A 144,179-nucleotide genomic window follows, 5' to 3' on the forward strand; every position below is an offset into this window, starting at 1 on the left:
CCGATCTTAGGAAGGCGTTGAAAGCATGAATGCCCTTTGTGGCAACTTCCTATACTGGATAACCAGTATATTTTTAACAAAAGTCAACTTGAGCATTATCCTATTTTTGACTTTCTCAATGGACATGCTGTCGTTGAACAAGTCTTAGTGTAACACCAAGACAGCTTTAGTTGAAATTCAAGGAAAATTGATACCATATTTTATTACATGGAATATGTGAATACAATACTGGACTCGTTGAAGGCTGGCAGATTGCAATATTTTTGAATTTTATATGAGTGGGCTCATACTTATCCATAGGAGGATCTGTCACTTTCCAAAATTATACATTCCGCTGTATAATTATTAATACTATGTAATGTTGTTTATAGATCAAACCAAGCAATATATATGTATACGAGGTGAGCAGCCATCTTCCGGTTTTCAAGATCGGCATGTTTTATTTTTAACTATTTTTGTAAATGTTATATTATCCCTTATAGCTTGTGCATACGTGCCTTTGTTTGCATGTACACAAATGTATAATGGAAAATAAGGAATAATTAGGAAGTCTAATGTATTTGAAAGCTAAAAATTTGTTTTTATAGTATGCATCTGCATGTCTGAAACATTGAAATAATTTATGAAGCATACATTTTTCAGGGCTTATGACCTTTTCTGTTTAATTGTGACCCTGCACAATTTACTTGTCCGTTAAGTCCTGTTTTATAATAGTGAAAGGAACATATTTTTCTTTCAATTAGCAACATACATATATATATATATATGAGCTTTAACATTTTATTTATTTAAAAACCAAGCCTGTATGTCTTGTGAAAAGGCTTACTTTGTAGATTGAACAATTTTGTTCTTTTTAGTTTTCATGCTAATTTTTGTTGTGTTCATTATCATCAAGTCATGTATTCATTGGCAATGTTTCCACACTGAAAACTGCTTGTTATTGTAATATCCTTAGTAATATGTTATGTTTCACAGTTTTATAACACAGCCTTGAACTCTGTTCTGCACCAGGGTAAGCAGTGTTTTATTGTAACCTTAAATAAGCTGTAAATAAGCATACTAAAGGAACATTGTAAGACCTTGTATGTAACACAATTCTCTGTGAATAGTGGGTGCATATTATACAAATGTAGAAGGGACTATAATGACCATTTTTCCAGGACACATAGTAATTTCTTATGTTGCGGTTCAGCCCTTGTGCTGCAGCATGTGGAATGTAAAAAACTTACAGAAGAGAATTAATTACTCAGTTACCCAGTATATGAAATGTACTTGTGTCCTTGAAAAAAATGCCATTATAATGTATAATGCAAAGAGAAACCTTCTACTTGAGATTGTACAGTAGCATTTACATGGCTCAAGAGCTCTAAAGCTTAATCAGTTTAAGAGGTTCTACGCACTAGAGTTCATACAGCCTCCTGACACTTTGCATTGCCATTTTCTCTCTGAGGTAAATCTTTCTAAGTACTATCTTCCACAGGTCATGATAACCCAAACTGTGAGTAAGTTCTCTTTTTTTGGGGTGGGATATTATTTTATTGTTTTTTTTTTGGAATAGGATTGGAATATCCATTTTTGAATTGACATTATTTCACATGTAAAGTGCTGCCCTGCAATGTGGACATGTTCAAACTCACAAAAGATTCTGTAGCTCTAGTACAATGATGGGAGAATAGAAATGTAACCGCAACAATTAAATTAACAACGTGCAATATTAGCATCAACAAACTTAAGACAGCTGGTTCAGAGGGATTGAAACCGACAGTGAAAGAAAATGGCTCCAAAAAATATCTAATGTGGCAACCCTATACATGGCCTGCCAGTAACTATAAAAATAAAGTAGTTTGATTTATAAACACAGACAGGTTATACCCAAGAGCAAGAGTCTAAAATTGCAACTTCACAGCTTACTGATATTTTGGAGGCCTGTGAGTTCTGTGGTTATACTCTAGTGAATATACCTCTTATTTGGCAATCCTCACTCTCATTAACTAAACTCTTGCAGTTGTTGCACTTCAGATACCTCATATGTTACATGATCATTTATGCAACTTTGCTTATTTTAAACATTACATCCTATTGACTAGGCCAATGTTCCGTGTAGTTTAAGAACCTTTTTTTTGTTTAGGTTTCATTATGCATATGAAGTCTAACTATATATATATATATATATATATATATATATATATATATATATATATATATATATATATATATATATAAATATATATATATATATATATATATATATATATATATATATATAATTTGTAAGTATCGGGGCACCCGACCATTACACGGACTGTTCCTACAATGTTGGAAGCATAGCATTGTCTGAAATATCTTGGTATGTCCCCTTCAGCATACCAGGACAATTTGGACAACTTTGTGGGAACAGTGTGGGGAAGGCTCTTTTCTATTCCAGAATGACTTGACTGTCCACACAGAGCCCTGACCCCAACCCCATCGCACACCTTTGGGATAAACTGGAATGGAGATTGCAAGCCAGGCCTTCTCATCCAACATCAGTGCCTGATCTTACACACTGGCCTCCTCCAGGAGCAGAAAGTGTTATGGGATTATATGTTGGCTGATCATACTTGTGTTTTTGAAGTATACTGCAATCCTTATATACCACTGGGATACTGGGTTCACGTATTTTATAATTTCCATTATTCAAAACTGATGTAAGCATTGTTTGTTAAAGATATTATATATCTATATTTAGACAATCATATAAAGATATTAGAAAACTTGATTGTACTTAATATCTTTCATCCGAGAGATTCTGTAGTATTGTAAAGAGAGAATACAGATATTTGAATATATTAAAGGGGCCCTCTGGTGGTCCATATAGTCTCACAAACAAAAAGTGCGTATCAAAGTACTTGATATGCATATCAAAGTGTTAAAAGCATTAAAAATCCACTTTCCTTTAGGATAAGCTGTAGCAGGACAACACCCCTTTCATGGTCCAATTTTCGTGCCAGTGAATGGCTGCTATCAGTGGGAGGAAAGCACTCCTATTGCAATCCTTCTAATTAGATCCTCCCTCGGAACACTTGCTGAGCAAGCGCGGGAGCTGAGAACATATTCCTGGAATCATAGGAGCTGGGGGGAAAGTACGGGAAATGCATATGGTGGAATTTTGTACAATCCCCCCAATGCGTTGGGAAGGTTACCAAACCTTTTAACCCCTTAACGTCCATTGACGGGTCAGGCACGACACGTCATTCCATTAAAAAAGCTTAAACGGTGCTGCTGTAATACCTCAATGTCGAGGCATTCAACAACACCGAGATTGGCATCATGGACCGTGTGGGCGTCAACATCCGCCATACACTGTATCACAAGATGGCGGCTGTCCTGTAAAAAAAAATTACAAAGTTGGAAAAGTTTGCCAGAGGGTCTCCAGGCCCTCTACAGAACTCTGGCTCTGGAGCCCAGCTTTCTATTCACTATGTGATTTAATAAAATATTTTAAAAAAAATATGGAAAAAAAGCTTTAAGAAATGGTAACATTTAAAAATGATTATGCATCAGTAAAAGCATTTCAAATATCTCATTTTAAAAAAAAAGAATGGTTTGATGGGGTAAATTAGAGTGGCCGGGCTCAAAGATAGGGCATACGCACAGAACTGACCAAAATAAGGGGAAAAAAAGTGCACTTCCCACATGTGGCCTTTTAACCCCAAACATCAAAAAAAAACAATGCATAGGTGATATCACTGTACTCGGAAGATGTTTCTGAACACACACTGGGGTGTTGTTTGATAGTGATGTATACTTGGAGCTATAAATGTATACACCCAAAGTACAATGTATGTGAAAAACATACAAAAAAAAAAATTACTACCACAAACTTTGGCAAAGGCTGGTGGTAGAATCTCATGCAAGAAGAAAAAATAAATAAAATGTTAAAAAAAAACATGTAAACATTTAAAAATAATTCCCCACTGATGTCACTGCAAGGGGAACCTTCCAGTTCCAACAAAATGTAAAAGAAAACCCAAACATAATAATAATAAATATATATGTAAAAAAAAGTTTATTTTGATGAGAAAGTGTTATGTACTTAACTACGAGTTCCTCCGGGTCCTCGGGTCGGCAGCCTCCTGCCTCGGCACAGCAGCCTCAGCCGCCGCAGAGAAGAGGGAGACCCCCCACCTCGGCACAGCAGCCGCAGCTGCTGCAAGGAGGAGGGAGACCACCCGCCTCTGCAAAGCAGCTTCTGCCGCCGTGAGGACGAGGAAGAACTCGCACCTCTATGCAGCAACCTTAACCGCCGCAGACTGACAACAGGTCAGGTTCCTTCGCCTGTACGCGATCCTCTTCACGCCACCTAGTGGCCCAAGCGGAAACTACCTCCCCATCTTTACTGGGAGGTTACGATCACGCCAATCACAAGATGGCCACGGACCGGAAGTGAGGTAACGGACTTTCAAAAATTGGCGGAAAACTCTATTTTGGCTCCAAATCTCATTCCCTATTTAAAGGACTCAGAATCCTCCTATCATTGCCTTCTGATGGCCGTGCCTATCCTGATAGTGCCTACTCCGACTTGTTCTTGTTCCTGATTCCTGGTGTTCTGATTCCCGCTTGCCCCACTACGTTCCTGATTTCTGGTTCCCTGACCTCGGCTTGTTCTACGACGTTCCTGATTCCTGACATCCTGATCTCTGCTTGTTTACGACTATCCTGTATGTGTACTCTCTGATCTCTGTCTGTTGGACTGTGCTCTTGCTGTTCTACCGCACAACGGTGTCTACCTATACGCCGAGCGTGACAGAAAGTCCTAAAATCAGCGCTATATATTCACAAAAATTCTTGCATGGAAAAAGTTAAAATACTGGCATGTTAAATGCCAGTATTTTAACTTCAAATAGGACATGAGCACAGACTGACCAGATGTCCAAATATAAAAAAAATACACACCTCTCAAAGGTGGCCTTTACCTCCCAAACCCCCATCAAACCCATGCTTGGATGGTATCACTGTACTCAAGAGATGTTGCTAAACACATATTGGGGTGCTGTTTGACAGTGACATTCATACCTAAAGTACAATGTGTGTGAAGAAAACACCCCAAAATTACTACCACAAACATTGACTATGGCTGGTAGTGCCTGGTTAGTTCCTGGAAAGTGTTAAAATACTAGTATTTGAAATACCCTGGGGTGTTATATGGTTTGATGGGGTAAACTGAATTGTCCGGCTTCAAAGATGTCCCAAATAGGACATGGGGCAGAATTTTCAACATGTCAAAATTCCAAGTTGAAAAACTGAATTGCGCTTGCCCCAAATATGGCCTATTACCCCCCAAACAACCTGGCAAACCTATGCATGGGTAGTGTTACTGTACTCAGGATATGTTGCTGAATACATTGTCAGGTTTTTATCCTGACTGCAGGATCTTTCAAGGTTAACCCTTTGTTTGCTCTAATTTACCTATTTCGACCACCAGGGGTCATTCTAGCTGGCAATTATCTGGTCTGAATTTCAGCTGAATTTACCTGATTAGTAGGCCTATAAATGGACACTCCCCTGTTAGAGGTCTTTACAATAAAGTAAGATTGTGGTGACCTTACAGTCCTGCTGTGAAATCATGTGATTTAACCTGCACTTACCTGATTAAAGAACTCCAATGGAATTACCAGACTCACGTTCCTCAACTACAGAAGCCTGTGTGTCTTTATATGAAATCTTTTTGGAACTCCAACTCTGCTTCTTTGATTCTGCTCATCATTATTACACCTGCTACAGATTCCAATACTTCTTACTGCTCCAAAAACTCACTTGAACTTCAGCTATTAACTCTGGAGAATTGTACTCACCGGTATATATCTGCCTACCTGCTTTCATAAGTTGACGCTATGAACTTTCATGTTCATTATATTATGCTTTGCTTTATGAATTGTCTGCAACACGAGATATAACTTCCTGCTTTGGATTAACTCATCTGTTTCTGGACTGTTGTGTGCCTTCTTTTCATTTTGTACTCGGTTCTCATTATGAATAAAGACCTTCAACCCGAATTAACCATTAACCCCGAGTTGAGACTCTTTACTGACCTGGTAAGGTTCATGACACACATATTAGGATGTTGTGTGACAGTGACATATGTCAGGAACTGTAAATTAATACCTGAACTAAGATGTGTGTGAAAAAATAACGCAAAAACATTCCTACCACAAAGTTTGACAAAGACTGGTGGTACAATTATTGCATGGAAAGAGTTAAACTACAAGCATTTGAAATACCATGGGGTGTCAATTGCATTGGACGGCTTCAATGATGTCCCAAATTGTACATGGAGGCAGAATTACCAGATTTAGAAAAAATGGTTTTGAAATAGCGAAATTGTAATTATTGCTTTCCTATATAAGATAAAGAAAAAATAGAAATGAGTGGGAAGGGGAGAAAGAGGACAGATGAGGCAGAGATACCAAGAAGTGGGAGAGATAATGAAAAAAGGGGGAGATAAAGAGAAAGAAGAGGTGAGGTAAATAAAATGAGAGATAAAGAGAAAGGAGAAAGATAAAAAAAATACTGCTTGATTTAATTTATTTGCGTGACTGAACCTGATATATTTACGTTTATTTTTTATAAATGCATGTGAGAGGGGCCAGCATTTCATCCTAAGACCCAAGCAGAAGAATTGGGTCTTGGGCCAGCCCTGGGTGCAAACCAGCTGCCCCTTGAGCATGCAACAACACGTTAGAGGATTGCAACTTGCATGTCCATTTCGGGTCGCTGGACCTGCACCATTCATTTACTATCGACATAATATTGTGCTCCTCCCATGCCCTCCAGAAATGTGGCTTGGCAAGTGACACACACTTGGCTGACCAGTCACCCACCAACAGCAAGCAAGCCTAGTCCATCCATGCTGCTAGCGAGCATGTGAGGTGGGGAAATTGCTTGCCCAGTGTTCAACCAATGTTAAAGACAACCCTGGCTGCAACTCTCAGTGGGCTGCTTGGTATATTTAAAGATCTCCGGCCCATTTCTACTATGAAGGTCCTTGCAACCTAACAGGGATTGCCGGGATATAATGTCGTAATTGAACATGCGCTATACAAGAAGCCCAGCAGTGGAGGAGGAGGAGCACCCTTTGCTCATGGTAGGTCTGTGGGGTAGCTGGGGGCACTGATGTGGATTTTGCATAGAACACACATAAACACATTACTGTAGCTGTCAAAAGACAGAAAGAGGCCACAGACAAGATGCTGAAATGATGGCTAAAATAAAAAAATGCTATTTTAGAAATGGAAATATTCTTCAATTGTATTTTGCAGACAATACTAGGAATATTTTTTTTAGTTGTGAAAGATTTATAAACTTTAATTTGGATAAAAGGACAGCTAGTTACTTAAGGTTAGAAACACAAAACACACCTACTACAGTACGCAAGCTATATTGTATTATTTTGCTTAAATAAGTATACATGTTACATATTTGCAATTCTAGACAATGTAATGACTGAAAAAGTCTATGAAAGTGCTTTTTGGTTAATAAAATACTGTATATAAAGTGTTATAATAAGGCATTCTTAACCCCCGGAGTGCCAGTGGAAGATGGCCATGCAGTGCTTTGCAACCCCCTTTTGGCATGTGGGCGGTTAATGCAAGCTATGTTTGAAACCGTATTTTCGAAGCCCCTGGAAAACTATATCAGTGGAATGTTGTTTGTTTATTTTTTTGCATAAACGCATATCCTATTTTCATGTAAACAGTTGTTATATGTAGTGGATAAAAACAAAATGTAATCTGTTATATGACCATTACTGTCACTCCTCTTGACATGATGATAAAATGACATTGTAACTGAAACTAGTAGGCATAACCCAAGTCCAATAGCTTTATAAAATTGCTAAAAGAAAAAACAGACTACATACGTCATACTTCATCTATTTTGTAGATTCTATGCATATCAAGGTTATAATTGAAATCGTATTTGTTCATGTCATAGTTCACGTGTTGGTACCGTGTTGACATTGCGTCGTCCATGTCTGAAGTTGGCCATTTTGATATACGTAGTCACATGCACTGAACAAAGCATCACCAACTTGCTTATTTCATTGCACCTCATCAAAAAAAAAATATATATATATATAGAAAACAGAAAAAAATGCCATTAGGCCATGCTATGATATCTTTTCTTGCTGAGTTGATGTTGCTGGTGCATGAAATGACAGAGACTTGGACCAAAATTTTATGTTGCGTTTTTCAAGACTCGCCATCTTCAACTTGCTTAGATTCCTGAGAAGGACCTTCCTCCTGGCCACCCTCTTGTACTGGGGATGGATTCCGACTTGTCTTATTGCTGTCATGACTGCTGTGGCTCCCAGCGCTCCCTAGGCGGGTTGAAGCTACTACAGCTTTTACAGCTGCCTGCGGAGAGAAGGAACACTGTATTAAGTACCTTATACATTATATAAACTTATTTTTCATCCTGATCTTGGTACATCCTAGCAACATAATTGTAATTTGCAGCAAAAAAAATCTAAGCAGAATGACAGTTGTGTCTAGAAAAAAAGGCAATACAAAGTGATCGCTACACAGTGGACCTGTCTAACATGTACTAATGTGAATTACAATGGTATAAAGCAAAAGAAAGAATCCATCATGGTAGATAACCTTTACTACTATTTCTCTTTATCGTCTAACCAGGTACTTCAGTCTTGTTCCTATTTGTGGGAGCTAAGAATCTGTAGTGTATACAACTATATCGCAATTATCAATACAATTGCTGCTCACAGCTGTTTATGATATAGTAAATACAGTTAAATTCATTCTATAAGGGTTGCTGTGCCACTTAACTACTACTTAGTTGGAATATTTGGGACATATGGGGCCCTGTGCAGATATGTTAGTATATATCACTGACACAACTAAATGATAGCTGATCCTGTAATATGTAAGTCCATTTAATACTTTTATTTGTACACATGGCATCTTTATTATTATTTCTTTTTTTTCTATTTTATTATTCTATATTTTGTACTGAGTTCACTCACCCTGGGTCAGGGTGAGTGAACTACCTGGTTCGCTTATTGGACAGGTTATCAGGAATACCCTATACATGACATTATGCACCAGCTAAAGCTACATCTCTGCCAAAGCAACATACCCCTGCCCCCAAATCACAATTCTAAAATGTAGACATCCTTTGGCAATATGGAACAGGAAACTCTACCCAGGGTGGTTAGGTATAAAGATAAAATATGGTTTATAGAATAATGTTTTTGTTTTTTTTGTCGACCTACCTTGAGCTTGCGCCTTGCGTTGAATTCTTGTAGCTTCTTCTGAGCAGTGTCCATATGAGCAAAGTTAGCAGCTTTACCTGTCACCCAGGGGTGTTGTAATGCCTGATGGGTGGTGAGACGCTTCTTTGGATCAAACACTATTAGTTTTTTGACCTATTGTTGAAAAAATACAGTACATAGAATGTTATAAGGGAAACCTTATTAAATGATAACACAACACATGATTTTTGGTCTTGCATTCTTAAAACCCTCTGTGAACTGGAAAGGCATACAGTGCTCAACAAAGCTGGCAGCCTCATGGTTAACAAGCATACCTGGGAACTCACAGGATTTGACCTGAGTCCCAATTTCAGAGTCTCGGGGTGAAAGAGCAGATTCTCAAGGTCACACAATCTGGAACCAACTCCTTCCTATTCTATTCTGCGGTCATCATACATAAGACTGCCATTTTGCTGCCAGTATGTTATGCATGATATCCCTGCTTGAATGCAGTGTGAAGTGCAAGTAAGGGTAAACTTCCCAATAGGCTATTAAAGGGTTAATGTTTCAAGAGTCTCAGAGTTTACAAAGTTCCCAGGTATGTTATCAAGAGAACCGTAAAGGGGAATTTACAATTTTTATTAGTGGCGGCTAATTTTAAATGTGTGCCAGTTTCATATTATAAATGTTATATTGAACTGGAACTATTAACAAGATATAATTTAGCTTTACATTAGTAGGTTTTTGTGAGTATTTAATATTTTCCAAAATAATTGTGATAAGCATGTAGTAGCAAAAATATAATACTCAATAAGAGAATGGATGACATATTATTATTATTATTCTCTATTTCCAAAGACCTAGGATATTTTGTAATACTCTTATAATGAGGGTAGAACTCAGGAAAGGAAGTAGCTTTCTATCAGCCAGTAACAGTGTGTGTGCTGCCAGGGTCAGTAATGAGATTGCCCTTGTACCAAAAAAAAGTGACACTTCTACTTGGTAAAATTGAAAAATTACACTTCTTGGCTAAAGAGTGGAGAATAATTAAAAACGTATAATTTACTTTATATCAATAATAGAGCTAAACGAAGCAGAAATAAATTAGAGGATTAGAAATCAGAAGCAACATTCATTCACTTACCAAGTCCTTGGCATTCAATGACACATCATCCCACCAGGGGGAGACAAAGTCATAATCACAGTTAAGAATTCTCTTAAACATGTACTGGTCCCCTCTTTCATCATAGAAAGGTTCAAAGCCACAAAGCCTGTGTGGATACGGAAATACTGGTGATTGATAAAAAATAATGTTCTAAATTATTATAATATGCCCAAGATAGCACCTGAAAGAAACCAAAGCACCTCTATAAAAACATGGTATTTTAATTATTTAGCCATTTTTATCTAATCAACCCAGTACCCTATTCAGTCAATCTCTACTACATATTTTTGACTATGGTAAATAATTTTCAAACTGTATAAAGAAAATACAAAGAGGTTATTTTACCAACAAGCAAATATATTAGTATGATGGTAGAAAAGTATAGATGTTAATAGTCATATAGGTTAAATGTGTAATAAAAGCACATTTTTTTTAGTACCTAATTTCATTTGATGAATTTATACAAAACTTTTTTTTTGCTTTACTGGGCCCATTTACATTATATGTTGATGAATGGGCAAAAATGTTTTGTGGACATTTAAATAGAGGATTATACGGTCTCTCAAAATACTTAGAAAATAGGCTTCTTTTGAAACTGCCCTTACAAAGAATAACTAAACAATTACTGCAAACCCTGCAAGTCTGCCTGTCAAGGACAGTTTTGATTAATCTATGTCCTTCATTCAGTTAAATGCAAGAACTCCTCACTTTCGTATATCAATCAAACAACCTTCAGACTGTACAGGGCAAGGTAATCAGGTTCATGTGCAGGTCTTTGAATACAAATACAATGGATACTTTGTCCTTTTTAATCCGGTTTAAGATCTGGGATCTAACTTTCAGTGCAATGCTACACATTTATTCATCTAAGCTATTGCTTTAAAGTACTTCTTCACAGCATAAATCTTCTGTGTGTGATCTCCTCATCACTATGCTCACTGTTTCATATTATTGAAGCAAATTATTTCTTCAATTTAACCACATTCAACCCCCCCAAACCTTTATTTTCAAGTAAATAAGACACTTTAAAAAAACTAAACGTAATGTCTCTTTTCCATGATTACTCCCACATGGTCATACAAATAATTAATATAACACCATCACTATTACTGAGTTACAGCAATGGCCACACCAGGATGGCAACCCAGTTCCTTTTCGGACAACCTGTGTATGTTGAACATTATTCTTCTTGCCAATGTGAGCCAATTTATTTTTTTGGGACCCTATATTATTGGGCCTTTATCTTGTGCTTGCCCACTGGGTGAAGAAGTGAACGAGTGATGAATTTGCCTAGATGACCTGCTACATTTTAGTTTTAGAAAACCATGTCTCACAACAAATTTTTTAACTTTAATATTTAAAGGCATAATACTGAGTGATTCTAAATCTTCTGTATTATAACCCTGTTTTGAGAAAACATAAAGCTACTGTTAACCTACTGTTAGGTTTCGAAGTAAGCATGTATATTCCAGTGTTTTGATTATCATAATGAATGATGAATGAGGCAATAGTGGCGTTTTATAGATGTGAAGGCAGCTAAATGTATTTATACAGATAATGGAGACATTTGTGCCTTGCAACTGTCTCCCTTATATACTGTAATGTGTTTAAGGGGACAGTTTCTGGATGCATAAACTCTAGAAGAACAGAAATCCTCATATGAATGTAAAACACCATTGCTTTAGTCAATATAGTATAGCATGCATGCTTAAGTGGAAAAACAACTTTATTCACCATGAGAAACAATTCTGGATTGATAAATACGATGCATATATAGAAACCAAAATTAATTACATCTGATAGGATTGTATGTAATAAATTCACAAATTCAATTGTTTTGCAGTAAAGTTCCTTTGCCTGTTATATTAGTCTTCAACGCCATTGATCTTTTACACTTTGAAATTCACGATATACATTTTAAACTAACTCATATAACCTTAAATGGGACACTCCAGCCACTATATGCAATTTAATGTCTGCAACATGTTAGCAGGATGACCTCACTTTTAGGTATTTTTTTATGTTGCACATGATGGTTTATAGTTAAATAATCTGAATATATATGGAATAAAATTAATATTTTCAGGTTCTTTTAACCTGTAATTTTACGTTTTCTTCATAACACCTTTCTGACATACCAGATCTGAACCTAATATTTTAATATATGTATACTTGATCCATTTTATTGTGTAAAATGCACTGTATGAGGAATGTTTAAGACAGCATGTTTTAGCTAAACATGCATACTATCAAAAAGAAAATGACACATCGGTGCATTAAAAAAACATGTACTATAGTGTACTTACAATATATAGGTAATTATACCAACAGACCACATATCCACTTCAGGCCCATAGGCACATCCCCTCAAAATTTCAGGAGCTTTAGTATAAAAAAAGAGAAATATATATGAACACCATGTAATTATATTAAGCCAAAAACTGCAGCAGAGCTACAGTTCATTTTTTCATTTCATTATTATTGTTTATAACATTGTGTAGATCCATTATTATTTTCACATATTATAATTTTTCATTTAGTCTCTTCCTAGACAGTCTTAGTATCACTGTGTTATACTCTTTGTGCTATTCTGATGAACAGCACATTTATTATTATATTTATTATATACAGTTTGATACCTATAGTCACATATTTGCTAAAGTGTATTATTTGGAAACATGTCTGTATCCAGAATTTGTTTAATAATTGAGCCGTAACTCGTATATTAAAATGTGTTGGCATAGCTGACTTATTATGCCAGACCTGGGTATTCATAACTCATTACGCAATGCAAGCCCAGCTTTTGCCTGTGAATATTAATTATGATGAGGCTTCACACTTTTTGAAATAGTAGGGATGTGTAAAACTGATGAGAAGATGATAGGAAGAAATTAAAAATGTGTGTGTGAAAGTATTTGCCCCGTGTCTAATTTTTGGTATTGCATATTTTTCACTGATCCATTGATTTTGGTAAGATCAGTGTGTAGATAGTATTAATATATATATAAAATGACATTGAAGTTCGTTGCTTGTCTGGTGTGCTAGGTAAATCCAACATTTCCTCTTGACATGAGATTGAGGTCAATTAGGCTGTCACTGCACAAAATTCCAAAGTTACATTATGCCCTTCTCCAAAGACATTACTCAACAACCCCAGAAAAACATTATTGATGTATCTTAGTATGGAGAGGATTAGATACCCTTTTTAAGTGCTACACCAAAAGACTGTCAGAGCCATGATGACCAAATGTAGAAGTTTTGGACAGTAGTAAATCTTCCCAAGAGGAGCAGTTTTGCCAAGATGTACAATGATCCATTAAGGAACAATATCAAGCATATCTCTCACTTCAGCTAAGGTCAGTGTTCATGACTCCACCATCAGAAAGATACTGAACACACATGAGGTTCTTTTCAGAGTAGCAAAACCACTGCTCTTCAAGCAGAACACAGATGTTTGTCTAGTTTACCAAAGGGGTAAAGGGATATTCCTTGTTAGCTTTTTTAAAAAAATTGTTGATTTTGTCAATTAGTACCTATCCCCAAAACGAGGCCAGACCCCCATGAAACAGATGAAAACAAAGCAAAAAAAAAAAAAAAAAAGATTTATTTTTGTCCAAAGTTCAAGGGCTTCTTTCACTCCCACTTTCTCTGAATGTCTCCCTACCATCTTTGCCGACCGCTTCCGCAGCTCTACTTTCCTGTCTTGCATCTTCTCGTTTTCTCTTCTCACTTCTTTCTTCTCATTTCTTTGCTTGTATCTCCATGGACATAACCTCCTGGCGAACTTCTGACAAAATGGCGGAGCTTCTGGTGACTCTACCCCTATTGGAGAATCAGGGAGAGGAGGTCATGGGATGCTCTGCCATTTTGCTCTACGAAAACCTTGTGTGAACTTCCGACAAAGTGGTGGAGTTTCTGGTCATGTCCTGTCCCCTGATTAGAGGATCCTGTGGGGTCTTCACTGGAAGCTCTGCCATTAGAGGTTATGTCCTTGGAGATACAGGCAAAGAAATAAGTGAGAAGAAAGAAGAGAGAAAAGAGAAGATGAAGAAAATGAAAGAAAAACAAGATGAAGAGCCATAAAATGCGGGACACAGAAGCGAAAGTGGTCAGCAGAGAAGGTAGGGAGACATTCAGGGAGCATGAGAGTGTACAAAAATGAGAGTGTGTGTGAGAGTGAGTAAGAGTAAATATGGGTGTCTGACAACAAAATTAGTTCCTGAAATTAAAATGGACCAATATTTTCGCCCAAAGTCAACGTCCGAAAACAAACCAAAAATTCTGTCAGAATCTATTTTGATCCATTTGCACGTGTCTATAGTTCCTAGTTGGAATTTGAGTAAATGTTTTTTTCTGAAAATATTTTTTTTTTTTATTCCATTGGTCGAAACATTTGTCAGCATAGTAAAGAATACCAACATATAAAGGTAGCAGAGAAATACTGGAGAAATCTGCAAGTGAGGTCTATATACAAAACCTACACATCTTGAATCAACTTAAGTCAGAATAGGATGCTGAAAATAATGTGTAACAAATGTACCATGAGCAGGGCATCTTCCTAACTTCTTTGCTAGTGGGCAACATGGACCAACAGTGTGCCTAAGTGTCTAATACCCTAGATACACCAGTATTTGTACTTGTGACTGCATAAATAAAGGCTACATGAACAAATACCTCTCTACTAGTTTAATACATCAACCTAAATCATCAGTAAACTGGTTAACATATGGTTACAAAATAATAGCAGTATTAAATTAGGCCACATTTTTAGTGCTGTGTCAGTGGTATAGTGTCCTAATAGGACTCAAACCCACACTAAGCACATTGCCGCAACTATCACAATCATCATAAAATGTGCTCGCTACAGTATTGCATGATCTGTTTTGTTTAAAAAAAGCAAAACATATATTAAATTACCAGGGGCTTAACACAATTATATAAGCATTTTGCTTGACAGGATTAAATAACGAAAAACAGGACGCAGATACACTGTTTCTGCAAAACAAATCTGTATTTCTGTAAACTGGACAGTATATATAATAAGCTGTACCAAGGGATATCATCATTCAGACAAATAAATAATACTAATAGAAAACACATATTTTGTGTCCCTTTAAAATAAAAAAACAGTCTGGAAAATGACCCACTCTACTAGAAAATCAGATATGAGAAAAGAGAAATAAAAAATGGTAAATGCATCCACTAATCACTTGAGTCAATAGTACCCAGGGGTATTTGAATATGCAACCAGCTGTAAGTTTTTAGTCAGCTGGCTTCAAGCATAGAGTGGATTACATTTTTTCTTTGCAAAATTGTTTTCTTATCAACTCATTTTTTTTTAATCTATGGCCCTTTTCTTTGGGCTGAAAACGAGGACTCAATAGCTTTAACCCCTTAGGGACCAGGGCTTTTTTTACGCTACAGGACCAGAGCTATTTTCGTGTTTTTTCAATGTCTTGAACTGACTTTCATTTAGTGAAACCAAACAAAATTATACAGTAAGATATATATATATTGCCCGATTATAAGACGAGGTTTTTTTCAGAAAAAAACTTCTGAAAAACCGACCTCGTCTTATAATCGAGGTCGTCTTGTAATCAGACCTCAGATCATCCCCCACGATACCTCACAATTACATCGGCAGCCGCCGCCGCCGTATCTGCCGCAGCCACCGCCGCCTCCGTATTCGCGGCAGCCGCCGCCGCTTCCGTATTCGCGGCAGCCGCCGCCGCCGCCTCTGTATTCGCGGCAGCCGCCGCCGCTTCCGTATTGGCGGCAGCCGCCGCCGCTTCCGTATTCGCGGCAGCCGCCGCCGCTTCCGTATTCGCGGCAGCCGCCGCCGTTTCCGTATTCGTAGCAGCCGCCGCATCCACGGCAGCTGCCGGCTCCGCCCCCGTAATCCGCGGCAGCCGCCGCCTCTGTAATCCGCGGCTTCAGCATCCTCCGATGCGGCCGAATCACAACATTCGCCGGAAGCTGTGACCATAACTGATGCGCGGGTCACGTGGGTCGCGCTGTTCTCACCTGACCCAGCTTCGTTTTTTATGTTTTGTACCTATGATTCGATGCAAATCAGTCCTACCTGACAGTCTGTGCTCCTCTTCACAATTTGTGAAGAGGAGCATAGACTGTCAGGTAGGAATGATTTGCATAGCTGGTTCAATTAGGGACACAACCTAGAGAACTACATTTCCCATGATTCCCAGACCCCTTTAAGCGTGACTGAGGAGCATTAGGAGCATGTTGATGGGACAAGTTGATGGGACATCTATAGATCTGCTATTCCCACTGACAGATGAGCAAGTTTTTTTGCACGTTTGCTATTTTACAGATAATCTGGTTGTTATATGTTAATGATTAAACTATTTTTATGACAAAAACAGTGGTTTTGATTTTTTTTCCCATTAGGGTCGTCTTATATTCAGGCCTTTTCTTTTTTTCCCCAATAAGATCCAAAATTTGAGGGGTCGTCTTATAATCGGGGTCGTCTTATAATCGAGCAAATACGGTATATGTGTGTGTTGGAGCAAGTAGGGATTTATTAATAATAATTAATTATAATTTTATGAATATATTAAAAGGATTTTTTAAAAAATCAGTTATTCAGTTTTATGGGTATATACAGTCTACACAGCCAGTATAAATGGTGAAAAAAACATACCAAATTATATTTAACTTGCCCTGATTTTAATTTATTTTATGGTTTCTCTTTTTTTTAATTTAAATGCGTACATTGTATTTATTTATTTTTAACACCTGCCTTAACCTAACCCTGTGTAGAAAAAACTTAGCCTATTAGGGTTAGGTAAACATAATAGTAAAATTTAAAGAAATGATGGCTCACAATCACAGTCAGAATGAAAGAGGCATAGAACAGAGACAGAGACAGGCTGGGCTTGGTGCCTCAGGGATTTTTTTTTTCAAATTTATTTTAAACCCCCAACATATTGGGCATAGGACTGGGTGAGGAGAGAGGTGCAGGTGAGCCTTAGTAAATTATGGTAAAATATGAAATTACTTTGCAACAGTGGTCCCCATCTATTGGCCCCTCTAGTCTGCCCTTTCTGAATCACTTTTTGACTATTAATTATTTTTTTTAGTTTTATGAAAACCGCAAATTTGAATTCAACTAACTGCATTTGTGTGATAAACCAATTACTCATATTGTCATTCCACTATATGTATTGATACAAAGTCACACTTTCAAAAACTATATAAATGCATTTTTAAAGAAACCTCAGTACAATAGCTGATAGCTTAATGAAGGCTTCATAAATTATTTTATTTGATAATATTGTTGGTAGACTTAGCATTTTCTATTCTGGAATGAATTATTAACCTATAGTTTGACATAAACGAAAATAACCATACTTTAATGAAGAAATAAAATATTTATAGTATTTTGACAGCATTAACATCTTTGACTCTTACCACAGTACCCCGGGGTTCCGCATACAGTCTTCATTGTCACTTGATCATCCACAATTTTGGAAAGTCCAAAATCAGCTGAAAAATGTGAAAATGTCAGGATAACACATCACTGAAAATATATTTTAATTTCTTGTTTTAACAAAAACGTATCAGATAATTTAGGTCAATATGGATTTCAAATAACACGCTCTATTTATTGGGCTCAGTTATTTATTTATTTTTTAAATGCATGCCTGAAAGCTGGATGGTTTGCTTTTCAAAATATGCCTATGTGGTTAAAATTAGACTATAACAGCTAAAAGAAATTGCCCAAATAAATAATTTGCCTTTTCTAAAAGTAATTCTGGAAACTTTGATAGCTACTCTAAAATGATATATTGTCATCTGTACTTTTCAGACCATCACCAGCTATCTCTAACTTGGACATTAGAATCATACATACAACTTGAAACATAAGCACACATACACACACACACTGCATTCACACAAATAAAACTATGACACAACCCTTTCAGAACAAAGATATATTGTGCAAGCCACAAATACCTACATTAAGAAACACACCTCACACATTACTTGAACACAAACTGTCAACCCACAAGACATTTCCTGCAACATATTACATGATATCCTTGCATGCCACATTTTAATCAAGCAAAACTACACATCTACTATCTTTAAATTATCATCCTAAAACATTACCAATTGTTGTGGATGCACAACTATTGTGGGACATTGGCCCTCTACCATTACATTAAGCCTTTATAGTACTAGTATTTCAGCAAATAGTACTTATACTTACCAATAACCCACTAACCAACACCTGTTATTTTGGATCTTATACCTAAAAAACCTTACAAAATAATAAGAAGTCCCACACCTTTAAGTGAAAGGTTAGCTTATAATAAGCTTACATCAGCCTGCCTGTCATGGCATTTGAACTCTCATAATGCCTGCACGTCTGTAAGGATTTAAAATGGTGGCAGGACTGTTGCCATTTCAACTCTCTGACTTCACTCTGCATTATGAAGGTCCAATCCAAGTGAACTTCTGCTGCAAAAAGAAGCTCAATTCCCCTCTTACTCAGTCCTCCATTCTTTTACTAAAGTCTCAATCTTGGGCAAAGTGGAAAGTGGAAAGTTTATGTAGTTTTGAGAGACATAGTTGAGAGATGTGATTGGCTGGAATACGCATTTACTATGGAAACTGTTTGTATATAGCAGCCTAGTGCTTCACTGAATCCAACTAATAGTGTGATACATATTGACTTGTATAGAAATGAAAGCTTTACTTAATGCAAAAACATTTTTTAATTGATTTAGGCGATCAATCTATTGTACCAGTGTGAGCATGGGGCCTTCTTTGCTGGTGGCTTTTTTATCTGGATAATCTCCTAGCCTCACATGTAGTAAGTGTTATAATAATGGTGTGTAAAATGCAATTATGAACAATTACTCATTAGTGATCGTTTTCCACATTTTCTAGCTCTTATAACAAACTTCTTTTCTGCACTCAAAGAAATCCATTAACTATCAATCCATGTCCATATAAATGAGTTTTACAGTTACATCTGCTTGTACTACTTAGCCATTACAGTGATTCATCATATTTCATTAAAATCTCCCCAACAACAGGCTTGTACAATTATGGAAAAATATTTCCTGTTCTGCAGTGAGGTAATGACCATGTACCGTTCTAAAGTTTTGAGCTAGAACAATATTTATAGTATACCACAAATCCTGTATTCCATACAAGTGAGTATTTGTTTCATGGAAATAAATATATGGCAGTATATAAGAGTATAGCAGTATATCGTCAAGTACACACACATACTACTGTTCGAAAGTTTGGGGTTATTTAGAAATGTCCTTGTTTTTGAATGAAAAGCACATTTTGTCCATTAAAATAATGTCAAATGGATCAAAAATACAGTGCAGAAGTTGTTAATGTTGTAAATGGCACATTGTGTTAACTAATCCAAGTTAATGAATCCAAGATTATTAGAAACAGTTGGTCCTACTTACTGAGAGCTTCTTTTCCCTGCCAATCCCTGATAGGACCACAGATAGGACCCCTCCTCTGTATCTGAGGACTCAAAAGCCCTTCCCCTCCTAGAGAGCCCCAGTGAATAACAAAAACCACACAGAAACCAAAATACAATGCAAAAACTTTATTCAAAGAAAGAGAGGAAACAAATGTGTCACCACTCCGTAAGTAGAGCAAACTATTTCCCTGCCTTCCAGGTGACACCACGGATGGACATTACAAAGCTCCAGGAAGGGTGAGAAAAAAGGGAAATCTTAAGGAAAAAGAAAAAAAAACACTTCTAAAACCTTCTGACCGAAAAGCGGGTTTTCCTTAGCTATGATATTAAGTCTATAATGCTGGGCAAAGGTATGGAGACTTCGTCTAGTGGCAGTCCTACAGATCTGGTCAGAATAGATGAAGCACCATTCCACTCAGGAGGTAGTTATAGCACCAGATGGTGGAGACTAACACTTGGCAATGGAGCTCTTTGCAATACTCAAGCCTCTGTTAGGGCCGAATGAAGCCACAAATATGCAAATAGGCTTTCACTTTGTGAAAGGCAGCGTTTGTTCTAAGTAGATAGAGAGGCATCTCTTAAGGTCCAGTGAGTGTAAGACCTCCTCCTTGCTTGGGGAGCAATATAGTCCCCTGGTTCTTGTGGAAGGCTGGGTGCATTTTGGCTGTAAACTCCAGAGGCAGAGACAGCACCACTGTATCTGGGAAAAAAATGAAGAAACGGTTCCTTTATAGATAGAGTTTGAAGTTTGCCCATATGTCTAGCAGAGTAATAGTCACCAAAAACATATTTCAGGCACAGCAAATGTAGAGAAACCAATGGAATATACAGTCTATGTACTTTACATTAATGTTCATATCCCAGGAAGCCACTGATGGTCGAAATCTGGACTTAATAGTGGAGGGTTGTAAGCCAAGGCGAACCGTTCCTACAGAAAGTCCAAAATTAACCTTGGATGACAAGAGGATGCAGAAACACCACTTGAGCCGCACCACGAACAAAACTTCTTCTGAATCTTAATGTATATTCATCAGCTGGAATATCTTGGGGTTTGGATGGAGAAAATGTCCCTGCTAAAGAATGTCTTTCTGAATGGAAAGCTCCAGAGGGGGTCAACTCTGCATACCAGATCCCTTTTAGCCAGTATTAGAATCCTCACTTCACTCTCTGTCTTGATATTCTGCAGGACCTTGGAGATCAGAGGAAAAATGTGGGAAGACATAGGCGCGCTGCAAATGACAGGTCTGAGCAAAAGCATCTACTACCAAAGGTTGTTACTTCGAGTCGTAAGAAAAAAAAATTGACCTGCACATCTTTTAGCTCGATGGAAACCATGATGTTGCGGATGAAGTGTCCAGAGTGGATCTTATAGTTTCCATCTTGAACCAAACATACCTGAGGTGACTGTTTAAGAAGCTCAGGTCAATAATCAAATAAAATCCCCTTGAACAAAGAAAAGGAATCCCAGCACTCCAAACAGCTTCCAATCTTTAGGAGCCCTTAAGGCTTTTGGCACCAGGAAGATCATATTTTCCCAGCCCTTGCCCCTGAAGAGGGACAGGAACAAAAGCTCGGAACTCTCCGTACCAATCAATGGCAGAGAGCAAAAAGGTATGCCTCGCCTTGTCCTGAGGAAAATGGGAAAGAAACTGACTTGTAAATGGTAATTGGTCTCTACGATTCTCACCCAGGGGATGCGGTTAGTATAACGCAGACCCTTTAGGGGAACCTTTGGTGATGGAACACCCCCAAAAGGATTGGAGTCTACTTTTGGCAGCCTTTCTGCGCTAAGACATCCACTGTCTGTCACCTGTAGTTTTCTTGAACAGGGACTCAAGTTCTTGTTCATACATGGATTTGCCCTTAAAGAGGATGTTAGGCATCCTAAGCATCCTAAGCATTCTAAGTATATTCTTAGAAGTACTATCTACATCCCAAGCTTTCAGCCATAATGCTCATCTAGCAGCAGTGAAGACCATCAAATACAGTGATCATTTAGGACATTCTTTATTTTATTGCTTGTGTTCAACATTTATAATTGTAAGTGTGTATGCAAAATATCATAAAAAAAGCACTGGTCACAAAACGGTGAAAGGTATAGTTCCATAGATATAGTATACACAACAAAGAAACGTGCATAGTTAGTAAAATATCTGATTGTCTGTCAAATTATACATTGGCCTTTACCATTTTTTAACCTTCATGAATCTCTCTTGGAACTGTATGGTACCCCTGAGGATCTTAAGATGACATAATTGGTGATCAGAGGCTCAGCACTTCAAATAATAAGGTGAGTTTATTTCACACAGGCAACGTTTCGACGCACAGGTCTTTCTCAAGCCTTAGAAATATTAGTGCACACACTCAAGTTTTTATGCAACAGCAAGTGATTAAGGGGTCGGACACACCCGATCCTACATAACAATTTAAAGTGACAGTGCAAACTGACCAGTCTATATATAAAGTGACAGTGCAAAGATAGCCAGTCAATGTGTATATATAAATAAATAACATTATATAAAAAATATGAATACTTATTTTCTTTATTTTGGATTTATTGAGGGACTTGGTGGTACCCTGGCTCGTGCACCATTTCACTGCTGAGTGCTGCATTCCAACCTCTCTTTTTGTGTATAATTGGTGATCAGTGATCACAAATCATGACTCCATTGATTGCAATACCTGTCCTTAAGTATCATGGTTCTCAGGTGGGTCTGGACAGACTCTTTGGGAACCTTTTTTTCTCAGAATGCTGTTTCCATTAGTGTAAGGACTGGAATGAAAAACTGAACATTCTCTGCTATTCTGACGAAAACGTTGCTCACTCCAAGCAACATTGCATCTAATCAGTAAGCTTGAAGCCAGTGATGCTAGCTCCTGCTGGCAAGGGAGACCCCAGGCTGTGTAACACCCTCTTCTCCCATGTACCGGCTATTATGTCCCTGGTTACCTAGGGCTTGTTTCCGAGGACGTAATCGTATGTCATAAGGGTTGCAAAGGGGTTAAAGAGACACTCCAGCCAACATATCCACTTTAATGCATATGATAGCTGAGAGGTACCTTTAAAGTTTTGTGATATCCCCCTTGCCAATGCAGACTCCCCTATAAGCATTTTACCCTTTCCCCATACCCCAGCAATTTGCTGTGCAGATGTGTTCCAAGCACATACATGGCGCCAGTCTGCTCAAGTGCTGGCTCAACAAGCACTTTGATGTGTCAATGAAACTCCATACACATTCATGCAAATCCATGTATTTCATATTCATTGTTCAATTAAATGCCATGTACACTTTCTTAGTTACTAAGTAATGGGAATAACAATCAAATCTGAAAAATACAGAGAGGTATGTAACAAGTCACTGCAATTAATTGCAACTTTGTGGCATCATGAGAAAACATGCTTTCAATGGGATAGTTTTAAAAAGCTGGAATGTCCTTCATATAAATAGGCCCTTACGTCTACTCATTTATACTTCCCAATAATGCTGTCTCTTCCAATCAATATCCCTAATATGTCCAGCAGGTATTGTATGCAGGTTTACGAGCAGTTACACACTGTCCAGCAAAGCTCTTATATGTATCACCAATACACAAACACTTAAGCTGTAAAAATTCCCAGCTGCAGTTAACTGGTTTCTTGTACACAGTAAAGTGTTTTAATATGGCCTACTCCCAAATGTTAGTTTTTATGCTGGAAGCACGTTGAGCACATTTCCATAGAGATGATATAAAGACTATGGGTTTTCCTGTAGTCTGTCTGTATTTGTATCAGATAACAGTGATGAGAAGTCATTACACTGAGCTGATCCATTGGAAAGCTTGTGCTTTGTGAATGTGCCTCTGATCTTCTTGTCAACATACTGCCTATACTTCACTTTCTCACATAAGAAGTTACAAAATGTCCTGTAATGGTTCCTCAGTTTATCATAAGAAATGGACAGACTACATTAAGTGAATGTTTTTTTTAATCTGATGACAGATTCTATGTTTCTAAATTTACTCTTGTTATACACTCACCCTTCATTGCGTTAGAATTCTGCTACTCTATAATACTGAAAAGTGGGATAACAAATGGGCTGATCTTACTGATTTGATCATTCTGTATGTTGATATCAAGCAAAGCCCGCTTTTTAAACATAACACCTTTTATAGTCAATGTAGACATTAAGCTAAGCATGTAAGTATATTTTGAAACAACCTACACTATAGAACTTAATAAGGGTACCATCACACAAATAACTTTGTGGTATGGTCACAGAATATAGTACACTGGACTAAAAATGTAATAATTCAGCAGAAAGTTACCAATATACTTACCAATTTTAAGAGGGGCATCTGGAGCAGGAGTCGCATACAAGAGATTTTCTGGCTTTAGGTCTCGGTGAACAATCCCATTTTCATGTAAATACTGAAACCAGAGAACACATGTTCCATTAGTAACTCATGTCTCATATATATATATATATATACTAGTATGTTAGTAGTGATGGGGTTCATGTGACAATGGGTTAAATCAATCAACATGCTAACATCAGTTTGTGTTAAAACATCCAGTATACTTAACAACAATATCAAAATAGAGCAATTTTAAGGCAAACAAATGGTTAACAGCTCCATATTAGGATTGGTATTGTTAATTTATCGCTTACTAACTCTAGCACCCATAGCAGCGTTTGCTGTATGTTGAATGTTAGTGATTATCTGTGTCCGCTGTAGCCAGAATAATTTAGTAGCACAAAATACAAATATTTAAAATGTAATTTAAATTAATAATCATGACATAATAACTACAATCAAACTATTTAGAGAATGTTCTAAATAGTCCATTATATCTCAGTCATCATTGTGGCAGTAAAGTAGCCATCAGATGAGTAATCCTTGGAGTCTGCCGGCAGCCTACTGAAAAGAGTATGTCAAATGATAATGATTTAGATGTCTGGTAATGTAAGATGAGATGAAATATTCCAGGCTAGAGAGATGTCACTGCATTAGTTGCTTTAGGGATAATGAAAAGACACCATCAACCTTTTCAGAGCTTAGGCTAATGTTTCTACGTTTGACCCATGTAACTGAATGACATAATGAACTAAACTTTACAATTTTTTAACCTCTGGCAAGAAAATCATCTGCAGCTCACAGAAAAGATGTTTCTAGGCAGATTAAACAATATTATTACAGTATTTTACTAAAATGCTTCCATTTTCAGGAGGTGCAGGAAACCTACATCAACTTGATATTGATGAACTATCTAGCCTATATATCTCATGGCAGCCTATGGAATTGTAAGACTCCACTAGATGGTCGTAAGCAAGGAAGGAAGGAAGAGAGAGTGAATGGGAAAGGGGGAGAAAGAAGGGGGAAACAAAGGGCCAGAGAGAAATGGAGAAAGATAGAAAATTGATATTGAGGTAAAAAGAAAGGGAGAGAGAAAGAAAGAGCAAATGTGTACACCATTTCAATGATAGACACATATGCTAGTTAATTAGTTAATAAGTTCCATAGCCTTCTACAGTCCAGTAAGAAGAGCTTGTACTTGATCTGAAATACTAAAAGTAATAAAATGAAGTAGCATAGAGGCTTATTTAGAAATAGATGAAACAAACTGTTAAATGTATACATTTTAATCATTTAGTACACGATGATAATCTAAGTTGCCACCCAATGACTTTTGCTATGGAAGTATTCAAAGAATACAAGTATCAAAAAAATGAACATGAATGCGAAGATCTATTTTGTAATTTTGTAAAATTCTATGGCCATCAGGTAAATTTCCCAGGGCTTTTTTTGTTTACAATGCTAATGGAAGAAATAAAGTACTTGCTTACATGACTTTCCCTTGTGACAATAGTTCTCTAAACAAACAGTAGCCTGGAGCACACTTCGGAAAAGTAAGCAGTTAATAGAACGGGCTGTTTCAACCATAAAAATAATGTATCTGGTAGCAGCATTTCGATTAAAGGAAGCACTGAGAACAAATGGCAACAAGCAGCAAAATAGGATTATACCTTTAACAGACACATATAGAGGTAGGACTTATCAATAATTGATGATCTGTGGTGTAACACTTTTATTGTAAGTTACCTACAAGGATTTCATTTATGAGTAAGTCTTGCTTATGTGTTCTTATATGCTTAAATTATAAACTTTTTGTTTAAATATTTGACCTAAAATGTGTATTTACACATACATTTCTGGGTTAAACAAAAATCTGCCATCTCCTTCCTAAAACATTGTCCGCATTCATCCCTTCCTAACACAAAATGCCATTAAGGCTCTTGTTCATGACCCCATAATCTTCCACCTAGACTATTGTAACTTGATCTTAGCTAGTCTCCCTCATACTCGTCTCACCTCTTTCCACCATGAACACTGCTGCCAGACATATGTTCTTTATCCATCGCTTTACTAAAACCTCTCCCCATTGTCAGTCTCTTAACTGCAGGGGCATACCTAGAGTATTTGGCACCTGGGGCGGATCCTGTATGTGGCACCCCCCCCACACACATTTTAAAACTGCATAGCTTCTATCGTTAGGCAAACATTGAAGGTGGTACAGCATAACTGTTATTATATACTGAAGCAGACATTGATGAGGGTACAACATAACTGTTATCAGTATATACTGAGGCAGACATTGACGGGTGTACAACATAACTGTGATCATTATATACTGAAGCAGACATTGACAGGGGTACAGCATAACTGTTATCATTATATACTGAGGCAAACATTGACGGTGGTACAGCATAACACCTATCATTATATACTGAGGAAAACATTGACGGTGGTACAGCATAACACCTATCACTATATACTGAGGCATGCACTGACGGTGGTACAGCATAACACCTATCACTATATAATGAGGCACGCATCCACGGTGGTACAGCATAACACCTATCACTATATACTGAGGCACAATTGACGGTGGTACAGCATAACACCTATCACTATATACTGAGGCACAATTAATGGTGGTACAGTGTAGTTCCTATCACTATACATTGAGCCAGACATTGACACTAATGCAGCAACTTCAGTGTCTGGCTTAGTTATAGGGATGCACCAAAATGAAAATTCTGCATCAAAACCGAAAATTCTGCATTCACTTGGCCGAACCGAAAATGACCCCCCCACCTTTAAAAACAAACAAAAAAAACACAGTTTTATTAACCAAAATTAGACAAACAAAATTAAATAACAATATTGGTTCAGTTTCTGCCTGTCTGGCACCAACAACCATGCCACATTCAAAGTCACTCAAATCCCCTTTCTTCCCCATTCTGATGCTTGGTTTGAACTTCAGCAAGTTGTCTTGTCTACGTCTACAAGCCTAAATGCATTGGGTTGCCATGTCATTGGCCGATTAGCTATTGTGTTAGCAAGCAATTGAACAGGTGTACCTAATAAAGTGGCCTGTGAGTGTAGATTGTCTACTAATTATAATAGTCTTCTTTTTTAGTCTCACAAACTGCTTTAATCACTTTCTTTTGCTGTTGGTACTGTCTCTATGCTATTTATTGATCCACCAATTAAGTGGATCACAACTTTACTCTTGATTAATCTCTGTGGAGATAGGGCAGTAATTGTTATCACATCTTATTTTTGGTTAAATGCTCATGTAAAATGTGGCTTCATAAAACAGTATGTAATGCAATGTTTATAAAGCATACATTGGTTTCCACTACAAACACTTTCCATATGTTACTTACTATGGTCTACAAAAGTTCACATATCTGTTAGCTTATAACAATGTTCTGCTATGATAAGTTATGCAATGCTATTATTTGCATTATTATATGTATTATTATATTATATATCAATAGTGTGTCCCTAAATAGAATGGGTGCTATAATACAATTCTAATATTAATTGCAAACGAGATACAGTATATTCAATATGTTCTATTTTGTATCTATGTAATAGATAGTTCCCTGTGGGCTCTTTTCAGTCATTTCCAGTTTTTCTTTATTATTATTATTAGTGTCATTATTATTGCTTGTGGCAGTGTCAGCAGTAGCCAATTGTTAACATTACCAACATCTGCTGCAGGTATTCCAGAGGGATATTGTGCAATGGATGAACTCAATTGTGTCCACTGTATATGACAAAACCCCTTGACCCTGCGTTATTTAAGTGTTTGTGCACACTTCTATTCCTGTATAATAATCCACCTACCTCATAATCTTTACCTCAATAGAATGTCTCTAATGGTGTGAGGTCTACATGGTGAAAAATAACCATTTGCTAGAGGTCTATAGCCTTGATAATAAACAATACGGCAACTTCCATTATATGCTCTGAACATATGAACTTATATGTATTGAATGTGATGAAAGATATCAAGCGCCAAGAAAGCTAGTTTTATGTTTTTTTCTGTTTCTGAGAGACCCTAACAATAGATTCCATCCAAATGTGTGTTTCATGACAAAATGCCTTGTTTTTAGGCAAATCAACCATTTTTTTTTAAAAAATCTGAACGGCCAGGAGATCAGCCGATTTGGATATGGCTAGTTAGTTTATTACAAACATGTACTGCACCTAGGGTTAGTTAATACTCTAGCCATTGAGACTACATTTCCCATGACTCTCAGCTAGTCTGGTATGTTAAACATCATGGTAAGTACTCAATAGTTGGCGTGCCAAATGTAAACCATTATATACTCATACATTGGTACTGTAGCTTCTGTGTAATGCACATTGCATGATTCACAGCCATCCACTGGGTGTGCTGAACATGAGAAATATAATAACAACACTCTAAGTACCAAATATAAGCCATAACTGCTGCTGTCTCTTTTCATTATAAAAAGCCAAGCTTAGTGAGCTAGCTTGTATTATGCATATTTAATGTAGCTATGGTCATTCACTATAGAGATTATCATGTCCAGACTTTGACTTCCCACTCCTCTCTGCCTTGTTCTACCAATAACCCATGGCATCTTACATAGAGAATTTTATATATATGTTTATATATATATATATATATATATATATATACACACATTGTATTTCACAAAAGTGAGTACACCCCTCACGTTTTTGTACTCACTTTTGTTGCCAAGGTGTAGAAATTGATGGCTGTTGAGTTATTTTTAAGGGAACAGCAAATTTACACTGTTATACAGGCTGTACACTCACTACTTTACATTGTAGCAGAGTGTAATTTCTTCAGTGTTGTCACATGAAAAGATATAATAAAATATTTGCAAAAATGTGAGGGGTGTACTCACTTTTGTGAGATACTGTATATATACACACACTGTATGTAGTATTGGACAACCTTTATGACACATAGATATTAATATGAAGTTGGTCCCCCCTTTGCAGGTATAACAGCTTCCACTCTTCTGGGTTTTAAACAAGCTTTTGGAGAGTTTGTAGGACAAGAAAGCCTGGCTCGCACTCAATGTTCAGTTCATCCCAAAGGTGTTCGATAGGGTTGAGGTCAGGAGTCTGTTCAAGGACCTTGCTTTGAGCCCTGGGGCACAGTCATGCTGGAATGAAAAAGGGCCTTCCTCAAACTTTTCCCACAAAGTCCAAAATGCCTTGGTATGCTGAAGCATTAAGATTTCCCTTCACTGGAACTAAGGAGCCAAACCTCTGAAAAACAGATCCATACCATTATCCCTCTTCCGCCAAACTTTACAGCTGGCACAATGCAGTCACGCTGGTAATGTTCTCCTGGCATCCGCCAAACCCAGACTCGCCCAGAGAAGCGAGATACTTTCCCCCACAAAACACGTTTCCACTGCTCCAGAGTCCAGTGGCGGCGTGCTTTACACCACTCAATCAGAGGGTTAGCATTGTACTTAGTGATGTGAGGCTTGCATGTAGCTGCTCGGCCATGGAAACCTATTCCATGTGCTGATATTAATGCCAGTGGAAGTTTGGAACTCTTCAGCTATGGAATCACCAGAGCATTGGCGACTTTTAGAAATACCAAGTGTTCTCTTTCCTGGCCACAGATTGTGACAAAGAGAAATTGGAAGCCGTGTTTTAACTTAATTGATGAAAAGTTAAATGTAGGTTTTAGAAGATGCCACTTGAAACATTTTCAATAAAGGATAGCAAATTGCAAATTTCCAAATATAAAGTAAGAAGAGCTTATTTAACTTGTCAGATCTCTTGAGAGAATCCAACATCAGATCAAATTAAACAAAGGGCATCAAGAAGAATAAGCAAAATCATTCTACTAGAGAAGTTAATTATACGGTTTAGGTCTGTTTAACAATTAAAGGTTGCACATTTTATTTAGAGTGGGAATGTGGTGATTATAGATCAATAGGAATTACACTAGTAAAAAAAAAATATGGCATTGTAAAAATACTTACAGCCACTGCCTCAAGGATCTGTTTCACTGCATCAGCTGCATCACGCTCACTGTAATACCCCTTTTCCACAATCCTGCACGTAACAAGACACAAGAACATTGTAGTAATACAAAGCAATGTCTCACATAAAAAAAACAAATACTAAAAAAATATTATAGCCTAACCTATGAATACTTTTTTGTTCTCTCTGAATTTTCAGTATTATTATTATTATTACCGTATTTGCTCGATTATAAGACAAGGTTTTTTTCAGAGCAAATGCTCTGAAAAATACCCCTCGTCTTCTAATCGGGGTCGTCTTCTAATCAGACCTCAAACAGAGGTCTGATTATGAGACTAAGATCCAGATCCCCCGCACCGCTGCAGGGGACCTGGATCCTCCTGTCTCCCCCCCCATTTAACACCCCCACAGAGTGGCGTTAAGGGGGCATTTAATAGAGCACTCTGCCTCCTGAAACGCCTTATACCTCCCTATATGCCACTCTGCCCCATAATATGCCTTTTAACCCCCTAAATGCCAGAGTGGCATATAGGGGTATAAGGCATTTCTGGAGGCAGAGTGCTCTATACAATGCCTTTTAACTCCCTTAATGCCACTCTGCCTCCTGGAATGCCTTATACCTCCCTATATGCCACTCTGCCCCATAATATGCATTTTAACCCCCTAAATGCCAGAATGGGATATAGGGGTATAAGGCATTTCTGGAGGCAGAGTGGCACATAGGGGGTCAAAAGGCATACCATGGGGCACAGTGGCATATAGAGGGTTAAAAGGCATATCATGGGCCACAGTGCCATATTGGTGTGGCAAGCCTGGGGGCAGATGTGCGTAACTGGGGGATAGGTTGGAAAATACAAGGAAATAAAAACAAAAAAAATATTATTCTCAATCATAGCTTTTATTAAAAAAAATAGTTTACATGAATTAACATTTACTGGTAAAACTTTTTTCCTATAGGGTCGTCTTATATTCAGGCTTTTTCTTTTTTTCCTAAGTTAATATTCAGATTTTGGGTGGTCGTCTTATAATCAGGGTCGTCTTATAATCGAGCAAATACGGTATTATTAACGTCAAGATTGGTTAGAAAAACTGTGCAAGGGCCAAATAAAACATAAAACATTATTAGTATAATGATATAATAATTATTTTGTACTTCTTTATTGTAAACTTTTAGGATGACATAGATGTCTCATACAGAAGAAGCTTTTTTTTTTAGAATCCATTACAGTGATGGTAAAAATAAATTAAGGCTATTGGCACAACAGTAAAAACATATTCTACATAAAATTGAACTGAAGGCATACATAATGGAAAAACACAAATGAAAAAATTAATGTACTTCCTGTTTTTGTTTTCTTCCTTCGGTGCCTTAACACATAACTAATGTTTATGTAGAGACAATAAATACAGCATCACAATAATAAAATATTAAAGGTGATCTAATTAACAAAAAAGTTAGGTTCATGGCTTGGATCTCATGCATTTTTAAATTCCCTCAGTGTGTTAGTCTCTACCACTTCTGCAGGGAGGCTTATCTACCACGCTCTCTGTAAAGAAAAAATGTTATAGGGTGCTAGTTTTGCACAGTGATAATACAAAACCTTGTCAGTAAATAATAGAACTCATCATTGAGTAACATCATTGGAGCCAGCGCTAAATGAGCCACTTGTGCACCAGAAGCCTTCAGCGCACCATGAAACAGGGGAGCCTCCTACCGGGGCTTATGTTATGCATCTGGTTATCCTCCATTTATTCATAGACTATAACTAAACATTTAGAGATGAAAACTATATGTATCACATTTTACATAATACAGCCTTCTCTAACACTGTTGGAAATGGACCTAGTTCAATTAAAATGCTTACTGGAGCTCTGTAACTACTCAGCATGAGGCTGATAATGCACATTTTTGAGTAATCAGTCATTCAAAGGACATAAGAAGCCTGTTGATTGAACCACTGTTCATCTGCTAAGGACCTGCTATTTACTCAGTAGCTGATCTGTGTACTGAGCTTGAGGAATTGTGCAAACATATTTATTTATAATAGCCAAAGCTTTTGTGACATTATTAGACCCATAATAAACGGTTCACTGACACACATGGTTGTTTTTAGGCTCTTTACCTTTCCATATGCATTAAACAGTATTACATGTCTGCACATTAACCTAGTACAATTAAGTGATTTATATACTAAATGTGAAATTGCAGGTCCTCATCTGTAACGCTCATAATTCACCCCCAGTAAATACAAGAAATAAGACATTCTTATGCAGAACTCCCCGTTCTCTATTATCTTGCATATCTTTTGTGGAAGAGTTTTTTCCAAAAAAATTACACATAACTTACCTGTCAAATAATTCTCCTCCAGTCACCAGTTCAAGAACAAGACTAATTTCTGTAGGAGTTTCAAATATCTCCTTCAATTTGATCTGCAAATAAAAAAAATTGCATGCATTTATTAAAAGACCTTTATCTAAAGGCATTTTCAAAGATTTCAGAACTGAGAGCTCTTGTATCATAAGGTATAGTCTTTGTTCAATAATGTTTAATTTTATTGAGTTTGCCCGTTTAGAAAATATATCAGAATAAATATATTTTTTTAATTTAATCTATTTTTATTAAAATTGTTCCCTTATACAAAGTAAAATAATTTGGTTTGTTTGTTGTACAAGTTTTGAACAGCTGCATAAGCTTGCTACATTAAGAGAATCCCGTGTTATGTAAATCCTGAGGACGAAAAGAAAAAAAATAGATCAAAACAGATAACATAATAGATGGGTAGGAAAGAATGGAGAGTGGTGGGATCCATTTCTATCACATTTGGATTCAATAGCTGAAGCAGAGTCAAAAAGAAAGTTACATTGTGTATATCCTTAGAAAATATATTTGTAAGTTGAAGATCGTATTGCATTGCATGGGATGTCCCACAAGCTCATATAGGTATGATGGTCAGGTGTCCATATAACTTTGGTCAAATAGTATACTATTAAACTATTACTCTTGAAGCGTTTAGCAAAAGTAAATTAATTAATTAAAACTGCTAAAGCCATATCGGCCCGATTAAAGGCCTAACTTTTGCCCCCTAATTTAAGTCTTTAAAGTACAGGTCCTGAGAAAAGCAAGATAAGATACATTTTCTCATAAGGGTAACCAATATAATGCTTGCCACTAAAAGAAGGAAAATGAACAGAACTTAATTAGCTCACAACTATAATTAATTGTGGTATATATCCAACTTACAATATTTGGGTGTGAAAGTCGTAGCAGAACTCCAATTTCTGTTCTTACAATTTTCTTGTCTACCTGGTTAAAAGGATAAGATGAACAAAATATTATAGTCAAAAATAAAAAATTTCAAGTAAAGGACTTTTATTTTATGGATGTTTTTTAGAATTTTTTTTAAATGATTAAGCAAGCAAAAATAAAAATTGTCAAAATTAAATTGGCATTTACCTTTTGGTAATTATTTTTTAGGGTTCTCTACCCAGTGTGAAGACACACATAAGACCCTCTGAAGCACCTGTTGATTCATTGGCCACAGGAGTACAATTGATGCTTAAGAATACTTAAGGTATACTTAAATTACTACGCTATATATTTTTTTTTCCTGTTTTTGTTTTTTTATGTATATAAGCATTTGAAGGGGGTTTTTATGGTCCTCATTATATAATTTAGGCATGTATAAGTGCCTGTTAAGCGTTTTATTACATGTGAGTGCAACTGATGCCTAATTACTCCTTAAAGACAAGACTGTGTGACAGGAAGGGCTTTCTTTTTATCATCTAACTTACTATTTAAAAAATTATAAAATATGGTGATTTTTTTTCTAAAAAAGGACTTTATCACTTTTATTTGCATTTTTTTTACTCATCTGCAAAAACCCTGCTAAATAGATTCTGACATTTGTCCTGAGTTTAGAAATACCCAGTGTGTTTATGTTTTTTTTTTTTGCATGTTATAGGGTAATAGGTACAAGTAGCATATTGCTATTTGAAAATTATTTTTATCAAATATTCATACTGCCCCCATGTCCTATTTGGGATATCTTTAAAGCTGGCACTTCAATTTACCCCCATCAAACCATAAATGTTTGAAAACTAGACACCCCAGGTGCATTTTTCAAATTGGAATTTTGACATGTTAAAAACTCTTCCCCCATGTTCTATTTGGGAGATCTTTGAAACCAGCCAATTCAATTCATCCTCATCATTTATTTTTTTTAAAATAGACACCCTAGGGTATTTGAAATGCTGGTACTTTACTCTTTCAATGCACATATTTTACCACCAGCATTTGTCAAAGTTTGTGGTATAAATTTTATTAAGTTTTTTTTTTTCAAGCACATTTTACTTCAGGGATGAATATACCGCTGGTATTTTTCACTGTCAAGCAGCACCCCAATATGTGTTTGGCAACATCTCCTGAGTACACAACCCCCCCTGCATGGGTTTGTCAGGTTATTTGGGAAATAAAAGGCCTCCTTTGTGAGGTGTGCATGTTTAGGGATTTCGTCAGTCTGTGCACCAATTTTTTTTTTTTTTTTTAACAGAATCGCTTTTGTCACAGTCATGTATGATAGTGTCCCCAATCATTTAGTACTCTGAGCTTTCTCCATCACCAGTAGCAGATGTAAGTATGTCATTTGGATTTTTTCATTACTACTTCAGGGGATATCTATGTTGCTCCTTTTGACAGGAACAGACATGTTTATGTTAAAAAGTAATAGGAAAGTGTGCACTTAATGTATTATTTAAGGGGTCTGTTTGGGACCAGTGTTTTGAGTTGTCCCAATGCTTTCAATTAGCATTAGGGTAAAACATAAAATAAATTAATAATAAACATTGTACAGTATGCAAATATTTTACATATAGAAACAGAGAAACATAAGATGAAAAAAATATTTGGCCCATCTAGTCTGCCTGTTTTTTTCTGCTTTGAACACTCAACACTGACTCATTGGTCTCATCATAGATTCAGGATAGCCACATGCCTGTGCCATGCATGTTTAAATTCCCTTACTGTATTAACAAGTGATTTCTGTAGTTGCAGTATAGACCACTTGTAACCCTTTTAGTACAAGAACAACAAGCAGTGAACCAGCGGCCCTGAAGATTATTCCCACCCCCTTATTTAGACTGTAAGGGTCTTGTGATTCCAGAATTCTGGGGACCACATCCTTGTAGTAAATGAAATGACTTTCAACAAACCATAAAAACCAAAAGCAGATTTAAGCAAATTTGTATAATTTCCCAGAATAAAAGACCAAAGTAGTCTAAAAAGCTAGCAATTTAACACAATTCAGTTAGCCAAAAGTTTGCCTTTACCAAAATTGCTTATTTTCTTTCCACAGATAACATTATACAGCTCTTTATCTTAATAATAATATGGCAGTGTTGGGTCATTTCTATTAGGCTTACCAAAGATAATTAGCCAGGTTACAATATAAAGATCTAAGTATTAAAAACTAAATCTAGATTAAGAAAAATCTGCAGTAGATAGTACAGTATTGGTGTTTGAGATAATTGGGTGCTTACTGACTGAATGTATAAGGTAATCACATTTTTCCCAACATTTATTTTAAACAGTATTGCATTTAGGGCATTTGACATATTGCTTTGATCTGATAACTGCAGTTTATATAGTTATTAATGCTGATGGCAATATAAAGGAAATACATGATAGTTGCTCCATTAAAATTGCCAGAAATGGGGGGGATGAGTTCTGAATTTTGCTGTGTCTAGTTAAAAAAAAAATCTACTTTTCCATATTAGGTGTGTTTTCATCAATACAAATGAGCTTCAGTTTTTGTCATTATTTTAATTTATCTACCATGCAGGTATGAGTCAATGCAATAAAAAGATGATAAACAATAAATTACTTATTACAAATGTGAATATTTCTTTATTTGTGAGTAAACTACTACACATTTTCATGCTTTACAGCAAAAATGTCCAAAATGTAAATATGAATGCATAAATAAATAAAGAATAATCTGAAATATCAAAATCTAACCATTACAAAACTTTTCATGCCTGATGCAAACAACCCTTGAATTTTCTGATTAGTGTTCCTAAAGAGATGGTTTTTCTATCTAGAGGTTCTTTCTAGCCTGCTGCGAGAGGAGAATTACAAATTTCCTAGTTATCTCATAAACCAAGTGCTATCAGGATTGAACAAAAATACACGTTTTGTAGACTATGGTTTTGTTCATTTAGATATTATTATTATACTTCTAGCTGCTTTCCATTTTGATTATGATATCTCTACATGTTCTCATTAAGTTGCAATATTCATTCTTATCTTCAAATTTAGGCAACGTTTAGTAATAAAAAATGAAATAACATAAAGGAGCTTAGAACATGAGAATTAGTATTAGTATCAGAAACAAGGAACACAAAGAAGAGGTAAAGGCATTTAAATTAATGTTTATTTTATAAAAATAAAATTTATATTATTATTAGAATCAAATTAAATTGTTTATAAAATCTGAGCAAACATCATCAACACAAGTTTATGTTTATTTTTACATTTCTACTGAGAAAATGCAAAATCTGAACATCTATATGTACTCTCAAAGTTCGGTGTTTGCAAATTTGCCATATTCGTTTGTTCATTATTCGGTTTAAACAACAAAAACGCAACATGGACGCCTCGTGCCATATAGTATATATCTGGAGGACTGATACCCTACCACATGCACAAAGTCATACAGGGAGAAATAAAATGCATCTATAGCGATAAAGAATCATGACACTGGAATCATTCATATTCCTTGGTTTTGCATGGTAATACATTACTCAATATAAATGCTGACAATTTTGAAAGGATATGATTAGTATTCCCCTCCAAGAGTGGTGTCTCTTGAGTGGCAGATGTCTGCACAGTTAATAGTCTCCAACACAATTCTTTATCGCTATAGATGCATTTTATTTATATGCATTTATATGTATGACTTTGTGCGTGTGGTAGGGTATCAGTCCTCCAGATATATACTATATGGCACGAGGCGGTCATGTTGCGTTTTTGTTGTTTAAACCGAATAATGAACAAACGAATATGGCGGCAGATAAATGTACACGAAGACGAAGACGTACAACACGGAGAATCTTTGTTTCTTCATGTTCATTTATATACTAGGCTAGCCGATTAATTAAAATAAAATCCCTCATTATCTCGTCGCTAATCTCCCTGGTCACTGCCTCTAGCCTATCTTAAGTCTTTTGTGGTATAGCAGGGGTTAATACGGGAATCCGCCAGGGATCGCGCAAGGATTTAAAGGTCTGTAAGAGCGACTCTATTCGTCGCCGGCAGGGGGCTCGTCTGGCATCAATCAATGAAGAGCAACTGCCTGTCATGACTGCTTACACTAAGGCACACACCGCAGAAGTTCTTCTGCCCGGAAGCCCACCACCAAAGGAGACCCTTAGTGGCAGGGAGCTGGGACTTAGACGATCCCAACAGTGAGGAGGAACAGCAAATGCAGGAACCAGGAACCAGTACAGCAATGCCAGAGAGACAACAAACAGGAAGGTCAGGAAAGCCGGGTCAGTACAGAAAAGCGGGTAGTCCTACAAGCCATGTCGGTGACGGAGCGCATAATCAGACGAGCCAAAACTGGAAACCGGGAGACACATGACACGGTACAAAATAGCAAGGCAAAGGGTGGTCAGACAAGTAAAGGGTCAAAAATCCTGAGAAACTCAGAGAACTAGACGACAGGATCCAAACAGCAACGAAGACCACAACAGGGTACCAGCCAAAGCATTTCCGGGGTTTTTATATCCGGTGCTAAATCACAAGCTCCGCCCCCTGATCGTGTCACAGTAGCTCTCCCTGAACCACGCCTCCGAAGCAGACCAGCTGCACCCCCTTCATTACTGCCAGGAGGAATGCTGCCGGACTGAGCGTGGGTAAGTAGAGAATACTGGGAGTCACTGCTTCCTCGGGCAATATGATGCCCGTCGGTAGCAAGACTCCTAGTTCCCGCCTTCCGACCTCGATGCCAGCGGTTGGACCCCTGACCACCCGCACCGGTGGGGTTAACCGATGCCCTGCACGATACTTCTGCACCCCCGCATGTGGAACCAAAGGAGTGACCGAGGTACTCGGTAACCGCCGAGCGCGAGCGGCACCGAAAGAGTGCTTGTGACACTGCCCTTTATTGGTTGATGCCAGACGAGCCCCTTGCTGGCAGTCCGCTCTTACGGACCTTTAAATCCTAGCACCAAAGCCATTGGTCTCCCCAGGCCAAGTTGCCTTTCCCATTCACACATTGGTTGATGCCAGGCGAGCCCCCTTCAATAGAAAACAACCACTCTGAGCAACTTGGCCTGGGAGGAACAGGGATTTTAGTCCCTCTGGCAAAGGGCAGGTACACCTTGGGGCAACTTTGCCTGGGGAGACCAATGGCTTTGATGCCAGGATTTTAAGGTCTGTAAGAGCAGTGATGTCTCCATTACACCATCCAGTTCCACGAAAATGTAAACAAAAAAAATTGGCATCAAAAAATCCTGGCATGAAATACTGCCATTTGAAATATGGCTTGAATAGTTTTCAAACATATATGTCAGGATTCCACCCTGCTAGCCCGGACCATGCGTAATTATTTTGCTGTCATGTCCATCTGCTACCACTAGTGGCCACCCTCCTCCCTCTGGAGTGCTCAGAATCAGATTACCAAGTACAGCTGAGCCTTATTACCTGAGTGAAGCCCTGCCTTTAAAAGACCTGCCCAGCCCTTCAGTCAGGGCCTTTGCATTAAAGTGTTTGGACCGCTCTGCTTTGGCCCTGTACCTGACCCTGTGTTGATCCTGCCGTCTGCCCTGCCATTGGGCATCCTGCCATCTGCCCTGCCATTGGGCATCCTGCCATCTGCCCTGCCATTGGGCATCCTGCTGCCTGCCCTGCCAGTGGGCATCCTGCCGCCTGCCCTGCCAGTAGGCTTCCTGCCGCCTGCCCTGCCAGGGGGCTTCCTGCCGCCTGCCCTTTCAAAGTATTCTGCCTGTGCTGTGTTTCATTGCGCCTGTCTGTACCATCCTACTAGCCGTCATGCATCGTGGGGTACAGACAGAACCCCTTGTATCCCCTGCGACTGGACTTCTACCCGACTTGCTTACCAGGGTCATGACAATATATTGATGGGGGTAAATTGAATTGGCTGGCTTCAAAGATGTCCCAAATAGGACATGAGCGCATGATGACCAGATTGGAAAACATAGTTTTGAAATAGCAATATGCTACTTATTGCTCTAGAACTTGCAAAAAACATAAACATATAAAAACATTTCTAAACTCAGGAAAAATATTAGAATCTATTTAGCAGTTTTTATCATTAGGTTTTGTAGACGGCTATACAATTTTTTAAAAATAAAAGTCAGAATTTCTTTTTCTTGTCCTGAAAAACACCCAATATATAATTTGTGTAGGTACAGAAAATAAGCAACAAGAACAATACAGCTAAACACAAATACTGCAGAAATTTTTAAACAGCTACTGTCACAAAGTGTACAAAATGTAAAAAACAGCTCTATCCTACTCATTTCCTGCCCAGAACACTGACATTATATCACATAGAAGCAATCTTGTATAATAGAGTATCGGTATTATAAGTTTTTCTCCTGGGGAGACTGTCTGTAGACTGCTATCAAACTCTGTTAAAGCCAGTGGTCAACGATACGTTCTTATGATTTCCTTGCGCGCTGTTATTGCTCAATTAAAAATATAGGTGCATCACTTACATTCTATGACAGAGAATGTGTTCCATTTCCAATTTAGTATAAACTGAAATAAGGAACATTTGCTGTTCTAAAACTGTCTTTCACTCATTCCCTCTACATTCAAAATACATATTAAGAACAACTTACTGTAATATACTTCAATGAACAGCATATACGGTTTGTGATGCCCTTTTTTAGAGGAGTATAGGTTTATCATTAACAAAACATCAAGGATAGCAGCAGTACATGACATCTGCAAACTATAGACAAGTAAAATAAAAAAATTGTATCAAAATGGGCAGATTGAATGGATAAATTGTCTCTTATCTATCACTATGTTCTTTTTTTCTACGTTTCTATGCTCTGTCACCAAAGGCATCCTCCATTGCCACACTAAATTGATGAGCAAGTGATAAGGCATCCCAAAAGCAAAACACATAGATAGTGATAACAGAAGAGAACCATTTGATCCTAGTCTGTCCTCTAAAATCACTTATTACTTACTATTTTGCATAGCTTTATGCATATCTCAAGCATCCTTTATTTTTTCCCCTCTATCTTTAAAAAAATGGCCTTAAGTTTTGTTACTCTTCTGTCCTGATCAGGGCTGATTCAAGGCCCCTTCGGACCACTTTTATACTAATACCCAACTTTCCAACACATCCATGCGGACAGATTTACTCATACACATCCATGCTCACACACAAATAAATACACACACATATACATCCATGCTCTCACACATACATGCTCACGCACAAATACTTATACACTCTCCCTCTAAGATACATAAATGCATACTCCCTCTCCTTCCTTTCCTCACTCATTCCCTTACCTCAACCACAGACCCCTCTGGCTGTGAGCAAGCTTGCATTTAGCTGCAGCGTCATATTACATATTACATGACCCTGCTACATTCGAGGGGGGGGCAGTACTACTCATCGGAGGGCACAGAGGGGCAGGCTGTCCTGGGCTGGTCTGGGCCAAACCTTTGTGAACAATTTTGGACCAGCCTGGAATTCTGAATGTAAGGGAGCATTCAATATTTAATGCAAAAACTAGCAAATCTAATAAAAAAATATTGTGTTCTTTAATCCTTTAATTTTTGGTTCAACTAGTATATAAACTGTTTTACATCCCACAAGGACAGTCTTATGATTTGCATGCATAGATCAAACATATATATTTTCATTTAAACAAAATGTCAACTTACAGTTTTTTTCAACATTTTGACAGCAAATGGCTTCTGGGTTCCTTTTTGTCTGCATCTGTATACAACAGATGTGGCTCCCCTAGAGAAAAGAAAGACAATGAGCTGATCATTGAGCCTCCTCAATAATGTTAATATAATCAGTGCAGTATGGATCGTTTGTACATTTATTTACCATGGAATTGGTACAGGGACACAAATTTTGAGGGGTTTCCCTGCCACTGTTATCAATCACAAATTGGGCTATTTGGTCTTCTTGGTAAAACTGACATCTTGCTTCTTGGTCCATGCTTTTGTGTTCTGGGCAGCGCAGATGGCAGATGCTTAACCTAGAAATATCCAGCTGGGTTTTCCAGCCACCCATTGCTGGTTTGGTGAATGGGAGTTAGAGGCATGATGTGGCAGAGTGTTTAAAGTAAGTCATGAGGTGCACACATCTAGATAGGCGCCTGGATATATTGCTACTACATGGTGGGGTGATAGTTTGGGTATGTGACGATTTTTCAGTTCATTAAGAATGTTGATGTGACCGTTTGCGTATTTCGCCTTAGTTTCCTGGCTTGGAAGTATTGTGGTTGGAAATTGTGCCTTGGAGAGCTTGGCAGATGTTTAAGTCTGTTGTGGCCGTCAACAATGGTCAGATAAAGGTTAATGAAGCTGTGGCACATATTGTGACTTGATACTGTGGTGCTGGACCACTTTACGGAGAAGGATGTTGGTGTGATCTAGTACCTTGGGATGTTGCTCACTTTAAATTGATTGGGATATACTGTGTTCAGATTTTCAGGAGAGTAGTGATCAAACTAGTGGTATGGTGGAGTCAGAAAGCTTAAAGAACCCATGCTTTCACCATCTTTGACTTTGGGGAGACTTGTACTGGATAGTGAACTGAACTACATAATTGGATTACAGAACCCTTCCTTTTTGAGTAATGCATACATAGTGTGTGCAACCATGCTCCAAACTTCATTAATAGTAATAAAGCAATCATTTACATTCCTATTGAGTCACAACAAAGCAGTTTTAGAAGATGTATGTGATTTCTACAAAACTAGTTTTTAGTCTAGAAGTATAAGTATTATGCAAATATGACATTTTAATAGGCATTTCTCTGCTTCCAATTTTCATGTACCTTTTAACTAAAATTCAGTGACAATAATAATTTACCAAACAAATTTAATTTAATTGAAGAGATCGAACACTACATTGTTGCACATGGGTGCAATATCCGATTTGACATTTGAGCATAATAAAGAAGGACCTCTTGCTAATATAACAATAGCAAACTGCACATCATAATTTCATCAATGGAAAAGTTTTTAGAAGATAATAAGAGCAGGTTAAATAATTCAGTGGCCTTCTACATAATAGAGCTTTCCTCTATTTTTTTCCATTAATAGGAAACAGCATTTCAGTTATTATACTATTACCCTGCTTATCACATAGAGTAAAATAGACATTCATGTCCTCAAATTAATAAATTATGTCCTCAAAGCACCACAATCACTAATCCCATTCTAGATTAAATATAACCAGTTTTTTGTCACCAATTGGTTGATGCTAGAGGAGGCCCCTGGCGGCGACCAATAAAGTCGTTCTTATGGCCCTTTAACGCCTGAAAGTTCACTCTATTGGTCGTTCGTACGGACCTTTAACTCTTGGAGCGGGGAGACCAGTGGTCTCCATCAGCCAAGTTGTGGCACCAGGATTTTAAAAGTCTGTACGAGTGACCTCTATTGGTCGCCAGCAGGGGGCTTGTCTGCCTCTGCCGGCAACCAATAAAGTTGCTCGTACGGACCTTTAAAATCCTGGCACTGAAGCTGCTGCGTAATGCGTAACGTGTTAACCCCCGTATTAACGCCTTTTACAAAAAACAAAGAAGAAATCTAACACGAATAATGTACGCAAATATTTGCCCGAACCGAACACAGGAACGGGAGAATATTCGTAGAATACGAAGATTTTTTTCCCCACCAAGACGAACATGGAGAGTTGGTCGGCGCCCAAGTCTATTATTTTTGGGTAAGTGGCTACTCTGCAGAAAGGGTTCCAGTCCACCAGATGTATGCTTTGTATAAGAAATAGACCTATCATATCAATGACATAGAAGATGTAGAATTTCATCTTATCTTTAGTTAAGCAGTTATTTAGACAAAACAAATATCTAACAGAAATAAGACTGCACGATCCCTTTCCCCACAAGAAGCTTGGCAGAAGACCTACCCACTTTACATACACACTGGTTTAATTCACTGTCCCACTAAATCTCCAATGGAAGTTTTACCTTCCCTTGTCATAGTTTCTTGTTGAAGACTCATCACCACCACAATCTGGATATTTTTTAATGAGAAGTGCAAGATGCTCACGTTTTTCCCTTTCTTGGAAAGCTATTACATAAGGTTTAATAATGTGTGTTTTTTTTCATGACTCCATGTAATAAAACACCAACATCAATACATCAACACAGATTCCTATGTTCAGATCCAGTGTTGCCAAGCAAAGTCTAATAATGATGGAGTACCAGAATAGTGGTCAACATGGACAAAGGCTAATATTTTAACAAGCTTCCTGTTAACATCACCGTTTCTTGTTGAGTGCAGCAGTGATTACTGAAATGTTATTATACTCTGATATAACAATTTTAAGTGTATGGAAACCCTAAGTGGTAAATCCACCTATACCAAGTGCCAGTTTATATCAGCGTGAGCTCAGCTACAGCTTGTATGTAACAGTTTAAAACATCTGATTCTAATCACTATTCTCCCACACAGCAAATGCATGTATAACCTTCCAATTAAGTTATAAAATGAGCATTAAAGGCTTGAAAACCATTACACACCAAACTGATTTGACTGTGTTGCAACTACAATGTACTTTTCAAGGTAGGGCATCTTTCGGCAGTAATTGAGAGGCGTTTATTGATGCTCTTAATGCACATACGATTCTAGCCAGCATGATTTCTTGCTATTGACGGGGCAATCACCCACACAGCCTGTGGGTAGCTTATGAAGTAGAACTGCTAATTGTGCTTTAGGAAAAAAATGAAATATCAGAGGCAGCATGATTCTTCATTGTTGCTATGCATATTATGTCGATTTCTATTAATTCTTTTCAATATGTTCAAAAAGGAATTTTCTTAATGTGAAAAAGTAAAGCTATAGTATGAAGCTGAGTGTATTGAGCATGTACCAAAAAAGGTGCCATTTCTTGATTTAACAGAAGTAAATGGGTTATGTGACATAGAGAAAACAATCGTATAACAGAGGACTACAATTTGCATGTTGAAGCAGGTGTTCCATACTTCAACATCAGGATATACAATGTGTGACATCAGATGCAGTAGTGTGATGTCATGCTCTATGTTACCTAGGAAAACCATGAACCACAGAATGCTCAGGCTTTACACTTTTTAATGTCCTCCCTAATGGTCTACTGTCCAATGTATTGCTGGTCAATTTACATGGATGATTGTGAGGAATCAATAGCAAGCTGTTGTTTTGTCATATCAACCAGCCCCATATATTGTATCTCATGGTCGAGCTCTTGTACCCACATGCGTGCCTTATACATACCCAAATCACACTATTTGCCATACAAATCACTATAAAACATTTTTTATCACATTATTTGTATTAAAATGCCAGACATAATGGAATCAAAACATTTGCTACTGCAAAATTTTTTTTATGAAAACGTTCCATTTTATTCAGTGGAACAAAACAATGATCACATCATTCTTCAGAATATTCTTGTGAGAAACTTTTGGCTATTAATACCACCACAACAATTCTAGCGCTTCATCATCCAATCAATACCTCATCCCAGATACATTGTTAATGTTTTTTTTTTTAAAATGCACACAGTTCGTGGTGCAAAGTGGTCTGCCAATATGTTTATGTAAAAGGTAGGGGTTAACAGGAAAGGGAATCCGTAGATTCGCTGTCAGGAGTTAAAGGGCCATAAGAACAACTTTATTGGTCTCTGCCAGGGCCCTCCTCTAGCATCAACCAATTGATTGATGCCAGAGGAGGCCCCTGCAGGCAACCAATAGAGTCGCTTGCACTGCCCTTTAACTGCCCTTGTGTGTCTTCGTCATCTCATACGTTTTGCCGCTGCCATGTTCGTATGTTCGGTATTCGTGCTGAACAACGAAACGCACACTTCATGTTCGTTTTCATGTTCGTCCAAATACCAATGCACAAGTCTAGTTATTATATGTTGTTAGTGTGTTGTGAATGTATGCTGTTAGCATGTGTGTGTGTTGCTCTATGATATTAGAGTGCGTGTTAGTACATCGTGTTAAAGAGCTCAGTGTGTATGTATATGTCGGTTGAGTGAGTGCATGTTACTTTATGGTGCATGTGTATGTGAGCATATTGTGTTGGTGTGAGTGTGTGTAGATTTATGGCAGTAGAGTGTTAGTGTTTAGTGTTAGTATACAAGGTGATATAAGATGTTAGCATATATGTGTGTTGCGTGTATGGAGTTAGCATGTGTTAGTGTATTTTGATATCATGTGTGTATGTGAGTATTATAGTATGGTCTGCTAGTGTCTCAAGGGTTGACCTAGGCCTAGTGGTGCGAGGGAGAATTTTATTATGCGGAGTGGCAGGGCGCTGAAGAAATGCTGCACAGGTGCAATCAGCCCTAGGCTTACCATTGGTAAACGACAATTCAGCCTTCTAAGCATCTAAAATCACTTGTACCACCACGATACACATTAGGGGTAGCAGAATCACATCTGTGTTCACCATCCTTAAACTAGGGGACTGTAAAAATACCAAGGTGGGCTCACGATCACTTGGTACCTTTCATTGAGGGGTCTGCACAGGTTTTAGGCGGGTATGAAAGAATGTTGTAAAGTAAGAATGATTTCAAAAATAGACATGTTAACAGTTTATTTTTTTATTTAACAAAAAGCAAAATGCATGAGCAGAAGAAGAATCTAAATCTAATCAACATTTTGCCTTCAAAACAGCATCAATTCTTCTAGGTATGCTTGCACACAGTTAAGGGATTTTGTAGGCATATAAACCGTATTGGCTCGGATATAGGCCGCCCCCGTATATAGGCCGCACCCTAAAAGTTTGGTGCTTTTTTAAAGAAAAAGTTTTTTTCTTTAAAAAAGCACCAAAAAAGCATGCTGCCACTCTGTCCCCCCCGAGATATGCTGCCACTGCCCCCCCGAGATATGCTGCCACTGCCCCCCCGAGATACGCTACCACTGTCCTCCCTCCCCGAGATACGCTACCACTGTCCTCCCTCCCCGAGATATGCTACCACTGTCCTCCCTCCCCGAGATATGCTACCACTGTCCTCCTCTGCCCCCCCCCCCGATTTACCGGAGCAGACTCCCGGGTGTCTTGCGGGGCCGGCGGGGGACATCTACGCAATACGCGTATACAACTTCCGGTGCTGCTCCGGTAAGTCCGGGGGGGCAGAGGTAAAACGCGCTTAGACAACCTCCCGTGCCGGCACCCTCCCCCCCGTGGGAAGTGCTGGCAGGGGAGGCTGTCTGAGCGTATCAGACAGTAGGATACAGGTCCCCTGCACCGCTGCGTGGGATCTGTATCCTAACCCCACTGCCTGCCCGGCGCCCGGGACTGCGCTAGAGCCCGAATATAGGCCGCACCCCCACTTTAAAGACTTAAAGTGGGGGGAAAAAGTGCGGCCTATATTCGAGCCAATACGGTATTTAGGTGTATGACAATTATACCAAACATGATCATCAATTTAAGAAGGTTGAAACTCAATCAATAACTGAAACTGGGTACAGAACAGCCAAGCTCACTAACAAGGTGAATTTGCTGAAGACAGTTTAATGTCAAAAGTCATTCACCATGACTGAGCACAGCAACAAGACACAAGAAATTTCAAGGAAAACAGGGGTTTCCATATAATTTGTACAAGCTCTTTTGAAGAAGCGCAAATACTTTACAGTATTTTTTGCACAGTACCGTATTTATTGGAATACTAAAATCCAAGCCCCGCACTTCAAGTTAAATTACTCAATTTTGTATTTTATTGTTTTTAAAGTACCAGTGAACCAGATGGGAGAATTAACAGCTTAAAGTGTTACACGCATAACTCAACGCTTACTCATAAGCTTTTTTTTTATGTCCCCTTGTTCTTTTAAAACCATCCATAGGGCTCGTTATTGTGCATCTTATTATAAAGGTTGTAGATTTCTCCTTTTTTATGTATTAGTTTAATTTCACACATTTTATTGTTTTTTTTTCAGACTAGCATTAATTGGCTAAAAGGAGGATTTGTTCAGGAAGAAAGGGATATGTACAAAAAACTGACAAATAGTTTATTGTCTTGTTGAGTAGAAATAGGAAAAATGTATCAGCAGCTGTAGAATTAGGTATTTTCTGATTTCTGCTATAATATGAAATATGTCAACATGGAAAGGTAAAACAGCTAATCTTAAACTTTGTAACAACGCATATATCTTTTAGAGCAGTGCGAGGTTTAAAAGTATTAAACCTCAGTTTCTGTAGTAACCATTTCATTTTAACGGTGGCAAGGCAGCTTCTGGCTCTCGTTACCCAAAGTTAATGCCGTCCTTCATCTAAGTAAAGTATCTCCGGCAAAGGGCAGGTCTCATTAGATCTTTCCTCCCACACTAAAGACAAAATTACATTCTCATTTTATCATGATCCAACCATGCTACCAGAAATGTCAAATCAGATGACAAAATTTGCAGTTTTAACGCTGAAAAAACACAATGGATTCTAAAAAAAAAAAGTAAGGAGAGAAATTGAAAGAAAAAATGTCACTCCAATTAGTGCATTTTCTCTAGTTTTGAAGCTGGTTTGCATTTATTGAAACACGTATTGTCACAGCAGTCAAGCCTCCACCTGCGTTGGATAAGTGCCATAAATCTTTTTTCTTAGGGTTTGTACACTCATGACAGCTTTTCTCAAATCAGCCGTAAAATTTGGATTGCAAAGATCGTCATTGTTACCAATTCAATAAATCGCCCAGAGGAGAATTCTATATAATCATCACCATCCAAATATGTCACAATATATTTATAAAATAAACCAAACAGTTGACAAAATGAATTAAAATAATACCTTTTTTTCAAGGAAATCTGTATTGCATTTTAAGGCTAAAATATTCTTGATTATACTCTAAATTGTATTCTTGTATTCTTGAGCAGCGCCTTCTTTATCTAACATATCGCCTTGTCTTAATCTGTTGATTCTAGTTTTGTTATGCCATTTGAATGTATGTACTGTAAAATGATATAAAATATAATAATATTTTGTCTATTTTCTTCTACTGATCTACATCAAAGCTGCACATGATAAGTTTCTATAATTATAGAGTTGGACATGCCGGCAAAAACAACCACCTGTACGCTGATAACACTCAAATCTACCTGTCATGTAACTAACTGCCTCGCCTCCTAAACCAAACTCCTTATCTTCCTTCCCTCCAATGCTAACATTCCCTCAACAGTTTCCCTCAATGTAAATGGTGCAATCATCTCCCCGTCTACTCATGCTTGCTGCCTTTTTGTCACCCTTGACTCAGACCTCTCGTTCACTCCCATATCCAGTCTGTCTCAGAAAACTGCCTTCTCCATCTTAAAAACATTGCCTGCATCCCTTCCTAACACAAGATGCCACTAAGGCTCTTGTCCATGCCCTCGATATCTCCCGCCTTGACTATTGTTACCCCATCTCAGCTGGTCTTCCTCATACCCGTGTGGCCCCTCTACAATTCGCCATGAACACTTATCTTTCTTACTCATCGCTTTGCTAACACCTCTTCCCTCTGTCAGTCTGCCTGTGCACTTAAGGATTCATTTTAAAATCCTGACTCTTACTTTCAAAGCTCTTCATAGTGCTTGCCCTACTTACATCTTCTCACTCACTCTTAACTGGTCTCTGCACATCCAATGATCTCCGTTTTCCTCTCCTCTGATTTCTAGTTCTCATGCATTCTTGAAAGATTTCTCAAGGGCTGCCCCTATGTTCTGTAATGCCTTCCCCTGGCATATCTGCCTTTCCCCCTCCCTTCAGTCCTTCAAAAAATCCCTCAGGACCCACTTCTCTAAAGACCTCTACAAACTTACACATTAACGTCCTTTCTCCCTTATTTCATATCCTAGTCCCTCTCCTGCATAACTCATATTAGTGTGGCACTTACCTCCTAACACACCCTAACTCTCTCTAGATTTTAAGCTTGTTTACGCAAGGCCCTCCTTACTTGTTGGTTCTGTCAAACTGTTATGTTATATATTAATTTGTATGTGCTGTTTATCCATTGTGCAGCATTGTGTAATATGATGCTGCTATATATAACAATACATAATAATTATACAACAGTAGTCAAGCGCATGGAGATGATGCAGCACGGACACTGGTCACCACTATCAACTGGAATGACTGTGTTAGGACCATCTGCTGGATGGGGAGGCTTTTGACTTCTGTTCATGTTTTTTCTATAACTCCAAGTAAGTCAGGTTTAAGCTACGCTATATTGACAAAAGTGTTGGGAACCTGACCATTACACCAACAGGGACTTTGATGACATTGCAGTTTCCACTCATCTGGGAAAGCTTTCCACAATATTCTGGAATGTTTCTGTGGGAGTTTTAGCCCATTTATCCAGTAGAGCATTTGGGAGGTCAGGCATTGATGTTGGACGAGAAGGACTGGCTTACAATCTCCGTTCCAGTTCATCCTAAAGGTGCTTTTCTAATGGAAAGTCTCCTTAGAAGAGTGAGCGCTGCAAAGGTGCAAAGTGGAGACCAACTACATATTAATGTCTATGTATTTAGAATGCCATACCATAAATGTCCCTTTTGGTGTAATGGTCTGGTGTCCCAATACTTTTGTCCATATACTGTAGACTGACCTACTCTGACCTCTCCCTATCCCTCTATCCAGCAAAAAGGTATAGACAATACACTAGATCTGCACTCTATTTCCTGATTCCAATCAGGGACTTAACCCTTAAACTTCTTGCTGACATTTAAAATGAATGATACATCTTCTAGTGCTGCAGCAGGCAGATTAACTATAAGCCATACACAAGGTTTATATCAAAGTCGATCTCATTTTAGCCAAACAAAAGCACCAACTCATCAAACTGTCCAGCTTTTCTTAAAGAAAATATATCTGATCATGAAGAATAGCATCACTTACAAGGCAAGGGCATCCTTTCCTAAAGTAATCTCTTACAATATGAAAGCACGTATTGTACCATAAAGTGTTAAAACATATCTGTTACTGCCAAGTATACAAAACTATGTATACAAATAAATAATATACATACAAAATGATGAGGCATCATCAAACTGTAATTAACAGGAGTATTAGCAGGCAGAGAAGATAGAATTACAAATTAACCAAACTTAACTAAAAAAAGTTGTGTACAGTCTTAAAGGGATACATTTATTAGTGAGATACAGAAAAAGTAGAAGATATAAACAGAAATAAAGAAGTGTATACATGGAGGAGGAGAGGTATATTAATTAAGGCATGAGAAGTACTGTATATACACACAAAAATACAAGAATAAGACACGAGGAGGCAAAAAAGCATATGGACTGTAAAAGAGAGCAAACAGAACACTAAGTGAAAAATTAGGTAGATTGACCCAGAAAAGGCATAACCAGTAACCACTTTATGAATATGACAGAAGAAGTGACCAAGTCTCACTTTGTACAAAATTACTGATTTTTTTTAAAACAAAGCTCAAAGTGCAATCTATCACATTTTATATTTAGAATTTTAGTGTTAGAGAATGACACTTACTAAACACATCTGTCATGTTCAAAATAATGATCCAGCTGCTTCATTATGAATGTGCATCTCTGTGTTTTCATCTCATTTCCAGATGAATTACTACTACATCATTGCTTTTCTATATGGTTTATGGTTTCTGTAAAGGAAAATGCTAGCCACAACATCTCCTCTATTGTGAAGAAGGTTTTGGTTATAAGTTAGTGTTAATTATGTTTTAAATGGATTATATGTTATGATTGCAATATTCTGTCATGTTCCCCAGGTTTGCTATGTGCACCCCATCAGTCAAGTTAGATGTGCTTATGTGACCAGCATGCACATACAGTGTTCAAGCAAGCGCATACCCAGTTGAGCTAGGACCAATGTAATGATGCAGACACATATTCAGTATACACAACGTGCATATGTTTGGCGACAAACTTCCAGAATAAAAACCTCTAGCTGCGACTATTGTGTGCAGTCGATCCCTTTTGGTTGACTTAGCATTTCTTGGATTTCTGGTGTTACCCAACTTTGGTTTGTTCTTCAGGACTTTTCTTGCTCATATGACCCTGACTTTTGGCCTGTTTAGTGGACACTGCTTTTGGATTACTTCTATGTACCTCTATGTACTTTTGTTTATTCAGACATACCTGGATATTACCTTAGTGCCAACACTATCACACATTAGCTACAATATTGTTTAAAAAATCTAGTTGATTCTCTAAATGGAGCATTATGGATGAGTTTAGATATAACATTTTTCACCACATGAACTAAGAACTACTACTACTGGTTGAGCCCTAATGATTTCCTTCATTATCACTGAGCTTAGTTAATGCTGTCTGATAAAATGTTTTGTCATTAAGACTCATTAGTGATGCTGATACAGATGGGCTTATCTTTTACATTTCACATGTTGCTGACCAGGGATAATAATTCTGTCTATTAATCTATATATATTCTTAATTACTGTAACATGAATTTGTCAATAAAGGACTTAAATTAAAAGCATTTTTTTTCTTAGAAGAGGCCCCATGGACCAGACTTCTGTCTTTTAAGCTCTGGGGCAGAAGGTGAATAGTTGTAGGGATGGAAGCTCTTGTCTCATCACTGAAGACAGCAAGAGGTGACTTGTTGCCCAACCGAAAGAAATGACACTCTGCTACAATGTAAAGTAGTGAGTGTACAGCCTGTATAACAGTGTAAATTTGCTGTTCCCTTAAAAATAACTCAACACGCAGCCATTAATGTCTAAACCTTGGCAACAAAAGCTGAGGGTAAAGGTGATGGACTGGCCAAGCATGTCTCCAGACCTAAACCCTATTGAACATCTGTGGGGCATCCTCAAACCGAAGGTGGGGGAGCGCAAGGTCTGTAACATCCATCAGCTCCGTGATGTCGTCATGGAGAAGTGGAAGAGGACTCCAGTGGCAACCTGTGAAGCTCTGGTGAACTCCATGCCCAAGAGGGTTAAGGCAGTGCTGGGAAATAATGGTGGCCACACAAAATATTGACACTTTGGGCCCAATTTGGACATTTCCACTTAGGGGTGTACTCACTTTTGTTGCCAGGGTTTAGACATTAATGACTGTGTGTTGAGTTATTTTTAAGGGAACAGCAAATTTACACTGTTATACAGGCTGTACACTCTTTACAAAAATGTGAGGGGTGTACTCACTTTTGTATATAGTGTATGTATATATATATATAGTTAACAAGTGATGCTGCGGAATTCTGTTTTTGCAGAAGATGTCTATAAAAGGAAAAGCTCTTTTTTTAACTATGACATATAGATGCCAAAACTTGGATAAAGCAGTCAAGTTTTTTGGTACCAACTGTTTGAAAACGAGTTGCCAATTGAAACAAATTCAGTCAGGTCAAATTCTTTTAACCAGTATCTCTTGTTAAACCCTTGATATCCAAATGTTATACTAATTTGACACTTTTTGCAAGGTGTATAATCATTAACAAACATACTAAAATATCCCTATTATTTTTAAAGTCAATCTTACCTTTCGTATGCTTTCTACAAAGAGTATAGTGTAAACTAACCACTCATACTTATTCAACAGTTCACAACTGTTAATTAAGACTTGAAAATGGGCTTATTAATATGCAAAACAGCTGCTTGCACATGAATTTCCATCTCACATGAAAAAAAATATTAACACTCAAATACATATATTAAAACTTGATAATGAAAAAATTAAGTTATTCAAATATTCACATTGTGTAATTTTTTTTTTAAACGTGTGCACATCAGAGGAATACATAGTGAGATGTTCTGATTATGACAGTGAGATGTTGGAAAATATAATACAATGATAAAGTGAATTGCTCCTGATGGATGGTACATCACAGTAATGATTTAAAATACAATCAATCTATAGCCACCTGGCTGTTGAATTGTTTATTTTGTGAGACTAGAAGTATAATAAAAAGAACAACTAACCTATGTATCCAACCAAAGATTAATAACTGTATAGAGATGGAGTGGGGCTTAGATAATGCTCATGAAGAGCTGCCTATTCTTGAAGTAGGTCTCAACAAGTTAGCACACAAACTGCCAAAAACCACACCAGTTATAATAAATGTATTCTTGGCACTTATTAGGGAATCCTGAGCGTCTGCAATAAATTGAACTGGAATTGGTAGCTGCAAATAAAAAGTATCATATGATTAGGCCCAGACCATTCACATGGAGCTTCTCACGTACCTTTATTTATATCTCGTCCTTTGGTGTGCATGTGCTGGCGGGACCTCACCTGGTACCTCAGTTATTGGTCACTGGTCTTAAATTGCCATAACTGACTTTAATCCCCAGTCCATCAATGAATATGATAGCCACCACAGAAACATGGTGGGATGACACTCATGGTTGATAAACAGGACAATAAAAGAGGTGGTAAGGTGTGCCTATATGTAAAATAAGCCTTATTACCCTATTTAACAAATCATATTTTTGAAGGTAGTATGAAACTGTTAAATCCTTGTGGGTAGGAGTTGTCAGAAGTGGTTGAATCGGTATTATTGTTGAGCTTGAAGAAGTATAGTTACCAATGGAAACAGAAAAGTCGCCACACCTAGACAAAGTTATACATATGGGGGATGTTTATTATTATGAAATTGATTGGAAAAATGAAATCTGTAATTCTAATGAGGGGAAAAGGTTTTTGGGCACAGTGAAACATAATTTCTAACCTCAGTTTGTGGAAGAGTCTACAAGATGTGATATTTCCATGCAATATCAAAGCAAGGAAACATCTGGTAAACGGTGATGATTAACAACGACAGTTCACTTATTTATAGCGAGCCAGGAGATTCCACTCGCCAACAGAGTGGCAGTGAAAATTAACAACATTGAAATTAACAATATACAATTGGACAATAAGATTTACACATGTAACACCTTCTTGGCAGGATGAGTTGCATTTACCAGCCATCTCTATGATCGCTGCTTTGCTACTCATAAGGGAATCCTGAGCCTCTGCAATAAATTGAGAGATCTGGGTCGCTGGCCGTGCCTCCACCTGGTCTGCAATGCAGTTTATGTTCTCTAACTAAGATCTTGTAATACAACACAATAACAACAATCAGACTAAGGGTGCAAAAAGGGCATAGTACCAGCATATATTAACTGATCAAACAATAATAATGTAATAAGAGCAGATCTGTAAATAATAAAATATACCCTCTCTGGCATCTCAATCACAGGAGATTTTCTTCCAGCAGCTTTTACCCTTCCCTCAAAAACCTAGAATTTGATGGTGCATGTATTGGGGTTTGCATGGTAGCACTACTACTTTAATTACAAATTATAAGTACCTATGAGTCCTTGGGTACATGCCCATATACAGTAGTGTGAAAAGTACAGCCCCTTTGAATTCTATGATTTTATATATCAGGACATAATAACAATCATCTGTTGCTAAGCAGGTCTGAAAATTAGGTAAATACAAGTAAACAACATCACGACATATTACACTGCGTCATGATTTATTAAACAAAAATAAAGCCAAAATGCAGAAGCCATGTGTGAAAAACTAAACTTGACAACATGTGACTGATAAAAAGAGTAAAAAGAGGCAGTTGTCCCTGAATTCACTTTTTTTTTGCTGAACATTTCCTGGCTTCTGCAAGATACCACAAGACGAACTTAAAAACACAGCTTGTCACACAATGAGGCAGCTCTTCAACCTCTACAAGCCAAATTCTTTCACTTTTTTGGCAATGCTGGGAATGTTTATTGCTATGAAATTTGTGTTTTTGTATGTCATTTTAGTATATCTCAACATGACATGTTTAGCATCACTCATTGTGTTTTGGTATGCTTTTACCAAGGCCAGACTGGCTTACCAGGAAACCAGGAGATTTTCAGGTGGGCTGACCGCTCCGAGGGGCAGTCTGAGCAACACTGGGGCTGATCTGATGTCTATGCAGCCTGATGGTTGCCTAATGTGTGCCTGCAGTTTACAGCTGTAGTGCCTGCACACTTTGTGTTGCTTGGCCAACCCCTGGACCAGATAAATCAGCAGGTGAGGTAAGGAGTGTTTGGGAGTGAATGAATATATATATGTGTTTGGGGGCAAAAATGACACAGGTAGGCTGTAAAGGGGGAAGATGTGGCACAGACAGGCTTTTGTTTAGGGGAAGAAGTGACACAGGCATGCTGCTTAGGGGGAAGAGTTGGCACAGGCAGTCTGTTTAGGGGGTAAGATATAGCAGAGACATGATTGGGGGAACAGATGGCATAAACAAGCTAGGGCAAAGGTGACACTGTGGGACATGTTGCACACAGGAGCCCTGTGGTTTCTGGTTACACTTCTGGTGTGGTGAGTGGGCACATGAGCTCGACCACGCAATAAAATATATGCGTGGTCCCAGTCCGGCCCTCCGTTTTAGAGGGGATATCCGGTCAGTTACTATGAAGACTTTACACAGACTCCTGGCATTTAAGCAGCTACGTGTTAAATGAATTGTGTTTCTCAGGGAAGCATTGCTTGTATTTTAGGGTGTAAAGCATCAGTGAGAGAAGCACAGTTTACTTCACTGATCCCAGCAAAAGACAATAATAATTGGCATAACTAAAAAGGCCAGTAGGTTCCTAATAATGTAAGCGCGGCTGATGACTTCATATTATTATGCTCACATAGCTTACAGGAGAGTATATCCAGCCAGCGGCCTCACACTGCACCAGGTGAGTATGGGGTGCTGCTGTCCGGGCCTTTATTACGGCCCCTGTGTTGATATGATATTGTATTTCCAGCTCACAAATGAACAAATGTCAGAAAATATATCACTGTATGCTGTAAGAAACAAAACACAAAAGTTTTCAGGTGTACTGCGGTTGAACTGAATCTTTAATTCAGTAGTTTTTTTGGAAATATTACTGTGTGAAAAATCAGATTGGCAGAAACATGCGCAAATGCCATTCGCAATGGTCTGTTAGTGTTTGCTTCTTAAATTATATTTTATTCTCTGTTGTTTTTTTCTGGAAAAAATATATTTATTGATTATTTTCTTTTGCAGCAAAATAATACAAAGGTATCAGCAGCCGATATATGATTAATAGCATTCATTTAAAAACAGTAGGAATACATCTTTTGCATTTCAAGCAAAGCGTATGTCGCTAACGTTTAACATCAAAATGCCACGGGCAATGTCCAGTCTGACAACACAGCTTGTTCTTCAATTTATTCATTATAGGCACTGCTTGCTTCAACATGGGGCTAGTGAGGCATTTTGTCTTTTCAGACAAAAGAATCAATATTTTTGGTTGGTGGATGAATGTATGCGAAGATATTGCAGTAGTAACATGCACTCCAATTATAGTTCAAAATAAAAAATCCTGGGAAGGACCAAGACTGTCTTTAACCCTCTGATTGTTGGGGGTCTGGGCACATAAAAATCTTCTTTATGGTGTGGGTTTTAGTAACGTGGCAACTTTATCAACAGGTTACACTTTAAAGGTAGCAATGCAAACATCTTTCTGTTATTTCTCTATAAATAACAAATTATCAAATTGTTAAATATTTTTTTTAAAAAGTCCCAATCCCCTTGGTAAATGTATCCAATATATGTGGTTGAATGCACATGCAGATTGCCCATAAAGCCCATGTAGGTGACAGTAACCAAATATCCCAGTGTACACACACAAGCTGAGGGTTATATTGCACGACTATTTAAAAAAGAAACACAATTTAGGCATGAAATACATTTTGGAGAAAAAATAAAGAAAATAATCTGCTGTTTTGCGTATTTGAATAGCAACTCATTTCTTTATCTAGATTTACCCACCAGTTTCTTTTATTTTTGTTTTAACCTATAGCTAAAAAGGGAGTTTTAGCAGATTTTTCTCTTTATATTTCTCTAATCCTCTGGGATTCAATCTGGTGTATGAAAGTGCCTCCCTCCATCTTTATTTAGTATAGGGTCTGGTGGCATTTCTTTTTTTCATAAAATATATTTTCCCTGTTTATTACAACAAGGCTTTTGTCATGACTAAAAAGGAAGGGTTAGAGTTTCATATATATATATATATATATGCCCTATATTAATAAACATTAACAAACATGTGCATGCTGGAGGGATTGCTAAAGGCAAAGTTAGTTTGCCAGAATCATTAAACTTAGCCCTGTTTTCATCTCTCGGTTCCCTAGCTTTCTAAAACCTACTTCCTTTTTTTATTTTGCTTCTCTGCTATTTTAAAACAAACCTATTTTGTCTGTGCCCCATTTAAATATGTTTTGCTAACAAGCCTGGAAGCTAACAGAGTTACCACTTTCATTTACTTAATGGTTATGGTGTAAAAGATAGACCTGACACTTGTACACCCAGCAGCCATAACATTATGACCACTGACAGGTGAAGTGAATAAGACTGATAATCGTATCATGGTATCTGACAGTGGGTGGGATTTATTAGGCAGCAATTGAACATTTTGTCCTCAAAGTTGATGTATTAGAAGCATGAAAAATGGGCAAGCGTAGGGATGTGAGTGACTTTGACAAGTGCCAAATTGAGATGGCTCTTGTGGGGTGCTTCTGCTCTGCAATGGTCAGGACAGGGTCATGGATGGCCAAGGCTCATTAAAACATGTGGAGGGACGAAAGCTGTGGTCATATCCAACAGACAAGCTACTGTAGCTCAAATTGCTGAATGCTGGTTCTGGTAGAAATGTGTCAGAACATCCCAGTTTGTTGCATATGGGACTGTGTGCCTCTGTTCACTGCCAAAAGCGGCAATGGGCATGTGAGCATAAAAACTGGGCCACAGAGCAATAGACTTAAGGGATCTGCTGCTAACGTCTTGGTGCCTGATACCAGAGCACACCTTCAGAGGTCTAGTGGAGTCCATGCCTCGACAAGTCAGGACTGATTTGGTGGCAAAAGGGGGACCTACACAATATAAGGGAGGTGGTCATAATGTTATGGCTGATAGGTATATATACCCAAGTCTTTACTACTGTCTCTAGCTTCTATACTCCTTACATTTGTTTGGGGGGGGGGGGGTGGACAGGTTGGACAGAGTGCTGTGTGCCTAAATACTGCTCCTACGACCATGAGATTTTGAGTTATGAATCAGAGAAGCGGCCTTTCACCCAGTGTCTTCGGGCGAAACCCAGATAGTACCCAGGTATGGCATTGAACACAGAGAACCAAAAACCAAACAGTATACTTCATTTCTAAACATTCAATTCTTTCAGTCAACTGCAGAGTCATCTGATTGTTTGCTTTTACATCAAAACTTTCATAAAAACAAAGCACCTACATTGAACACTAGTAAATGTCCAATCCAGCCCGTTTCTTGTAGTAGCATATTTGCACTGAAAACTATTTGAAATGTAAAGGTTTTTTGGCTGTAAAGTTTTCCTCTGTGGTATTATACAAAGTTTGCAACATTCATTCAGTTTAAAGACAGCGTGGGTTTTCCAACTGCCAAGCTGTCATCCAAAAGATCCAATTTAAACCCAGGAGATAATTAACTGTAATTATCAAGCAAGTACAAGATGGGTAGCATACAAACTGTATTAATATTTTTATGAAGATACATCATCTGGTGATTATGATACAAACTCAAATTAGCATTAGGAGTTGTTCAAGGTAACTGATACATAGCAATACTAGAAAGCACGTTACAGTTTTCACTTGATGTGGCTTTTCAATAAACACATTTATTTATAAAAAGGGATGATACTGACGTATGGTTGGAAAGCAGACTGAGACCCAGTTTGTTCCTTACTTGTAGAAATGGAACAGTAATAAACATAGTAATGGTGTGTTATTGGTAAATTTATTTAGTAGAAAGGTCAGTGGCTTCTAGACTTTCCTCCATTTGAGCTTGTACAAACCTTGAATTTTAATCATATTACTTTGACTTGACTAAAAGTTAACAAAGGTGCATCAGCCATTAGATGGACATGCTTTTGCTCCAGTAAAAATAAGGTCTCCAGGGCTGGCCCTACCATATATTATACTAGACAGCTGCTAGGAGTGGCTCTGTGCAAGTCATTCCTACGTTACCAATGAGTGCAGGAAGAGCTGGAGACATACTTTGTCTAGGAAATCATAGGACCAACCTTAAAGCTCCTTCATATAGGACCATAGGGCAGCATTCTCTCCAATGGAAAACTGAGGACTAATTTCTCAAAGTTCCCTATTGCAGGGTGGGAAGCTGAAGTATAGAAATGTTTCAACCAAAAGTTTAAACACGATTAGGAAATGTAAAAATCCTTGTATCGAAAGATTCTTCTTAAAAAAAAATGATTTTTGGGGTAGTTAGACTCATTTCTTTTTAGCAGTTATGTGCTGTTTATGTGTTCTTTGTTCCTGTCTAAGTAAAGTCAAATTGTATATGGTATTAATTAACTGAATAAATCTATACCTCATTCCAAATTTGACGTGTGATATTAGGATATTGATATTTAAACAGTTGGCTTGCTTAAAATTAGTTTATCTACATTTGTAATTGATGATTATGATGACCACAATTGGAGCAATATTAAACTCCCTGACTGAACTTGTGGTTTATATGGAACCTGGAGGTTAAACAAACAACCCATAGCTTCAGTGCATCTAGTGGCATTCAGAAACAGCTCATGTTGTGGAGGACAACCAACAGAAAACTCTCAGCGTTATGTGAGTGACCCAAGTGAATGCAAGTGTATGTGGTTAACATTGTACTGATGAGGAGTTGCATGTAAATACAATGTATTTTGAGCCATGAAATGTAATGTTGCAGCTTTTTGTTTAAATGACTAGTCTGTTGCAGTCCTCGGGTTTAATAGCACTCACTTAATTGCAGTGTGACAGGAAAGCAGGCACTGGTTGTCGCAACAGAAACTGAAAAGTCTTGTTAAAGGCTTCTTGTTTTTTGTGATTAAAACTTCAGAGAACAGGATAAAATAACTATTTTATTGTAAGGTTTGCTTAACATACTGGGTAGTGTCACTGAATCACACTCCAGTCATCATATTCACTTTAACATACCTCCCAACAACCCTCTTTTGCAGGCAGTAGGATCATAGCCCGGTTAGGGAGAAGATGAAATCTCAGGTCTAAGCAATGAAAAGAATTGCGGTCAGTACTATTGCAGCACAGACCTCAATCAAAGCTCCCACATGGTTTTCTCGAGATGTATCATGGTTGTGGTTCTATGCATCGCAAGTTGAAACTGTAAGTGCATAGTTCTGCCCAAGGGGCTTGCACCCCTCTAACCACCCTCTCAATGTAAGTGGCCCAGTTTGAGTACCTGGAATGTTGGAGCATGAGAACATGTGATAGATTTGTGTAACCTTTAAATTAACATTTTCCCCCTGTTTTATTACGAGGGAATTTGTCAGAATGAATGACAGTGAATGAGTCAGTACAAGGATTGCATTTTTTACTTACCTCTAGATAAAGAATGCATATTGAAGTACTCTAACATGCATTCTTTGTCCCTTTAGTGATCTCTAAGTGGCACAACACCTTCAAACACAAGAGCTGGTACTTTCCCTACCAAATTGACACAGGACTGGATCCAGATGATAACCTCAGGAGGAGCACTTATGCTAACCCAGACACACACACACACACACACAATAACATTCTCAAAGACACATGTTCACACACTAACATACCCAGACACACATACATACTAACGTACCCAATCACTTACATTAACATACGCAAAGACACATGTTCACACACTAACATACCCAAAACCTCATGCTCACACACTAAAATAACCCCCCTCACAAACATACCCAGACATACACAATAATATAACAAAAGACATGTTCCCACAGTAACATATCCAGATATACACACTTTCACTAAAATATCCAGACACACACATGCTAACATACCCAAGCACACATGCTAACATACTCAAAGACACGTGTTCATACACTAAACTACCAACAAACACTAACATACCCAAGCACGCACACTAAGGAACCAAGACAAAGACACATGTTCACACACTAACATTCCCAGACACAAACTTTCACTAAAATACCCAGACACACATGCTAACATACCCAAAGACACATGTTCACACACCAACATACCAACACACAATAACATACCCAGGCACACACACACTAAATGTGATGCTGTTGTTCAGGGATGGAGTCCAGGATGCAGAGTACTGGGTTAATATTCCTCTGACAAGTTAACAAAGGCAAAATACAAAACTGAGGTCAATAAATAGTCCAGAAGTCAAATGTACATTAGGTAGCAGGAACACAGAATCCAGGAATAAGGCCAAAGTCAAATCTTCACCGGGATTAAAGTATAGGAGTATCAGAAAAACTGAGCAAAGAGTCTTGGTTCAGGCAGCCTTATATACATCCAAAGAGGGAGCAGGTGGTAATGCTAATGAGGATGGCCAGCAGGTGTGTTACTACAAGTGCAGCAGGCCAGGAACAGCAAGATGTGCTGAAGAAAAGCCTGCAGCATGAGAAGTGCTGGTGGGGGATAAACAAGAACACTGCATACAGTCCAGAGTGAACCCAGTTCAAGACCGCTCTTGACACTAACATACCCAAAGGCACATATTCACACACTAACATACCCATACACACTTTTACTTACATTCCCAGACACACACACAAATATACCCCAAGGAACATGTTCACACACACGCACACACACATAACCAGACACACATTAACACACCCAAAGACACATTAACACACTAACATAATCTCCAGAATATATACCCAGACAAAAGGGCTAAGGTACCCAGACAAAGACACGTGCTTACTCACACACAAGCAGCTCACTTACCCTGCAAACCCCTGCCTGTCTTTGATGCAACGTGCCTGGCGCTACTCTTGCGGGGTCATGTAATTGGGGAGCCAGTCCAGGTGTCAGGACTTTACTCCTACTCCTGAAACATGCTGTCCTCTATCTCTGGGAGTGGGGGTGGAATAGATCCGCCATTGAATTGACAACCCTACTTTAAAGGACCTAAACCCGTATGGAACAAATTTAGTATTCTACACTTCACCATCTTCACTGTCATTAATCACATTTTACAGCAAGCCCTTCTGTGCTAGATGATGCTCACAATCTGTGCTACTGTGCAGTTTGTAGGCAAAAATCAGTACTATCAGCACATTTTAGAGAGCCTGATTTTTAAATTCTTTATGCACATTTTTTTGGGGAAATTAGATGTAAGGTTTGTTTTTTCTCTTTTTCTATCTAGCAGGATTAATCAGTTCAAAGAAATTTGATTTGATTCAAGAAGCCACTATATAAAGTAATATATTGACCACCTATTTCTAATTTTTTTTAAAACATTTTCAATGGGCATTATAATCTTCCAAAATATACTTAACACATTTTTTTCATTTTATACTAATTTCTCCTTAAAACACATTTAGATACTGTTTTAAACTATGCATTGACCAATATAGCTACCCAAGCAAGTTTTAAACAAGGTAACCATTATGTTTGGCAAAAGAGTGTATTTTCAAAAAATCTTTGGGAGAAGTAACAACTCTTGCTTATTTCTTGCATTTTTCATAGCATTCACATCATACTTGATAGAATCATGTTTCAGTCGGATGAAACCTCCTAGACGTATCGAACAGAGTTAATGTCTTTTCACTTATTTCAATGAACCTGACATAAACTTGCATCAATCAATCAATCAACGATGTTAAGAGTATGTAATTGTGTATTAGAAACTGCATTACTAAGATTAATATAAATAATATAATTTATTCTCTAAAGTGGCAACCCTTTTCATCAATAATGTGACCTGGCAGGGGGGTTACAGGAGAAAAGCAAGGCCAGAAAGGGACCATAAGCTTAAAAAAGCGATTACTCATATGTCCTAGTAGAACTAACATTTTAGTGATATGTATTTGGCCTGTTGAGTGTGGTGCATGTGGCTTAGATGTTTGTGAGTTTGTTGCTTGCTTGAGGATGCTGTGTGTGTGTTAGCTTGGCTGAGAGTGGTATGTTTGTTTAAGTGGATGTCAGTGGTCAGCGTGTTTGAGTTTGTGTCACTTTGGATGAGGGTGGTTAGTATGTTTGCATCAGTTTGGCAAAGTTGTCAGTGAGTTTGTGTCTGGTGAAGTCTGGAGAAGCATTCTCTGTATAAGTATGTGTTTTCTTAGACCTTTCAATTTACCTAGAAGATTATTTTAGTGGGGTATGATGATGTTGGGAGGTATGATGAAGGATGGTGGGGGTCATCGTACTGTTGGTGGAGTATTTATTATGGGACAAAATAAATGGGATTAGAAACCAAATGCAGGTACCTCAGCTTTCACCTGTTGATATTAATATATATAAAAGCTGCTCCTGCAGCCTATAAGAGATGAAAAGTGGCTATTAGAAACTCTCTTGCGCAAAGTGAGTTCAGGGATAGCATCCAGCAATAAAAATATTTGAATATGTATAAACATAAATGTATACTGTATATAAGAGCATCAGCTTCTTATTGTGGTGTGCATATTAATCTTAAATTTAACATATCCAGGGGCCGGTGGGGATCATGTTTTTTCTACTGAAGGGGTCCTTAAAGGCTATAAACAGATCACTACTTGTGTATGCCCTTTGCTTTTAAAAAAGTTATTTAATACAATTCAACATATCCTATACTCTTGTTGGGATATCCAAAAACCCTGGCCTGTTCTGTACCTCTGTTTATCTGTTAAATGTCATTCATTTCTTTATTTATTTTTATAAAATAAAAAAGGCAATAACATTTTGGTACTGTTTCTTTACGCAAACAATGTAAAGTAAAATAATGTATTGCACTCTAAATAAGCACAACTGACAAAGTGTAGGATGACTTCTCTACCAACAACCTACATATGCTACATGGATCTTATAAATAGAACAAACAAAAAAATAAACTGCTTGCGAGTAGAAGAAATAAGCAGGCTGGTTTGTATAGCCCATTAACCCCTTCATTACTAAGTTGTTTCACATAGTAAAAGTTTAGCTTTTTTTTTTTTTTTTTTACCATAATTATGATTCTCTTTTTTCCATGTTAATGTAGCTACACAATAAAATGTTTTTATAGGACAGGTAGGGTGTTCTTTTGTAACAATATTAATACATGTAACACTGTAACACAATAAACTGTTAGGTATGGGGGAAGTATTATAAAACAAATCGCAAAAAAAAAATAAAAAATAGAAAAATCAAAGTTTTTGGTACATTTATTATGACATTGATTTGTACATGTGAATACACACCTAAATAAACTGTACAAATTTGCATGCAAAATTTGTATTACTAGTTATTATTGTATCCTGGCAATTGGGCTTACACAAAGGGTTATGGTTACCTGAAGATATATGTCAGAGTTTTAACCATGCAACAAAAGGGCCCTGGAGTTTATGCAAAAGGCAACTGCACCAAATAGAAAACATATCTAACATTTTGGTTAAGAATCCTGTATATGTTATGCATAGAAAAATCATGCTGTCCCTGGCATTATGTGTACAGTGGACAAAAGTGTTGCACTATTAGAATACAAAATTACACTTTGACAATACCATTGCTCATGTAGCTCATTTGGTTCTCGTGTATAACACCCATCCTGACTGCTGTATACGTTTTATATAGACACAGAATCAGAAATATGAATAATGGGTCTTTAAGAAATAATGTCACCTTTGTGCAACATCTAATTTGTTTATCTTCTCCAGTGTCATTAGAAGGGTGGTCCTGCAGATTCAAGGACACCTGGGGCATAACTATGAGGAAAGACACCTTTACTTGGAAGTGTGATACTGTTACACATTATATATTAGGGGACTGGAATATTATTTCATTAAATATCTATTTATTTCTAATAGTAGAAGAAATAAACATTTTAGAATAAACATAAAAATATTTTTTTGTCTTTGTAATTTATCAGCACATTATTTTATTGAGTGTAAGGGTTAACAGGCACCTGGCTGTATTGTGGTCTATGGCTATGCAACCACACTGATAACATACAGTCATGTGAAAAAGAAAATACACCCTCTGTGAATTCTATGAATTTACATAGCAGGACATAATAACCAGCATCTGTTCCTTAGCATGTTAAAGAAATGTGTGTATTATGTGTTATTTACTGTGCAATTCTTTCTTCCTATACCAATGAGTATCCTCCGCTCCTTAGCACTGTGTTGTAGCTCAACGAACATCCACACGCAGGCAAGGTCTAATGGTTTTTCCGGAGTTTATAAAGGTTATTTGGAAAGGTTGTTGCAATTTTGTGTAATCAGCATTTGCTGTTGCAATGGTATTCCTCAACTTTATTTTATATTACCGTACTCCTTTGATCTAATTGTTGGTTAAGTTAAGCCATTCAGAGATCACATGTTGCAGTGTAATTAAATCATATAGTTGCTTACTGCTTACGTGCATTTTGGCTAAGGATGCTCGTTCATCTACCTTTAGTCTGGGGCATTTAATTGCTATGTTCATACTGTGTATTTAACTTTCATTCTGTGTTTTCTGTCAATAATTTGATTTAGTCAGGTCTGTTGGATGTAGCCCATTGTACCTGAGTACAGAACTCATGGATTATTGGGCATCTAAACAGGCAGTGTATCATCAGCTACCTGACTGTTATATTTAATACAACAGTTGTGCCCATTAAACTAAGAAGACTCATTGAAGTAAAAGGTTGCAGAAATAGTAAGCATTATCCTTTAGTGGCTCCAATCAGTTTTTGAGAGATCAATGAGATGGGTTTACCAGCATGAAACCCCCCCCCAACTTTTAAGGTCATGACCTCTTTTCTGTTGGGCAAGGAGCAAGATGTGAGCTGTAAAGCTAGTTGACAGCCTAACCATGGTAATCAATCTATTGAATGGGTTGTCCAATATAGCTAAAATATCATTAACAGCGCAGCTGGATTTTAAAAGACACAACTAGGCTTTTGGTTCAGTTTTCAACATTTTAATCCCTAGGCAGATGGAAGCTTAAGGAACAGAAGTGAGTTACTGCTAGGTCCCCACAAATCCGTTACTGTAATAATACAAGGGCAGATGGATTTTCAACCTTGTCTCTGGCAATCTTTGTCTGAAACATGCACAGCCTTTGATGTGTCTTTGTCTGTTTTATTATCTTTCATGCTGTCTGCTACATGAATCAGTTCAAGGACAGGTTGCCGCACACCAGTGATGAGCAGAAAAAAAGCAAATTGGAAGACAATCAACTAGAAGGTTATCTGAGTGGGACTCTGCTTCCTCCCCAATGTTTTTTTTTTTAAATTAAACAATATTTAAGTTTACTAAAGTTATTTTAAAGAATATATATTTCTATTTTTTCTATATAATATGCAATATATATGTATATATATATATATATATATATATATATATATATATATATATACAAAATATCAACAATAAGCCTGGTCACAAAGGTGTTAAAGTTGTCTACCACATAGACAAAAACTTTTATTAACACTAAATAAACAGATCCGCCATTTTGTTCTTCCTCCTAACATTAGTGCTATGGAATCTGCTGGCACTCTGTAAATAAAATCACACGAAAGCAACACAGAGATGTTTAACATTTTTCCAGTTGCTCTGGCAACAGCCTATCAGCGGCCCCTGCTTTTGTGGTGTAAGGAAAAGTTTGAGCATTAACCAGCAGTGGGGATTATAGTTCAAATGCTGCATTTATTTCTACGAGTGTTAAAATCACCAGAGGAGGTTGTTTAAGCATTGCTCAACAAATATAGCATTCTTTGCATATTGTGTCCTTAAATGTAACTTAAATTTAATCCCCAGATATTTTGTAAATCCTGGCTTACTTTGTTATTTTTCTTTTCTTGTACAAGACATAATCTCCTTAAAACTAAAAAAAGATCAGATGGAAATATGCTTAGAAATCGCACTGCACAGAGAGAATGCAATTTCTATTCTGTATATTTTAAGAGTAGGTCTATATGTTTCGGTAATTCTATGTAAGGTCAGTGACAAATGTTATTTACATATCTTTTTATTTGATTGATGTTCTACTTTAATGAAAAGAGTAACTGCTTGATTATTCTAGATTCATTTATTAACGAATTGTGGCCTAATGGCCCGGTAACCAGTTCCTATGGCTGCTTTAGTAAGGGGAGAACCATTCCTAGTAAAGCAAGCCAAAGTTCTTTTTATTTTACAAGACAGCACTAAGCAACAGTACTGTAACAGGATTAAATAATTTGGTTTTAAGATAATCTGAATCCCTATACTCTGCACCTCAACGAATTGGGGCAAGGTGCAATTGGGGATGAAAATCAGCCCTGGACAGCAGACAATAACATTTTGTAACTACAGCAGCCTGTTGCGCTCATTGCTCTTATACGTTTGCTGTGTGCAACCTCATCTATCCATCCAAGGACAGGGTGTCCCTCAAGAGAAAAGAAACATGGGATTTGCCGTCGAAGGCCATTTTAATATGGCTTTAAGCTATGTTGACATCATCAGGTCATTTGTGGGTTTAGGCAGAATGTTGGCTGTATTTTCACAGGGAAGGGTTTATAACATTCAAGGTGCAAGGCTGCAAGGCTAGTAAATCGGTTCATTAATACATTGGTGAAACCCCAGACTGGACATAATGGGCAACTATTTTAGCTGTTTTTGAGATTAGTGTGCTGGAAAAGTACAGCATGATGTGTTCAGCAGGTATTCCATACACATATTTTTATCTTCAGTCTATTCCTGCATTTGTCCATAAATAATGTGGATTGGAACATGCTCATTGTTTACTATCCAGTACTGCATAACACACTTTCACTAAAAGGAATTTGGGGCCAATTTTGTGTATACTTTTCGGTCTCTTCAATTTCGGACAACAAACTTTATTTCTTGCCCTTACATTCAGATGAGATTTGTTGGGCTTTTTCAATTCGGAAATTCAATTTGTTCTCGCTCAACCTCATTCACTCTCACACTCACTCTCTAACACACACTCTTTCCCTTTCTTCTCCGCCAACTGCTTCCATGTACCTGTGTCCTTTTCCACAGCTCTACTTCTTTTCTTGCCTCTTTGTGTTCCTCTGTCTTCTGGGTTTTTTCTTCTTTCATCTTATTTAGCCCGCTTCTCCTTGCTACCTGCATTATCCAGGCCTCCTAGAGCACTTCCGCATATGGCAGAGCCTTAGAGAACACCCTGTCCCTCGATTGAAGGGATAAGCAGAAGCTGTCCCCTTGATGCGTGCCGTGCTGGAGTTATCTGCATGTTTAACATATCATGAACTCTGGGAGTTAGTGAATAAAGCCCTTAGTATAATTGTGCTTTCAAGTAGCTTGCAGTGATTAAAATAATGGAAATGATCAGTGACTAAAACATTAATTTACTATGATTTATTCTCACGCACACCAGCTTTCTGAAAACTGCTGTAATCTTTAAAACAAATAAAAATCAAACAACTAAAATTTGGGTAATGCTTCCTTGCTAATACATACACAACAAAGATACACTAAGAACGCTTAATAACAGAGAGACAAGAAGCTCAGAAGGTTAATGCACAAATGCGGTTTCCAGTAATAAGAAATATTAGTGGAATAAATTTAAACACCACCAGAACAGTTATGCTTTATGACATTTTTACATTGTTTCAGGCATGGTATGATTAGAAAGGGCCTTAAAGACCTTATGAAGACAATAGAGAGTTTTCACTAAAATGTCTAGTGGTTAGTAGGGTTAAGGGTAGCTCAGCTGACCACACTTAACTTAAGTGGTGTCCCTACATCTGAATGGGAGCCATTCAAGTCAAGGGAACATGCAGTGCAGCTTCGAAACAATGGGACCAGTAGTGCACAGAAGTACATATGACTGCTCCTGCATAGTCAACAGCCATTTTGAATCTCTTCGCATCAGGCAAAAATGGATTACTTTTATTGTTTGCATTGTTTTTTCTTTGGGCTGAAAATGAGACAGATGGCTTTGCTGGTCATTGCTGGATGTGCCAAGATGCCCATTAGGACGTACCAGTACGTCCTGGCTTTGATGAAGCAGCAAGAGCATCTGTTGTATTGAGCTACCACGGGCACCAGGCACCAGTACACTGTTATACAAGGAATGCCCAATCAGGCAATCGAGCGTTCCCTTCTGGTAGGTGTCACTTCTGACATCCACCAGAAATGTACTTGAGGACAAGAGAGACTCAACACGTATTGCAATAAGCAATGCAGGGCTATAAAGACCTGCTTGGTAATCGCATTGCGACCAGTACGGACCAGTACGACCAGTATGGACACACACACAAAAAAAATAAAGTAAAATTTATTTGGAGCCAATGATGTCACCTTGATATCACTGACATCAAAAATTATGAGAGGTCCCCAAAGGTATCTTCAGCGATACAGCACTGGGAACAATATTGGGTAATATGTAAAGGATGGATGTGGCCCTCTTGAACATAAAAAGGTATGTAAGGTATGACTGTAATCATAAGATGTTGCCTGACATAAATTGGGTCATTGTCATGCAGTGACATTAGAAGAAGGTCCTACTTCTCCTGAACAAATCTACCGTATGTATAATTTCTGCAGGAATCATGATTTAACAAACATACAGTAAAAATGAAAAAACACATCTGGTCTTTATGGCCTTAGAAAAGATTAAACATGGCGTTATGTACCCAAAGTGGAATTGTTTTAACATATACATTGTTTATTTTAATCTATAAAATATATAGGATTTGGGAAAAGTGACAGATCCACTTTAAATCTTCATTACCAGAAATGAAGCCAAGTCAATTGTCTATGTATCAAATCCACTGAGTTCCTAAGGTTGACAACAAAATGAAAACCTCTCATATTGTTGAAACAAACAGTACAAGAAATTGCCCGGATGTGACTGTAGGATAGGTTCTTAAGTTCCATTGGAACATTCTGTACAGAATCAGATTGATACACTACTTATAATGATGACCCTGGAGACATATTGTCTGTGGCAAGAGACATTCTAGCAATAAAATGGATACAATTGTAAATACGTGCAGATCAGCACTAAATATGTTTCATATATTCTAAATGCCAGATTGTATTAAGTGATACAATATCTCTATGCTTTGTAGCATCTTCCATCAGTTCTAAAATGTTGCGTGTCATGTATGACATTAAGAAAGCAATAATGGTAAGAAAATAACTATAGTTTAGCTGAAAGCATATATCTTCAGTTTACTAGACGTGGCATCTCCATTAGTAGACTGTGCAGAACTAAAATCCCTGACTTTAGCTTAAGTAGTTAAATCATTGATGTTTATCTTTTATACCCGTTTATCTTTAATACCAAGTGATGGAGAATGTATCGTGAAGCTAATTTCATCATAATTCATATTTATAATTCACTGTTTTAATTGCCAACTTTTATTCAACCACAGACTTTCAACTTAGCAACATGTGACAGAGCCCTTTAATTTTTTTTAGCCCTTTTTGTATCGATCAGCTCAGTTGAAGATGCCCAATTTTCTTTAGAAAATCAAAGGGACATGGCAGTTGAGCACTTTGAGCACACGGCCAGGTTGCTGACTGACTGGTTAATTTTTTTAATTGTCTTTAAATAAAGGGAGCATATGTTCTGTTCATAATACGGGTTCAGTACTGAAGCCGTGTACACCATGATGGAGGACTAAACCAGAGGTCTGTAGAAAGAGACATTGTGCTCCCACCACAGTAACTAAGAAAGGTAAGAGATAGGGAGAAATTGTTGAGCGAAAGCTAAAGGGAAGGGATAATCAAGATAGAGAAAAGGGGGAGATTATGAGAAGGAGGAGAAATAGGGAGAAAGGGGAGGGATAGTGACAGCGGCAGCACATGGCTTCCATCTGATTAGCCACCAAGTATCTTGTACCCATCCTGTTTGCACCCAACATATACATATATAGATAAATTAAGACCACTGACAGGTGAAGTGAATAACACTGACAATCTTGTTATCATGGCACCTGTCAGTGGGTGGGATATATTAGGCAGCAAGTGAAAATTTCATCCTCAAAGTTAACATGTTAGGAGCAGGAAAAATGGGCAAACGTAAGGATCTGAGTGACTCTGACAAGGGCCAAATTGTGATGGTGTTTCCGATCTGCAATGGTTGGTACCTATCAAAAGCAGTCCAAGGAAGGAAAAGCATTGAACCGGTGACAGGGCATTGAGACTTAGAAAAAATCTCACTGACTTATACAGGGCCACCCAAAATCTTCATGCAGGGGATGCTCAGTGGGGCTGGACATTCATAATGTGTAAGGTCCTACCTAACAAGGAAATCATCAAATCCCGAATTATCCACACTGCAACACAGACTTTTAGATAACAAATAGCTGCATTGCATGGAGTATGGGGGTTAACACAGGAGGTTCTCCTCAGAACATAACTATTTATGTTTCAAATATAATATTTAAGTGCATGGCAAAACAAATGCATTTTACATTGACAATAATTGTTGTGTATGGCTAAATAGAAAAAAATGGGCTTAAAATACGTTTGAAACTTCAATGATCTATTTTATTGACAATAAGCAACTGGCTTGAGTCCTTGAAAAAATCATATTATGATGAACGTGAAGTGATGGTGGTCTCTGTACAAAGTTATATATAAATCCCTGGCATCTTATAAGAAGAACAATGGATAACAATTTGGAGAGCTTGTATAGTTATTCTGTATCTGCTGAGTGCTCCTAGACTGAACGGATATAATAGGGCCATCATTAGCAGCTAAATAAACACATGTTACTGACAGTGTTTGAATTTAGCATTCTGGGAAAAGACAAAGGAAATCTATTAAATTGAAAACACAGAATTTGATGGCAGTTGGCTTATACATTTGCTTACTCAAAAACTAAGACTTTTTCCTTTGGACAGTTTATGATTTCCTTTTGAGAAGATTTAATTTTTAAAGGGGAGGTGGTTATTTTAGCATACTGCACTACACTTAGTAATGTAGGTTAACACTGAGTGGTTTTATCTCGTGTTACTCCAATAAACCTCCTTTATCTGCAGACCTGGAGGCTGCCATTTTTATCGGTCGTGTGATATTTTGGGTGACTGTCCCTGCTCACCACACTGAGCTGATTCTTTAGTCAGGCTTTCATTAGTCAGAGTGCCCAGCTAGGTGATTAAGACTCGACTATTCTATTGTTTACCAAAGGTAGGCTGATAAGATGGTGCTCAGATAACAGAGCTAGAACACATACAAATGGATAATATGCAGTAGGGTTTGCAAATGGAAGACGTTTCTTGTTTCATTTTTAGTCCATTCGTTTTAGGAGAATGAATTTAGTGTCCTGCCCATTCGGTTTGGACAAAATTCAGTGGGCTTTTTTGATTCAGAAACAAAATTTGTTATTACTCAGTCTCATTCACTCTCTCACACTCTCTCTCCCACACTCTCACATAGACATGTGCAAATGGGCCAAAATGTTTTGGTTAGTTTTTGGCCCATTCGTTTCTAGGCAACAAATTTAGTTCCCTGCACATTCAGATCAGATAAAAACCAGGGCATTTTAAATTAGAGAACGAAATTTGTTGCCTGGTGCTAACATTCACTCTCACTCACGTCTCACATTCTCATTCTCTGCTGACCACTTCAGCTATTGGCAACCATCGCATCAGTCTTCATATTGTCTGTTCTACCTTCTGTCTATTATCTTCGTCTGCATCTCTGTGGACATTACCTGGTGTGAAGTTCCACCAAAATGGAGGATTGGGGGAGAGGACACCACTGGATTTTAAACTTCAGTCTAAATCACGGCACTTTCAATGACATCCTCTCCTTTAATTGAAGGATTGAGAAAGGACATTGCCAGAAGTGCCGCAATTTTGGCAGATGTTCGTGACAGGTTATGTCCATGGAGATGTGGATGAGGCCTCTCTCAATATCTCTCTACCTTTCCCGACAACTGATTGCGTGCCTCAGCTCCTTTGTCCGCTTCTCTGCAGCTCCACTTCCTGTTCTTTTCTGCTACTTGCTCTTCTATTTCTTCTTCCAGCTCTCCACTGCTCCCGGCTCTCCTCTACATTATCCTGGCCTCTTCTGTGTACTTCTGCAATAGGGCAGAGCCTCGGTGCACATCCTCTCCCCCGATTGGAGGAATGGAAAGAGGCTGTCCCTATGGTGTGCTCAGCCCTTTTGCGAACTAGTACAACAGAATAATGCAGATAGATCCACGGGAAAAGAGATGTGTAGAAACGCTTCTCTTTCTCCATGGATCTGTCTACGACAGGGTGTCTGCAACAGGGCTTGGTCTCAGCACACAACATTAGGACAACTTCTCTCTTACTCCTCCAATCTGTGAGTTTCCCTTTAAGTAGGTAATTTTAAAAAGTCAAATAGTTACTTCATAACTAATGATAACATATTTCAACCCAAATATTAGATGCAACATAACAATACTAAAGGGAAAAAAAATTTGATCATTTATTGCCATTGTTGTCAACCTAAGTAAATAAAATCTGGATGTTCTCTTGAGCTGAGCTCCTATTAGGGCCTGACAGTAATTTTCAAAAACAAAATATAACTGATCATCCCATTAAGTGCTGTCAACCAGCATTGAATAATCTTAGGTCTCCTGTTCTCTAAATGACTTTCCATGCTCAGTAAGACATGATACATGCTGATGAGAACATATTAATTTCTCAACAGGTAACATAGGAAGCCAGTGACATTATTTAGCTTCAATTCATTACAGATTGCCCCTGAAAAGAAGCAGGTTATCACCCTTATTTGATCCTGTTGAATATCATAAGTGTTTTTTTTACTAAAAAAGAAAATTGTAAATAGGAAACACTTGGCTGTAAACTTTATTCTCCAATTAATGTGAAACTTCATCCTTTTACTTTACAAACTGCAACATTTTGGGGCATTTATAAAGTTTTTATCTCTGCAGAACCTTGACTTGTAAGTCTCTTGCATATAATTATTTCCTGACTTGTTCTGAGTTTGCCCCCTCCTCATCCAATCAGAATGATAGACCTAGATATATTTTCAAACATTTTTTAATGTAAACAGGGAATAAATTGCATGTACCTCACAACACTCTTAATTATTATGGTAAAATTCACCTATCCTAAATACACACCTGAACATGTATTAGGCTTTTTTCATTATAAGCATACATAGATCTGGGAAAGGGAGAAATGGCAACATTAAACCAGACAGGTAAGTCCAGCCTTGTGGCCCAATAATAAAGCAGCCCAACAAATATCTGTAAGAGAACAAACTTGGTGTGCACTCTCCACTCCTCTATGAAACATGTTTACAGAGAGGGAAAACAGAAAACACGCAGTCAAAAAGAAAATGCTTTCTTGGGTCTTAGTAAGGACAATTGTCCCCTGCCCTCCTTGCCAGACCTCCCTGTGTATCTATCTATGTTCTGCAGGGAAAGAAGGGAGGTGAGTCCATAAATAATGTGGATTGGAATATGCTCGTTGTTTACTATCCAGTACTGCATAACACACTTTCACTAAAAGGAATTTGGGGCCAGTTTTTTGTTTACTTTTCGGTCTATTCAATTTCGGACAACAAACTTTATTTCTTGCCCTTACATTCAGATGAAATTTGTTGGGCTTTTTCAATTCGGAAATTCAATTTGTTCTCGCTCAACCTCATTCACTCTCACACTCACTCTCTAACACACACTCTTTCCCTTTCTTCTCCGCCAATTGCTTCCATGTACCCGTGTCCTTTTCCACAGCTCAAATTCAGCTCTAAGCCCTGCTTTTTCCATTGGGTATGGAAAAGGGTATTTTATAAAGTCTAACTTTTCCATCCCACTAGACACCTTGGCAGGGCAAGTTGGGATGCACTTTGTTGGTCATTGTGGTCTCATTTATTAATTAGGAGAAAGAACTGTTGGTGGCACCATAGCAACATACATGAAGTAGATATGAATTATCACTATAATGTTATAACTGTCCCATATGTGTCCAGTATAACTTCATTTTGCAGGGCAGTAGAGGTGAACAGTAGAGGTAATTTGTCTCTAGAACCATATTTTTTAAGGGCCACTTTAACTTTCTTAATTATTCTTTCTTTGTTAAAGACATTATTCGAAAGTAATAGTTACGCCATGAATTTATAGACCTGAGAGTGGTGTAGGAAAGCTGGTAAAAATTTGGCTGAATCTCAAAGGTTTATACTTAGGTTAGGTTTATTCTCAATACTTTTATTTCCTGACACATCTAAAAGTTAAATTATGTTGCACTGTTCATTAAATACTACAGAAAATCTATTAGTTTTGCATAAGCACACATTTGTATATTTGGATTGCCATTTCCTTGGCAAGCAGAATTATTTAATAGCCCATTCATGTTTAAGCAGATGTAAATAGGGCATTCATCTCAATCTGGCAAGGGTTGCTAGGCCTCTGCGTCCAAGACACTATCAATGAATCACACTGAAATCCTGATCAATAAGTGCAGTGCATTGCAAACAAACAGGTGCAGTTGTCCCAAAATGAAAAACAAATAAACATGTATTGCTTCTAAAAAGGTCCTGTAATTACTTTCTCAGAATGACACAACAAGACTTACGGTCGCCTTGCTTTTCACTAAAACCTGTTAACGATACTGTGAGGAAGTGATTTAAACAATCACCTGCAATATGTGTCCTACCTTGGATGAAAGGTACACTAACATACTGCTAATTCCAGGATAATCCAAAATAAACCATCTAGCATAGAAAGAGGATAATTAGTAGTAAATGTGCTTTACTCTTTTTCTCTTATAATGTTTAAAGTAACTGCAAAGAACAGATATCTGTATCAGATCATAAATACACATGTGGAATATTACTAAAATACATCAAAAAGCTTGCTTATACGGTAATTGTGTATCATTTCATAATGCAAGAGAAAAAAGGGCCAGATTTCTTGTATCTGTCTGGGAAAGGGTGTATATGTGAGTATGAATGTCTATGTATAAAATGTATGTGAGCATGGATGTGTATGTATAAGTGTATGTAAGCATGGACGTCTATGTATGAAGTGTATGTGAGCACAAATGTCTATGCATAGTGTATGTAAACATGGATATCTATGTATAAGTGTTTGTAAGCATAGATGTCTATGTATAAGTGTGTGTGTGCACATGGAGGTGTATGTATAAATGTGTGTGAGTATGGATGTGTACGTGTAAGTGTGTGTGTGAGCATGGATGTGTGTTTGTATGTGGTATGGATGTGTAAGTGGTGGAAGATGGAGGGTATGTTAACATGAGTGGCGTGAGAAGGAGTGTGTCTTAAAATGAGTGTGTATGTGTGTGTCAGTGTGTGTATGTGAGTAAATGTGTGTTGGTATGTGTCAATTTGTGTATGTGTGTTTACATATGTGTGCCAGAATGTATAATGGAGGGGGAAGGAAGAGGCAATGTCAGACATGTTGCTTGGTGAAGTTGGGGGGCCTGGAGCAATTTTCGCACTGGGGTTCTGTGGTTTCTAGTGATGCTTCTGTACAAAGCACATGTCTGCAGTTATTTTACCCTATACCAGCTAATTTAATTAATGAGTCATTTGTTTTAACCTTTCATATTATCATCCAAGAAGCACAAAAGAAGTCCTTATTTTTCAGAGAATTCAGACATGTGTAGCACTGATGAGTGGTGGGTATTTTCGGACTTCTTCTAGGTTAACATTGGTATTGTGTTATGGTTATCATAAAACAATGTGAAAATTGATTTTGTGGCAAAAGTAAAATAATGAATTTTTAACAACGGGAACATTTTAAATATTACATTTTATAGTCTGCAAGAGCATAATATGGTTGTAAGAATTTTAGATTGGTAGTGATCCAAAAGTGTGACATTTTTTTACACCATCCCTGTACGTCTCAAATAGGCCAAATAGTTAAAAACTAGAATATATTTTCAGTACCATCAACAATAGTTTTCTTCCCATAAATTATAATCCTGTTTTGTGAGACGAGTGGTCCCACGGCTGTCAAATCTAATAATGAGCTGAGAGTTTTAATTAGCAAGATGGTTTGGGGGCTCAATCAAAGAGAACAGAATAGTCACACTGAGTAAACTCAACCCACATTTGGGAACATTTTGCAGTGTTACTTCTTGGCAACTGTCAATTCAAGTTTATATATGGTTATATAAATATCTGATGCAAATATACAAAACAGTTCCATATGTTCCATAGAGAATTTGGTAACGTATACATTTCACGTTTTCACTGTTTTCTTTGCTTTATCATCTATTAGAATGCTAAATCTACTACTGTGCACCATGTACAGCAATTAACAAACAATATTCATACATGAAAGAGGTTAAACCTACCTTGGGAAATTAACAAACCTCATTCAGAATTCTGGTCATAAGAACGGCCATTGTTTAATTATCTGTACGGTTGCCAGTCTCATATTTCACGCCTCCATCCCTGTTTGATTTGTTCTTTGCAAACAGAGTAAAAATGGAAATGACAAATAATCATTCATAATTTCACATTCAGTCTCCTCTTAAGCAAGAAAGAATTTCTGCTAACAGCATTTTGACGAACTGAAGTATTTAGATGAAGAACACACAAAGTTGTTGGGACCAAATACTGTCCATGGCCATAGATGGTTGCCCACATCGGTTACAACAGACTACATTTTGTGATGTCATTGCTTACAGGGAGTTGTGTAAACATTTTTCTGAATGATCACACTGATCTACCATTTGATCCTGTAAAAGCAAAACTCACAAATAGACTTAAAGGTGCCGTAAAGATAAAGTTTCCCAACGGAAAATCTGGATTAAAATACCTTGGCAGGGTAACAGGTAAACAAACACCTCAGCCCAAGTTTATAGTATTAAACTTACATTTATAACACAAGTCCCTGACAGGACCCCTAGTTGGTTGTAGCCATTTGCAGTCTAGTGTGCTTGATAATAAGTCTATGCCCAAGTTCCTCTTTAAGATCCTACCAGTCAATAGACCACCAATGAGTATCCAAATAGCCAAGACCCTTGGCCTACCCTAGAAAAGGGAGAGATTCAGTCATTAATGTAGAACCCTTGGAGAGGCGGCACTCCATTTATATTATCAATACATGGATTTTAAGGGTTTCTTACTGTTTGACAGGGCAGAAGGTTTATGGATATGCACAAATGGACCTGTTTATTTCACCATATCACAGCATGTGCTAATTATAAGAGTCATCTGAAGTTGGTGATCATGAGTGATATGCTAGCAACATGACTAACACTCTGAGTGCTGATAAAATTCTCAGCTTTTTTGCTATGCTGTTTAATCATATATCCACTTATAAAATGTTCTCCTAAAAGTGCTAAAATATGTATTAAAAACATGAAAAAGGCAAGGCGAAATTGCCTATTCACAGTTTTTTTTCTAAATATTTAGTCTGTCTTTTTTATTTAGTTTTAGTTGTACTTAGTTTTAAAATACATATATAATTATGGTATGGTACAACATATTCTAAATCAACTAATGAATTAGTTCATCATAAGAATCCCCAAATAAACATGTACTAGAAGTTTGTAAAGTTTTGTAAATAATTATTTTGGTCTTTACATTTTGATCCAATAATAAAACCAATGTAATTAAATAATGTAAGAATGTATACACAAGTACATAATACTGAAATGATTCCTCACTTCAGAAACAAATCTAAAAAAACCCTCCTAATTAAGCTACTTTGAATTCTGCCATCAGGGGAAAAAAATCCTTCTTGACTCCCAAAGGCAATCGGATTTCTCCTTGGATCAAGAAGCTCTAAAATATTAATGTTATTTTATTTATAGCCCTGCTTTTCTAAGAAAATATCCAGACCTTTTTTGAAGGCATCTAATGTATTTGATAACACCACCTCCTTTGGCAGTGAATTCCATACATTTATTGTCCTTACTGTAAAGAATCCCTTCCTATGAAATCTCCGCTCTTCCAGTCTCTTTTGTTCTTTGTACATTTCTGTTAATGAACAGGTCACTGAAGAGCTCTTTATGTTGGCCCTATATATATATATTTTTTTTTTTTAGTCTATCTTCATAACTAGTATCTTTCAATCCCCTTAGCGTCATAACTAGTATCTTTTGTAGCCCTCCTTTGCACTTTTTCTAGTTCCATAATGTCCTTTTAAGGACCGGTGCCCAAAATTGTACCGCATATTCAAGGTGAGGTCTTACCATTGATCTGTAAAGAGGCAAGATGATATTCTCCTCCAATTCTACACATTTTTTCTGAATTGGGTCCAAATACTTTACAAAATTGATGTGCTAATTTACAGTAATGACATTTTGATTATTTTGGACAACAAATTACCATTAAAATAATATTATTTATTTGAATGTAGATGAAATATTTGTGAGAGAAAGAAGATCATATTTTAGGAACAATTTAGACATTATTTACACAACTGTAAGAAATAGAACACACCTAGTTTCTCATTTATGAAACTAATCTTATTGAAATGTTAATAATGAAATTGTATTATTATGAAATAGTTGTCTTAGTTTTATAGCCTTCTCATTTGGTAAGACATGTGCAAGAAGTTCCAGCCCTGCATAATGCATAACCAGTGTGGCAAGATATTTTGAGTTACCAGATCAACCTCTTGGATTTCTAGGCCACCAGATGCATCTCTGCTCAATATGCTGGTTGCAAGAGAGATCTCTGATCTCCCCAACTACCCCATTTACACTATAGATACATAGTTTACTTCAGCCCAGAGCTGTGCGTCTTTAAAACATGGAGCATTGGGACATGATGTCATACCCGGCGCTTCGCAATGAGGATGGTGGGCACACAAGGGGCTAGAGGCTCTGTGCTGGGTAAGGTCTAGAACAGCATCCAAGGTAAAAGCACCACTGCGTGTCTTGGACATGTTGATATTGGTATAAATGTATTTAATTTTGAAATTTAGGGACAATTGAGTCCTTCCTGCAGGAGAAGCTCACTGGGGTTGCTCTTTGGATGCACAAAATGTACACAGGAATTGAAACTGGCCTTGTTGTTTTAAGACGTGGATCCAACTGCATGAGGAAACAAAGGTATCAGTCTGATTTGCCCAACTGCCAGTCCAAGCTCGCAGGGGCCATCCACAAAAGATTAAGAAAATATGTTAAAATGTTAATATGTAGAATGTAGATGAATATCAAGATGAATGTTAAGTAAGTCCACGCATTTGGGACCAAGCTCTCCCTGGTGAGTATTTGCTTATAAAGGATTTAGAGAGATATCAAAGGTTGACACTCCGTTGGTCATAAAGCATAAGCCCACACAGACAATCCTACACATGATTTTCCTTTCATTCACATTTCCTTAAGAGGAAAGGGGAAAAAAACACAGAATTGCCTTTCCAATTCAAGACTTCATCTACCTACACAAACCTATGTGAATCATAGGATTTATAATAACAGCCCACTGCCAGAACAAATGTTTTTGTTTTGTGATTGAAAGCAAACAACATAAAAGAAATAGAAGCACTATAGTGAGGCAACAATGTATAAAGTATATTTTTTTTAACCCTGGATTGATTATTTTCCTTTTCATTGAAAATAGTCAGAACCAAACTGCGGGAAATATTTGCATTATATATTGCGAACTTAAACAAGTGGATTTTAATTATTTGATTAAGTTATAGCATATCATGAGTGTTTTAGTATATCAGCTGCTACAAATAAAATGGGGGTAGCTGGCACTTTAAGGCCAGTTGCCGTCTAATGACGTAAATTCGGCCGGCGGGGGGCTGGCTTTGCCCAGCTGCATGCAACATTTTTATGGTCATGAAGCATGCAGCCGGGTATATCCAGCAGCTGGCAGGGCACCGCAGCACCCAATCTGTCTCTGGAGTGGCAGATCAGGTAAGTGTGCATTTGCCCGCTGTACCAGATGGGACCTCTTAGCAACCTTTGTAGTAACCAGGGGCGGGCTGGGCCGGGGGGCAGGGGGGCAATTGCCCCCCAGGCCGCCCTAAATCCGGGCCGGTGGGCCGGACGGACGACCGGCAGACAGGCATTCAATGCGGCTGCGGCCGCGGCCGCAAAGTTAAAAACTAAGCGGCCGCGAGCAGGATTGAATGCGGCCGTCACGCGTACCTGGCGGGGGAGGGAGGGGGGCGGTCCGCCCCGGCTGCCGCTCATCTGAGGGCTGCCACCATGCCGGCACGCCTCCAGAAACGGTGCGCGCGGCAACTGTGGCTGTGCGCCGGGACTTGATCCCGGCGCACAACACTGAAGCCACGCCCACCATCTTCTGCGCTCAGTGCACAGGACAGGAAGAAGAAGAAGTAGAAGTAGAAGAAGAAGAGGAAAAGTGAGAGTGAAAGAAGAAAAGGTAGGAGAGAGTGGATTAGTAAGTGTGTGAGAGTGATGGGTGTTATGCTGAATGTAAGTGTGTGAGAGTGATGGGTGTTATGCTGAATGTAAGTGTGTGAGAGTGATGGGTGTTATGCTGAATGTAAGTGTGTGAGAGTGATGGGTGTTATGCTAAATGTACGTGTGTGAGAGTGATGGGTGTTACGCTGAATGTAAGTGTGTGAGAGTGATGGGTGTTATGCTGAATGTAAGTGTGTGAGAGTGATGGGTGTTATGCTGAATGTAAGTGTGCGAGAGTAATGGGTGTTATGCTGAATGTAAGTGTATGAGAGTGATGTGTGTTATGCTGAATGTAAGTGTGTGAGAGTGATGGGTGTTATGCTGAATGTAAGTGTGTGAGAGTGATGGGTGTTATGCTGAATGTTTGTGAATGAGGGTTTCAGATAGCATGGATGTGTGAGTGTTGGGGGATAGCTTGGCATAGGGAGTCCGTAATCACATTCCTTTCATGCCCAGATTCCAGCATGTAGTGGCTGCCTAGGCATGATAGGAGTGTGATTGCTGTTATAAATTATTTTTTGGTCCAACTTCGGTGTGTTAACACTTTTATTGGACAGAATAATTCAATGACAGTATTAATATATATATATATATATATATATTTATATATATAATTGCAAACAGCAATCACACTCCTATCATGCTAAGTCAGCCAGCACATGCTAGAACCTGGACATGATAGGATTGTGATTGTTGTTATATATATATAAGGTTTTTTTTTTTTTTTTTTCAATTTTGGCCAAGTGAATGCTGAATTTTTAGTTTCAGTCCAGAATTTTCATTTCGGTGCATCCCTACTATATACTATGCCAGTCACTAAAGTGGTAAGCCTACACCACATCAATGTTTGGCTTAGTATATAGTGATAGGGGTTGTCAGTGTCTGGCTCAATGTATAGGCACACATTGACGGTGGTACCGCATAATCCCTAAGTATATAATGATAACAGTTATGCTGTACCCCTGTCAATGTTTGCCTAACCATAGAAACTATGCAGTTTTAAAGTGTGTGTGTGTGTGTGGGGGGGCGGGGGTGCCACATACAGGGTCTGCCACAGGTGCCAAATACTCTAGGTACGCCCCTGCATCATGCGGCTGTCAGACCCAACGGCCATGCCTCAGCTCCTCTTCCCTCGTCTTAAAAGGGGTGTGATGAAGAGCTGAGGCATGCGGTGCCTGCACGCCGGCCACTTTAATTTCATTAGGCGCTGGTGGAGTGACTGCCGCACGACGGCCGCTTTCAATGTCGCTCGCAGCCGCTTTGATGGTGCAATGGGCCAGTTGACTAGACTTGCCCCCCAGGCCTTAGGCTGCCAGCCCTCCCCTGGTAGTAACATTGAACTATCCTATATATATTTCAAATATTCAATGATTGACAACAGACAAATATTATTCACAACACATAATCCAGGCTCTCAAAACAGCGTCCTTTTCTTAAATAAACATTATAATCCAGACAGTAGAAGCTATTACCAAAGAAAATAAATTACAACATATAATCAAATAGCGTATCCAAAACATTGTAGTGATTGAGTCACGCAGATCACTTGAGCACCAGGCCACAATGAAAGGGTTTACGTTAATCCGGTGTTATTTTATGTCAATATAACCTGAGTGCTGTTACTGTTAGTACAAGACTTAAGGCATGCACCGATCATAAATCTGTTTGCAAGCACCGCTATACACAATGACTTGGTTTTAAGTTGCTATCTAGCATTTGCCGTATTAACAGAAGGAGATTGCTCGCAATAAATCTTTGCAGTCGTGAAATGTTGTTCTCACACTAGCCCTCTACAAAAAACACATCTGTTATAAAATGCAAAGGTGTTCATGATCTCAGAGCTTTGAGAAAACAATATAAAAGGCAAAAAGTGGAGACAAACTTAACGCCGAGAGATAATTACCAACTCTTGACATTCAGATAATAGGACGGGAATAAATGTTTGCTGAAATGTTGGGTGAAATAGGTAGATCAATGCAGAATTATTTTTAATATACGACACCCCGGCATGGATTAATGTAAAGCATCTAACAACATATAAGTGTTACATTAATACACAAGGAAAGGTGGATGAATGATGCTATTATTTCAAAGTTTAAATTGAATCCCCTTAGCCTTATCCTTGTGCGTTATTTATAAAGCTGAGATTTAAACATGATAACAGAAAGAGGCATGATTGTGATTTTTTTAATTCTCACTTTGTGACTTGGTCCAGGGACAGAACGATACAGAATATCAGAACAATAAATGTTTAACACAGAGTCTGCGATGGAATTCATAAAGGTGCCAATTTACATTCTTTGCTGAATTTAACACTTTTGTAACTAAATTGGAAACATAATTCATAGAATGCACAAACCCCATTGCAAAAATATTTTTTAATCATGTAAAAGTTTGCCGCATTCAGATTTTTCCCCAGTAACATTTAATTGTCATTTGACACAAAATCAGGAACTGATAGGTTGTACCCGCAGGCACCGATGTGTTGGCTATACATTTGGGGCAAATAATAAACTCAAAATGCTAGAGAGTGAATTAATGTTTTGTATAATTGGAACAGCATCTTTAATCTAGCATCGAGATCACATTCTTATTTAGGCTCAGCCTGGGCATAACAGCCTTTTTTTTTTAGCAATTATGTTTTTTAATGTAAAGTGCATACAGTTGCTATGCCACATTTGAACTAGTTTTCTTATTTATAAACCCAATGTGTATGTAAGATGTAGACGTTATATCAAATTCAATAACACCTACTATGCCTACATATTATATGGGTTAAATGCAGATGGCGGAGCATGCATCCTTTAAATAGTGATGCCCACAAATAAAGAAAAACACATATGGACAATCACACGTTGATAAATATCCAATATATGTTTCATTATAACATCACTCTTTCATTTATACTGGTATTTGCTGTAAAGCTACATGGATAGGGTTGGCGGATGATGGTTTTAAGTAGATCAGTCTGGGCGCTCTGCCCCAGTAATGAATTGTGACAGTAGTGGACACATGCATCAGTTTATATAGCCCCATGTGCCCAATTGCTGTTGAAGCAATCATTTCTTATCAATGGCCACTATGTCAGTCTAGGCTATGTGTAGATAAATAAGTAAAGAACATTACTGAGATTCATGGAAAACATTTCTCTTTCACATATGAAATACAAGGTTGACTCTTTCTAAGAACACCATTTAGTGTATTAGTCATAGGCTTGGGTATTTGCAAACATCTAGTGCTATAGATAAACCCATAATGCCAGAATTAACAAGAACTGGTTTACTATTCCAAACACATGTATACACATTATATCTATAGCACGAATGCGATCTGCATTATTCATGCATCCAATCCTTTGCCCCATCGCATAAACAGCATAGGCGCAAGAATTAGCCTAGGCATGATGACCATCGAAATACAGTATTACAACAAGAGGAGACACCTCTGAACAATAAACTCTTCATAGCTGGGATGGATCTATTGTTCAACAGCAGGGAAAGTGTAAATGCCGGCTTGGGGGGGGGGGTGGAGGCGGAGACACCATAATGTGATTTCCAGTAGGGGAGACAAGCCGTGTGCTCCACTTACATTACTAGAGTGCTATTAGGTCAACAATTAACAGTGATACGTGGAGGAGTGGAATACTGTAACCTCGGGGGACAGCGTCGGACAAGGGCATTGTTCTCGCTACCAGCGGCTACAATGTAACAGTTCCAGCATCCCAGTATTAACAGGTTCAGTGCAACCCTTCGGCACTTAGGACCCGTCCTTAGCCTCCCCGGGCTCGGGATGTGGCATGCATACGAATGCACTTCTCCAAATAAGATCTGGGTGTGATAGATCATTAAGCTACCCGTGTTAACCCCTTGTGTGCCAGGATCCTGAAGAACCCCACCTCCCATGCCCGACCCTCTAACCCTTCTCTCTTCTTGACACGGTGAATGAATGCTAAAGAGCACAGACACACAGTCCCAGCCACACATCTGCCACATCCACTGACTGAACAGCCACCCGCCGTATTGCAAGCCATGGAAATGAAAGTCTACGGGGAGTGAGAGGCTATGATTGTTGCGGGCAGCAAGGTGGTAGATATCGGTCTGGGATTTTAAATATCCTCCCTGTGCAAGTTTAGTATTTTATAGGGCAGATCATTCATGTAAATGATGAGGAAGGGTGCCTATCAGTTTAGCATGTGGGTAGGAAGGGTGCTGGGGAGGAGGGAGGGTACCATTTCTGCAAAAGGGCCATTGACCAGGGCACATTGCACGAGGATGTGCTCTTCTTACCGTCCCAGCTCAGACTCCAGTTCGTAGTAATGGGCCAAGGTGTCCTTCTTGGAGCCATCGATCCAGTAATCCGGTGCAGAGGTCCCAGACCTGGAGGAAGAGGAGGAGGTAGAAGAGGATGCAGTGGAAGAAGAGGAAGACGATGAAGACGAGGAGGGCAGAGTGACTTTCAACATCTCGGGGAGGTAGCGGAGGACAGGGCTGCCAGGAGGGGGAATGGAAGAGAAGCAGAGATCCTCAATCAATAGAGCACGGATCCCAGCCAATGGAGCAGCTGGATGGGGAGGAGGCAGGGTCTGTGTGTGCCCGGGTCCCTCCAAAAGGGTGAGAGACCCTACTGAGCACAGACTGGCACCCAGAGCCAAGGAAATGCCTAGACAGGGCACCTGCACCAGAAGCGCACACCTGCCACAAAGAGGATGGCAAAGAGCACAGGGGAGCTCAGGCAGTACCAGGCAGCTCCGGGAGATGCTTACATAGATGTCCCCAGAGATCTGTCCGTCCGCAGTCCCCTTCTTGTGCCCACAAGTTATGCAGACAGGAGAAGCACAGAAGCCAAGTGTATTTATAGGCACACTTGTAGTTTGTTTAGTTGAGGTGCTGCCATCGCAACCCTGTTCAAATGAAAGCTGCTGCTGATGCTGGAGTCAGTGCAGGGATCAGCGCTCAGCACTGGTTCCTCGTAATGTGGGAGTATGTGAGAGATGGGGGAGACAGCCTGAGGCTGTCACTGCTGTGAGAGTGCACTGGACAAAGAGAGACCGAGATTGTGTGACAACCAGTATCGGAACCAGCTTGCTCCATGTGTTCCTTCCACTATATCCTGGACTACAGCTGTCTAATAGTGCTAAGAGACAGACCGATCCACTGCTAGATCATGAGAGAATTTAGAGAGGCCATCGCTGTTATGAGCACAGATATATAACCTGCATACTCAGTTACATGACCTAGAGTGCTTGATTTCTGTGTGAGGACCCTAGACCTTCAGTTGTCTATGTGATTGATAAGAAACTAATATCTCTATCACTGTGCTGTAGGCAGGATCTCTTTATTATTGTTTGCTCCCCCCACACCAGGACCAGGCTTGCTTGCTGGTGATGGGTGAATGGTCAGCCAAGTGTGTGTCCAACCACATTTCTGTGGTTAAAGGGGGAAAGAGATGGCAGGCATGGAGGAATATTAAGACATTCCACCCTGCCACCTCTTTCCCTATTATGCCTTTTCCTATACACCATGTTCTTACCTTTTGTGCTCTGACCTCCTCTCACACCTGCACACCTATTATTATTATCCTCCTTTGGTTTTCATAAAAGCCCTTTAGTAAATGTATCCAATCAATGTCACTGTACATACAAGTGTATTGTACATGAAGCCTATATATATAACGGTAAACAACATATCTAAGCGCACATAAGGTGGGGTTAAATGTTATAATTATTGTAACGATACACAATCTAAGGAGAATATACACATTTTCACAAGTAGGACACCCTTTCCGTACTTCTGTCTGCTTTTGTGTAATAAAACTCCTATGGTTCCAGTCTCTATCTATTATATTACATGAAATTTTTATCATGCCAGCAGCTTCAGTTGTGCTGATATAATAGTGGACAGTGAAAAGTTAACAAAAGCAATTTAAAATCGGCAATAACTTTAACATACGTGAAGACGTACCATTACAGAAGGAGAAAAAGACCCTGCTCTTTCAAGCAAACAATATATTGGATCCAGGCTGAGAGTCATGTGAGTTGTAGTCTACAAAAGCTGATGTCTTATTTTGTGCATTGACATAGTAAATAACTATATTTATAGAAATTTATGTGTGTCTTTTAAATGATTTTTATTATTCATTGTGGGGGCTTTAACAGGTGGTGGAAACCTGTTATGTCGCAATGCTGATCCATCCATGTGTGTGTCTGGGTATGCTAGTGTGGTGACTGTGTCTTAGTGTCTTGGTGTGTGTTTGTATTTGTGTCCAGTTAGTGTCAGTGTGTGTTAGTTGTGATTGGGTGGGTATGTGTTAGCGTGTGTGTCTGCTTATGTGTGTGTGGGTATGTCAGTGTGTGTGGGTATGCTAGTGTGGTGACTGTGTGTGTCTCTGGGTAAGTTAGTGTGGTGACTGTGTGTGTGTCTGGGTATGCTAGTGTGGTCAGTGTCTGTGTGTTTTGGTATGTTAGTTTGTTAGTGTGTGTGTATGGATGGGTGAGTTTGTCAGGGTATGTTAGTGTATGTCTAGGTTTGTTAGTTTGCATGTTTGTTAGTGTGTGTCTGCTTGTGTGTGTGTCTGGGTATGTTAGCATATGTGGGAACATTGTCTCCCAATCTAACCTTTATGCCCAGCAGTCCCCTGCTGCTAAAACTAATTGATGTAGTATAAGGGAAGGTTGGGATTTAAGCAGTATATCCAGATATGGAGTGAAGGTGTGTAAACTATGCAAGAGTGATACAGGGTATACTCGGGGTATATGAGGCAAAGGATAGCCACCTTGACCCTCCAGGTTGCATCTAGGAACCAGTGCTAGTTGGACCTTATATCCCCCTTATGAACAAAGGGTACAACTTGTATATGGATAACTTCTACACAAGTGTCCCTTTGTTCAAGCTACTGTATTCTTTTGATATAGTAGCTTGCGGCACTATACATAAGAACCGTATAGGTAGAATACTACCATTTGAAATACCCTGGGGTGTCTAGTTTTCCAAAATATATGGTTTGATGTCCCAAATAGGACATGGGTGCAAAACAACCTGATTTGAAGAATTTGAATTAGCAACAGGCTACTTGTAGTTATTGTCCCATTAACTTGCAAAAAAGCAAAAATAACATAAAAACATTGGGTATTTTTTTAAACTCAGGACTAATATTAGAATCTATTGAGTAGATTTTTTTCCATTAGTTATTGAAGATGACTAAAACGTTTCAAATAAAAGTAAAAAAAAGTGTTTTTCACCATATTTTTTTATAATAAATTAGATGTTATGATCAAAATAATGATATCTAAAGAAAGTCCTTCTTAATTTGAGAAAAAATGTAAATTGTGTGTATACGGTAAAGAAGGGGTTAAGCAGAGCATGCATTTAAAATTTTAAGAGGGGCATTATGTGCTAACCCCTCCTTTTGTCACGCCACTGAATTTTTGGTACAGACTGATGCTCTGATGTAGGCTTGGGAGCAGTACTTTCTCAAATGCACAGGGAAAAGAACACCCAGTCACAAAGTTGAGCAGAAAGCTAAATGTTCACAAATAGAGAGATTCAGTGCTTGAGAAAGGTCTAGCAATAAAACGGGCACCAGAAACCATGAATTATTACCTGTTAGGGAAAAGGTTAAGTTAAATACTTGTTATGCTCCCTTGGCCTGTATGAGGCAAAACAAAAATGCCAGGGTCACCAGATTTCTTAGACTACAGCCCCTTAATGTTTCCATAGAGCATAGAGCAAGTAAAGGTCAGGGGAGTTCAAATGTTCTCTCTTAAATCCATTGCTTATGGACAAAAGTCACTCACCCAGATAGAACTGAGCTGGAGTATATAAGACTTGTGCATTTGGATTAGTACAAATTTAAACTTTAACAAAACTTGCCAATGTTGTCAATTCATATGAACGTCCAGAGAGGAAAGACCCAAATGGAAATGAAGCAGAGACCTAAAAAATGTCAGCATTCTGTATTTTCACTCTCACTCTATTACACACTCTCTCTCTAACTCGCTCAATGCCTCCTTAACTTCTCAGTATCTCCGCTTATCCTACACTGTGCTTGTTCACAGTCTCTTCGGCCTTCTCTGGTGGTTTCTTGACCCACCTCTCTGGGAGCGTTATGGCGGCATGATGTAGAAGAAGTTCCGTGAGAGGGCAGAGCCTTAGCGTATGTCCTTTGCCCTGATTGAAGAAATTGGAGAAAGGCTGCCTCTGTGGTGTGTGCAGAGGCTTCTCCCTGTTGTGGAAGCTCTACACCAGGCCAGAATAATGCAGACTGATCCGCAGAGAAAGAGAAATGTAGAACAGCAATATACCGTACTAACACTAACTTCATGACAGCAATCATTGTGTATCCTGTGCTGGCTGTTTCTCACATAAAATGTATCCAAAACTGTAATCACATGTTTTTTTCCCAGGCTTTTGCACTCATATAATATAGTTAAAATTGTTCTTTGTACTTTTTTTTCATTAGTGTTAGGAAATGTGTATCCTAGTGTTTCCCAGGCAGAATTGTGAAGGACAGTTCATTCCCTGATATTATATTAAGTTAACTAAAAGAAACAAATAACATAAAACATATTTCTCTTTGATACAGGTTGCCTAGAGCAGAGCGAAATGATGCTACAACCTCAAAAAAATCAACTGGTTCATGTAAGATAGGGGGATGGGAATAATTTTTCATCATTTTCAAATATCTTGCTCCCTGGAGAAAATGGGAAAGGAAATTATATTAAAATATGCATTTTCATCACTGGTAGGTTAGAAAATAGGCCAAGGGCTTCTAATGCAATGACTATCACTTAAGAATAATTAAAATCAGCAGGAAAGATAACATTGGCATTAGGGAAAAAGAGAAATATTCCTTTATATTTGGTTGCAATGCTGCGATACATGTGAAACTATGATACTTCTGTCTATTCAAAGACTTTTAATATTGAAACGTGTTATGTGTAGGGTGAAGCAACCATTCTCAAAAAGCAGCTATTTATAGTATTGGGCAAATTTGTCTAATTCTTTGGCATAGGTTTGTATGATATATACACTACAAATATGGCTGCTGGGTATGCTGCATGCTTATCCTGTACAGAATTATTTCTGTAGTCACAATAGGAGCAGCCCCAGTACCAGGCTTACGTGGGATCCTTCATTAGCTTCCAGAGATGCACTAAGGCTTCAATAGAGGTCTTTATGGCTGCTGGCACAGACTTCTCAACTAGCAAAGACCATAAGGGTTGGATGGTTAGTGGAGAAGTTTGCGTTGGCAGCAGGTATAACTTGAATGGGAGTGGAGGCTTGCCCAGGACCGTGTTGTTATAAAATACAGACCCTGATTCACTGATGTTGAGATGTTTTTTTTCACATGGGAATTTTTCCCCATTGTGCTTTAGCCTAGAGATATGAAACAGCTTACTATTATTTCAAATGAGTCAGCACCAATTTTAGTTTTATGTCTAATAGCATTTTGTTAAGAAAGCAGGGCATAACAACACACTATTGCTATTAGTTGGTAAATTGGTAATATGCAATATAAAATGCCAAGCCTGAAAAGTCAAACTATGTTATAACAGTTGGGTATAGCACTGTAATGGGCTCCATAATATTCAATGCAACTGCATCAAATGCAAACATTATTTAATTGGTACAGCCAGACGTGGACCTACATTTCAAGTGACCAAAAAAATGCCCCAGTTCATGTAATTATAGAGTTTCTTTCCCTTGGCCTGAGGGCATCATCATACCTTAAACTGCTCATCTTGGTGTGTCTTCTTTGTGTAAAGTCATAGGATATGACTTCATATTTGTCCATTCCTGACTGCCAGCACCGAAAAAAACAACTATTCCACCCCTTTCTAATCTCCCGCCTAGACTACTGCAACAACCTACTTACTGGCCTCCCTCTCTCCCGACTATCCCCCCCTCCAGTCTGTCCTCAATGCCTCTGCCAGACTAATCTATCTCACCCGACGCTCTGCATTTGCCGCACCTCGAGTTCCTCCACTGGCTCCCCATCCATAGCAGAATTATATTAAAAATACTAACTCTATGCTACAAAGCTCTCACTAATGCCACCAAGATCCAACAATGACCTGCTCCTTGCATCTTCACTTATCACCTCCTCCCATACCCACCTACAGGACTTCTCTCACGCAGCACCAACCCTCTGGAACTCCCTTCCCCATGCTGTCTGACTTTCACCAACTCTACCCTCCTTCAAATGCTCCAGAAAAAAACTTTTCTCTTCAGGGAAGCCTACCACTGACATAAACATCAAAACTTCTCTCTCACCCACTTACAACCCCTATCTCGCACTACATTAACATCATTCACTACCACGCAGTCCTCACCTCCTGTTTCTCACCCCTTATCAACCTAGATTGTATGTTCCTGCGGGAACAGGGCCCTTCATTCCTCTTGTATCTGTATGTCAATTGCTGTATTGTACTTGTTGTGGGATTGCGGAATCTGTTGGCGCTTATAAATAAAGTATAATAATAATATGCTGTTGCCCAGCCTTAGGAACTGCTGAAATAATGCTTTGGAAAACTGCAAAGAGCTCTGCAATGTGAATGGGCTGTTTTCAAAGGGAAATCTGCAGAACCCTAGGGAGACCAATTGACCAATAGGGTGATTCCCAGACCTCCTATTCCCCAGTCCTGCCACCCAAGGCTTAGTCGGTCTAGTCCAGGATACCCCAGCTATTTGCCCCACATTGCAAAAATGTTTTTAAAAGGCCTTTCAAGGCAGGGCATGGAAATGGTGTGGCAAGAACAGATATATGTGAGCTGAACATGAGCATGAATGGATGACACATATGCAAAACTAAACTGCAATCCTTCCCTGATGCTGCTTACATGTGACTCTAGGCATCTACCTAGTCTGCCTTACGATCTAACGCTGGCTTTGATGATATTTTAGACTTTTATTGTCTGTCAGGTGCCCCTTAGTGCTCCCACTGTACTCTTTCAAGCATTTATAGGTTATCTTTTATTCATCTTCGTTAACCTTGTTAGTCCCTTCAGTCAATCATTCTCAATAGCATGAAGCCTTCATGAATCTAATTTCGGAAAGCATTACTAAAACATAAATAAAACAACACGCTCACTAGCCTAGAAAAGTGACATTCCTCATAACTACATGTGTTGATATGCATTGGCTACACAAAGCTCAGTCTAACTTCTTCAGGCAAGTGGGAACATTTTAAATACATTTTAAAAAAAGGTGGTCAGAAAAGTTTGTTGCTGAGGTACAGGTAGGTGACCTGAGGGGAATGAATCTGTCAGTTAATAGGGGTCGCTGAAGAAGTGGGTCTTGATGGATATTTTGAAGGACTGGAGACAAGGGGAGAGCCAGATTAGCATTTCAGAGGAAAGGGTAGCTCTAGAGAATTCTTGTTTGAAGAGCTTTGAACAGAAGAGTCAGGATTGTAAACTGAATCTCGAAGTGCACAGGCAACCAGTGAAAAGATTAGTAAATGAGTGTAGAGTGATGGGTAAGGAAGATAAGTCCAGAGGCAGCAGCATTCATGGTGTATCGTAAGATCGGTATAAGTGAGATCAGCTACGACAGTGTTGCAGTGGTCAAGATGGAAGATAAGTAAGACATGAACAAGAACCTTAGTTGCATCTTGTGTTGGGAAGCTGTGAATGCGGGCAATGATTTTATAATGTAGACAATTTAAAATAAATAAATAAAGAAAATACTGAATGTGAGGGGTGAATAAGCAGAGTCAAGTGTGACACCAAGATAGCAAGCTTGTGTGGAATGGTTGATGAATGACATTGAGGGAAACTATTGAAGGGAGGTGAGATAAGACGTTCAGTTTTTATGCAGACAACCAAGTATAAATCAAAGTTAGGCAGTTAGTGACATGATCTATGAGGGAGGGAGATCGAGGCGGGATGGTAGATAAATGTCACTGCCATATACGTGGTACTACAATCCAAATATTAAAAACAAGTTTGCCAAGGAAGGTGCTTTTGGCAGAAATTAGGAAGTAACAACAGTGGGTATATTATGAAAACTTGCAAGGCTTGTCCATTGCCAGGGAGTAGGATTTTCCAAAGCAAAGCATTTCAACAGGAGTAACCATTCATTCTGACTTTGTATTTTTTAACATGCATCATTTGATCAGTCAATTCATGTATGATTCTTCCGTAAACCATTTAGCTTATACCATTTTAGGTGTAATTTTAGGTAGATTTCTTAGGGTAAACGAACATAATATTGCTGAAACATGTCACTTAATTTTAAAATTATAAAATAGCCATGTAGTGCTCCTTCCAAATGCATAGAGAAAATCTGCAGAATCCCCTCAATATGCATTGCCTCTTTTTCCGCCCATAGCTACTTAGCTCAGGCAATATATATGTTCAGATAAACACATCTCCTGCAAGCTAACACCTGCAAGGGTCCTGGGGAGCACCGTCTAATTCTTTGATGATGAGGCTGCATGGGACACCGGATATGATATATGTAATGTTGTTAAGGGAATAATCCATCCAATAGTATACAGATATATTATTTAGATAATTTGAAGAATAACCCCAGTGTTTTCTATCTCATGGGAGAAGAGTAGCATAATTTTGATAGGAAGTCAATACAGCATAAACACACTGTTGCTTTTCTCATTTCCTACAAAATGTCATTAGCTACATAATCTATACAATCTACATAATTTAAAATATCAAAATAAAGATTTTTAGCATACATACTTCCTTTTGTCAGGCTCTATATACTTCTCCACAACACTTAAAATGAAATCTAAAATAACGATGCAATTGTTATTCTATTTGCCTAGTTAAGAATAAAATCGAAACATTACAAAGTTGCAATATTTGGTGAATAACTGTATTCAGTATTACATGCCCGTCCTTTGATGGTGATAGCGACTGCAGCATGTAACTAGAAAATATTTCTAGCCAGAATGTTGTAATCTATCATCCGGAATGTCAGAATTGGTGCTGCTAAGGCTATGCTATAGCTTAAATTTACGATCTATTATTTTATGTTAAAGGTGTGTTTTAAAATTTTTCAATTTTTCTTTTATTGTGTTGCAAAACTGATTATGTTTCTAATTAAAGGCCATTATAATTATCTAAAAACTTTAGCTTTCTTATTCTACACCAATTCCATCTTTGATGCCGGGCGCTTGCCTATACTTCTATATACTGGTCTCAGTGCGTATTTATATTTTATGTGGTATACTACACCGCATACGTCACGAGTACAAACGTCATCTACATTTACTAATGTTTTCACCTAATAGAACACGTTGCCGTTGCCCATAGTAAGTGTTTAAACCGATCGGGTCCATGCAATGCCTCACTCACTGGCAAAGGTACTCGCTCGGATCGCTGCTTCTTGGGACAGGTGAGAGGTATAGACTCATTGGGCTGCTAGGGCTCAAGAGCCATTGGCACAACACCGTGGCCTTGGAGAGATTGTTCCGCCATTAATCCGGTCCCTGTAAATGCTTGTATGCGTGCGTGCGTGCGTGCATATATTATATATATTTGTATGCATGGGTAGAGGCAGAATAGAAGTTGAAAAATGTAAAATACAGACAAGATATAAGACAAAAAGAAAACACCATAGAAAAAAAAAAAAAGTGAGATGTCAGCAAGTCAGGTAGAAGAAAAAAAACATAAGCAAAAGAAATTGCCATAGTGGGAGAAAAGAATTGAACAGAAAGAAAATAAGACCGCAAGGTAGAGAAAAAAAAAAAAAAGGGAAAAAGGATCTTGCTTAAGGCAAGCCCAAAGCTCCTTAATCCAGCCTTGCTCACAGTACTTCTAAGAACAAAATTCAAGGACAATTTGCAGGGAATACAAGGACAAACTCAATCAAGAAATTCATTCCTGCTCAATCCTAAAACATTACTTATTAACACACTTATAATAGGGGCATTCAGATGACATGTAATATTACCGCTGAAGAAAATATATTCCCTTACCTTATGCTCTTTCAAATGTTTTTACAGTTCATTAGTGTTAGCCTATAGAGGCTTTTAACCATTAAATACACAGTAACGTTGGCTTCTCTGGAGGGAGATAGCACAATGACCATGTTATGAGAAACTGAAGATGTCATTCCTGAAAACAATCAGACTGAAATTGATAAAATTTGCCAGTATTAGTCTTACGAGGCAATTTTACCTTACAGTGAACCCGAATTTGTTTTTCCAATTCATATCAAATGTCTCTTGATTTAAAACGATAAATAAGCAGGCAATAATAACGTTATTTCCAAAATATTCTGTGGATACTTGTTATACATAGTGACTAAATTGTAACTCATAAGGAAGGTTATTCAACTACACTGTGAGTTGTGGTTTTGATTCTTACACCTATATTATTTATGGAGAGCCAATGCTAGCAGGAAGAAGAGCAAAAAAACTGACCCTGCATGTATAATTCATAATTCATAATTCATTATGTAAAGAGCTGTATACATTATACAGGGCGAGGCTTCCTCCAGAAGGTTATTGGGGGCCCTTCAGAGAAGCCAAGAAGTTGAAATGCAAAGGATTTATCAAGTTAAAGTGCTTTTTTTCCAATTTTCATCATATTTTATCATTTACCATCTTTCATACATTTTTTATAGTAAATTAGCAGACATGATAAAAATAATGGTATCTAAAGAAAGCCCCTCTTGTCCTGATAAAAACACCAATATATAACTTGTGTGGGCATAGTAAATGAGAAAGATGAAAATTACAGCTAAAAACAAGCACCGCAGAAATGTTTAAACAGCCATTGTTTTGAGTAATATATATTATATATATATATACATATTATATATATATTACACACACAACCTTTTATATGTGCTGCCAGTTGACACACTCCATTAAACTTACTTTTGCAATTGGAGTCTACTTGTACACTTGCCTCAAAATGTTGCTTGCCATCTTTCAGAGGATTGACTACATTCTCCACCTTGCACAATAATATTTGGCTTCACAAAATGTGTGTGCTATAGGAAGCTCTAATCCCTTGTTAGCACATTCAGACTCCAAACTCTCAATTTATATAAATGCTATTTTAAAGTTCTTCCCAGAAGAGTGTTATACTCATTAATCTTACATTTGTATATGAAGGACGGGTGCCTAAAGTAAAGAACTGTATGTTGACATTAGGTGTCAGCAAGAAAAGCACTCAACTTGTTTCCAGGTGCGGGGGTTTTGTTGGTGATAATTTACATGGCTTTATAGATCACCAAGGTGAGTAAGTAAACTTAAATAGTGCCCACTGCAACAAGAATGCTCTGGATAAAGTGTTGTTTCTCAACAGCCACCTACCAAATAGTAATCAAACTGGACAAAAAAAAACAAACAAAAGAAAACCAAAAAACAAACAAAAAACCCCACATTTTATTAATAAATCTTTTTGGATATACATAGCTTTTGTACATCATATGTGCTTTACCACTCTTTGATCTACATGCAGCATGAAAGTTATACTTTTAAGAAAAAAAGTATTTATTATTCATGAAAATGAACTTGAAATTTCAGTGCTGATGTACAGAAGAGGATAGCTCTGAGGGTGGGAGGTCAGGGGAAGAAGCGATGTGCCCTGCTTGTAAAACAAGCAAACATTGCAATTACAAAACACATAAGGAAATAAAACAGGTATGTTTTATAATAAAGCACTTTTCATATAATTTAACACACACAAACTCTGATTAAAAAGGGTCTGCAGGTTCAGCCAGGTTTCTTGAAGAGAAGCAGATAATGTTGAAACTTCTTCGACCAGCCTTGGTTCAGATGAAATGAACCTCAGATGGAGCTGAAATGCATACAAAGAACTAGATGAATTCAAGGCAATAGATACTTGTGATGCACCGAAAACAGATTTGGCGCTACATTTGTGCGTTCAGTAAACTAGAGGAATGCATGTAGGGTGAACATTTCATCTCACCAAACTGATTGGGGTTTATTCACTAAAGTTGTGATTTTAACTGCCTTCCTTCACTATTCGTTCAAAAAGGTTTGGAGATTCATAACGTATGGTGAAGTCAAACTACACCTTACGTGTCAATCCTCCCTTTAGTAAATACAGCCCATTATGAAAGGTCAATCCTCACTGAACTTCTATTGAAGGAACTGAGCTAGTCATGAATAATGCATCATTAAATGAGGTGATAACTTGATAAAGACCTCATTGTGAGGTCAAAACGTTGTTGTCCTTCTCCCTCAATAAACCTGCCTGAGTGGAACCCTTGAGTGCCTGGAGCACAGCTAAGCACCTGAGTTCCTGTGGTGTGTGTGCAGATTCCTGATTCTGGTGACTCATTAAATGAGGTGGTCATCTCTGAAATGGACCATAACGTCAAAAATGCTTGAGATGACTGTAGCTATAATTTTGGGTACTTCAAATGCCTTAATCACAAGCAGTGCATTTACATAAACAGTACATAAGGACAATGGGAGACACACCTGCCACGTACAGTCTAGGCACCATTTATTAAAGCAAGTACAGATTAGCACACTTGAGAAACAGCTTCAAACATTTATGTCTAGGTGCTACTTTCAAACAGTTACCTTCAGGAACAAAGCGAGGTATGCCTGGGCCAACTCAAAGTCTCTTTTTGTAGCCAACATGCTTCCAATCATCTTTAAGAAGCTTTGCATCACCTCTACGGAACCACCGCCCTCTGGCACTAGATTTCTTAACTCTGCATCAATAGCAGAAGGTCCCATTTCTTTTATTGTTTTTAATGGAATGTCATCTGTCAATAATAAAAAGGAAATAATTGTACAACTTAATAGCAGAACATTTAATATTTGGATATGTTGTCTGCAAAGTACACCAGTACACTAAAATGACAACTAGAACCAAGTACCGTAATAAAGCACAGCTGGGTTATGGCATTGATTGATACATTTTGCACAACCACAATAGAAACCAATGACATTTTCTGCAAGGACTTTGAAGCAGTAATGCACAAGCTAAAGAGTTTAAATCATGACCATAAAAACCCATCCCTCCTCCACAAAAACACATTCGAGTAACAGGGACATTATTACAGAGCTGCAACCAGTGACAATTTTCATGAAAAATTAAAAATGAGGACTTTGCGTAAAATTACAATGAAGCCACTTTAAATGCATACGATAGCGGCATCCCCATATATTTTAGCTCTGGAGCTGCAGTATTTTAACAAGAGAGATCTTTTCTTTTGAAAGTACTGACAGGTACAGAATACTCCCCAATTACTTTAATACACCTTTATGGTTTGTGAGAAATGATAAGAAAGCTGGACACTTACAGTTTTGATTTTCAATAGCTTCTTGCAACTGGACACAAAACAGAGACTTCTGTTCAAGAACTCCAAGATTCACTATTTTAGACTAAAACGCAACAGGCAAAAAATGTATGAAGATGATTAGACAAATGTACAGAAGTTTCTTATTTTTTTTTTCTTTAAGACATGCTATTCATTGGGATGCAACAATGACGTCCGGGTAGAGGCTCTACAGGGCTGCTTAGCACCTTCCACAATCTGGCAATTACTGTGTTGAACATGACAGAGTACCAAAAGACTCTAGGAACTCCAACTCCCAATTTGAGACACAGTCATTGGGGAAAATGTACTTGGAGGGTGCTACTAATGAGTATACAAATGTTCAGAAGAGCCAGATAAAAGTATTCATTTTGTTTTCTATTTTGTTTGTACAGAACCCAATTCATCTCCGTACGGTCACCAAAGTAATAATTTTCTGCAGTGAAACATGAGTAGTGAGCCACATTATCTTTGGCATGTTCAGAACTAAAATAAAATGTTTTTTATACTTTTAGTTTAATAAAAGGTATGTGTCAAAACAAAAAATATTTTGTTTTACCATCTTATGTGTTTATATAGAAAAATCTTGCAGCCCCTACCTTTTGCGAGTCATCCTGTGCATTAGAGGCAAAGCGAGGAACAAGCCCAGGAAGCGTTGGGATGAAAAATGGAGCAGATTTGGGCAATTTAGGAGGCTCCTTTGGCTTATTTCGCCTCTAAAAAGAAGTAAAAAAAAAAAAAAGTGTTTGATTATTTAACAGATTGCTTTAACTAGAACACATGGTTATATGTTAAACAGAAAATATATAATATGAATATACACATAATGTACGTAAAGAACAAATACATACTGTATATAAAACAATAGCTCTTAAGAAATTGTATTCAATAAATGGAAGAATATAGTAAACCGTGTAATTTTAAAATGAAAATCTGTTTATTACTGAACATTATATCCACTACCAAATATGAAACTTCATCACAATTTGTCAATATCTGTTCTCAGGAACCACCAACAGTGCACATTTTCTGTTCCTCCTTTATTAAATACGGAAGGTGCTTTAATTGGTACGTCACGTTACAGATAAGGACGACATATTACCTTGATGACGTCAAGGTTCAGAAGATTCTTCCATCTCGACTCAGGCAATAAAGATAATGTTACCAATTGCTCTCCCAGTTGTTCTGGAGACTCGTATTCCATCATGTCATCACTACAGCCTTCTATTTCAGGTAGAGTGTCTTCATCTGTTATGAAAATATTTTTTAAAAGTAATCAAAAAAAAACCAAAACAACTACACTACCTGTAACAAGACATTCAACAAACTAATGCTTGTGTCTGATCGCTTAACCTCAACAAGGAAGGGTAAAAATCCTAATGCAGAAGTTTATGAAACTTATAGCTGTGTGATGCATCAAATGATGCTCTGATAACAAATATTAGCGAAACCTAAAACACCTCCTTAAATTCACCTCGTACGTAGAAAAAAAAAGTAATACATTTTGCAGATATGTTAAAATAGTTTGGAAAAGTGTGCATTTTATTTATATAACTAAAGACAGGGGTGAGAAAATTATAGTTTAATCTTCTACTATTAAAAAGCTTATAAAATTAAAATGATGAAATGTCATCCAATACCACTCTGGCTGCGAGGTTGTTCGGTCTTATGTTTCATTAATGCAACAATGTCTCTTACCTTCAATTTCATCAGTCATACCAGGGAGCATAACTGCTGTCGGCTCATAATTTGCAGGAAGTGGACGCAAAGAGATCATAGAAAACAAGGATTTATTTGACCTGAAATTTAAATATTTACACAACGTGTAAATCATCTCATAAAATCATACTTACATGTTAACATAAACCTTTGAGTATCAGAAGAGAAAGAATATTTGACAGTCATGGAGATTACAAGAGTGCCAAGCCTCAACAAGTACGCTATATGGACAAATGTGGGACACCAACGCGGACTTTCATGACATTGCATTCTAACTAGACATTAATATACCGCAGGTCCCCCCTTTTGCAGCTATAACAGCTTCCACTATTCTGAGAAGGCTTCCCCCAAGATCCAACCATGTCTTTATGGACCTTGCTTTGTGCAGTCATGCTGGAATAGAAAAAGGCCTTCCACAAACTATTCAAACAAAGTTTTAAGCATAGCATTGTCCAAAATGTATTGGTATGCTGAAGCATTAAGATTTCCCTTCACTAGAAGTAAGGGGCCCAACTCCTGAAAAACAGCTCAATGAGCTTTATCCCTCCTCCACTAAACTTTACAGTTGGCAAACCAGAAAGTTGGAAGCATTGTCCAAAATTACTTGGTATGCCGAAAGGGACATGGTTGGATGAGTTTGGTGTGTAAGAACTTGACTGATGCACATGAAGTCCTGACCTCCACCGCATCGGACACCTTTAGGATGAACTGGAACAGAGATGGTGAGCCATGCCTTCTTCTCCAACATTGGGGTCTGACCTCACAAATGCTCTACTGAATGAACGGGCAAAAATCTCCACAGAAAAAAACCTCCCAGAAGAGTAGAAGAATATATTCTATGTATTCAGAATGCAATGTCATCAAAGTCCGTGTTGATGTAATGGTCAGATGTCCCAATACCTTTGTCCATTCAGGGTAAGTCCCAAATATTTAAGATGTTTTGCTTTTCTACGCATGTTCAATTAAAACTGCGGCGCAAATACCGCTCAGTATGTCCTTACAATCTAGTCACAGAGTCACCATGGTTTAAAATTGGGAAAGATCACAATCTATAAAATAAATAGGTGGGGGGAAATACATGAAATCATCGATTTGCTTGAAAATGCCAAACATAAAAAGCTTGCTAATCACAATTTAACATGCAACTAATATTTAGACATTAATGCCATTTTCAATTTGCTTGATAGACAGCTAATGTTCTCATTAAACATTTGCCTTATGTTACACTGATTTAAACATCAGCTAAAGTAAAATGAATTGCCTAAATTGTATTCATAGAATGCCAAACAGGTGAAAGAAAATAAACTAACCACAAATAAATGCCAAGATCATCAACATGGGCTGTTGCCAAGAAATCCCCTGTAGGCGACATGCTGAGGCTCACTGCAGCTGAATCGAACAGGAAGCAGTCTATGAGGCTGAGGAAATGGCACAAAATGTTAACACACACTTTAATGTCAATACAATGACAATATACAATAAGCTGCTCTCTGAACACCGAATAGCTTTCACCGTGTTTAGAGAGGGTGATGTCTCTATTCAAGCACAACTAAAAACAAACTCAAACATAAGTCACCCCTAACCTCCCAAATTATTCCAATACATTTTCTTTGAAGCTATGAAAACATATAAAGAGATCGGAGAACATCTGTTTTATCTTTCTTTTTTATCTTGTTACAATTGTAATCCACCATCAAACATATTCTGGAGCTTCAAATCACACACATCCAGAAGTTCTTTTCCCTATGTCCCAGTAAAAAGTAGTGCCCTATGAAGCTTTGTTTTCTGAATTGCTTTAAATTGGCTAATTCAGAACGTTCAAGTCTGCCAGAAGAGCTGACCATGCCAGAGGGACAAGTCAGCACTGCAGGAGCTCGTTACAACTCTGCACCCTTTGCACCACAATCAGATCTGAAGGACTTTGAAGATGAGTTTGGCCAAAAAAAAATAAAAAATTATAAAATGGGTATATGTATGTTAAGAGGAGGGGACTGGTCACAAGGTCCTTTGCATGTTTTTTTTTTTAATACATAATTTACTGATTCAACTGAGTTTGTGATTTGAGCTTCAAATGTGAAGTTTACTGGGCCCTAGTAAAAACATCTACAAATAAAATGAACTTCAAATGAAAACTTGCCATCCTGATGGAAGGTCCCACACTTTAATGGTACAGTCCATTGAGGTAGTCATCAACCATCGCCCATCAGGGCTAAATGTCTTTAAAAGAAAAACAGATCACGTCAGAACAAAATACAACTGTTTCCGTAAATAAATCCAAAATTAAAAACATTTACCATATCGTTGATCTTTCCATTGTGGCCTGTGAATTTTCTCACAATTTTTCTTGTTTCAATATCTAAAACGTTAATGCCAAAATCATCCAAGGCAATGGCCAGCATACCACTGTAAAAATATAAAAATACAAAGGATATCAAATTCTTAATGTTCTGAAAAGCAAAACAAAAATTAAAACATATGAAAGACCATCTTTCCAAAAACTCAGAAACCGTATGAAAATCTTAGATATGAAAAGAGGCAGAAAGTCTACGTGGAATCGTATATTCTTTGAAATAGAGTACCTTTATTTTCCAAACTGTCAAATTTAAGATTACTATTTTGATTATTAAATATAGTTGTCAAAATACTCAAAACAAAAAAAAAAGAAAAAAAAAAAGAAAAAAAACAGTATTTGTTTACCAGTGCCACAGACCTGCTTGCCACATTATCACATGAGATTAACTCTTTATTTGCTATTAGTTGAACCATGTAATGTTTTTTCACAAATAATAAAACTTCAGTTATTCAGAAGAATAGACACCTTTGCCTTGAAGCGATATTTTCATCATTTTATTATGTTTTTGTGAAATGTTTTAAGATTACTTAGTAGGAATATGGATAAAGTAAAATTATTCAGATGAGTTGCCCCTTAAAAAAACAAACATTTTAGTAGCAGGACTCTCTTACCTTTCCCTATGTAGCAGAATAGATGTTGGAGAACTGAGACTTATTGTCTGGATTAATTCTTTAGTCTTGAACTTCCAAAACTTTATCAATTTGTCACTGCCTGCAGTGATGGTCATTTGGTTTAATCCATCCACGACAACACCCCGCACTGATCCTTCATGAGCTGTACCCATGGGAAAACAAACAGAAAGTCTTGATGCCGGGCAAGGAACATTAGAGCCTACTAGTCACAAGTAAACAAGGCTATTAGGAGTGGAAAGGGTAACTAAACCAATACTGTTTGCTATGCCAAAAACAAAATCATGTAAGTACACAAGACAAAGAAAGGAAGGTAGGGGAGAGAACAATCTTGGAAACAGAAAAAAAAATGCAATAGCAGCAATATTTTTTTTAGATCAGACCTTCAGAAACACTTACCTCTATCTTTGCCATAGTGCCCCCTGTGAATTGCGGATTGAATATTGTACACATCAACGTCACCCCGGGAAAGGCCAATCACAACAAAGTTGCCACAGCTTGTAATTTCAACAGCCTTACAAAAAAAACAACACAAGAAGAATAGTCATAAAGTCATCATGCAAACTCCATCCTTTAGCACGCTATTCTGCTAGAGAATGTTTTACACTTTCCTGCCGATTTCCCGTGTATTCTCAAACTAATTTCCTGCCGTTTCCAAACACAGATGTTAACTTAAACCTCTATTCCCTAAACCAGCAATCTGGCCATGAGATGAAGCTGCCTGTATATTGGTTTATCATTTGGCCTTATCCATACCTAGTAAACTTATTACTGGAAAGAATCATGGAGTGAAAATATATCATGGTGTCATAACAATAAACATATGCTTGTTCTAAAAAAGAGAAGCACGCAACTAATTAGAAGATGAAGTATCCACACTTCCCACTGACCTGCCCGAGGACGCTTAGTGGGACCAAAGCAAGAACAGAAAAGCAAAGCGACGGACCAACGGTGTGCCAAGCTCACGGGGGTATGCAAAAACGGTAACAAGTACTTACAGTTGCATGTATGCCACGGGGTGCTCCTTTATTTAGCTCTGGAGGCTTTAGCTTATGAGCTCCCATAGTAGACCTCACAAAGTTCCATGTTGTACATGCAAGGGAATTTTGATGGCAAGCAATGATTCCATCCCAATCACTCTGCCGTGCCACCTCTGTCCCAAAACAGAAACGTCATTTAAAAAAAAAAAAAAAAATAGCATGCAGGGTGTGCATCATCTGGCACAGCTGTAACAGACACTTATAATATTACACCATATTATATATACTGTTATATTAAGAATCTGTTTCCTAAAGGTGTAAAAAAAAACAAAAAAAAAAAAAAAACAGAACTTCTTGTAGGAGTTTCCAACAGGACACATTTCATTGAAATTGCTCTATAAGACCAATATTATGCCATAAAACTCAAATGAATTTACTCTGATTATGCAATCAATTCCATTCCCTGCTATTTCTTTTCCTGCCCTTGCAACCCAGACAGAACAATTTTCAAATTCGCAAAATAAGGGAGCGATAAGTAAATGGGAAGAATAAATATGCAGATTTATGACTGATGATCCAACTATAGTAACAGAAGGTGGACACATGATGTATACTAATATGTAATCATTACAGATTTATTTGGTCTAATACTACTGTAAAAATTTGGATTTAGGAAAGGTTTAAGGCATAGCTGAACACTAAACTTAATTTTCTGAAACTCCCTACCTTGTTCTGTCAGGCTCTACCCCCAAATTTATGCTAACTTTAAGCTCTCATCAAAAATCCATCCGTTCACAGAATCATAACCTATCCCACTAATACTTACAAATCTGCCTCTTTGAAGAGGAGAAAAAACCCCACAGCTGTTCTCCCTACCGACATCTTCTCCATATGACCCTCGGTACAATCAAATGCTCCTCACTTCCTAATAGATTGTAAGCTCATGAGTAGCTGATACTTCTGTATCAGTTTTGTATATTGTCAATTTTATTTTTCCGTATTGTTATAGTGCTATAAAATCTAAGTCTATAAATGACTTAAATAGTAAAGGACACTCCAAAATAATAGCCTGTAAATAAAGGAAATGTTAATACCCGATAATTCAGATTTATTTTGTACATGTACAATAAAGGAACTTGGCTGCTTAAAGAAATACATACCAGCAGCAAACGAAACAATAGGAGGCAGTCTTAAAGAATGGCAACGGAGTCCCAGCTTTTTGGATTTGGCTTTATCTACAGAACCTGTTAAAAACAATGCACATGAAATATGGACTCAGAGCTTGCAAATAAATCTCATAAGTTAATTTTAAGAATTCTTTGAAACTAAATATGAAGAGATATTCGTTACACTACTAAAATATATTATTCTGTTCTGATGTCAAGTAGGTTGGGAGTAGCCACAATGCCTTTCACAACTGCAATGTGACCCTTCGGAAAGCCCACTAGGCATATTTGAAGTTTTTAATCACTTTCCCAGCAGCGGAAGACAGCAGAGAAAAAACGCTAACCTGCATTGGTTAAAAACTTTTGTTTTCAAAAGTAGAAATTTACTCAACTTAGAAAGGTACACAATCATTTGTAATAAAAGAAAGGTGCATCTCCTAGTCACACTCAATTTTCATATTGATTGTAACAATAACATATTGAGTCTTACTGGAATTGCATTTACCATACAGGTGCATATTTGCTAGATTTTGTGTGTAACTACTTACATGAAATACTATTTTACAGGAACCAACTACATTTAAATCCAAAAAAAAAAAAAAAAAGTACCCTACTCATTCAATAGTTAAAATATGAGCTTCATTTAACAAAGACCTATCCAGAAATTACTTTTGCATGCCATAAAGCACAATAAAAGGGTTTCCGAGCATCAAAGCGGTACTCAAATATCACACTAATAGCATGTGTTTTTATTGGAGAGAATACATTTAATGTTCAGAAGGACCTAATATAGCCCACTAAGGATGTAAAGCCTATCAATCTGTACATATAACACCAAAAATAAGAACCAATACAGAGAGTAGGTACTGAACATACTAAAAGTCTAAGCTATTTTCAGAAACACTAAGTTTTGATACTCACCATGCCCCAGGCTTTTACTTAGTCTGTCATGAACTGTGGAAAATGAATGCAATGTTCCGTCCTGACCTGGAAAGAAAACAAGGCATGTTTATCGTTTGACTGTACGCAAATCAAATAACATGAACAACAAGCAAGGGAAACAGCTAACTGTGCAAACATCTTCACGTGGGTTTCATGGACCTTGGGTTACAACAGAGGCTCACCTGCACTGAGGACCATTTTACCATCATGTCCATGGTGTCTGATGAAAGTTGGTGGAGCACTGTGACCTACACGGAACCTCAGCAGACGTCCTTGTCCGCCAGGGCCATCAAATATCCAAACCTGTTTCGCAAAATACAGACAGAAGAATGCGTCAAACAAATGGTAATCAACTCCACTGTTCCATGGCAAATTTCTGAAAATAATTTACCATTTCCTAGGCACCATCTTAGTACTCTGTTCAGGTGCAGTGTCTCGGAGAATTAAATTCAGATTAGTGTAAGGTTAAAGAGGAACTCCCACTGTACTTTATTACTACCTTCACATTGAAGAGGAGTTTAAAAAATATATAGTTTTACTTAATATGTTTTCAGATGTCTGCCGATTAGTCATTGTGTATGTTCTATCACATGTCACAAAAACACACATGTACTCTTTACAATATTGACTTATGGCACAAAAATAACAAATAAAATACAGTATTCTGAATATTAAGCAGCCACACACTGCCTAATTAAAAAGTTTATGAAGGAAAGGGTTTCCTTGGACATGTTTAGCGTTGCCACAAATAGTCAGCTTTGTGTGGGTGTGAGCATGGAAAGACTGAAAACAGTGGTACTCCTCCAAGTCTGTAAAGAAACTTCATGAAATAAAATCTAGTTTTGTTCTATAATAACCTGCATTACTGTAGACAGTACCGTTTCTAATATTTGACTTGTTAAGGACTATGCACTTTTTACACCTATGGACTAAATGGTTTTTAGCACTTCTGCTATCTTGTTTGCTAGAATAATGTGATGCCCCCAACCAAAAGTCCAATAATGTGACTATCTTGTTTCCCACTGAAAGCTCATTAATTAATTCAACCTGCAGAAAAGGCTTACAATAGCATATTCAGATCCCTGCGCACATGTGAACTCAATACAATGTATATGCAAGCCACAAGCACAGAGGGAATAAGCTAATTACATGTATTTCCTGCTCAATCTACGCTATTACATTGCTCTTAAATAGCAGTGGATGGAAGAGAACATTTCAATGAAAGGAATATTTTATGTCTGTGGACAAATATTTCATGGGAAGTACACTAAATGTACTCATAAAATTACCCTTATTGCATTATCTGCTCCATTAGTGATAAGAAGAGGTTCTCCATGGACAAATGTCAGACCGGCAATAGCAGTGGCATGAGCATGCCTCATTTGATTCATCAGTTTTTTGTCTTCAAGGTCCCAAAGCCCAATGTGACCTAGAGGGCTTCCAGCTGCCATTACTGGATGACCATCTGCAACAAATGAAGAAAACCACGGCTAAGCTATAATGGATACAAATAGTATTGATGTTATTGCATAGAAATTCTATGCACACATATATTGTTATATTGTACAAATAGTATTTAGCATTAAAGCATTTTTTTAAATACTTCTGACAAACATTTTTGTGCCTTAAAATGTATTTTTTATCAAAATATTGGAGAGGACTAGATGTTTTATGTGCATTTGTACATACAGAAGAAAATAAAGAAGAGTGTTTGTAAAAATACATGAGAATAAAAATAAAACTTTAAACAATTAAAATGTCTAAAATATAAACCTGTGCGAAAAGATATTCCGGTAATGGGGCCCCAATCCTGCTGAAACGTCATTAAGGTTTCATCAAATTTTATGTTGTGCAAAATTATTTTGCCACTTGTCAGACCAACTGCCACTACATCCACAGCTGGTGCCTATAAAATAAAAAGCAAAGCTTATAAAAATTATATACACACACACACACCTTCTCTCTCAGGTCAGAAGCATAGAATGAGGCAGATAAGAATAATTTGGCCCATCTAGTCCTTAATCTTGTCTTAGATTCAGGATAACTTTATGCCTATGCCCTGCATTCTTTAAGTCCCACACTGTATTAGCATCTACCACTTATGATGGGAGGCTGTTCCATTTATCCATCACCCTATTACTAAAGTTAAACTTCCTTACTTTACATTTAGGCATCTGACCATTTAGTTTTAGATTCTTCTAACATTCCCCTTCCTCCTCTGAAATACACTTCCCTCTTGTACATCGTTTAATCTCTAAGTATTTACATGTTTTATGACAGGAAATTAAAATAAGTGGTAATGGGGATCAGAGGCGAGAACAATGTTGTTAAGTATGGAAGTAAAAGACCAGGGACTAGTAGCTTTGACGTGCTTACTTGTTGAAGAACTGTGACACCTGACTCCCATCCTGGAAATGTAAACAGAAGTTTGCTAAAAGAAACAAAAAAGGGGATTTAAATTCTTGAGAGCAACAATAACTACATTCATCCTTTGAATTAAAGCGATTTCTTTGTAAATCAACTACTTATATGATCTCAGATTTATGCATAGTGGAAAAAAAAATTTAATTCTCCACGATTTTGATCAGTCTTCCTGCAATTACTTTGGCTTAACCTCATAACAAATAAGAGATCAAAATTTAATCTAATCATTCATGATTCAGTTGTTGTATCCAGGGCATTTCAGAACTTGCCCATAATAAAAACATAGCCCATGTCATAGTTTATATAAAAATATTAAAATTATATGAACAAATTCTACGTGTATCTTAAAAAAAATTAAAAAAAATCCATCCCCAAACACTAAATGTTTTGTTGTGTTGCGTTTTGTATCATGCACTTGTGAAGCTGCTTGCCGTTTTGCTTACTTGGTTTTTATATTCCATAGCTGAAGGCTCCCTTGTTGGCTGCCTAGAAGAATCTTATTCAAGTAGGTGCTGGGGTGCATTATTGCAGAAACAGTAAAGTTGGTCTTATCAAATTTGAGCTGTAGATATTCCTCTGTGGAGTAAAATATTAATGCACTCAATAGAACGTAATAAACTTCAAATTCTTACCTAGACAGCTCGTATGATCTTACACAGAGGAGATCAGAGTCAGGACATAGAGAACGTTTTTCTCTTTTCATAAAAAAGTGCTAAAAACTTATATTTCTATATAAATACAGTGATGTTTCCATGACATCATAAGGGGGTACTCTGTAGATACAATGCACGGGAGACTTGTAGACATATCACAAGCTTGTGAAATGTTTTGGATTTTACTTTTTTTATTAAAAAGTGAAGAATGTAAAGCAACATTCTGGCCTTCCAAAACACAAAAAGAAAGAATTCTTACCTGGGAATTCCTTTTCCTTGTCCATTTCCAGGTGGCACATGAGAAGAGAAGGCTCCGCCTACCAGGTAGGGCAGGAAATACTATAAAAAAAGGAGACCTCCCCCTTCCTCCCCAGTGTGGTTAAAAAGAAAGACTCAGGCAAATAATAGACAAGCAAAAGTAAATTTAATGGGTGGGAGTAAAAGTGTGCCACCTGGAAATGGACAAGGAAAAGGAATTCCCAGGTAAGAATTCTTTCTTTCCCTTGCCATTCCAGGTGGCACATGAGAAGATTTAGCGAGATAGGGAGGGAAGGATTCCAGTCTGCAGGACACAACGACCAAATTGAGACTCGTCAGAGAGATGAAGGTTCAGCCTGTAGTGCCTTACGAACGTATGAATCGACCTCCAGGTCGCTGCCTTGCAAATGAGAGACGGATTCACCCCGGAGAGTTCAGCCCAGGATGCCGAGACGGATCTGGTCGAGTGTGCCTTCAGGCCGGAGGGAGGCACTCTTCCCGCGGAGATGTAACATAAGGTGATTGCGTCCTTAAGCCAGCGGCTTATGGAAGCCCTGGACACTGCTCTGCCCCTGCGGGTCCCCGCAAAGGACAGGGAGAGTGCGTTGGATTTCTTCCAGGCAGATGTACGCGAGAGATAAGACAGGATACATCTCCGCAGGTCTAGCGAGTGGAGTTCCAACTCCATGGGATTCTTGGGATCCGGACATAACGTAGGTAAGACGATCTCCTGATCCGAAAGGAAAGGTGAGACAACTTTAGGGAGAAACTCCGGTGGTAAACGGAGGATAACGCAGTCCGGCAGAATCTTGAGAAAAGGTTCCACTCTGGAGAGAGCCTGGAGCTCACTCACCCTCCTAGCAGAAGCGAGTGCTACTAGAAGGACAACCTTGTAGGTGAGCAGCTTTAGAGAGGTATCCTCTAGAGGCTCAAAAGGAGATGTGGTGAGTTGGTGCAACACGAGGTTAAGGTCCCAAGGTGGAACCGACGGACGGAGCCTAGGGCGAAGTCTGCACATCCCCTTAGAAGATCTGGAGATCCAGGGATGGGAAGCCAGATTGGAGTCCAAGCAGTTGCTGAGAGCTGAGATCTGGACCTTGATAGTAGCAGGTAGTAACCCGTTATCAAAGCCGTCTTGTAAAAAGCCTCCACCTCATGGATGGGTGGAGAGGATACTTCGTGCCCATAGCACCAGGTGATGAACGTTTCCCAAACCTTCTGGTATTTAGCAGCCGTAGTTTTCTTGCGGCTGGAGAGAATCGTTTCCACTAACGATGAAGTTAATCCCCTTGAGGTCAGGATCTCCCTTCAGAAGCCATGTTGAGAGGTTGAGCCGGGAGGGATCTGGGTGGAGAACAGGGCCTTGAACGAGAATATCCCTCACCTGAGGAAGAAGCATGTGCTCGTCTACGGCCAGGTTGATAAGGTCCGAAAACCAGATTCTTCGAGGCCAGAAAGGAACAACCAGGATGACACTGAGGGATTTCTCGAATCTTCCGGAGCACTCTGGAAATAAGGGGAAGCCGAGGAAAAACATACGCGAGATCGAAATCCCAGGTCTGCGAGAGTGCTTCCAGGGCTCGGGGACGGCCGACTGGAGAGAGAGAAAAAGACTCCTGTACCTGTTCGGTTAGGTGCGTGGCCATCAGGTCTATCTGAGGAGTACCCCATTTCTCCGTGATGAAAGCGAAGACCCTTTGTGTAAGAACCATTCTCCCGGAAGTACTGAGTTCCTGCTGAGGTAATCCGCCTCCTGATTCAGTGAACCCTTGAGATGAACCGCGGAGAGAATGCAGAGACTGAACTCCGCCCATCGGCAGATCTGAGCGGTCAGGGTCTGCAGGCGCCTGCTTCTGGCGCCATCTTGTTTGGACAGATAGGCTACAACGGTGACGTTGTCTGAAAGGATCCTGATGGACCTGTGTCGCAGGATTGTAGACCAGAACCTTAGAGCCCTCCAGACCGCTAACAGAAATTTGATGTGCAGGTCTGATTCCCGAGGAGACCAAGTTCCCTGGGTAATATTGCTTCCCATAACAGCACCCCAGCCTCTCAAACTGGCGTCGGTGGAAATTACCACCCAGACTCTCGTCTGCCAAGAGAGCCCCTGTGAGAGATTCTGGCTGTCAGCCACCATCGGAGTGACTCCCGAACGAAGGGGGAAAGTTGGACGTTCTTGCGAAAGGACATCCTGGAGCGATCCCAGTGATCCAGCAGGAACTGTTGAGGAGGTCTTGCATGAGCAAGTGCCCAGGGAACCGCTGAGATGGAGGAGGTCATTAGGCCGAGCCAAGACATGATGGCTCTAATGGACACTGACTTGTTCGTTAGAACCGCTTGTGTGAATTCCCTCAATCTTGGGATCTTGTCCCGAGGGAGAAACGTCCTCTGTACGTGTGAATCGAGGATCATTCCCAGAAAGGTACGACGTCTGTTTGGAAGTAACTGTGACTTGAGTCTGTGTACTAGCCATCCTAGGTCGTGGAGGGTCCTAAGAAAAAAACTCCAGATGGGACTGGAGCAAAGTTGCTGAGACCGCTACGAGGAGCCAATCGTCCAGATATGGGACCACCTTTATGCCTTTTTGCCTCAGGAAGGCCACGACCACCGACATGAGCTTCGTGAAGATCCGAGGTGCTGAAGCAATTCCAAACGGAAGAGCCCGAAACTGAAAATGTCGAATCACTTGAGGTAATGGAACCGCCAGACGGAGGAATCTTGGTGGTCTCTTCTGATGGGAACATGTAAATAAGCATCCCGCAGATCTATGGTGACCATGAAGTCCCCTGAAGAAATGATCTCTGTGGCCGACTTCAGGGATTCCATCCGGAACCTGTTGTATCTGATACAGGTTTTCACCACCTGTAGGGTGATTATTAGCCTGAATTTCCCAGATGGCTTTGGACAAAGACTTGGGAGTAGGTTCCCTCTCCTATCTCTTGATGAGGAACCGGGACCAGAGCTCTTCGAGAATAAAGTTGTTGAGTGTGGAGAAGAAACCCGATCTTTTCCAAGGATCTGCAGGGGGCATGGACAGCAGGAATTTCCGGGCAGGTAGGTGAGTAAGCTCCAGAGCATAGCCTTGTTCTATGATGCGAAGGACCCAGGGGTCTGAGGTGATCTCTTCCCAGACATGAATGAAACCGGTCAACCTGCCCTCTACCTGAAGCCTGCTGGCGTCAGAACCTTCCTGCTTTACTGTCCCTGCCTCTTCCTCTTCCTCTCTGGAATCTCCCTCTTGCGTAGGGTTTACCCCGAAAGGACTGGTAGTCCTGATTGGAGGTTCAGGGCCTGTAGGACTCTCTCTCTCTTGGAGCTCTGTAATAACTCGATCTGAAACGAGGTGGTCCTGTCCTCTGAGGTAACCAGTGCTTGTCCCCCGTGGTGGATTCTAGGATCGTGTCGAGATCGCTGCCGAAGAGGTGGCTCCCCTGGAACGGAATGCTGCACAGCTTGTGTTTAGTGGCATTATCAGCAGACCATGACTTAAGCCAGAGTGCTCGCCTAGAAACCGCTGAAAGCGCAGTGGCTTTAGCAGACGTACGGACTGATTCAATGGAGGCATCGGAGATGAAATCAACTGCTAAGCAGGTGTCGGACAGGTTGCTAGCGACCTGCTTAGTCTCTCGAATAGCTGCAAAGTCTTCCACCGCCTGTTGGAGCCAGATTTTAATGGCTCTAGAAGTTGACGCCATAGCAAACGCTGGACGAAATTCGCCGCTGCTGCTTCAGAAGACCTTTTGGCAGACCTCAGCCCTCTGGTCCATGGGGTCTTTGAAATGGGCCGCGTCTACCAACGGAATGGCAATTTTTTTTTTTTTTTTTTTTTTGTGGCCTTGGTTACTGCGGTGTCGACTTTCGGGACTTCCCAGGCCTCAGAATTCTAATTATCGAAAGGAAAAAGCTTCTTGGTTCTCAAGGATGTGAAGAATCTCCTGTCAGGAAATTTCCACTGCTCAGTGATAATGGCAGAAAGAGAATCGTGGACTGGAAAGGTCTGCGGTTTCCTAGAGTGACCCTGAAAAGGATCTGGTTTTGCAACTGGTATGTCTTCCTGTAGATTCAGAGTAGAGTTTCCCTGTTTCTGTAGTCATATTCAAAAAGGAGCCGAATAATCTTCCGGGTTATCCGGGAGGTAATTTGGTGGACCCTGCTGGTAAGGTTGTTGCAGGGGTGCCTGAGAGGGGCTTGCCATGGCTCGAAAACAGTCAAAGGTAGACTGAAGTTCCCCCTTCAACCAGGAGGTAAATTCCGTTGTGGAAACTTCTTTAGGCCGAGAGCAGGAGTTGCACGTTTTGACCGGAGGGTCATGCAGGGTCTTTGCAGGATGAACAGGCTTGTGTTTTGACTTTCCCACAGATTTCCTATGTGGGGAGGCTTCAGGAGGGATATCCTGATTTTTATCTGACATGACTGAGGAGAAGAAACACAAGCTGTAACTGTAGAAAACAATGGCATAGGCAACGTAAAACTTCTTCCAAGCAAAGAGGGCAACACCTACTTGAAATGGCAGTAGACAATCCTCAGGCACGGGCAGGCACAATAGCAGAGAGGTAGATGCAAAACTACAGCACAGAAACCAACAGCAAGGAAAGATCTTACCCATTCTGGCGTTGTATACAGAGGCATTTAGGTGCCCAGGGCCGGAAACCTCACATCCGGAAATTCCCAGCCAATTGACCTCTCGTGACCCCGGGTCGCTGCACCGAAAGTGAAGCCGATTGGAGATCTGAACGTGTGCCGAGAAAACCGGCACAGCCGGTTAGAGATCTCCTCCTGCCGTGCCATACTCTGAGGATTCCCCGGGACGGAGTGAACCGGAGCCCGGGGATATACATCCCAGTGAGCCCCCTGGGCTGTGGGCAGAGCCGAACGAGGACTGAGCCTCGTGTGCGTTGCCGCGATACACGCGGAGTTGCAGCCTCCGAGGCTGCCGCACGAACCCTGGATCCACACGGGACCGCTGCCGGGTATCAGAAAAGGACGCCCCCCCGGGGCTCCGAGAAAACAAAAAAAGGAAGGAAAGGTAAGCTTCAGCCTAACCGCTACCTGAGTAGGGCAGGAAACAACACTGGGGAGGAAGGGGGAGGTCTCCTTTTTTTATAGTATTTCCTGCCCTACCTGGTAGGCGGAGCCTTCTCTTCTCATGTGCCACCTGGAATGGCAAGGGAAAAATGACATGTGTGAGAAAGCACTATACCTGGAACTAAAAAAAAAAAAAATATCGGGATTTTGGGGGGCAGGCACTACTGTGAAGGAAAAACTACAAAATATTGTTCATCTTCAACTGTTGTCCATTAATATATGAGCGCTAATTAATATTTGCATTGAACACATACTTGGTAACAATGGCAAAACAACTCCAGTTTCTACAGATATGAAAATTCTTGATCATGAAATGGCGGGGGAAAAAAACACCCCACTGAATTTCAACTTTGGAGAATATAGCAATACCCCACCAAATGATAGCATAGTATTTAAATCCACTTGGACAGCACTGTCACAGATGTTTCTCAGTATTAACAATATAATACTTATTTCTTACCTTCTGATTGCGTATCCCAAATTATAAGAGTGTTACTTGTGTCTATCGAGACAACATGATCTCCAAAGGGCAGGACTAGGTGAATTTCAGCTTCATGACCCTTGTAGGTGTGAACCACCTGAACACAGCAGCAAGTTAATAAGAGTATTACACAAAAAGGATTAAATACCACATGTGTTAATCAGATTCATACAGGACATTGAGACCTTTATTAATACTTAATATTTAATAATTATGCAATTACTGACTATTTAAAGCAAAGGGATAAAAGAAAAAAAAAACACTTAGTATCACTACTCATACCAACAGTGTGGAATTTTCACAGCATGCTCATAAAGGGTAACCCCATGTGTATTTGTTGACATGCATTACATAAAGAAAAAAATGCATACATACCTCTTTGTTCCTCGCAAATGCTCGAAGAATATTTCCATGTGAAGCAAACACAAGCATTCTGTCTGCAGCAAGACAGTTAATACTTTCTGGTAGTGCATTGCCTGAAAACACACAAAAAGATGCACTGAACATGAAAACTATCAAGATTGGGTAAAATAACAAACATGAAATGTTCGTGTACATGCACAAGGTTCTGCATGGTTATGTTAAATAAAAAAAAACTATACTGAAAAGATATGTTTCCAGTCTACGTATTTTGAAATTCTATTATACGGCTACAAACTCTTAAAAAGGCACCAGATCAATAAATAAAGAGTGAACTTTTTGCTATGATAATTGCAGTTGGCTGGAGCTGCAGTAACACGCATATCATTCACCAGATACAATTTCTGGTTTGTAGTTTCTGAATCTGTTTTCTTATTACACAAAAGGAAGTGTTTACTTGTTTTAGCCAAGGCAGGTCAAGCACACGGTAAGATTTTTATTCTTCTTTGGAGAATAAAGAGGGGTCCCGGAGGGTATAAAAGCAGCTAACTCATTGGAATGAGAGAAACCCAAACTTGTATTCACAGGGCATTGCATAATTAAATATAGTTAAGCCATTTTAAACTATAACTCAATCTGTAGAAGTACATTTTTTCCACAAGTTAGCGTTTAATATGTATTTATGGTGTTACTTAGACTCAACCCTAACTATCGCTGCTTTTTTACAACAGAAAATGGGATGTAGTTAAAACAACCTTTTATTGCCGAATGTGTTTTTTCCTCGAAAGCACCAACACAATTTGGAGAGTACCTAATGGTTTTGTAGATCAAAAGCCCAGCAAGTAGAAACTATGTCTTGAAAAGGACAAGTGGGTCTAGTGTGCCATTTAGCCACAGCAATGAAGAAAGAATATATAATTATTTTATAAGTACTTTAACATGCTTATTTAAGCTATTAGGAAAAAATAAGCACACCACCGCGCCTCCCGTCTGCAATCCCACTTTGTTAACCACTTTTTGCTGCTTGAAGCAGCCAATCAGTGGAAGGAAAGTTCAAATGGGAATGTTTGATGCGCATGCATGCAAGGTGGGCTCATTAAAGACTCTGGAGCTCTCATGTAGGTTGGTGCAGCCAACACTCTTTTGCAAACAAATCTCCAGTAGGTGGAAGGGAAGAGAATCATAGGGAATTAAATAATTCTGGACAATCAATCCATACATTTGCAAGAGAGAACAATAAGGGGACACTCAACTACGCATTTAGGCGTCACACAAAAAATACTTAACAGTTAAGAATATTAAGAATATACTCACTGACAGCAACCTGCCCAAGCTTATTCACCTACAAGTAATGCAAAGAGGAGAATGTTAGAGAAAACCTTCACGTTAATGAATATGACAGCAAGAGTTGAAACCTTGATAACTGACACAAAATTTCTTATTGCCAAAGAAAAAGGAAAATACTCTTGAAAAGTTAGTTTTCCATGATTAAACTTTCAGAGAAAAGAACATAATGAAAGATCGCTTTTCACTTTGCTTACAGAATTCACACAACACGTGCATTGAGTTTTAATTCAATGTCATTACATTTTATTATAGCAACAATGTTCCTGGTGCTGTCCAACAAGGTTATACATCAAACACTCGCACCCTTTCAGCCTTGTGTGTGAAATGAAATGGTTAAACAATACTCTTATTTTTTTCTTTTTTATTCTTCTAAGCATTGAGACGTAAGACAGGCAGATACACACAGCATCTACTAATTCATCGGAAAAGTCTCAGGCAATCTTTCCAGCGCATGGAACCGGAGAACTGACTTCCCAATTATCGTTGGAAGCGTGAAATTATAATATTGCAATACAAGGAATGCGTTAAGTCCGAGCTGAAGCTGCTCCTTAGGAACTTACATTATATGTGAGAAAGCTATTCCCCACCGCGGTCACCAGGTAGAACTCCTTGTGCTTCTTGTGGTATCTCACCACATGGGGGATGTGATTGCTGTATATGCCTACGGATCGATAGCCGGTAAATAGCACGCTCCCTCGGCGCCCCTTCTCTGCAGCCATGTTCCCGGCCGTGGATCCGATCAACAGCAGCGATTCCCCCCGGTACACTCAAATAAATCTCCAAACACGTGGGGACAGCACAGCAAGTCCACAACACTTCGCAGGGTTCACGGGAAGCACTTCCGGGTGGCACGCATACGCGTGTGTGCAACAGACATCTCTGCACCGGGATTGTTTCCCGATCCCGAGTTCCGCTTTTGGATTTGTGATTTGTCACTTCAACGCCAGCGTAGTAACGATTCGTATGGTAATAAGATTTCTATAAGTCATGTAAACCCGTTCAGGTTTAACACCATGGTTGCCCTAAAGGACCAAAGGAGGTTTTGTGTTTTAGCCATCGTTTGGTATGAAAAATATCTAAAAACGTGGGTAAAATTAGAGGAAAAAAGGCACAATTTCAACGGTTTCACCTATAAAAACTATATATATAACCAGTGCAAGCGGGGGGAAAAAATGTATTTCGTTATTTTCCTGTTTTTGGAAACACCATTTATTTGCCATTTCACAGGGTTTCTAAACATGCTTTAAAAAAAAAATACCGTAATAATGATGTGGTATGCTCGGATTTGGCCTCAATAACAGATCAAAAACAGAAAAACTGCTAAACAAAAGTATATATTTTTGAAAGTTGATGTCCTAGTTTTACTGGGAGCATTTTAAAACTTTTTATTTAACCATTTTAGTGCCAAACTGTTTTAAAAATTGCAGTAAAACACATTTTTGGCACTGCAGGTTAAAAATTGGAACATGCGCATTGCAGTTTTCAAACATGGTATTTTGACAGATCAGATTGCTGGGTCCAGGTCTGAGACACAGTAGAGGTCCCACATGTCAATTTAACCCCATAAAACTATATCTTCCCTAAAAGCACATCCATTGAAGATTTTAAAGACACTCTACTTACCTTTCTAGGTGGCCCACAGCAACCATCTTTCCTAGGGGTCTTAATTATGAATTTGGCTTGATGCCTCTTATTTGATTTTATTTTAAATTATATGTTGAATTTTTTATTTTTATGATAAATTGTTATTCTTTTTTCTTTCAGATTCAGCTTCTCTATGTATTTTTTTATTTGTTCTACATGTGCTGATGTCATCCTACACTAGTTTTAGACCCATATATTTCACATGATTCCATCACACTTTAATAGCACTGTATCATTTTAAAGTATTTTTTGCAAAATCTCTCTTCTCTCTTTTTTAACTGTTTTTTTTTTTAAATAAAATTCATTACTGAATTTGTTGCACCTTGAGTACTTTTTCGGTGACCTCTATTATCGATGCACTTTACTACCTCTGCTTTATCAGAGACTATGTTCTTGCGCATGCGTGTAATGTGCTCGCGCATGCGCGGAACATCACCACGATTTAGCGCTGACAAATAGCCTGGTACTGACATATAAGGCCATCCATAATACTGCTCCTCCGTACATTTCTGACCTTATTAGCAAATACTCTCCTACTCGATCCCTACATTCCTCCCATGGGCTAAGGCTCTCCTCCTCACTCATCACCTCTTCCTTTTCCCGTCTACAAGATTTCACTCGAGCTGCCCCATATCTCTGGAATCTACTCCCAAGGAACCTTCAGCATTCACCCTCCCTCCCGACATTCAAGAAACATCTAAAAACCCACAGAGAAGCATACCATCTTAGCTGTTAGAACATCCTTGTCATCGATACTCCCACCACACTACCTCTCACCCTTTCTCTGTGCCTTATGTTTGTCACCCCATTTCCCTCTAGATTGTAAGCATGCGAGCAGGGCTCTCTCCACCAAATGTATCGGTTTGTCTTAGTCTGTCAATTCTTGTCTTGTCATATCCCTTGAATTTATGTATTGTATTAAGCGCTGCGTAAACTGTTGGCGCTATATAAATAAAAGATAATAATAATAATAATGTTCTGCGTAAATAGTTGCGCTCATAATATATCTGTGACGTTCAAGTGTTTCTCAATTCTCCTTTGATCTGAGTCTGATCATAGAGGGGAAGAAAACAAGAAGCAAAATGGCATAGTATCTTACATGTAAATAATGAAGACAAAATGATTGCACTTACACACAGATGGGCTCACTGGAATTGATGTTCCGCTGTTTGAAGTTAGAAGACCACTCGTTCCACAGGTGAGGTTTAGTGCTTCCCCTGTCTGCCTCCTGTACTCCAGATAAAAAAGAATTTATTTATCAATAAACTAGAACATGGCATTTACAGCAATTGGGTCTATTCACTGAGTTTATTGCACTTGGATGCCCTTGTATGTCAACACTGGCATATTCACAAAGAAAACAAACAATTTGTAAGAGCTTGTGACTTTAAAGTAAATATTCTATTTCCTGATCAGGGGTTCAACGTTCATTCGTACCTTACAGGAAACACGGACCCAAGGTCGGATTAACTGTGGAGCATGTGGAGCAATTGATCTAGGGTCCATAACTCTGATCTCTCCCACGCAACATGCAGCAATTACTCTTCCTTGCTGACACTGCCCGCTGAGAGGTGATGTGTTTTCCAGGCTTTACAGACCATAAGGGACATACAGAAAGAAATATATATATTACTGTGTATGTATATTGTGACAAACTCTGTTAGCTGAGGGGCATAAATGTCACTTTTCAGGATCCTAAGCACAGTCTTCTTAGGCAATAAGTCTCAGGAACACAGATTTTGCACCAAACTGGATTTTTTTGGCAAATGCACAAATCAAACACCCCAAAACAAAATCATAAAAGAAAATCCTAGCTCCCATTGGAGCCCTCTGGGTATACTTTGCTGGTCCAGACTGAGCAGCCTAAACACCCACTAACTACATCTCCCGGCCAGACCCAGCTAGGCCAGGCTCTGGAAACCCCCTAGACAGCGCACACAAGTCCAGGGAGGTAATGACACACTTGTCTTCAAGGCTTCTCCTTGCCCTGGGAGCACAGAGAGATTTCTCAACCTTCCTCAGTCTCTCTCTGATTGTCAGGCTCCAGAGGTCTCTAAGATCTCATAGGAATCTTGGACTTGATCCTGCAGAGTAGCTGGCATGGATTTTCCAGTGTGTGTGCACTCACAAGATTTTGCAATTAAATATATAAGTAGCAGGGCCGATTTAAGCAGTGGGGAAAGTGGGCATTTGCCCAGGGCCCGCTGCTGTGGGGGGACCACCATGAAGGTGAGAAAAGGGGGACAGGGTAGATAGTGAGAAAGGAGGGTAGCAAGAATATTGAAATAAATAAATAGTAAGAATAAGTGAGATAAAGAAGGAAATAATGTATGGATGCATTGTGTGAAGAATTGTGTGAGAGAATGAATTAATGTGAGTATGAATTGTGTGAGTGCGTGAGAGTATGAATTGTGTATATGAATTGTGTGAATGAGTGAGATAATGAATTAATGTGTGTATGAATTGTGTGAATGAGTGAGAGTATGAATTAATGTGTGTATGAATTGTCTGAATGAGTGAGAGTATGAATTAACGTGTGGCTGAATGGTGTGAATGAGTGAAAGAATCAATGAATTTGTGAGAATGCATTAATGAATATGTATACATGATTTGTGTGAAAGAGTGAGAGAATAAATAATTGTGTGATTTCATTGTGCGAATGAAAGTGTGAATTAGTGAGTGACTGTAAAAGTGTTTGTGTGTATCATAGATGTATAATTGATTTGTGGAAAAGCAAAGATGGCAAAAGCAGGGTGTTTAAGCCTTGGGGACCAGGATTGCACAGGCAGGGTGTTTATCGGACAAAGATGGCACAGGTAGCGTGTTTATGGGACAAAGATGACACATGGCAGGCTGTTTGGGGACAAAGATGTCATACGCTGGGCTGTTTGGGGACAAAGATGGCACATCCTATGTGTTTAATTTGGATGCTGGTTAGGTTCTATGTGGGCAGTATGGATGCCAAGGCTGACCTTTGGGATGTGCAACCTGTGATCTATGCCTGTAATTTAGGAGGTTTTATCTATACCTTCAAAAGCTGTGTTTTTGTGTTATTCTGTTGATCTATATCTGATATGCTATGTTTCCATACTTACATTATTTACGTATACCTGCAAATACAGGGTTTGTGTATCTTATTCAGTTGATCAATACCTGCAGTGCTGTTTATTTGATAATTTCAGTGCTGAGTTTACATGTGGTTTCCAGTTGCTATACCTGCAATGCTGGGTTTCCATACATTATTTATGTCTTATTCAGATGATCTATACATGCACATGCTGTTTACATGCGTTGTTTTTTTGATCTATACCTCAACTACAGGGGAGTAAGAGGTGTGGCTTAGTGAATGAGGGGACAAAGAGACTCTGGGGATGATTACGAGGAAGAGGACCTCTCAATGTCACAGTGTCACAGTAGGGTACAATTTTTTGTATGTATGTATTGGCAGCAGGGGCTAATATTAATATACATTGGCAGCAGGGGCTAATATTAAACATAAACATATTAAACCTTTAAAATAAAAAGGTGAGTTTGATCCATATACCAACATTATAACATTGAGAAGTCATGAATACAGAGATTTCAAACAGTAACTGAGCATCAACAACAAGCAACATATCCTTCTAATCATAAGATAGTGGCTACAAGAAGTTTAACTAGGGACCCCAACATTGTGATAAAAGCTAGGAATTGTCATGTTGAATTATTCCGACTACAAGGAGGAGCTCTTAAAGCAGCTGGCTGATTTTAAGGTATATTGGAGAGTGAGATTCCACTAATGAATCCTATCTATATTACAAAGTGCAACGTATTAAAAGATTACAATTACCATAGAATGTGGTTTGGCTTGTCACAATGGACATCACCAGATTATATACAATTATACCGCATCAAGAAGGCTTTCTTTTTGTGACATCTTGGAGGCATATATTACATACAAGGATCCTCTAATGTAATATATATATCTTTATTATCTAATTTCTTTAAATTTGAGTGTTTTTTCAAATATCCAGAACATTAATGAGGGGAAGCCATACTAATATGTACATGCATGATTATGAGCAAGACTTTATGTGGATGTTATGCTATATTTTATTGTAGGTTTGTGGGTGACATTTTCCTAATTTGGACCGCGAGTAAACATGATCTTGAATATGGCATCTTCATTAAATCGTTTAGACACTCCTTGTCATGGACCGGGTTAGCAGGTATAATAGCAGTCCAGGTGCAGGGGATACGAGGGGCTCTGTCTGTACCCCACGATGCATGATGGCTTGGGGTTGTTACAGACAGGCACAGGAAATAAACCACAGGCAGAAGATGCTGATAATAGTTGTATTGCAGATGATGGTACAACAACATATAAACACGGCAGGAAGCCCTCTGGATGGGGCACACACACGGCAGGAAGCCCTCTGGATGGGGCACACACACGGCAGGAAGCAGTGGCGGAACTACCGGGGTCGCATGGGTCGCGACTGCGACCGGGCCCCGGCGGCAGGGGGGCCCAAGCCAAGGGGCAGACCTCGAGGTGCGGCCCGCGTAAGATCTTACGCGAGCCGCACCTCAAGCCCTGCTACTTGTGGGAGGGTCTTCTGGACTGCACAGAGGAAGCGGAGTTCACGTGACATCCTACTTCCTCTGTGCATTAGCAGAGAAGGCAGAGGGAGGCCGCGCCCCCTGCTGAAGTCTGTGAGCGGCATCGAGGAGCTGCAGTGCAGGTAAGGGGGTGGGGAGGGTGTTTGAATGAGTGTGTGTGATTGAGGGAATGAATCTGTGAATGAATGATTATATGAATAAATGAGTGTGTGTGTGTGTGTGATAGAATGGATGTGTAAGTGCTGGAACCTAGGCATGATGGGACTGTGATTGCTGTTAGCAATCACACTCCTATCATGCCAAGTCAGCCAGTACATGCTGAAACCTGGCCAGCTGCCCCCCTTGTGTAGTGATGCTGCCAGCAGTATGGGGTCTGCACTTACAGCCACCCTGTACCAGCATGTACTGGCTGACTTGGCATGATATGAGTGTGATTGCTAACAGCAATCACAGTCCCATAATGCCTAGGTTCCAGCATTTACTGGATGGATGTGTAAGTGCTGGAACCTAGGCATGATGGGACTGTGATTGCTGTTAGCAATCACACTCCTATCATGCCAAGTCAGCCAGTACATGCTGAAACCTGGCTAGCTGCCCCCTTGTGTATTGAGGCTGCCAGGAGCATGGGGTCTGCACATCACTTACAGCCACCCTGTACCAGCGTGTATTGGCTGACTTAGCATGATAGGAGTGTGATTGCTAACAGCAATCACAGTCCCATCATGCCTAGGCTCCAGCATTTACTGGATGGATGTGTAAGTGCTGGAACCTAGGCATAATGGGACTGTGATTGCTGTTAGCAATCACACTCCTATCATGCCAAGTCAGCCAGTACATGCTGAAACCTAGCTAGCTGCCCCCCTTGTGTAGTGATGCTGCCAGCAGTATGGGGTCTGCACATCACTTACAGCCACCCTGTACCAGCATGTACTGGCTGACTTGGCATGATAGGAGTGTGATTGCTAACAGCAATCACAGCGAGCACAGTCCCTTCATGCCTAGGTACCAGCATTTACTGGTTGCCTGGGTATGATAGGAGTGTGATTGCTGTTAGCAATCACACTCCTATCATGCCAAGTCATATTGCTAATTTTGTCCAATTGTGTGTTACCTACTTTTATTAAAAATGTGAGTTTTTATTATTATTTTTAAAGGTGGGGGTCATTTTCGGTTTTGGCTAAGTGATCCCTGAATGTTTTGGTCCAGAATTTTCATTTTAGTTCATCCCTAGAATAAATCTAGGGAATCCTGAATTTGTAGTCGCAAAACTTTCTAGGCCCAGAAATCAGTGAGAGGAAGAGTAAAGGTTTTGTGTCATTTCACTTTATTTTAATCTGCATATTTTATTAAAGGCCATATTTTTTGTCACAGTGAAAAATGAGTGTGGCCCGCGCACGTATACAATTCTGATGAAGTGGCCCACTGCAGAAAAAACTTGGACACCCCTGGATTATGCCCTTTGTACATGCGCCCCTTTTCTTTGATTTTTTTACAGATATGATTCAATATGTAAATTGAATTTGTTGAAAAAAAAATAGTTGGGTAAAAATCATGTTTTTTTGGGGGGGGTGAGGGGGTGGGGGGGCGTGGGGGGGCCCTTAACAGATTCTCGCACCCGAGCCCTGAGGCGTCTAGTTACGCCCCTGGCAGGAAGCCCTCTGGATGGAGCACACACACGGCAGGAAGCCCTCTAGATGGGGCACACACACGTCAGGAAGCCTTCTGGATGGGGCACACACACGGCAGGAAGACCTCTGGATGGGGCACACACGGCAGGAAGACCTCTGGATGGGGCACACACACGGCAGGAAGACCTCTGGATGGGGCACACACACGGCAGGAAGACCTCTGGATGGGGCACACACGGCAGGAAGCCCTCTGGATGGGGCACACACACACGGCAGGAAGCCCTCTGGATGGGGCACACACACACGGCAGGAAGCCCTCTGGATGGGGCACACACACACGGCAGGAAGCCCTCTGGATGGGGCACACACGGCAGGAAGCCCTCTGGATGGGGCACACACGGCAGGAAGCCCTCTGGATGGGGCACACACGGCAGGAAGCCCTCTGGATGGGGCACACAAGGCAGGAAGCCCTCTGGATGGGGCACACAAGGCAGGAAGCCCTCTGGATGGGGCACACACGACAGGTAAGCCCACTTGCAGGGCACACGGCAGATATCCCACTTGCAGGGCACTCAGCTTTGGAATCCACTTGTGGGTCGCTGGCCGTAACTCAGGAACCATACAGGAGCACATCAGGAACCATACAGGAGCACATCAGGAACCATACAGGAGCACATCAGGAACCATACAGGAGCACATCAGGAACCATACAGGAGCACATCAGGAACCATGCAGGAGCACATCAGGAACCATGCAGGCGCACATCAGGAACCATGCAGGTGCACATCAGGAACCATGCAGGCGCACATCAGGAACCATGCAGGCGCACATCAGGAACCATGCAGGCGCACATCAGGAACCATGCAGGCGCACATCAGGAACCATGCAGGCGCACATCAGGAACCATGCAGGCGCACATCAAGGAGCAATGTCAAGGCTCAGACTGAAGGGCTGGGCAGGTTTATATAGGCTGGCTAAATCAGGTAATAAGGTGCAGCTGGACCTGATAATCAGTCTGAGTGGTTCAGAGTGACAAGGGTGGCCACTAGTGGTTGGAAACGGAAATGAGCAACACAGAGTTCAAACAATTCCAGACAGCGAAGGGTGAAACGTTACACTCCTGTATAATACACATTGACTATAGAATCACACTCCATTCAGTTGTTGGACATTGAGTTGTTCAGACTTTAGGTTTTAGTTTGTATCGTAACCCACTGACTGCAATTCTATTTAACATGCCTCATGCTTTCATTCTGTTGCTATGAAGAACATGTTTCCCTACTCTCAATTTGTAAGGGTTATTCATAACAATTCATACCCAATATGTCACCACAAACAACTGGAGATGGATGGACAATAGATTTAGGCATAGGGGATGAATATGAAGGATCGTACAGGCTGCATTGAGACCTCCAAATTAAGAAGGAACTCCGTAAGAATAACACCCAAAGGTTGGTGTTTATAACAAAATTCAGAACGGCATCACCACAAGTCAACAGGATTGTTCGTGATTATAGGCACAAATGCAAAAGAAGAAATTTCTTCCCAGGAACGTGCTATAAAAGGGGAGCCAACTTACGGGATAGATTGGTCCTGCCTGATCCACAAAATTGTTATGATAATATACATAATACATTAGGAACACACTTTGTTTATCCACATTTAGGTAAAAGGTACATGATAAGGCAAAGTATGGCATGTATTATTGAATACGTCATTTACATGATCACATGTCCATGTGGGCTTGTATACGTGGGAAAAACTGATTTGACCCTAAGTGATCACATTTAAGGGCATAGATCATCCGTTATGACTGCTTAACCTAACGAGATTTAAAATCTGGTAAGCCAGATGGGACATAGATGGTCAGGGCCCGGGTAATCAGGTTGGGTAGGAGCCTCATTGCAGGGGATACCTGGGGTTCTGTCTGCACACGGCGATGCATGGTAACCGAAGGATAAGACATACAGGCACAAAGGAATACACCACAGGCAGAATTCCAGGTAATGCTATGTATTGTATGTTATGGCAGGACAAGCAAATACAGGTTAAATAGTCTCTTAGCAAGGAAAGAAAGAATTCTTACCTGGGAATTCCTTTTCCTTGTCCATTTCCAAGGTGGCACATGAGAAGAAGGCTCCGCCTACCAGGTAGGGCAGGAAACACTATAAAAAAAGGAGACCTCCCCCTTCCTCCCCAGTGTGGTTAAAAAGAAAGACTCAGACAAATAAAAGCCAAAGAAAGTAAATTTAATGGGTGGGAGAAAAAGTGTGCCACCTTGGAAATGGACAAGGAAAAGGAATTCCCAGGTAAGAATTCTTTCTTTCCCTTGCCATTCCAGGTAGCACATGAGAAGAATTAGCAAGATAGGGAGGGAAGGATTCCAGTCTGTAGGACACGACGACCAAATTGAGACTCGTCTGAGAGATGAAGATTCAGCCTGTAGTGCCTTACGAACGTATGAATCGACCTCCAGGTCGCAGCCTTACAAATGAGAGACGGAGACACCCCGGAGAGTTCAGCCCAGGAAGTCGAGACGGATCTGGTCGAGTGAGCCTTCAGGCCGGAGGGAGGTGCTCTTCCCGCGGAGACGTAACATAAAGTGATTGCGTCTTTAAGCCAGCGGCTCACGGAAGCCCTGGATACTGATCTGCCCTTGCGGGTCCCCGCAAAGGACAGAAAGAGAGAATCGGATTTCTTCCAGGCAGACGTACGTGAGAGATAAGACAGGATACATCTCCGCAGGTCTAGCGAGTGGAGTTCCAGTTCTTTGGGATTCTTGGGATCCGGACAGAGAGTAGGCAGGACGATCTCCTGATCCGAATGGAAAGGAGAGACTACTTTAGGGAGAAACTCCGGTGGCAAACGAAGGATAATGCAGTCCGGCAGAATCCTGAGAAAAGGTTCTACTCTGGAGAGAGCCTGGAGCTCGCTCACCCTCCTAGCAGAAGTGAGGGCTACTAGGAGGACAACCTTGTAGGTGAGCAGCTTTAGAGAGGTATCCTCTAGAGGCTCGAAGGGAGAAGTGGTGAGTTGGTGCAACACAAGGTTAAGGTCCCAAGGCGGGACCGACGGACGGAGCCTAGGGCGAAGTCTACACATTCCCTTAGAAAATCTGGAGATCCAAGGATGGGAAGCCAAATGGAAGTCCAAGAAGTTGCTCAGTGCCGAGATCTGGACCTTGATAGTAGCAGGTTGGAATCCTTTATCAAAGCCATCTTGAAAAAAGCGCAGCACCTCACGGATAGATGGAGAGGATACTTCGTGCACATTGCACCAGGCGATGAATGTTTCCCAAACCTTCTGGTACTTGGCGGTCGTAGAATTTTTGCGGCTGGAGAGAATGGTGTTCACCACTGGTGCAGCTAATCCTTTAGAGGTCAGGATCTCCCTTTCAGAAGCCATGCGGAGAGGTTGAATCGGGAGGGATCTGGGTGGAGAACAGGACCTTGAACGAGAAGATCCTTCACCTGAGGAAGAAGCATGGGTTTGTCTATGGACAAGGTGGTAAGGTCCGAGAACCAAATTCTTCGAGGCCAGAAAGGAACAACCAGGATGACTTTTTGAGGATTTTCCCGAATCTTCCGGAGCACTCTGGAGATTAGGGGAAGTGGAGGAAAAACGTATGCGAGATCGAACTCCCAGGTCTGCGAGAGTGCTTCCAGGCCTCGGGGACGGCCGACTGGTGAAAGAGAGAAAAACTCCTTTACCTGAGTGTTCAGATGCGTGGCCATCAGGTCTATCTGGGGAGTACCCCATTTCTTTGTGATGAAGGCGAAGACCCTTTTGTTTAAGGACCATTCTCCCGGAGGTACTGAGTTCCTGCTGAGGTAATCCGCCTCCTGATTCAGTGAACCCTTGATATGGACCGCGGAGAGAGTACAGCGACTGAACTCCGCCCATCGGCAGATCTGAGCAGTCAGGGTCTGCAGGCGTCTGCTTCTGGTGCCACCCTGCTTGGAAAGGTAGGCCACCACGGTGACGTTGTCCGAAAGGATCCTGATGGACTTGTTCCGCAGGATTGGAGACCAGAACCTTAGAGCCCTCCAGACCGCCAGCAGTTCTAGAAGATTGATGTGCAGGCTTGATTCTTGAGGAGACCAGGTTCCCTGGGTAATAAGGCTTCCCATGACAGCACCCCAGCCTGTCAAACTGGCGTCGGTGGAGATTACCACCCAATCTCTTGTCTGCCAAGGGAGTCCCTGTGAAAGCTTCTTGGCTGACAGCCACCAATGGAGTGACTCCCGAACGAAGGGAGAAAGCCGGACCTTCTTGTATAGGGACGTCCTGGAGCGGTCCCAGTGATCCAGTAAAAACTGCTGAAGAGGTCTTGCGTGAGCCAGTGCCCAGGGAACCGCCGAGATGGAGGAGGTCATTAGACCGAGCAAAGACATGACGGATCTGAGGGACACTGACTTGCTCTGTAGGACCGCCTGTGTGAACTCCCGTAATCTTAGGATTTTGTCCTGCGGGAGAAACGTCTTCTGTACTTCTGAATCGAGGATCATTCCCAGAAAGGTCCGACGTCTGTTTGGGAGTAACTTTGACTTTAGAGAGTTCACCAACCATCCCAGGTTGTGGAGAGTCCTGAGGGAAAACTCTAGATGGGATTGGAGCAATGATGCCGAGGCTGCAATTAGGAGCCAATCGTCCAGGTATGGGACCACTTTGATGCCTCTTTGCCTCAGGAAGGCCACGACCACTGACATGAGTTTCGTGAAGATCCGTGGTGCTGAAGCAATTCCAAAAGGAAGGGCCCGAAACTGAAGATGACGAACACCTTGAGGCAGTGTAACGGCCAGACGGAGGAATCTCTGGTGGTCTTCCCTGATGAGGACATGTAGATAGGCATCCCGAAGGTCTATAGTGACCATGAAGTCCCCCGATGAAATAATCTCTGTGGCGGACTTCAGGGATTCCATCCGAAACTTGTTGTATTTTATACAGGCATTTACCAACTGTAGGTTGATTATTAATCTGAATTTCCCGGATGGTTTTGGCACGACAAAGACGTGGGAATAGGTTCCCTCTCCTATTTCTAGATGAGGTACCGGGACTAGAGCCCTTTTGTGAATTAAGTTGTTGAGTGTGGAGAAAAATCCCGCTCTTTTCCAAGGATCTGCGGGAGGCATGGACAGCAGAAATTTCTGGGCAGGTAGGTGAGTAAACTCCAGTGCATAGCCTTGATAGATGATGCGAAGGACCCAGGGGTCTGAGGTGATCTCTTCCCAGGCATGAAAGAACCCGGTTAACCTGCCCCCTACTTGAAGCCTGCTGGCGTCAGAACCTTCCTGATTTACCGTCCCTGCCTCTGCCTCTTCCTCTCTGAAATCTACCTTTTGCGTAGGGTTTACCCCGAAAGGACTGGTAGTCTTGATTGGAGGTAGAGGGCCTGTAGAACTCCCTGTCTCTTGGAGCTCTATAATAATTAGACCTGAAACGAGGTGGTCCTTTCCTCTGAGGTAACCAGTGCTTGTCGCCCGTGGTGGATTCTAGAATCATGTCGAGGTCGCTGCCGAAGAGGTGATTCCCCTGGAACGGAATGCTGCACAGCTTGTGTTTTGAGGCATTATCTGCAGACCACGACTTAAGCCAGAGCGCTCGTCTAGAAACCGCTGAAAGTGCTGTAGCTTTAGCAGATGCACGGACAGATTCAATGGAGGCATCGGAGATGAAGTCAATTGCTAAGCAGGTGTCGGACAGGTTTCTTGCGACCTGCTCAGTTCCTGGAATAGATGCCAGGTCTTCCACCGCTTGTTGAAGCCAGATCTTAATGGCTCTAGAAGTTGACGCTATTGCAATGGCTGGACGAAAGTTCGCCGCTGCTGCTTCAAAAGCCCTCTTGGCGGCATTCTCAGCCCGCCGGTCCATGGGGTCTTTGAAATGGGACGCGTCCTCCATCGGAATGGCTGTTTTCTTCGTGGCCTTGGCTACTGCGGTGTCCACTTTCGGAACTTCCCAGGCATCAGAATTCTTACCATCAAAAGGGAACAGCTTTTTGATTCTGGAAGACGTGAAGAATCTCCGGTGAGGATATCTCCACTGCTCCGTGATTATTGCTGAAAGTGAATCGTGAACTGGAAAGGTCTGCGGTTTCCTAGAGTGACCCTGAAAAGGATCCGGTTTTGAGACTGGTATGTCATCCTGTAGATTCAAAGTGGATCTGACTGCAGAGATGAGCTTCCCTGTTTCTTCGACTGGGAAGAAAAAGGTTTCCTCCTTAATTTCCCCCTCCTCATCCGAAGACTGGGGGTCATTCGACTGGTAGTCGAATTCCGAAAAAGGAGCCGAATAATCTTCCAGGGTATCTGGAAGAACATTTGGTGGACCCTGCTGGTAAAGTTGATGCTGAGGCACCAGGGCCTGAGTGGAGCTTGCCATGGCCCGAAAACAGTCAAAGGTAGACTGAAGTTCTCCCTTCAACCAGGAGGTAAATTCTGTTGCGGAAACGTCTTTAGGCCGAGAGCAGGAGCTGCACATTTTGGCCGTAGGGTCATGTAGGGTCTTTTTACAGGAAGAGCAGGCTTTGTGTTTCGTTTTTCCCACAGACTTCCTATGTGGGGAGGCCTCAGGAGGGATGTCTGGATTTTGTCTGACATGACTAAGGAGAAAAAACACAAAGATGAGACCACAGAAAGCAATGGAAATAGGCAATGGAAATCTCCTTACAACCCAGGAGGGAAACACCTACTTGAAAAAGGCAATATACAATCCTCAGGCACAGGCAGGCACAAAAAAGGAGTAGAAAATGCAATAAAACAGCACAGGAACGAGAGCAAGGAAAGATCTCACCCATTCTGGCGTTTTTATAGAGGCATTTAGGCGCCCAGGCCCGGAAAACGTCACATCCGGAAATTCCCCGTCAATTGACCTCTCGTGACCCCGGACGCAGTGCCGGAAGTAATGCAGATAGGAGAATAATGAAAAAACGGGTGCCGTGAAACCGGCACAGCCGGCTATAGAGTCCCGCTCGCAGCGCCTCCGGAGCGCTCTCCTGCCGTGCCTCACGCTGAGGATTCCTCCTCCCCGGGACGGAGAGAACCGGAGCCCGGGGATGCACGTCCCAGTGAGCCCCCTGGGCTGTGGGCAGCATATAACGAGGACTGAGCCTCGAGTAACCGCGAGGACCGCGGAGTTACAGCCTCCGAGGCTGCCGCATCACCCTGGATCCACCGGGATCACTATCGGGGATCGGAGAGAAAGGACGCCCCCCCGGGGCTCCAAGAAAACAAAAAAGAAGAGAAAAGGTAAGCTACAGCCTAACCGCTACCTGAGTAGGGCAGGAAACAACACTGGGGAGGAAGGGGGAGGTCTCCTTTTTTTATAGTGTTTCCTGCCCTACCTGGTAGGCGGAGCCTTCTTCTCATGTGCCACCTGGAATGGCAAGGGAAATGTACGTATGGCAGGAAGCCCACTGGGCAGGGCACAAGGCAGGAAGCCCACTGGGCAGGGCACAAGGCAGGAAGCCCACTGGGCAGGGCACAAGGCAGGAAGCCCACTGGGCAGGGCACAAGGCAGGAAGCCCACTGGGCAGGGCACAAGCCAGGACGCCCACTAGGCAGGGTAGGAACGATACAGGATCAGGTACACAGGAAGCCAGGAACAAGTCAGGATCAGGTACAGTGCCAGAGCAAAACGGTCCTATAACTTCAATGCAAAGGCCCTGACTGAAGGGCAGAGCAGGATAAAATAGGCAGGCTCAGTCCAGGAAACAAGACTCAGCTGGTTGCAATGATTAGGGCTGGGTGCTCCAGAGTGAGAAGGGTTAAATCCAGGTAAGCGGAGGCAGCTGGTCGGCTCGTTAGCCTACTGTGTACACACAGACGCCCTCTAGGGGCTGCCGCTGATATGACACTAAGAAAATACTAAGAAAATAAAATTGCTGACAGGGTGGAATCCTGACATAGATTGTCACAAATACGATTTATTGCTTTCAACCACATTTCATTATTACCACAAGGGGGTTTTATCACAGGTCGAGACTCTTTCTACAACGGAAATGCTTTACAGTCTCTCCATGTGGTTTCAATGAACAGCTGTCATTTATATCTTTCTTGCTTTCTTGGTATTAAATTATACATTATACTGGATTTTACCAGTGGTGCAGTGGGTTGTTTTATTTTAACTTTTATTTAGTATATAGGTTATGCATGTTCACAGCACTTAAGCTCCTTGTATTTGACTGTGAGAATCTAGCAACCTTATTTTTTTCCATTGGTTTAGTAATTATATACAGTATAGTATATATCCAGTAAAGTTTATATTTTGAGAGGGGCTTAAATGTCTTGCCAATGATTTGCGTTTAAACCGATTTGTGACACTGTTGTAACTATATTGGTGGAAATCCAATCTAGGAATTCAAGAGGTTAAGATGGTGTTTTGGATTTCAGCCTACCTAGAGGGTGGGGATACACAGGTATATTGAGTTTCGTATTTCCTTCCTGGTGGGATGTAAATACCTAAACACAGCAGAGATGGTGGTTTTTCCTACACATTGTTTGTAATAGATATGTTTTATCCATTCCTGCTAAGCAGGTTTTTTATTACTAATGGATCTTGGCAAGGGGCCAAACTGAAAACTCTTCCATTACATTTCTCTTTATCAAGTATAAAAATAAATACATCAATTTTAATTCTGCACACAAAAAAAAACTGAAAATGGGAATGGTTTCTAAAAAAAGAGTTAAGACCATGTGTAAATATCCAAAAAAGTAATGCTTTAGTTAAGTAAAGAGTTTAAATGCGTCTCAGCCTATGGGTGGAGTCTTAACCGTATCAATGATCTGGCACTTGAAGGCTCCTATCCCTTCCTAGTGGCCAGTGGCGACTCTAGAAACAATATATAGGGGGGGCACACAAGATACCACAGTCAAACTGGGGGGGCATTCATAATTTCCAAAAGTAATGCGCTATGGAATTATACTTTTATTATTGTGCTAAAATAATACTTGATCATTCAACATGGGAAGCCTGAAGCCACAATTGAGTGCGACTAATCCTTGAAATAAATATTATAACACAATAAATAACTTTTCCACTAAATGATTTCAGGGCCTTAAACGTTTTGTCCCCTGAAGTCACTACAACTTCAGGAGGGCATTTTATCTCTGGATAAATATAAATTAAATAATTCCTACTGTAAGTTAAGTGCCAGGAAACAGATGACCAAACACACACACCAACACAGGCTCTGTCACACTAACACCCAGATACACACATCAGGACAGGCTCTGCCACACCGACAACCAAACACACACACACACACACCAGGACAGGCTCTGCCACACAGACACCTACACACATCAGGAGAGGCTCTGCCACACCCACATCCAAACACACACACACCAGGACAGGTTCTGACACACTGACACCCAAACACACACCCTAGGACAGGCTCTGCCACACTGACAACTGAACACACACACCAGGACAGGCTCTGCCACACCAACACCCAAACACACACCAGGACAGGCTCTGCCACACCAACACCTATACACACACACCCAAGGACAGGCTCTGCTACACTGATAACCAAAAACACACAAACAGCAGGACACAATCTACGTCACAGACGTCTACATCAGGATGGATTTTTCACACTGCATTGTCGTTTATACCCCCCTTAGTGTTTTTGCCCCTTGTGTATTGATGCCCCTGCTGCCCATATATATATTAATATTAGCCCCAGTTGCCGATAGCAGGTATAGATCAACAGATTAACACACAAACCAAGCTTTACATGTATAGATCAACTGATATTCACTTGTGATCTCAGCACTGAAGGTATATATCAAATAAACAGAATCAGACATACAAATCCTGTATTTGCAGGTATACAATAGTATATGAAACGTAGCATTGCAGGTATAGATCAAATAAATACATGGAAACAGCATTGCAGGTATTAATCAACTGAATAAGACATGTATGGAAATATATAGATATGGCTCTACAGAATAACGCAAAAACCCAGCTTTGCAGGTATAGATCAACTGGAATTCACATAAAAACACGTCATTAAAAGGTATATTTAAAACCCCCTAAATTACAGGCATAGATCACAGGTTGCGTCCACACTGTCCACACAGCAATCACACTCCTATCATACCCAGGCAACCAGTAAATGCTGGTACCTAGGCAAGATGGGACTGTGCTTGCTGTGATTGCTGTTAGGAGCTCACAGGATTAACAGCTACCTGTTATGTAATTGATAATTAGGTATGCAGCAGTGACATCTAGTCATACCTTAAGACAAGGGCTAACTCACACAATAACAGGGGAAACACTTCACACCTATACAATAAACAATGCAAAGACAATCAGCCTTCTTCCTACCACAGGATGTCCAGCTGACAGTGTCTCAGTTTTGAGACACTGAGTGCTAAAACATGGGGAACTCAGCAGAAACTGAACCCCTGTATCCACACACAGAAGTCTCTACAAGGCCTGGGCCCATAGTCGATAGGGAGGAGGCTGGCTCTCAGGCCTCTCCAGGGACCCCAGTGATGGAGGGTTCTGTCACAGTAATAACCTTCAATTGTATAGGGTAAAGGTAGACTTTTTACTAAATTTTATCACCCAGGGCACCATCAAAAACGGATACATCAGATCCGTCAGAGGACAGTGACCCTAACATCTGTACTATACATAAGTCAGAGAACAATACAAAAGTATTATTAGTTTAAAAAATGCCCCCAAATTTCGCCCAAACTAAATTTGTTGCCTGAAAACGAATACGTCAAAAACTAAATGAAAATTTAGTCCAAAGTGATTTTGCTCCCCATGCGCAGGTCTAGTAAACACCACAGAAATCTGGCAAGGTTTGGTTTTAAGACACAAATTAACACAGATCATTGTTACACTTTCACTTTTATTGTCTACTGCAATTCTGTGTGTTTTGTTTTCTTTTTTCAAAGAAACAGTGCACTTTTATAAAGTATAGCATAGAACTCATATAAAAAAGAATCTTGGTCAGGCATCAATCTGCATCAGTTCATACGTAGCCCTCATATTTGTATGCAAACTTTACTTTCGCTACTGAGTTAAAGTAAAGAGGGTTATATTAATCACACATGCTAATGGTAGTTACAGTGTATAACACAGATTAATCAATAGATCTTTTGTTGGTGAAATCAGTATTGGAAGGGAAACCCTTACACTGGGGAAACCCTTATACAAAGTATTTGCAAATCCAATGAAGGTTTAATGTTATTCATGATTGCTTTTTATGGGTATGCTCATTTGCGGTCACCCTATCATGAAAATACTTTTTTCATAGCTCAGAATTCTTTCCAACTACTACATGTTTATCGGATCTCCATAGCACTTCCAAATATTTGTGTAAAATCTGGCAAGCCTGCGGCCAAACCTTTCCTTCAGATGGGACATAGATTGTCACAACTACGATTTATTGCTTTCAACCACATTCCATTATTACCACAAGGGGGTTATCACAGGTCGAGACTCTTGCCACTACGGGAATGCTTTACAGTCTCTCCATGTGGTTTCAATGAACAGTTGTCATTTATATCTCTCTTGCGTCCTTGGTAATACATTATACATTATACTGGATTTTACCGGTGGTGCAGTGGGTTGTTTTATTTTAACTTTTATTTAGTATATAGGTTATGCATGTTCACAGCACTTAAGCTCCTTGTATTTGACTGTGAGAATCTAGCAACCTTATTGTTTTCCATTGGTTTAGTAATTATATACAGTATAGTATATATCCAGTAAAGTTTATATTTTAAGAGCGGCTTAAATGTCTTGCCAATGATTTGTGTTTAAACCGATTTGTGGCACTGTTGCAACTATATTGCTGGAAATCCAATCTAGGAATTCAAGAGGTTAAGATGGTGTTTTGGATTTCAGCCTACCTAGAGGGTGGGGATACACAGGTATTTTTAGTTTCTTATTTCCTTCCTGGTGGGATGGAGATACCTAAACACAGCAGAGTTGTGTATGTAATAGATACGTGTTATCCATTCCTGCTAAGCAGGTTTTTTATTACTAATGGATCTTGGCAAGGGGCCAAACTGAGAACTCTCCCATTACATTTGTCTTTATCAAGTATAAAAATAAATACATCCATTTTAATTTTGCACAAAAAAATGGTTTCTAAAATTTAGAAGGCATCAATCTGCATCAGTTCGTACGTTCATACGTAGCCCTCATATTTGTATGCAAACTTTACTTTTGCTACTGAGTTAAAGTAAAGAGGGTTATATTAATCACACATGCTAATGGTAGTTACAGTGTATAACACAGATTAATCAATAGATCTTTTGTTGGTGAAATCAGTATTGGAAGGGAAACCCTTACACTGGGGAAACCCTTATACAAAGTATTTGCAAATCCAATGAAGGTTTAATGTTATTCATGATTGCTTTTTATGGGTATGCTTGTTTGCAGTCGCCCTATCATGAAAATACTTTTTTCATAGCTCAGAATTCTTTCCAACTACTACATGTTTATCGGATCTCCATAGCACTTCCAAATATTTGTGTATGAAGGGTTTCCCTGAGCAATTTACTGATTCCACTGACACTGATGGGCAAACAATAGTTTCATTGTTAGCTTCCTCTTGTGCGCTAGCATTAACATTCACAAATGAAAAACACAAATAGTATCTTACAAATATTGAACAGAGCTGGGAGTATTGCAATACACTGTGGCTATTATGATATTTTAATGGGATGGGCTATACTCTTTTAAAATTGATATTATAACCAGGGGAGGGCTGGCAGCCTAAGGCCTGGGGGGCAAGTCAAGTGAAGTGGCTCCGCCCCCTCGCACTCACCTTTCACCCCTCATGCTGCTCCCATCACTATGTGGCCATCAGACCTCCAAGTGCTTAAACTAGTAATTATGCCCAATTATATTTTGGTTTATGTAGTGCAGATGTATCCTATATTTCATTCATTTTAATAATTAAAATGACTTGTATGTACCATTGTTTCATTATAACGGATTACATTATAAACACATTTTACAGTAATTTCCCATCTTAAATAGACTTTTAAGATTTCTACCAGGACCATAACAAGGCTTAACTGAGCTGGCCACATGACATGTAGTTAATTGTACAGCTTGACGCATGTAAATGTAGCAATTTTAAGTGAAGGAAGCTTTCATTTATTATGAAAATCTTCCTAGCTTTATGTCAGGAATTTCCTTGTTGATATCCCAAATGGTCCAATGCCTTAATAAATAGATTTTTTTTCAATTAACCCTGGTTCTTAAGTGTTTTAGTCAACCCATTTAGTGGTCAGTGACATATACTGTACCAGGAGTTATAAATGCATACTTGGAGTACAATGAATGTTTGGAAAAGAGTTACAATGTCACCATTTAAAATACCCTGGGGAGTTCAGTCTTCAGAAAAAAATGGTTTGACGTGTGTAAATTGAGTTGGCTGGCTTCAAAAATATAAGACATGGGCATAGAATGAGCAGATTTGAAAAAAAAATTGTTCTGAATCAACAATATATTACTTGTACTTGCTTCCCTACAACTTGCAAAAGAACATAAAAACATTGGATATTTCTAAACTAAGGACTAATATTAGAATCTATTTAGCAGTTTTTTTCCAGATTGTTGTTTTTTTTTCAAATATCTTTTACATTTTTTATCATATATATAGTTTTTAATAGTAAATTAGATTATCTAATCAAGATAAGAGTATCTGAAAAAGCTTTTCTTGTCCTCAAAGAATATAATATTAGCGTACAGTAAATGAGACAAGGATAAGGAATGTTATAAAAGATGTGCTGTTATGTTTTGGTATCAAGTAACTAATATTGTAACTAGAAAGTTGCAGGTCTGAGAAGAAAAAACACATGATTATCTGCAACATATGAATTGGTGTGAATTCTGAGAACCCATTAGGTGTTAATGGAGAAAAGGCCTTGAAAAGTATTTCATAAGGTCCCCAGGGAGGGTGAGGGTAGTGGTGGGCTAAGCATACTATGGCCATAAGATGTGACGGATTCTCCAATAGTTATCAAACAGTCCTAGGATAGTTTCTGTATTTATGTGTGTCAGTCTGTGATATACCTGTGGGGTGTCCTGACCTGTCCTTTCTCGTATCCCCGGCAGAGGGGTGTCCTGTCTTGTTTATGTCTTGTTCCATGTAGTGGCCTGTATTATGTATATCTTGCCTATTATGTTTCTTGCCTGGTCTCCCTATCCCTTGCTTGTTATGTGTCTTCTTTAAACTCTGCTTAGCTTCCACTCTCCCAGCCTGCAGCATCCCGCACATGAGTCTTGTGCAATGTCTCATGCCTGTTCCAGGGTGCCTGCAGGATTTATCTTCGTTCTGGTCTACATCCGCTGCTATATTAGGGTGCTGGTATCTGGCTGCATAACCCTAGATGCTCAACACCCGGGTGAGTGCAGTCGCCCTGCACCAGGCCATGTCCTGAGACTCCGCTACTGCATGCCGAACTCCTGAACTCCATCTTTGAGCACGCTGGGTCATTACAGTTGTCCGTATGGACCCAGTTTCCTGACAGCAGAGAAGGTAGGGGAACATTCAGAGAGCGTATAAGAGAGTGAACGAAAATGAGAGTGTGAGTGAATGTGAGCTCTGCCTAACAAATTTCAAAACTGAATTAAAAATGCCTATTTGCACATGTCTGACTTCCATGTAGTAATTCTAAAACCAGCTTTAGTAAATGTTTGTGACAGTATTTTTTTGTTTGTTTCATACACATTGCACTTCAGGTATGGGCTTACACTTCCTGGTATTTGTCACTGCCACACAACACCCCAATATGTGTTGAACAGCATCTCCTTGGTACACTTATACCACCCATGCATAGGTTTGATGGGCTGTTTGCTGACTAAAAGGCCAAATTTGTGACATGCGCATTTCCGTTTTCTAACTTGGAATTTTGACATCTGGTCATCCTGTGCTCATGTTATATTTGGGATATCTTTGAAGTTGACCAATTCAATTTATCCCCATCAAACCATAGATTTTTGAAAACTAGACACTCTAGGTGGTATTTTAGCATTTTCCATGCACTAAGTTCTTTGCAGTGGCAGGGCGCAACTACATTTAAAAGACATGCTGTCTTTCAATAGGGCAAGGGAGAGTGGCATATCAGGGGGCAGAGTGGCATATAGGGGGAGAGTGGCAAGCCTGGGGTCAGACGTGCATAACTGAGGGGCAGAGTGGCATATGGTGGCAAGCTTGGGGTCAAACGTGCATTACTGGGAGTCAGGTTGGCTAAGAAAAGGAAATAAAAACAAAAAAATCATTTTTCTCATAGTTTTTATTCAATATGAAAAAATAGTTCACATGTGAATTAATATTTGCTATTAAAACTTTTTTTAGATATTAAAACCTTAAAAAGAGATATATTGTGTTTGGGTTCTTGTACCTTTAAAATATAGCTTTAATTATTATGTCATAGTAAAATGAAAAGGCGATTACAAATGCCATTGTGATAAAAGTGTTGTGTGTACAATGACACATGTTAATGGAAATTTTAAGTTTTTATTCTGCTGTTTGTTTCTAACACCCAGTTTGTTCATTAAATAATTTTAAATAAACGAAAAATATTGCTTTTTATCCTATTTATCGATTAATTGAAAAAATAATCAGCCAATTAATCGATTATGAAAAAAAAAACTTTAGTTGCAGCCCTGGGTGGTCCCCGAAGAGTGAAATCCAATACAAAAAGAGGTTAAGATTTTCACCAACAACACAGACAGATGCTTCTCAGCCTGTGTTACAGTGCATCATGCTTGAAAGCATCTCAAATTTTAGCTCTCTCGTGTCATGACAGAGGAAAAATTTCCATCTGTATATCAGTCTGATCCCGCCCAAAAGGGCAGTCCACAACCAAAATGTGAGGCAAATTTCCTCTGCACAAGGGAACTGTCACGTCTGCAATACAGCAGAGGATCCTCGCTGCAGAAATTGGGAAGGCGCCTCCTGGCGGAGATGGAGGGCCCAGCAACGAAACACCAAAGTGAATCACGGACACAGGAGCGTAGCGCAGTACAAAATCCAGGAACGAAAATAATAAATAAAAAATAATAAATTCAGGGGTCAGGCAAAAGAGTAGTCGGGGTCACGAGCTGAGGTCAGGGCAGGCAGCAAACATCAAGGTCAAAAACTAGCCGGAGTCAGAACCAATAAATAACAAAGGAATAAGGAACGCTAGTGAAGGCTATTAGGCACTATCACAGGCAAAGGTGAAGTGCCTACTGAGGGTTTAAATATCCCTCTCACTTACAGGATCCTCCTACCCACCTAATTAGGGGGAGGAGGAAAAAAGATAAATGTCGCTTTAAGAAGCGACATGAATATTTATGAGTTAGCCGTTCGCGCATGCGCGAACGGCACTCCTGACGTCGAGGCGCGCGCCCCGTCAGGATCCAGTGATCTCTGCGGGGACGCGCGTCTAACCGCCGGACGGACCTGGCGGCGGCTCCCGCCAACGGAACGAGCAGGGGGCTGGACGCGCGGGCTGCGTCTCAGCTCCCCTACCCGCGGGACCACGGAGGAGGTAACAGTACCCCCCCTACTATGAGAGACATCCTGGCGATCAGGGGCAGGTTTCTGTGGAATTTTTTATGGAACGCACGAATCTTAACAGGAGCATGGACATTGGAGGCAGGAATCCAGGAACTCTCCTCAGGACCATATCCCTTCCATCTGATAAAATATTGAAGCCTCCCTCGTGTCCTTCTAGAATTTAAAATAGCCTGCACTTCATATTCTTCCTCCCCTTGAATAATGACAGGATCAGGAGTGCGAACCGTGGGGGAGAATTGGTTAGAAATTACAGGTTTCAGTAAGGAAATATGAAATGCATTGTTAATGCGTAATGTTCTCGGTAAGACCAGAGAATACGTAACTTCATTAATTCTTGTCTTGATTTTATAGGGACCGATATATTTAGGACCTAAAGTTCTGGCAGCTTGTTGAAGTTTCAGATATTTTGTGGAGAGCCACACATAATCACCAGGGTTAAGCACGGGTCCTTGCGAGCGATATTTATCGGCCGTTTTCTTTTGCAGCTTTTTAGTGCTCTTCAGATGTTCAGCAAGAGCTGCCCAATGGTCCTGTAAAACACGAAATTGTGCTTCAGCTGCCGGAACCCCTGTGGTACTGGTGTCCTGAGGCCAAAATGAAGGTTCATATCCATGCACTGCTTTAAACGGAGACATTTTTAAGGATTCGTGATATGAACTATTGTAGGACCATTCAGCAAGATGTAGCAGCATTGACCAATCAGACTGATCCTCGGAAACATACATTCGCAGATACTGCTTGAGAACCTGGTTGGTTCTTTCAGCCTGCCCATTAGATTGAGGATGATGAGAAGAAGAAAAATGTAATTCTATCCCCATGAGTTTGCACATTGCTCTCCAGAATCTGGAGATAAATTGCGACCCTCTGTCGGAAACTATTACTTGTGGAACTCCGTGAAGACGTATAATCTCCTTCATGAATGTGTCCGCCAAGATACTAGCTGATGGGAGTTTGGAGAGAGCAATGAAATGAGCCTGTTTGCTAAAAAGATCAACAACCACTAAGATGGTAGTGTGACCCCTGGAGGAAGGTAGATCCGTGACAAAATCCATGGCTATATGTTGCCATGGACGCTCAGGAACCGGTAGCGGACATAATAATCCAGCAGGTCTGGTGCGTGGTGTTTTATTGTGACCACAAACGTTACAAGCTTGTACATAGTCCAATATGTCCCGCGACATAGTAGGCCACCAGAAATGTCTCTGTAGAAGAAACTTGACGTTACGAGTTCCCCGATGACCAGCTACAGGTGAGGCATGACCCCAGGAGAGAACAGCATTACGAAACCGGGGTTGAACATAGAGTCTACCAGGAGGGGTTATATGTCCTTTAGGCCGAGGCGTTTGCGACTTAGAAATATGCCACAAAAGTGTACTATGGATGGTGGCAATTATCTTAGTAGATGGTATGATAGGTTCAACAGGAGTCTCTCGATCAGGTGCTTCATGCTTCCTTGACAGTGCGTCAGCTTTCGTGTTCTTGGAACCCGGACGAAACGAAATTGAAAAATTGAAGCGAGTGAAGAACAGAGCCCACCGAGCTTGTCGAGGATTGAGTCTTTTAGCTTTCTCGATATATACCAGATTCTTATGATCAGTCAGAATCGTAACAGGAATCGCCGTCCCCTCAAGCAGATGTCGCCATTCCTCTAAGGCCAATTTAATAGCCAATAGTTCACGGTTTCCGATATCATAATTTTGTTCGGTGGTAGAGAAAGTCTTGGAAAAATACGAACACGGGTGAAGACGATTGGAGATTTGATTCCGCTGGGACAGTATGGCTCCCGCTCCAGTTTCTGATGCATCAACCTCCAAAATAAAGGGCAAATCAGGATCAGGCCGTTGTAAAATAGGTGCTGAAGTGAAAGCCAGTTTCAGTTTCTCAAAGGCTCCTTTAGCTTCCGGGGTCCAAACTTTAGGATTAGCCCCCTTCCGAGTGAGAGCAATTATAGGAGCGATGATCTGAGAAAAATTTCGAATGAAACGACGATAGTAATTGGCAAATCCTACGAATCGCTGTATACCCTTAATATCAGAGGGTTCCTTCCAGTCTTTGATGGCTGCCAATTTGTCAGGATCCATTTCCAGTTGCCCCGCAGATAATATATAGCCCAAAAACTTCACCTTGTCACGTTCAAATTCACATTTCTCGGCCTTAGCAAATAATGAGTGTTCTCGTAATCTTTGTAATACTTGGTTAACATGTTGCCGATGCTCCACCAGATTCTTAGAGTAAATCAAAATATCATCGAGATACACCATAACGTGGGACAGCAACATGTCACGGAAAATGTCATTTACAAAGTTCTGGAATACCGCTGGGGCATTACATAGCCCAAAAGGCATCACAAGGTATTCATAATGTCCGTATCTGGTATTGAAAGCCGTCATCCACTCATCACCCTCTTGAATCCGAACCAGGTTGTACGCCCCACG

The 144,179-nt window shown here is 39.4% G+C and overlaps 3 protein-coding genes across 4 annotated transcripts in view; 1 reads left to right on the forward strand and 2 right to left on the reverse strand.

Annotated features, from left to right (window-relative positions):
- The window catches only part of STARD4 (StAR related lipid transfer domain containing 4), a 9,413-nt gene extending 9,190 nt beyond the window's left edge, over nt 1-223 (forward strand). Inside the window, exon 6 of the mRNA XM_053474332.1 lies at nt 1-223. This exon is cut by the window's left edge and continues 198 nt beyond it. Coding sequence (XP_053330307.1) covers nt 1-29 — 29 coding nt within the window. The 3' untranslated portion in view covers nt 30-223.
- A 7,090-nt stretch (nt 224-7,313) lies between these two features.
- CAMK4 (calcium/calmodulin dependent protein kinase IV) lies at nt 7,314-86,618 on the reverse strand. 2 transcript variants are annotated; one of them, XM_053474345.1, is made up of 12 exons: nt 86,420-86,618; nt 85,944-86,033; nt 41,153-41,231; nt 33,464-33,526; nt 32,570-32,652; nt 30,222-30,294; nt 24,205-24,295; nt 17,844-17,918; nt 12,719-12,794; nt 10,392-10,518; nt 9,269-9,421; nt 7,314-8,393 (listed from the first exon to the last, which is right to left on the reverse strand). In XM_053474345.1, coding segments are annotated over exons 1-12 (1,077 nt in total). In that variant the 5' UTR covers nt 86,422-86,618; the 3' UTR covers nt 7,314-8,228. The 2 variants fall into 2 exon arrangements, with proteins under 2 accessions (XP_053330320.1, XP_053330315.1); XM_053474340.1 differs by lacking the exon at nt 86,420-86,618 and having other exon boundaries at nt 85,944-86,391.
- Nucleotides 86,619-96,995: 10,377 nt separating this feature from the next.
- Nucleotides 96,996-118,139, reverse strand: WDR36 (WD repeat domain 36). Its single transcript, XM_053474354.1, has 23 exons — nt 117,885-118,139; nt 117,292-117,319; nt 115,993-116,093; nt 115,597-115,714; nt 109,584-109,716; nt 109,093-109,147; nt 108,490-108,622; nt 108,006-108,181; nt 106,899-107,019; nt 106,696-106,761; nt 105,769-105,852; nt 104,627-104,781; nt 104,028-104,142; nt 103,611-103,773; nt 102,941-103,049; nt 102,784-102,863; nt 101,957-102,064; nt 100,626-100,726; nt 100,030-100,175; nt 99,527-99,643; nt 98,913-98,994; nt 98,185-98,372; nt 96,996-97,429 (listed from the first exon to the last, which is right to left on the reverse strand). Exons 1-23 carry the CDS (start codon nt 118,041-118,043, stop codon nt 97,280-97,282), a joined length of 2,688 nt encoding a protein of 895 aa, XP_053330329.1. The 5' UTR covers nt 118,044-118,139; the 3' UTR covers nt 96,996-97,279.
- Between the last annotated feature and the right edge of the window lie 26,040 nt (nt 118,140-144,179).

This window comes from Spea bombifrons, chromosome 1 (assembly GCF_027358695.1).
Source record: "Spea bombifrons isolate aSpeBom1 chromosome 1, aSpeBom1.2.pri, whole genome shotgun sequence".
In the NCBI taxonomy this organism is placed as follows: Eukaryota; Metazoa; Chordata; class Amphibia; order Anura; family Pelobatidae; genus Spea; species Spea bombifrons.

Coding starts and splice junctions, on each gene's coding strand:
- CAMK4 (XM_053474340.1), bottom strand. CDS start 86,119: ATGTTGAAAGTCACTCTGCCCTCCTCGTCTTCATCGTCTTCCTCTTCT. Junction 30,295..32,569: donor GGAGGAGAATTATTTGACAG/GTAAGTTATGTG, acceptor TGTTACGTGCAG/GATTGTGGAAAAGGGGTATT. Junction 17,919..24,204: donor AGATGCCCCTCTTAAAATTG/GTAAGTATATTG, acceptor CACATTTTTCAG/CTGATTTTGGACTTTCCAAA.
- WDR36 (XM_053474354.1), bottom strand. CDS start 118,043: ATGGCTGCAGAGAAGGGGCGCCGAGGGAGCGTGCTATTTACCGGCTAT. Junction 105,853..106,695: donor AAGTAAAAGCCTGGGGCATG/GTGAGTATCAAA, acceptor TGTTTTTAACAG/GTTCTGTAGATAAAGCCAAA. Junction 98,995..99,526: donor CACAGGATGACTCGCAAAAG/GTAGGGGCTGCA, acceptor GTTGCGTTTTAG/TCTAAAATAGTGAATCTTGG.